This window comes from Nicotiana tomentosiformis, chromosome 1 (genome assembly GCF_000390325.3).
Source record: "Nicotiana tomentosiformis chromosome 1, ASM39032v3, whole genome shotgun sequence".
In the NCBI taxonomy this organism is placed as follows: domain Eukaryota; kingdom Viridiplantae; phylum Streptophyta; class Magnoliopsida; order Solanales; family Solanaceae; genus Nicotiana; species Nicotiana tomentosiformis.
Genome location: NC_090812.1, coordinates 60,333,163 through 60,477,341, shown reverse-complemented (window position 1 = coordinate 60,477,341; position 144,179 = coordinate 60,333,163). Strand labels below are relative to the sequence as shown.

General features: G+C 37.6%; 4 protein-coding genes and 1 long non-coding RNA gene across 8 annotated transcripts; 3 read left to right on the top strand and 2 right to left on the bottom strand.

Annotated features, from left to right (window-relative positions):
- The first annotated feature begins 27,161 nt into the window (after positions 1–27,161).
- On the top strand, positions 27,162–31,352 carry LOC104104215 (uncharacterized). The gene is made up of 5 exons (XM_018773446.2): positions 27,162–27,479; positions 28,629–28,735; positions 29,495–29,649; positions 30,284–30,356; positions 30,926–31,352. The coding sequence occupies exons 2-5, from the start codon at positions 28,687–28,689 to the stop codon at positions 31,180–31,182; spliced, it is 534 nt and encodes a 177-aa protein (XP_018628962.1). The 5' UTR covers positions 27,162–27,479; positions 28,629–28,686; the 3' UTR covers positions 31,183–31,352.
- A 25,036-nt stretch (positions 31,353–56,388) lies between these two features.
- LOC104104219 (uncharacterized) lies at positions 56,389–60,764 on the top strand. The gene is given in 7 exon segments (XM_033658189.2): positions 56,389–56,473; positions 56,520–56,752; positions 56,903–57,059; positions 58,506–58,672; positions 59,124–59,231; positions 59,326–59,445; positions 60,555–60,764. Coding segments are annotated over 7 exon segments (1,065 nt in total). The 3' UTR covers positions 60,750–60,764.
- A 37,762-nt stretch (positions 60,765–98,526) lies between these two features.
- Positions 98,527–114,807, top strand: LOC104104218 (uncharacterized). Its single transcript, XM_009612242.3, has 9 exons — positions 98,527–98,933; positions 105,166–105,250; positions 105,725–105,783; positions 106,195–106,321; positions 111,824–111,972; positions 112,415–112,522; positions 112,636–112,755; positions 113,998–114,171; positions 114,451–114,807. Exons 2-9 carry the CDS (start codon positions 105,169–105,171, stop codon positions 114,550–114,552), a joined length of 921 nt encoding a protein of 306 aa, XP_009610537.1. The 5' UTR covers positions 98,527–98,933; positions 105,166–105,168; the 3' UTR covers positions 114,553–114,807.
- LOC138897906 (uncharacterized) lies at positions 114,691–115,101 on the bottom strand. The gene is made up of 2 exons (XR_011410742.1): positions 114,979–115,101; positions 114,691–114,898 (listed from the first exon to the last, which is right to left on the bottom strand). It is a non-coding gene; the product is annotated as an uncharacterized lncRNA (long non-coding RNA).
- Positions 115,102–115,153: 52 nt separating this feature from the next.
- On the bottom strand, positions 115,154–116,909 carry LOC104104217 (fatty acid amide hydrolase-like). 4 transcript variants are annotated; one of them, XR_004509071.2, is made up of 5 exons: positions 116,566–116,757; positions 116,391–116,488; positions 116,252–116,312; positions 115,570–115,637; positions 115,154–115,350 (listed from the first exon to the last, which is right to left on the bottom strand). XR_004509071.2 is itself a non-coding variant. In XM_070183921.1 (5 exons), exons 2-4 carry the CDS (start codon positions 116,642–116,644, stop codon positions 116,265–116,267), a joined length of 225 nt encoding a protein of 74 aa, XP_070040022.1. In that variant the 5' UTR covers positions 116,645–116,665; positions 116,772–116,909; the 3' UTR covers positions 115,472–115,522; positions 116,252–116,264. The 4 variants fall into 4 exon arrangements, 3 of the variants coding, with proteins under 3 accessions (XP_033514078.1, XP_070040022.1, XP_070040017.1); XM_070183921.1 differs by lacking the exons at positions 115,154–115,350; positions 115,570–115,637 and adding exons at positions 115,472–115,522; positions 116,772–116,909 and having other exon boundaries at positions 116,566–116,665; XM_033658187.2 differs by having other exon boundaries at positions 115,154–115,637; positions 116,566–116,756.
- Positions 116,910–144,179: the final 27,270 nt, after the last annotated feature.

The window sequence follows — 144,179 nt, the reverse complement described above, 5'->3', positions numbered from 1 at the left end:
GTACTCGAAAGACTCATTCCCTCTGCCAAACATCGATCAAATGATCGATGCAATGACCGGGCACGAGTTAATGAGTTTCCTTGATACTTATTCTGGGTACAACCAAATTAAATGAACCCATAGGATTAGAAAAAGAATTCGTTCATAACGAATTTCGGCACATATTGCTATATTGTGATGCCCTTCAGGTTGAAGAACGTCGGAGCCACTTATCAGCGGCTCGTAAACAAAATGTTTGAGCAAGAAATAGGGAAAACTATGGAAGTTTATATATATGATATGCTCGTTAAGTATTTGAATGCAGGTAATCAACTTAAGGATCTGCAAGAGACTTTTGACATCCTAAGGAAGCATAACATGAAGATTAACCCCGAGAAATGCGCGTTCGGGGTCAGCTCGGGCAAGTTCCTAGGATTTCTGGTATCACAAAGGGGGATCGAGGTAAACCCCGATAAGATCAAGGCCATCGAAGACATTCCGGACTAGCTGTCAAGCGTGAAAGAAGTCCAAAGGCTCACGGGGAGATTGGCAGCTTTAAGCAGGTTCATTTCCCGATCGTCAGAGAAATGTCACCATTTCTTCGCACTGCTCGAAAAGAAAAATAACTTCGAATGGACTCTGGAGTGTCATCAGGCTTTGAGAGATTTGAAAAGATACTTGTCATGCCCTCCGTTACTTTCAAAACCAAAGGAAGATGAAACACTGTTGGTCTACCTCGCAGTCTCGAAAGTAGCAGTAAGTGTAGTTTTAGTCCGTGAGGAAGAAGGTACGCAATATCCCATTTATTATGTTAGTAAAATTTTAACGGGAGAATAAACTCGCTACCCGCATTTGGAGAAGCTGGCCTTAACTCTCGTAGTCGTCGCTCGGAAGTTGATGTCCTACTTCCAATGTCACACGATAGCTGTAGTGACTACATTTCCCCTGCGAAACATCTTTCACAAACCCGAACTCTAGGGTAGGTTGACCAAATGGCCATCGAAATGAGTGAGTTTGACATAGAATATAAACCAAAGACTGCAATTAAGTCACAAATCTTGGCTGACTTTATGGCCGATTTCAGTCCGGGATTATTGCCTCTAGAAACCAAAGAGGTAGTAATGATGTCGGAATCGACATCAGGAATTTGGACCTTATTTACGGATGGAGCCTCCAACGTAAAAGGGTCCGGGCTTGGAATAGTATTAACCACGCTTTCGGAAGAAACCATAAGGCAAGCCATCAGAATGGTTCCTTTAACTAATAATGAAACAGAGTATGAGGCTTTGATTGTAGGACTTGAACTGCCCCGGGGACTAGATTCTGAGGTCATAGAAATTAAATGCGACTCACAGCTGGTGGTAAATCAGGTCTACGGGATTTTTGAAACCAAAGAGGAGCGTATGCAACAATATGTGATAAAAGTTACAGGCTTTGCTAGCTCGATTTCGGGAGTGGTCGATTACTCATATCCCGAGGGAAGAAAATGCATAAGCAGAAGCACTAGCTAACCTCGGTTCATCAATGGAAATGAAGAGATTAGAGTCCAAGACGGTAGTACAACGGATGCACTCGGTCCTAGATGCAGATAGCTACTATGAGGTAAATACGACTAATTTGTTCTGGGATTGGAGGAACAAAATCATCGATTATCTCGAGAACGGGAAGCTACTCGATGACTCTAAGGTGTCACGGGATTTGCGCGCCAAAGCAGTGCGATATAGCTTCAAAGGAGGCCAACTGTATAGGAAATCTTTCCAAGGCCCACTGGCCCGATGCTTGGGGGCATCCGAAGCTAATTATGTTATGCGAGAAGTCCACGAAGGGTTATGCGAAAACCATTCAGGCGCAGATTCCTTAGTACTAAAACTGGTAAGCGCATGATATTATTGGCCCCGCATGGAACAAAGTGCCAAAGCCTTTGTACAAAAATGTGATAAGTGCCAACGCTACGCATTGCTAGTACATCAACCGAGAGAACCATTACATTTGGTTCTATCTCCGTGGCCATTCATGAAATGGGGGATAGACATCGTCGGATTGCTGTCGTCGGCTCCCGGTAAGGTAAGATTTCTTTTGATTTTGACTGACTATTTTTATAAGTGGGTGGAAGCAGGTCCTTATCAGAAGATCGGTGAACGGGATGTGGTGGATTTCTTGTGGGAAAATATAATTTGCAGGTTCGAAATACCCAAAGAGATAGCATACGATATTGGGCTGCAATTTATCGGCGTAAAATCACAGAGTTACTCGAAGATTTGAAAATAAAAAGGATCGCATCTACACCCTACCATCCGAGTGAAAATGGCCAGGCGGAGTCAACGAACAAAATAATTATACAAAACCTCAAGAAAAGGTTGGAAGCGACTAAAGGTAAATGGCCCGAGGAACTACCCGAAGTTTTATGGGCATACCGTACGATAGCCAAATCAAGCACAGGAGAAACTCCCCTTTTACTTGTGTACGGAGCAGAAGCCTTAATCCCGGTGGAAGTAGGGGAACCCACCTTGAGATATTTCCAAGCAAATAAAGAGTCAAATAACGAAGCAATGTTAGTCAACTTGGATTTACTCGTTGAGCGCAGGGACTTGGCGCATGTAAGAATGGCAGCCCAAAAGCAGAGAATGAAATGATATTATAATCGAAGATCCAACCTCCGTTATTTCAAAGTAGGAGATTTGGTCCTAAGGAAAGTAACTCAAAACACTCGGGAGCTCAACGCAGGAAAGCTAGTCCAACATGGGAAGGCCCCTACCGGGTTTCAGCTATCACCGGGAAAGGTTCGTATGAATTGGAGAATCAAGATGGAGAAAAGTTGCCCAACAACTGGAACGTGGTACATCTCAAAAGATATTATAGCTAATGAACATCACATGTACTGAAAGTATGTGCTGCACTCTTTTTCCATTCATTCAGATTTTGTCCCAATTGGGTTTTTCTAACAAGATTTTTAACAAGGAAGCAACAGAAAGCATACTACGAAGAAAGCTTCAACAACAACAATAAGACCTTTAATAACAAGGCATACAAGCAAAGAGTCACTCCGGGACTGTTAGATAATCGTTGGCTCTATAGCAAAATTCCCACCAGGAAGATAAGTTTGCTATCGAACAAAGGTTACCTGACCGTTCACAAGTGTAAACCACTAAAGGGTTGTTAGATAGTCCTTCGCTTGATAGCATAAATTCCTAAGGGGAAAAAAGTGTGTTACCGAGTTAAGGATTATCTAGCAATTCATTAGTGGGATCCTCGAAGGTATGAGACTTCCACTGTTCCAATTAGCATTCTTCACATTCGAACACTGGGGGGAATGATATGAGAATACGGCAACAATGACTACCATGTCGACCGGGAAACGAAAATCAAAAACATAGTTGTATCATCGGGACCAGGGACTGTGCGACCAGCCCCGTAGAAATAATTTGTACAAGTCAGCCACAAGTAATGGCAATTTCTTTTTTAGCATAACAAATACTTATGTACTTTTTGAAAATGGAAGGAATAAAGTGAAGTCCTTTTATTTATATCTTGTTTCTTGTCTGCACGATGAATTAACTTTGTCATCTCAAAGTTAAGCAAGTACTTCAAATGCTAGTGCCGTAATGAATAGGGGACGTCCTCTTCAAGAGCACCGTAAATATAAGAGGGCCCTCTCTTATAAAAACCCTCACATTAAAGGGTTGATTTCGGAAGAATTTATGCTCGGAATCAAAATGCTTTCGGGGAAAAATACACCCCGAAGCCTTGCACAAAAATACGCAAATAGCAAACTTGCGAAAATACTTACAAAAACCCTCACGTTAAAGGGATAATTTCAAACGAATCTGTGCCCGAAATGCAGATACTTTTAGGGGGAAATATACCCAAGGCCTTGCATAATCAGACGCAAACAGTAAAACTTGCGCAAAATACTTAAGCAAAAATGAATGCAAAGGTTAAAACTTGCATAAACATTCAAATGAAAGAACGCAAAAAGACTCATGCAAAAAAGATGTTTTATTTACAATAAACATGACAAAACTAGCACAAGTATAAAAGTTAGGAAAAGAAAGGAAAAGCTAAATTGTTGCCTCTCCGGAACCCAGAGGAAGAGAAGTGTTTGTGCCCCTGGGGGGAGTAGGTAGATCCGCCGATGGCTCAACATTTTGGCCTTCATCATTTGGGCCCTCAGCGTCATCATCTTCTGGTTCTTCTTCAGTTCCCGAGAACTCGGAACCGGAACCAGAAGAACCAGGAGCATCAGGCCCTGCCGAAAGATCACTTTTAGCAGCTAACTTAAGTTTACGGGCCTTAGCAATTTTGGCATCAAAGTCAATGATACCAGCTTTGGCCCCTTCCAAGGTTTTTCTCCTCATGTTGTACATAGAAAACTTTTCTCAACAACGAGGGAAGCCACTCGATGCTTAAGTTCTTCTTTGAGTTGGGTTACCTTGGCAGAAAGGTTTTCCCGGGTGGATCTAATGGACTTGAGGCTAACATCAAGATCACGGACAGTAGAGCTGAAAATTCTATTATGCTCAATGGTCCTCTTATGCTTCTCCTCCAACTGGGCATATTTCATCCCTGCAGCTGCAAGCTCTTCTGTCTTGGAATTCAAGGATGCCTCTAAGTTGGTCAATCTTTCAGCGGAGGCAGCCTCACGATCGGATGCAACAAGAACGACATTATGAACTTCGACCCATTTGGCCTTAACCTCTTCAAATTGAACCCTCAACAGGGCAATCTCTTGACTAAGGGTCTCCACTTCCTGCTCACTTTGCTGCAAACGAGTTTCCAACACAACAGCCTCAGCAGCTTTGGTTTCCAATTCCGAGAGGTGAATAACGACTTGATCCTGTTCAACCAAAAGTTGGCCCCGCTCGGAGGTAAGTTCCTCATTTTCTCAAATCAACCTCTGAAAGCCCTTGGAAGCAAGAAAGTTGGCCTACAAAGTAAGAGAGGCAAACTCCGGATATGTTTAGACAAAAATAGAAGAAATAACAAAGGAAGTAAAGAATGTACCATTGCGGCATTGTGCATGGAGTTGTTCAACAAGCACTCCCCTGAAAGAGCTTGTATCTTTTCTCAATCTTTCTCTGAAGCCAAAGGCATTAGGTAATTAGCAAGTTCCACCGGCAGGGATAGCAAGTTGCATCCGGTGGAGACCGAAAGAGTAACGTTCCTCCTCCTTTGTGAATCTTCAGAAGGGGCAATATAATTTTGCCCCAAATTCTCATGAACTGGGGACTGGGGAAGAGGAGCACCTTCTTCTTGGTTAGGTACGACCGATGGAGATGATGTAGTAGTTGAAGATGGAAAAGCTAGTAAAGAAGGAGATATAGCTAATGGCAGTGAAAAGGGAGAAGCAGTTACGGGGAACGCAGTGCTGGTTGTTGGTTGCTCATCAACCAAAAATGGCAGGGGCCCGGTACTCAACCTCATGATACCGGGCACAGAGACTGGAATCGGGCAAGGAGAGTTGGCATTTTCTATAATTTCAAACTCTCCCCAGAGCGCCGAGACATCGTCCTCGGTTGGTGTAACTAACTCAAAAGGTTGAGCATCCTATTGAGATGATAATGATCGTCGTCTTCTATGTAGATAAGATCCTTCATCACTAGTTTCTCCATCATCATAGATCATCACGGTGTCTATGACCGGCCCGGGAGGAGGTCTAGTCAACACAACTTTCGGAGATGACTCGGGGGCAACAGTCCTCACCCTCTTATTCTTTCCCCCGGACACGGAGAATGCCTTCTTTTTGGTTTCTTGTTCTACGGTCGGGGACTCCGTAATGAAACATTTGTACCCAAAGCAGGCTCGGAGATACCTGTTCGAGTAAGTGCCTCCTGAAGCAGCCTCACCGCATCAGCACGGTCAGCCAAAACATTCTCCTTGGGGATGATAACCGACCCGGCGTGTAGACCTGATTTCAGAAAAAATGTAGAAGGGATCAATCAATTTCTTCACGTAAAAAGTTGAAACAGGGTGAGTCTAAGTTACCATGATGTTTGGCCTTCCACCCATATTTGAGGGCCAGATCTTTCCACGTACGGGTTTCGGGCGTAGTGGAGTCCAAGATTTTTTGGACCCACCGGTCCAAGCCGTCAACCCTAGGTGGAACCCATCGAGTTACTGAAACAGGCAAAGAACGGAGGATCAATACGAGTATGAACAAATCTCCAATGAAAGGAATATTGGACAAGGAACTTACAAGTGCGGTTCTATGATCCCGGAAAGGATGAAGTCGTTGCCGGAATGATGTCATTGATGGAAATTGCAATGAACCGTTCCATCTACCCATGGCCATCATCCATGTTAGATAATAGAGCATGGTGGCCGCGTTTGATGAAATTTATCATTCCCCCGTGAAAGATTTTTGGGGAATAGAGATTCATCACATGAGCTAAAGATAGCTCCTCTCCCGTTTCTTGGCACAAGCGCCGAAGATAGGAAATTATCCTCCACATAGAAGGACTTACTTGTGCCAAACACACTTGGTAGGGAAGGCAGAACTCCGCAATAACGGAGTCAAGCTTTCCGCTCAAAAAGAACGCACCCAAAGTAAAGGGATACGTATAAAAATATGTAAAACCCTTCATGGGTAGGGTTACTCACTCTGTTAAATCAGGAGCAACAATGTCCAAATCAGGACAATGGCAATCTTCCTTCACAACAGAAATATTAGAATGACAGATGGAAGAAGGGTATCTGCTAACGGCCCACATATGGGGGTTAGACGAAGGAAATTTCTCTACGAAGTCTTTTATTGTGACAAAACTTCTAGGGATGATGGAATCCATTGTTGTAGGAACAGCGTCCTTGGCTTTGGTTTTGCTCTTTAAAGAGCTGGCGTTCTTTGAAGAAGAAGCCATTTGTATGAAAGAAAAGCTTTTCCATTTGAAGGGAGCTAAAGAGAGATTGATGGATAATAAGAAAGATTTTAGAAAGCTTGGAAAGTTACGGAATATGAATGAAGAAGAATGATATGTATAAGTAAAAGTTTAGGCGGCTAAATTCATGGCAATGATTACCTCGAGAATCGGCAAAAGCTATGCTAAATCGTGGGATGACACGTGTTCGGGGCATTAAATGCGGAGAGACGTGCGTCTAATCAACTGTCAGAAGCCTTTCAGAAGGAATTATAGTAATTCCCGCCAAAAGAGTATTTCTACCAACTTTTCGATGACACAAAGCTATGTAACCGGAAAGCAGGGAGACTATCTGTATAGGGTAAAATATGCTATGACAGGTGGCTGTTTAAAAGAATGATACATGGAACCGAAGGCAATTATCCCGTTTGGCACTGGAAGGAATGACACTCATAAAGAGGCAATAAGTACCCTCCGCCCGATGGCATTAATAAAAAATATTTCACAGCATTGAGTGCACTGCCTGTTACAAAGAATTTATCATTTATACTCACCGTTACACCTTCATCAATGGCCCTCATAATTGTCACACCCCGAAACCGGGGAGCACGACCGGCGCTCAACCGAGTGAACCCAGCCGAGCAAGCCTATTAGATTTTCTTCTACCTAAACTCATCCATGAATAAATAGGATACACATTTTCGTTAATTAGACACTAAGATGATCATGTCTGCAATACCAATTTCTTACCATTAGATTCATCATTTAATAAGTCTCCAAAACACACACACCCCTTCATGGTTCAAAGTGGAACAAGTGATTTAATCACAACACAACTTGTTTATCATTCCCAACACCCATATACAACCCACACTAAGTTTACAGAGCCTCAAAAAATACCAGAGAGTACAATAATAGTACTGGCAACAAGGCTCCGGCTATACCTAAAAATACGATAACACGTACGAAATAAAAGATGCACAACTCCGGAATGAGATGGGGCTCACCAAGTCAGTTGGGAAGAATGAGCACCGCTATCACGGATCAGTGTCTCCTGCTGTGAAACCACCTGCATCCATTGAAGATGCAGCGCCCCCGGTAAAAAGGACGTTAATACATATGGAATAGTACTAGTATGAATGACACAATACTCTCTTAATAGAATAATAATTAATACAAACAAGAATAATCATAATGTCAATGGAAGCCTTAAACAATATCACACCTCAAATTAGGATCAAGACAGTATTCAAATAAATTTTCACATTTTAAGTTGGGAGGTCTTTAGTACTAATTTGCCACCATTCACGATTTCAATATTCACAATACCAATATTCACATCATTAATACTACCGTACTTGTGGCACAGAATCCGATCACGACCCGATCGGCTAGGCCATCTCCTTAGAGACATCAACCACAATCATAATTTCCAGCACAATCATCACCATGTGTGCGGTATGGTATCCGATCACGCCCCGATCGGCTAGGCCGTCTCATATGAGACATCATCCCTTTATACCAATCATTTGGTTTGATACCTCTTTCACATCTTTTCATTTTATTGGCACTAGTGGCCACAATTATATAATTATTATTGGCACATCGGCCGTATTTAGTATTTCATGCTCACATTTTTTACTTTCAAACATCACCATCATCAACAACAACAAAGCATTACAATCAAAGTTTCTAGCACACATGTGAGAAATTAAGAGTCTTAAATACATAGAGACTTTACACAAAATTTGGCATAATAGCCTTCGTTTGAACTTTACTTGAAGTCGAAACATCTTAAATGCACAACCTATACTTTAAACACATTCTCAAATGATGACACAACACGATAGAAGCATTTGATATACATATTGAGCATATATCTTTCAACACAAACTTATTCGGAATAGCCAATTTTATAATGAACAACTCGGGACTTACATAAATTATACGAATATCGTGGGATTTAATTCTAAGAGAAAGGTTTAGCCAACATACCTCAATTGAGCTTCCTTACACTTTAAAATATTTCGAAAATCTTAGCAACTTAAATATATTTTGGAAATGTAATAAATTGAATCAAAATTAGGAGGATGATCATGGTTCTAGCTCATTTGAGCATTTTATAAAACACTAGGTGTGTATTAAAGTTCCAAGGTCCTTTTTATGGAGGATTCCATCATCCCACAACCCATTATTTACCATTCTTAGCTCAACAATCTTCTTACACCCTTTGATAACACTTGCATGCAAGATGAACAACTCCCATACCCAAGAATTATTTTACTAATTACCCATTTCTAGTTAACTTTTAAAATTGAGGGTTAGGGTATAGAATCTTACCTTTAGGATGAAGACCTTGTGGGTTTTTCTTGTTAATCTTTCAAGATTTGAGCAAGAATTGATGAATAAATTATCCTAGGGTTTCCTCTCTCTCTAAAACACTCCCACTTCTCTCTAAAATATCAGATTTTAGCTCAAAAATGGTCCATTGCGTCTATTTAACGAAGTAGGGTCGGGTTATAAAATCACAAAAATAAAACTCCGGAACAGGGTATGCGACCGCAGAATGGATATGCGGTCCGCATATCGGCCGCACAATTTGGTGCCCAAAATGGGAGAAAATTCTGCCTGGGTCTGTGGTCATTATGCGGGCTGCACACCTGTTCTGCGGTCGCATAGTCGACCGCAGAATGGCATCCAAACCTGCCCATTCCTACCTCACTTTGCGGCTATTATACGGCACGCAGAGTGATTCTGCGGTTGCATAATGAACCGCAGAAATACATTTCTCTGCCAAAATTTTTCCTTTACTCCTCAATGCATTGTTCAACCTAAAAAGTCCGAGCCGACAATACTCAAACATGTAAGCCTAGTCCGGTACCACGAAACCTTACTTTCCTTTGCAAAAAAAATATTACGAGGCCTTACAATAACTGATATTAAAGAAGGGCGCGATCCTAGGACCTTGTTCCCTAGACGTAGCTATAAATAGTGAGCTTTGTTATCATTGTAAGGGAGACGAATTTTGATACTATAATCTTTACTAAGCTCTATACAACTTTGTTTTCTTATTTTTTGTTCTTATTATTGTTGCGCTCGGAATCACTATTTCTGATATTTCATCTTCACATCAAGACTAAGTATTACATATTTCTTCAATCATTTCATTATTTAAGGATCGAATTAATTTATTTTTCTAGAAACCACGTATAAATTCAAATGTATCATTTTACGGGTAAATATTTATAACTTCGATTTTGATTAAACTACTTCAAATATGCTCTAAATAATCTCAAATTTGAAACAAAGCTTCCAAATACCATCACAAACTATCCCCAATCGCCAATTTAGTAACACCAAATCAAAAAGATTCAGAAATCAATGTTTGAATTAAAAATTTAATAATAAATTATCAACATTCAAACGATTTTAACAATATTGGATCATTAGCGTTCTACGTTCCACTACCAAACAAGGATATCAATCTTTAAATATTAAAAAGACAAAAATGGTTTTTGGGCCACTTAAACTTATACCCGTTTGTAATCCCGGTAGATAAACTTAATTAGAACTTTTCCATTTAAACACCCCAACTTAACTAAATGAATATACATAAACACCCACGACCATGAGTGTTGTTCAATCGCTACTGACATGGATAAAATTTGATATTTTCTATTTTCATGTCTTCCACATATATTTTCTTGACACTTGTAAATTATGGGTCTACTCCTTTTGCAAGATGGCTGGCCAAATAACCTTTTTTCACAAAAAATTTGTCTCTGTAATTCTCCATAATTTTCACAGGTAAGAGATGAGATTGAGGTAAAGAGGAAGAAAATGGCTAATATAGATCTTATTTACTTGTCCATCAACATTCTATTTTTCTCAGTAATTTTATTATCATCTCCACCTCCATCGGTGGTCCAACCATTGCAGTTATTTCTTCGCCTCCCATGGTGATTTTTCTATTATGGTGAAAGAATTATGTTTGATTTTGTTGGGTACTGCAGTGGTAAAAGGCACTTGTGGTGAAATGAAGATGATAAAAATGGTGGAACAATGGCAAAAAGTGAAATTGGGAAAGAAAGAAAAGAAAGGGGAAGGGAGGCCGTGGGTGGGAAGCGGGAGGGAGAAAGTGGGTTGGGTTTTCTTTTTTCTTTTCTTTTGATTTATGATTTATTTATTTTAGTATTTTTTAATTAAAAAATATTTCCACGCTCCTTTTCAGCGTGAGCATCTCGCACTATTGCCATGCCAGTTACCTTGTTGTCACATAAGCATGGTCAACGGTCAGAGGTGTGTATTTATATGTATTTTATAGAGTTGAAGTGTTTAAATAGAAAAGTTCTAAATTTATCTATCGGGTTGATAAACGGGTACAAGTTTAAGTGGCCCGGAGGCCATTTTGCCATTAAAAAATCATGGTGTTTAAGAAAAAAAATAGGGATATTTTGTTGATACCGTAAAAAAAAAAAACCGCCGAGACCCGTCCCATTTGGAGACATGCCGTGTAATTTTTTGGGTAGTGTGCGCTTGAGCTTAGCCTGGCCCAACAATAACTTTGGTTTGCAAATCTATAAGCACTCTTAGATTTAATTCTCGAGTACTATATTCACCGGAAGTAAATATTTTATTGCTAGTAAATCTGTTTCACGACCTAATTTGCTTTCGTTACCTTTTTTGCTCACAGGCAAATAAACTAATGGATGTTGTAGAATACTGATATTGCTAAAATTTAGCAAATAACTCAACCTAGCGGGAATCTTTCAAGCTTTTAATCAAATTACATCTATGATCTATCATATCTCTACATGAGATGTCTTGGTTCTGTGTATGTAGTATGAGAACAAGTGATGAAACATATTTTCATGTTACTGCTTATATTGGTTTCCTTTTTAGTGGGAAATGATTTTCAATAGCTATTATGTTACATGTTTATTTATCATAGAACAAAAGGTCTCTTGTAATGTTATTTTCGCGTATGTGATTATCTATATTTGTACATCCGAGCAGGAACAGTTGCCTATTTTGCTCTTTTTCTGTACAAGACATACATTAATTATAGAAACATTATTAGAGCCAAAAATAATAGAGCTCCCAGGTTTTTACTTACAGTAGTAACTAAAAAAAGTAAATTAATAGCAAAGTAGCAGAATCCTATATGACCAATAGCTAATCAGAGTATTGTTAGAAACCCAATGATCAAAATTCAAAACTCCAAAAAAATCTACCTGCACTAAAGAAAAAATTCATATGCTGTTGATGTGCATACCTCTGAGTTCTCTAACAAAATTCTAGAAAGCATTATAACATATTGAATTTATTTATGAACATTTTCATTATAAAGAGATGGTTTATTATCCTTAGTATAATAAAGAAACTCTAGTAAATAACAAATAGTACATGCCAAACAGTAGGAAGAAAATAAAGTTCTTGAGAAGTAGCAAGAACATATCATACCTAAAATATCTGTTACGCCTTTTACTCTCTCCATATTACATTCTTTGTCTCTCTTCTTATCTCATTAGGCTCAATCCCAAATATGCAAAACACTATTTTTCTGGTTTTCTGGAATTTATTCTTCTGTCCCTTTTTTTTTTGTACGTGTCCTGTTTGTAGTTTCTTCTTCGTATTGTGGCAGCTGTTTGCTTTGGCTCCTATTATAAATCCAGTTTCTATTGACTTTTTCCTTGTTCTGTTTTCCTCCTGTTTTCCTTGCCTTTACAATTACTTATCAAAATAGGTAACACCAAAAAGTTTCTTGCCACAAAGATAAAAGGTATAGTGAATCATTCTTTACAAACTCTAATGTTAAGTGTTGAGCAAGTTTTCCAAGTAAATTATAAATAAGCAAGTTTGATATTGGAATAAGCAAAGTACCAAAGGGCACTATGATTCGAATGCCTAGTAAAATTAGTTAATTTGTTAAAATGAAATTATTAGTTGTGAGCATGTCATTTATTTTATTAACAAAATTGTTTTTTATTTTCAAAAGCTAGTGTAATAAAAGTAGCAGTAATATTTGAACTTTAATCTTTAAAAATACCTTCCATTATAAGTTATTCCATCAGACAATCACGTGGCCACCAGAGAAGCAAATTGCAGAATGGTGTGTGAAATAAAACTGGGAGGGGCCCCACATATTAATAAAAGGTGGCCTCTTATTTTGTCCATTTTCCAAGATGTATGCCCACAAAGCTATCATATACAACAGTCTTAAAGCATAAAGATACTGGAATACCGAAAATAGCCTCCGTGATAAGCATGTGATGAGGACAGATACGGAATAAATAGAAGTGTTATGGTTTTTTGGTATATTCACTTAAACCGGAAGCTCCTCTCGGTTCCGGCTTATTAATAGTAGTAAAATCTTAGCACTTGACCAGTTTTGACAAACTTTATAGTGCTCCTTCCTCCTCCTACTGCTACTTCAAAAACGTTTTTTTTTTAAATTTAGTATTTATTTAAGATTAATGATAATGTTATCAAATGGGATAAGTTGTATTTCAATGATTTTGTGTGCGTTAAAATCGATAATAATGTACTATAAGTTTTTGGTTAAATTCCATTGCTATTTTTGGTGAAAAGATGTTCTCTATAAAAATACTTTTTTGATAACCAAACACCATAAACTGATTTCTCTATTAAAAAATTTAAAAAGTATCTTCCATGACAGGAGGAGTAAAAGAAAATATCCTCAGAGTGGCTATTTAACTAGCAGCATCGAAAATGCCGAACTCATTATTTCGTAATATAATAGAAACAATATATAGAAAGGGCATAAAACAAAGTCGCATGTGTTTTTTTTTTTTTTTCGAAAATGCATAAGTACCCTGACCTATAGCCGGATTTTCAACTACACACCTTATCTTTGTAGGAGTCCTATTACCCTCTTGAACTTTTTTCACGCGAAATAAATACCACCCTAAAGCTAGACAACCAAACTCTTGGCAAGTTGTGAACTACACACACTGCCACATGCATATTTACTACTTTTTTTTTTATTCTTTCTTCTTTTTCTTATCCTTTTTTCTTATTTTTTATTATTCTATTATTCTTCTCAATTTTTTTTTTGTTTTTTCATTCTCTTTTTTTTGGTCATCGGCGGCATAAAATGGTGGTCGTCGGAATTTCAAGGACTCCATTTTTTTCGGTGCGAAAAAATTTTTCGGCGACAGATTTTTATCCCGATCTGAGTGTGTTTTGCTCTCTCTCTCTCTCTCTCTCTCTCTCTCTCTCTCTCTCTCTCTCTCTCTCTCTCTCTCTCTCTCTCATATATATATATATATATATATATATATATATATATATATATATATATATATATATATATATATAGTCTTCTTGAAAGTGTAATTTGTGTGTAGGAGAAAGAGCAAAAGAAAGAAAAACGAATATAAGCTGAAAATGATGGTCGGAATTTCAAAGACTCCATTTTTTTCGGTGTAAATTTTTTTTCCGATGACAAATCAAAAAACAGTGAGCTCCTAGAAAATTTGCTGGCAATCAACAATCAACAACCAAATTCTTTTTCCTTATTCTCTTCAAAATTCTGCTTCAACAAATAAAACTTAAAGAATAAAATCTGAACTCAATCTCGCCGAAAAATATAGAGAATGCTGGAGTTATTTTCCGACCAAGTCTATAAGTAAAGAAACTAGAGGAAAGAAAAAGAAAAGAGAAAGAAAAACAAGAGAAAAGAAAAATAGGAAAATAGTATTTTATAAAAATGTTATAAAAATAAAATTTCAACTTTATTTGTCTTTCTTGCTCTCCCAAAGAGAGTGACATACACTCTCTTATGCCACATCAGCACTAAGGAGGTCCCCCAACAGTACATAACAGTTTTTTTATTATCTCTTTTTCTAGCCACGTATACTGCCTATACCCAATCCTCTTTTTCCTTGTATTCTCCCTTCTATCAAAACAATTTCCGTATCATTTTCTGTGCAAATTTTTATATTATTTATAGTTATAAATAATGTATTGTCAAGTCCCAGAATCAAAATTCATTTCTATGCTCCTTGAAAAGCTTTTCATAATGCCTTAGTTTGTTTTTTGAATTTAACCTTTTAATTTTTTTTACTATCCAAACTTATTTCTCACATAAAAAGGATCACCTTGTTAACTTGGAAATTTCAAAGTTATTATTCATTCCAATTTAAGGTCAATTTTGTTGGAGTAAAGAAAATAACAGTATACGAACCTAATACAGTGGAGATAATATAAAATACTTATTGTAGTAAAGAAAATTACTTTTTCTTAATAATAGATTACTATAAAAAAAAAATACAATATCATACAAACCTAATATTGTAGAAGTAATATAAGATATTCATTTCCAAAGAAGCAAATATTTTTTATTCAACAATTTGTAATAAAGTAAAATGAATTAGGCACACATATTGATATGAAGATTAAATTCTGAAATGAACAATAAGGAAGCAAAGTTCAACAGTATAAATACAAGTATTATCAGGCTACATAATTATACCTTACGCAATTTACTGTAATATTGTTGGAGGTAATAGCTATTTTACAGTGATATTAAAGATAGATTCTCTAATAAAGTAGAAGAAGATCATATACATTATGCTAATAGTATAAAAACGGAGCAAGTACTTACTGAATTTTTACAGAAGAATAAAATAGAAAAAGAAGGATTTAATTGGGATCCAGGGGGTAAAAAGATAAAACGACGAAGTACTGCTTAGGTGTCACGACCCCAAATTTTCTCCGTAGGATGTCGTGATGGCACCTATTCTATAAGACTAGGTAAGCTTATCAATGCGGAATAACAATAGAAATCTGAAATAAATAATCTTCAAATTCACATAATGTCAACTCCCAAAATCCGGTAGAAATAAGTCACAAGTTTCTAAGAATTTATTCTCAATATATCTATATATATAAGGGTCTAAGGAAAATAAGGAATAAACATAATAATGATAGAAGGGGACTCCGGAGTCTGTGCACGCTGACGGATATACCTCGAAATCTCCGTACACAGGTAACTCACTGATGTCTGGAGTGGTAAGATGTACCTGGATCTGCACAAAAAGATATGCAGAAGCGTAGTATGAGTACACCACAGCGGTACCCAGTAAGTGCCAAGCCTAACCTCGGTAGAGTAGTGACGAGATCAGGTCAGGCCCTACTGGAATAATAAAAGACAAGGTAAAATATTTAACAATATAATAAAAATGAAATGACAATAGAAATGAATCAAGTAAGTAGTATGTCACCAATTAACTACGCAAAATAATGACAAATAATACCTCGTGGAAACAAAACAGAATTTTTTTCAACTTTAAGAAAATCACAACAATAATCAAAGGCAACTGCGGCCATAAATCAATATCAACAAGGGCACTCCTGAGATACCACCTCGTAGTCCCAATTAATAAATAAATTTACAATATCTCATTTCCTTATATCACCGCAGGAGCCTTCACATTTAATTTTAAAGAAAAATATTTTTTCCGAAATAGCATCCCGCATTTTATCCACCCTTATCATACTGCATGACTTCTAGTAGTTTTCCTACTAGCCACGCGTATCAAGCCACCCTTATCTCACCGCATGCGTTTCAACACCCAGACCTTATACCACCGCATGCGTATCAATATCACAATATATCACAATTTGCACCTCAAGTGCTCAAATATTTCAGTTTGCCAAAATAAACAACATCAACAATACTTTCCACAACACGGAGCTCACGGCTCAATCACAATGAGTACAAACATCTCTCAAAATATTCGGGAATTAAATAACTCAGCAAAAATAAAATTTAAAATTTTTTAATATGTTGCCTCAGTTCCAAATTTAAAATATCAAATACTTCATATTAATAATATTTAAATTAAAAAAATTTCACCTTCAAATAATGCACAGAATAAAAGAAACCAAGTTTTAGCTAAACAGGTAAAAACAATTAGCAGGAGAAAGTCAAGCAAATTTAAAGTATATAAATTAGATCAATGATGGAGAATATAACAAGATTTAATAATTTAATTAATATGCAATAGTGATCTACACAATTTAAAAATATAATCTTTCACATTTAACCCGTGTACACACTCGTCACCTCGTATACATGACTTTCATCACATTACAATTATCACATCCATACCAATCCTAGGAAAAATTTCCTCCACACAAGGTTAGACAAGTCACTTACGTCGACTTGCTCCTATTTAATCAAGTAGTATGTCTTTTCCTCGATTTTTCGACTCCGATCGACTCGAATCTAGTCATAACAATTTGATAGAGTCAACAAAAATTATAGGAATCAATTTCATAAGAAAATACTATATTTTTCAATAAAAATCCGAAATTAACTCATAAATCGCCCGTGGGACCCACGTCTCGGAATCTGGAGAAACTCACAAAATCAGATAACTCATTTAATTACGAGTCCAACCATACCAGTTTCACTCAAATCCGACTCTGAATCGACACCGAAATCTCAAAAATTCATTTCTATGAGATTTCTAAAATTTTCCCAAATTTCTATCTCAATACACTAATTAAATGGTGAAAACAATAATATATTCGTTTATATTGACCAAATCCAAGTTAGAATCACTTACCCAAATATTTTTTTCTTGAAAATCTATCAAAAATCGCCTCTCTTCAAGCTCCGATTCATCAAAAATGACAAATGGGACGAAGTCTCCCGTTTTATAATTTTGTCCAGGCAGCCCTCGGTCCTGCCTCGATCATGGGCCTCGATCATGGCCCTCGATTCTAGACTTTGATCATGGTCCTCAATCCTGAGCCTTCGATCATGGCCCTCGATGCTGAGCCTCGATCATGGCCCTCGATGCTGAGCCTCGATCATGGCCCTCGATCCTGAGCCTTAGATCATGGCCGTTGATCCTGAGCCTTCGATCCTGGCCCTCGATTCTGAGCCTCGACCCTGGCTTCGATCCTAGCCATCGACCCTGGCCCTCAACCTTGGGCTTCGATCCTGGGCTCGATTTTCGGGCTTCGATCCATGGCTCGATTTCTGGGCTTCGATTTATGCATTTCCAGCATAAGAAAATTGCAGCAGCTTTTGCAGCAGCTGTTTAAGTCCAACTTTTGATCCGTTAACTATCCGAAACTCATTCGAGGCCCTCGGGACCTCAACAAAATACACCAACAAGTCCTAAAACATCATAAGAACTTATTTAAAACCTCAAATCACATCAAACAACGCTAAAAATTGCAATTCACACCCCAATTCAAGCTTAATGAAACTTAAGAATTTCCAACTTCTACATTCGATGCTGAAACCTATCAAATCAAGTCTGGTTGGCCTCAAATTTTGCACACAAGTCTTAAATGACATGACGGAACTATAAAAATTTTCAGAACTGGATTCTGATCCCGATATCAAAAAGTCAACTCCCCGATCAAACTTCCAAACTTAAATTTCTTATTTTAGCCATTTCAAGCCTAATTTAACTACGGACTTCCAAAAAAAATTTTGAATACACTCCTAAGCCTAAAATCACCATATAGAGCTGTTGGAATCATCAAAAGTTTATTCCGGGGTCGTTTGCACATAAGTCGGCATCCGGTTACTATTTGAACTTAAGCTTTAAAACTTGAAACTAAGTGTTTCAATTCATTCCTAAATCTCACCGGACCTAAACCAATTACTCTGGAAAGTCATATATCAGTTATAAAGTACAGAATGAGCAGTAAATAGGGGAATAGGACTACAACTTTTAAAATGACTGGCCGGGTCGTTACATCCTCCCCTTCTCAAAATAATCGTTCGTCCTCGAACGAGCATAGAGACATACCTGAAGTGGTGAAAAGATAAGGATAACGGCTGCGCATATCCTGCTCGGTCTCCCAAGTCGCCTCCTCGACCGGATGACCCCTCCACTGAACCTTCACGGAAGCAATGTTCTTTGACCTCAGCTTTCGAACCTGCCTGTCTAAAATAGCCACTGGTTCCTCAACATAAGATAGATCCTTGTCTAACTGAATTGAACTGAAGTCTAACACATGAAACAGATCGCCGTGATACTTCCGGAGCATAGAAATATGGAATACCGGATGAACTGCAGAGAGACTAGGTGGTAGTGCAAGTATGTAAGCCACCTCTCCAACTCTCCCAAAAATCTCAAAAGGCCCAATATACCTAGGGCTCAACTTTCCCTTCTTCCCAAACCTCATCACACCCTTCATAGGCAAAACCTGGAGCAAGACCCACTCACCAACCATGAATGCAATATCATGAACCTTTCGATCCGCATAACTCTTCTGTCTAGATTGGGTTGTACGAAGTCGATCCTGAATAAATTTAATCTTTTCCAAGGCATCCTAAACCAAGTCTGTACCCAATAGTCTAGCTTCACCCGGTTCGAACCAACCCACTAGAGACCGGCACCGCCTACCATATAAGGCCTCATACGGAGCCATCTGAATGCTTGACTGGTAACTGTTGTTGTAAGCAAACTCCGCAAGTGGTAAGAACTGATCCCAAGAACCCCCAAAATCTATCACACACGCATGAATCATATACTCCAATATCTGAATAGTGCGTTCGGATCGCCCGTCTGTCTGAGGGTGAAATGTTGTACTCAACTCCATATGAGTACCCAACTCTCGCTATACAACCCTCCAAAACCATGAGGTAAACTATGTACCCCGGTCAGAGATGATAGATACCGGTACGCCATGAAGTCTGACAATCTCGCGAATATAGACTTGAGCCAACTGCTTGGAAGAATAAGTAGTAACCACAGGAATGAAATGAGCTGACTTGGTCAATCTATCCATAATCACCTAAACTGCATCAAACTTCCTCTGAGTCTGTGGGAGTCCAACAACGAAGTCCACAGTGATCTGCTCCCATTTTCATTTCTAAAATCTCCAACTTCTGAAGCAATCCACCCGGTCGTTGATGCTCATATTTTACCTGCTGATAATTGAGACACCGAGCTGCATCCTTCACTATGTCTTTCTTTATCCGCCTCCATCAATAGTGTTGTCTCAGGTCCTGATACATCTTTGTAGCACCTGGATGAATAGAGTAACGCGAACTGTGAGCCTCTTGGAGAATCAACTCACGCAAACCATCTACATTAGGCACACATAGCCTGCCCTACATCCGTAATGCACCATCATCTCCAATAGTGACTTCCTTGGCATCACCGTGCTGAACTGTGTCCTTAAGGACAAGCAGAAGGGGGTCATCATATTGACGCTCTCTGATGCGATCATAAAGAGAAGACTGAGAAATCACACAAGACAAAACTCGGCTCGGCTCGGAAATATCCAACCTCACAAACTGGTTGGCCAAGACCTGAACATCCAAGGCTAAAGGCCTCTCTGCTACCGGTAAATATGCTAAGCTGCCCAAACTCTCCGCCTTACGACTCAAGGCATCGGCCACTATATTGGCCTTCCCGGGATGATAGAGAATAGTGATATCATAATCCTTAAGTAACTCCAACCATCTCCGCTGCTGCAAATTAAGATCCTTCTATTTAAACATATGTTGTAGACTCCGGTGATCGGTGTTCTACTAACTCAAGGTCATGGACCGGATAATTCTTCTCATGTACCTTTAACTATCTGGACGCGTAGGCAATCACCCTACCGTCTTGCATTAACACTGCGCTGAGACCAATACACGACGCATCATAATACACAGTATAAGACCCTGAACCTGTAGGTAATACCAACATTGGGGTTGTAGTCAAAGCCGTCTTGAGCTTTTGGAAGCTCTCCTCACATTCCTCAGTCCACCTGAACGAAGCACCCTTCTGGGTCAATTTGGTCATAGGTGCAGCAATAGAAGAGAAACCCTCTACAAATCGGTGATAATACCCCGCCAAGCCAAGAAAACTCCGAATCTCCTTAGCTGAGGACGGTCTGGATCAACTCTGTACTGCCTCAATCTTCTTTGGATCTACCTTGATCCCCTCTTACGAAACTATATGACCCAAAAATTCCACAGAATTAAGCCAGAATTCACACTTTGAAAATTTTGCATATAACTTCTTTTCTCTCAAAGTCTGAAGCACAGTTCTCAAGTGTTGCTCATGATCCTCCTGACTCCAGGAATACACCAGAATATCGTCAATAAATACAATGACGAATGAGTCAAAATAGGGCTGAAATGCACTGTTCATTAAGTGCATAAATACTGCTGGGGCGTTGGTTAGCCCAAATGACATTACAAGGAACTCATAATGACCATACTGAGTCCTAAAAGTAGTCTTCGGAATATCTGATTCCCGAATCTTCAACTGATGATAGCCTGAATGTAAGTCAATCTTAGAGAACACTCTGGCACCCTGAAGTTGATCAAATAGGTCATCAATACATGGCAATGGATACATGTTCTTCACTGTAACCTTGTTTAGCTGGTGGTAATCAATACACATCCGCATAGAATCATCCTTCTTCTTCACAAATAAGATAGGAGCACCCCAAGGTGATACACTAGGCCGAATGAAGCCCTTATCAAGCAACTACTGTAACCGTTCTTTTAATTCTTTCAACTCTGCTGGGGCAATACGATATGGTGGAATAGAAATGGGCTGAGTGCCCGGTAACAAATCAATGCCAAAGTCAATATCCCTATCGGGTGGCATACCCGGAAGATCCGCTGGAAATACATCAGGAAAATCCCTTACTACAGGAACTGACTCCATGGTAGGAGTATCAATACTAACATCTCTCACATAGGCCAGATACGCATCGCACCCCTTCTCAACCATTCGTTGAGCTTTAAGAAATGAAACAACCCTGCTAGGAACATGATCCGAGGTACCTCTCCACTCTAGCCGCGGTAGACCTGGCATAGCCAACGTCACCGTCTTGGCGTAATAATCAAGAATAGCGTGATAGGGCGACAACCAGTCCATGCCCAAAATAATATCGAAATCCACCATACTGAGCAATAATAAATCAGCTATGGTCTCAAAACCACTGATAACAATTAAACACGACTGATACACGCGGTCCACAATAATAGATTCACCCACGGGTGTAGATACATAAATAAAAGAACTCAAGGAATCACGGGATACGCCCAAATAAGGGGAAAAAATAAGATGACACATAAGAATAAGTGGAGCCTTGATCAAATAAGACTGATGCATCTCTATGACAGACCGGAATAATACCTGTGATAACATAATCGGATGCAACGGCCTCTGTCCTAGTAGGAAGGGCATAATATCTAGCATGGCCTCCCCCTCTAGGGCGACCTCTACCTGTCTGACCTCCACCTCTAGCTGGATGTGCAGGTGGAGTGACAACTGGTGCAGTAATCATGGCCTGAGAAGCCTGAGGGCCTTATGGAATAGGTGGGTCCTGAGAAATCTGTGGAGGTTCACCCCTCCTAAGTCTGGGGAAATCTCTCATGATATGACGAGTGTCACCACACTCAAAATAAGCCCTCAGAGGACGTGGTTGTTGGGACTGGCTCGGGCCTGATCGACTAGACTACCTGCTGAAGGCACCCCGTACAGGAGGTACAGAAGACACTGGCGGTGCATAATATGGAACCTGAGGTCTGGGAGAAGCCGGAATACCACTGGAAGCTGGAAGTGCTGAATGAATAGGACGGCTCACATAACCTCTACCATGGTGGGCTGCAGCTGGGGCACGAGAATTATTATATGTGCCAGAATCTCGGGGTCTCTTAGCTTCCCTCTCTTCCCTCTCCCGGATCCGCATACCTTCCAATCTCCTAACAATTGACACCACCTGTTGGTATGTGATGTCCATCTCTAGCTCTCGGGTCATACTGAATCTGATACTAGGTTGGAGACCCTCAATAAATCTGCGAACCCGCTCTTGAACAGTAGCAACTAAGGCTGGTGCATGCCTAGCAAAATCACTGAATCAGACCGCATATTCCGACACGGTCAAACTCTGCACGCCATGCATCTCTAAGACTCTGAGGAACATACTCCTTTAAGAACATATCTGAAAATTGAGTCCAAGTAAGTGAAGCTGCCTCAGCCGGACTATCCAACTCATATGTCTGCTACCACCGGTAGGCTTCTCCTCTAAGCTAAAACGTCGTGAAAGAAACACCACTGGAATCTACAATACCCATAGTACAGAGGATACGGTGACATTCCTCCAGAAAACCCTCATCATCTTTTGAAGCTAAACCGCTGAAAGTGGGAGGGTGGTACTTCTTGTACCTCTCGAGCCTGAGTTGCTCCCCCTCTAAAACTGTTGTCCTAACCTCAAGCCGAATTGGGACAACTGGCTGCACTGGTATAACCTCTGGGGCATGGTCAACTTGGGTCCGTGGCTCTAGGGTACGGGCAGCGGGAGTCTGTGCTCCTCCCCCGGCTTGAGATGTGGCAGGAGCAAGTGAAATCAACCCTGCCTGAGCTAGAGTGCCAAACATGCTCAAAAACTGGGCAAGGGTCTCCTGAAGTGCAGGAGTAGTAACAGGCATCTCAGGTGCCTATTTTCCAACTGGAGCTACTGGTGGCTCTGCTGCAGCAGCTCGAGCAGGTGCTTTGGTCGCACCACATGGCCTTCCTCGACCTCTGCCCCGACCCCGGCCTCTTGCGGCTCCAACAGGGGGCACAGGTGTCTGCTCATCGGATCCAGTTGTGCGTGTCCTCACCATCTGTGAGAGAATATAAAGACAATGGTTTAGAACTTTGAAGTCAACAGTGCGCACGGTAAGGAATCAAAGAAGCGAATATTTTCCTAACAATTCCATAGCCTCCCGAAGATAAGTACAGACGTCTCCGTACCGATCCATAGGACTCTACTAAACCTGTTTGTGACTCATAACACCTAGAGCTCTGATACCAACTTGTCACGACCCCAAATTCCCTCTGTAGGATATCGTGATAGCACCTAGTCTCTAAGACTAGGTAAGCCTATCAATGCGGAATAACAATAGAAATTTGAAATAAATAATCTTCAAATTCACATAATTTCAACTCTCAAAACCCGGTGAAAATAAGTCACAAGCTTCTAAGAATTTATCTTCAATGTATCTATATATATCAGGGTCTAAGAAAAATAAGGAAGCAACATAATAATGATAGAAGGGGACTCCGGAGTCTGCGGACGCTGGCAGATATACCTCGAAGTCTCCGTATACAGGTAACTCATTGATGTCTGGACTGGTAGGATGTACCTGGATCTGCACAAAAAGATGTGCAGAAGTGTAGTATGAGTACACCACAACGGTACCCAGTAAGTGCCAAGCCTAACTTCGGTAGAGTAGTGACGAGGTCAGGTCAGGCTCTACTGGAATAATAAAAGACAAGGTGAAATGTTTAACAATATACTAAAAATGAAATAACAATGGAAATGAATCAAGTAAGTAGTATGTTACCAATTAACTATGCAAAATAATGGCAAATAATACCTCGTGAAAACAAAACAGAATTCTTTTCAACTTTAAGAAAATCACAATAATAATCAAAGGCAACTGCGGCCAAAAATTAATATCAACAAGGGCACTCCCGAAGTACCGCCTCGTAGTCCCAAATAATAAATAAATTTACAATATCTCATTTTCTTATATCACCACCGGAGCCTTCATATTTAATTTTAAAGAAAAATATTTTTCTCGAAATAGCATCCCGCATTTTATCCACCCTTATCACACCGCATGACTTCTAGTAGTTTCCCTACTAGCCACGTGTATCAAGTCATCCTTATCTCACCGCATGCGTTTCAACACCCAGACATTATACCACCGCATGCGTATCAATATCAAAATATATCACAATTTGCACCTCAAGTGCCCAAATATTTTAATTTGCCAAAATAAACAATATCAACATACTTTCTACAACAGGGAGCTCACGACTCAATCACAATGAGTACAAAAATCTCACAAAATATTCTGGAATTAAATAATTCAGCAAAAATAATATTTAAAAAATTTTAATACGTTGCCTCAGTTCCAAATTTAAAATATCAAATACTTCATATTAATAATATTTAAATTAAAGAAATTCCACCTTCAAATAATGCACTGAATAAAAGAAATTAAGTTTCAGCTAAACATGTAAAAACAATTAGCAGGAGAAAGTCAAGCAAATTTAAAGTATATAAATCAGATCAATGATGGAGAATATAACAAGATTTAATAATTTAATTAATATGCAACATTGATCTACACAATTTAAAAATATAATCTTTCACATTTAACCCGTGTACACACTCATCACCTCATATACACGACTTTCATCACATTACAATTATCACATCAATACCAATCCTAGGAAAAATTTCCCCCACACAAGGTTATACAAGTCACTTACCTCGACTTGCTCCAATTTAATCAAGTAGTATGCCTTTTTCTCGATTTTCTGACTCCGGTCGGCTCGAATCTAGTCGTAATAATTTGATACAGTCAACAAAAATTATAGGAATTAATTTCATAAGAAAATACTATATTTTTCAATAAAAATTCGAAATTAACTCATAAATCGCCTGTGGGGCCCACGTCTCGGAATCCGGCGAAACTCACAAAATCAGATAACCCATTTAATTACGAGTTCAACCATACCAGTTTTACTCAAATCCGACTCCGAATCGACACCGAAATTTTAAAAATTCGTTTCTATGAGATTTCTAAAAATTTTCTAAATTTCTATCTCAATACACTAATTAATGGTGAAAACAATGATATATTCGTGTATATTGACCAAATCCGAGTTAGAATCACTTACCCAAATATTTTTCCTTAAAAATATATCAAAAATCGCCTCTCCTCAAGCTACGATTCGTCAAAAATGGCAAATGGGACGAAGTCTCCCGTTTTATAATTTTGTCCAGGCAGCCCTCGGTCCTGCCTCGATCCTGGACCTCGATCATGGCCCTCGATTCTGGACTTCGATCATGGTCCTCGATCCTGAGCCTTCGATCATGGCCCTCGATCCTGAACCTCAATCATGGCCCTCGATCATGGCCCTCGATCTTGAGCGTTCGATCATGGCCCTCGATCCTGGCCCTCGACCCTGGGCTCGATTTCTGGGCTTCGATCCTGGGCTCGATTTTCGGGCTTCGATCCTTGGCTCGATTTCTGCATTTCCTTCAGAAAAAAATTGCAGCAGCTTTTGCAGCGGCTGCTTAAGTCCAACTTTTGATCCGTTAACCATCCGAAACTCACCCGAGGCCCTCGGGACCTCAACCAAATATACCAACAAGTCCTAAAACATCGTAAAAACTTATTTGAAGCCTCAAATCACATCAAACAACGCTAAAAATCGCAATTCACACCCCAATTCAAGCTTAATGAAACTTAAGAATTTTCAACTTCTACATTCGATGCCGAAACCTATCAAATCAAGTTCGATTGACCTCAAATTTTGCACACAAGTCATAAATGATATAACAGAGCTATAAAAAATTTTAGAACTGGATTCCGATCCCGATATCAAAAAGTCAATTCCCCGGTCAAACTTCCAAACTTAAATTTCCTATTTTAGCCATTTCAAGCCTAATTTAACTACGGACTTTCAAAAATAATTCTGAACACACTCCTAAGTCCAAAATCACCATACGTAGCTATTGGAATCATCATAATTTTATTCCGGGGTCGTTTGCACATAAGTCGGCATCCGGTCACTATTTGAACTTAAGCTTTAAAACTTGGAACTAAATGTTCCAATTCATTCCAAAACCTCACCGGACCTAAACCAATTACTCCGGCAAGTCATATATCAGTTATAAAGTACAGAATGAGCAGTAAATAGGGAAATGAGGCTACAACTTTTAAAACGACTGGTTGGGTCGTTACATCAGGTAACTATCTATAATTATAGGAATAGAATTGAATTATGATATTAATGAAAGGGAATTATTACCATACTGAAAATATAAAATAAAAAGTAGATATTTTGATCATTATACCATGCCATTGTCGATCTTATAAAGACAACGAGAATAATATAGTTATAGCTTAATATAGGTTTTAGTCACATTTTATTATACATCCTTTTTCCCTTGAAAAAAGTGTCTAACACAAGTTAGTTTATGTATAATCTTGTAGGGTTTGAATTTAATTTTTTTGTAAGCATTCAATAATATTCGATTAAGGTTTAAAAAAAGTATTTGAAATTGAAATTGAAAAAAAGATTGCGCATTATATTTCGACATGAACTTGACTTCAATACTGAAAATTTGTGACTGAAAATCATATTTATTTCATAATAAAATTATTAATTAATTGGAATTGTTTAAATTTTTCATTTGAGATTGGGCTCGTGCAGAGCACGGGCTATCGCTCACTAATTCTAATCACAGGAGCTAGCAATCCATATGCTCATATTGGTGTTGCTGTGATCGAAGAAGCAGTACTTTCCATCATACCAAACACACCACAAAATTTCATCCCAAAGATTTTATCTCCAATGACCTAATAAGTAGGGCCACATAATTTGCATCTCAACAACGAAATAAATAGTTTATAATAAGTGTTCCTACTAACGGGATTAGAAGTAATAGCAAGCTCACCTTTTAAGTTATAAGTTCATGATTTCTAGGTTTAGTGATTCTGCCATCATAAATTCCTTATATATATAATTTATTTATTTATTTATTTATTATCATTCTCTTCTAATTTTTATTTCACATGGGATTCTAATCGAGCCGCTTCAGAAACTTGGCAACCGCTGTTCTCTGTGTCAGAAGGTGAGCACCGAATTAACTATAAAAAAACGTCAGAGTTAAGCACCCTAAACAAAGCTTCAATTAACTGTAAATTTTTTATCAAAATAAATAGTATCGTATATGTATTTAAGAAAAGCAATTTGGAAATATCTTAGCCGATTGCCCTGTCTTGTTTCTGGATTAGTTAAGGTATTAGAAAATAGAGTCTGATCCATTATGATCCTCGTCAAGGAATACTTGGGTGGTGTATATTTGGATATGGAACAGAATACATGTGACACCTGATCTAAGAGTCAAGCTGATATTGGACATTGACATCCTTTCGTTGGTAATCCTGTTTTGCCTACTAGAGGCAAGAAAGGTTATTTGATTTGCAGGAATAAGCGATTTGGTTCATGCTATCGTTGTACTTGTGCAAAGACGTGAGAATGTGGTTTCAAGATAGCGGAATGATAGATGAAGAAGTGCTACCTGGGGAGTTATGTGATATAAGGACGCCCACCAAAGTGAAAGACAAGTTCTATAGAACAGTTATGAGGCCGATATTGTTATATGGTAGTGAATGTTAGGTCGCTTAAGTTCAATATATCCAAAAGATGAGTGTTGCGGAGATGTGAATGCTAATAAGATTTTAAAATGTCATTCGCCAAAAGGTGCAAGTAGCGGGCACTGAGGATAAAATAAGAGAAGGTTGTTTGAGATGGATTGGTCATATCCTGAGTTGACCTCCAAATGTACCGGTTCGTAGGTGTGAAATTATGGTAAGTTAAGGTGTTAAAAGGGGACGAGGTAGACCTAAAATCACATGGAAAGAAGTTGTGTCGAAAGACCTATAATTTCTTGTAATCAATGCAGACTTAGCTAAAGATAAGGCACAACGGAGGAAAAAGATTGATATAGGCGGGAATAGGTTTTACCCTTGTTAGTACCTTGTTTTTGGTCCTCTTGCTTTTCTATAATGATTATTCTACTAGTTTATATATATTAAACTTGTTTTTCACTCATTATTCTATATGTTGTGATGATGACATGAGTTGAGCTTAAATGGCGAAACATGATTAATAGATTCATATAGCCTCTCCCAACTTATTCGCGATTGATGTGTAGTTGTTGACTTCTTGTTATTGTTGTTGATTGCATACTCAATCTACTCTTCCTTTTGTATTTCAGGATTCTAGTAGGAGTTCAATTTCAGGGAGACTCAGAATTTTTTCAAAGAGATGTTGTTATGTTGTTAACTGCCAGTACCACTATGAGTGCACCTACTTTGCCAATAGGTATGTTTGTGTATATTCCTTGACTGATTCCTTTTAACAAGTACCTCTGCATGTATTTAAAGGAATGCCAGGTTACTATCTTTTTCATGTAATTAGGAGCACACAATGAAAACTTTCATATCCTTTGATCATGTCAAACATTAATATATTACTCCGTATACATCAACTTCTCTTGTTGTTATCTCACTGAGGAGCCTTTGCTGCATTAGATGTAAGAATATCTGAATAGCCATTGCTACAAGTGCTTTAGGAATTATATCAGAACGTAACATGAAGTAATGATCTTTTTGTAATATTGCAGTTGCTGTTCTGCATATAATTTTTGACTGTTTTAGCACTCTCTTTTTCTCTCCATGAAAACATAAATTTGCACTCACCAACATGTTGAAATACTTTTTCTTACTGCAAATCAGTAAAAGTGTGTATGATATATCATCTTAGCTTTCTTGAATTTGGTGTTGTTCAACTCCTTTGAAGTCTAAGATGCATCCTTTGCCCTAACTCAAAAGCTTTTGTCTTTGAGTTTACTTGTCAAAAGAAACACTTAAAAAATAAAAAATCTCGTCTTTGATTTTCTGGTTGACTTGATGTGATGCTGTTAGTTTCTGAATCGAACATTTATGTTTAAGGTTTGTCAAAGATGTCATCAAAAGATTTGATACTTTAAAATTCATCGTTGGCAAAACCATTTGAAGATTTGCTGCTCATCCTGCAGCTTGTGCTATCTATGTTATTAATCGTTGGATGTTGTTGTCACAGTGAGAGCAGACGCTGAATGCCTGAAGCAATTCAAGCCAATAGTATCTTTTGGCCTCCAGCCGCTTGGCATGCAGTCTCAATTTATTAACTATGGAAGACACTTGATATGTCCTGTTCAAGGAAAGCGCGCTTCAATAATATGTGTTGCTGCTCTGGTAACATTTCTGTGGGTACTACTGTTTGTTTGTGTAACTGCTAGCATTGCCATGTTTAGCTAATTACATGCCCCTAATGATTCTAGTTGGTCAGTCGTACTTGTCATGTCCTATATATATTAATTTTGTGCGACTTTTGCTGTGAGAAGCTTCAGAGCTTCAGAATGATAGTACAAGTCGCTGCTCATGGCATAAGTTATCACATTGGACTATGTCTCCTTCAGCATGCCAAGCAGGATTCTGCAGTCAGCATATTGGGAACGACTGCACTCGCTAAAACAAGTACCCTAAAGGCCTAAACTCAAGCTGATTAGCCTCTCTATTTGCCACTCGTTGTTTATAGATATGAATTGGTAAAATGTGGAAATATATCCTTGTTTGTTACTTGAAAGTGGTAGTGTAATGCATTTCTAGTTACAGACAATTCGAAATATGATCTACCAAACTTTTAATCTAAAAAACAACAATGGGAATTAGGACCTCATCATTTATCTATATTGATGTTCTTGATGCTGGTGCTGCGATTACTACTGCTTGCATTTAGTGTTTGGTTTTCCATTTCCCGCATCATTCTAGTAACATTTATTGCCACTAGTATTCCCTGTTCAACCTTTCAATTCTGCATTTAATGCAGAGTGCCAGATGTGCAACTAAAGGCCAGATGCAGACTCTTACAAAGGAAAATTCAACCATTACAGTTGCACCAGGTAATTTTTTTAATGTTCTTTGCGAAACCTGCCTACATACTAACCTCCCCAGATCTGTTCTTTATGGAAATCTGGTGGAACAAAATGAATGGAAATAATACAATCCATATTTTACATGTTAGCTGTTTTCACTGTTATGCTTATGGTTAGTGGTGACCGCATCCCGCCCAGAGGCAGACCCATGTGTATGGATGAGGGGTCACCGGACCCCGTAAACTTCGGCCAAAATCCTATATATATATATATATATATATATATATATATATATATATTTTACCTTGAAAATGGTTAATTTAAAGCAGAATACTAAAAGCATTTATGGGGCACTGATTGAGCAGAATAATGTGCCCCATCGCGTAAAAATTCTGGATCCGCCTCTGATCCCGCCGTGTTGATTTAGAAAGCAGTGTTATTAAAAGTCATTCTTTTGTTGCTTAAAGCTATGCACAATGCCGGTCTGCACATTTTTCAGCAATTTTATCCACCAAAAAATGAGCAGCCATTCTTATATTGTATAAAGATCCTGTGCAAAGTATCATTTGATGCTGATATGTCTGGGCTGAATGCAGGGAAAGAGAAATCTTCTGATCTAGACGATGGTGGGGCTGGGTTTCCCCCTCGTGATGGTGATGGCGGCGTGTGGTGGAGTGGGGGTGAGGATGAGGGTTGGGGTGGTGGTGGGGGTGGAGGCCATTGGGCAGGTGGGGGTGGTGGAGGCCATTGGGCATTCTTCTTTTTTGTTTTTCTTGTCATCCTAGGCTTCTTGAAGGATAAGGAGGAAGAAGGACCCTACCGGGATCAAAGAAGAAGAAAACCAGCATATTGATAATAGAAATCGAAATAATATTGGAAATCGGAGATTTGCAACAAATGTTCTTTTAGTAAATCTATTTTGCCCCTAGATTAGACCTTTATCACTTAATATTTGCCCTTATGTTTCTGTAAATCAAAGCTATTTTGGTGCTCTTTTTGGAAAATGAATGTGGTTCCCTGTAACATGATGTGTTGTACTTTTCACAAGTTCCCTTTCCCTCTGTTGTATCTCTTTAACTGCTCTAATTATCTTTTGCTTTTTCGTAATTTGGACCAAATAATCATATAAAATACGGAGAATATTTGGTCCAAATTACAGAAAGGTTGTTCGTACTAAATACATGAAGCAGAGGCATATATCACCAAAATCCACTAGATATAATTATTGAAAAGCAACCACATTTCTATATCTAGGAGTATTATGTTTCAGCTCTTATTCGATTCATTCTCCGAGTAAGTTCATTTGTGATGAAATCTTTTCTTACCCTGAGGTTAGGCATAAGCTTATTCCTGTCAGTTCCCTCGCTCTCTTTCAATTCTGTCTTGAAAAACATTATGTTAGAAAATAATAAACAAAACGGCATTGAGGCGTGAAAATCTATTGTCCTTAAAGAGTTATCGCAAGTACACTAATTTGGGAAAATACAAAACGATACACTAATTTGGGGAAATACAAAACGATACGCTAATTTGGAAAAATACAAAATGATTCTCTAAAGAATATACTAATTTGGGGAAATACAAAATGATCTCTTCAGAATACAACAAAGTCTTTTAGAATTTTACTTCGTTGGGAATTCTTGTGTATTTATAGGCAACCAAACTCTTTTAGAAAAGATGTCTTGTTTCAAGAAAGATCTGTACAGACTTTGATTATTATATAATAATATATAAATATATAGTTACTTAATTGCACACACTTAAAAGTATGTGTCCTAAATCAAAGACATGATTTACTAAAGCAAATTGTGTAGAATTATGGCCACAAAGGCTATCTAAAGCAAATTAGCTGCTACTAAACCAAGAATGGTATACTGAAATTTCAAAGGCTAAAAGGAGATCAAGCTAGCAATAAGAAATGGAATCAGAAAAAGGTAGAAACCCGACATGCTATAGGAGAGAAAGTAGTTAATGATGTGCCTTTCAAGAGGATGTAGAAGTGGCACAGCAGAAAGTGTCTGACTGAGAAGTTATGTTCTTGTGGTAGTGATAGTTAAATTTTGTCCACACTGAACAACAGAAAAACCTAGCAAAGCTATTTGTTTAATAAATTGATCTTGGAATACAGAGGCCACATATAAAAGGATGCTCTAAGTTTACCTATTTCCCGACGAAAAAAGAACGAAGAACCCAAAAAAAACTCTTTTTAATAGTCAATCAAAACCTTGTATCTTTTTCTGATTTGTAAAAACATATCTTCACATCTTCAGTTTTTTCGGACAAACATTATCTGGTCTGGTTAATGTGAATAAAGAGAAGAATAAAATTTGCACTTACACGGCCGGTTTCAACATAATTAGTGATTAATTTGCTGAGGGAAATCAAAATCAGCACTATTCCTTCCTAGAATCCCATATTCAACGATTTCCTAGCTCAATATCTTATATATATGATAGACCTACTTTAATCTTATTAGGTTGAAATGCTTAGAAAGTTGTTTGCATATCATCAACATGCAGGTTCTTTCATTCCAAATCCTTTTCTGAGATTTACTCTCAGTGGACTTCCTAACAGGAAAAAGATGAATGTCACTTACAGGGACAGAAATTGCTGTTATAGCAAATTGCATTAAGCTTGCTGAAAAGAATAGCAAAGGAGTAAGTATTAAGTAGTCTAAAATAAAGTTACATCATCAGGAAGTGCTCATCGTAGCAAAAAGAAATGTAGTAGTATTGAGAATATTGTGTGAGATAGAACGCTTCAAGACTTTCAATATCGAAGTACATACCTGTCTTCAATGCCTGCAGAAATCAAATTTGCCCAAATTGACCCGCCCAACTTTGACTCAACCAAATTTTGGAGGGGTTATGACCAGGGCGGCTCAATGATATTTGTGGCTTAAAGTCAAACTTCAATAAGGGGCCTAAGATTTTTGTTGTAGAAGAAAACTCATAATTTTATTTGAAATTTATTTTTCTAGTTTTTTGAGATGCGAAATTATTAATAATTTGTTTATAATCGATTTCTTCTAATAATTCTTTTTTAATTGATAATATAGCTAATCCATTTAATCTATCTTGAGACATTGTTGATCTTAAGTAAGATTTTATTAATTTTAATTTTGAAAAACTTCTTTCCGCTGATGCAACTGTTACAGGAATTGTCAACATTATTCTATACGCAATATAAGCATTTGGAAAAGAATCAAACTTTTTTATATGATTAAGTATATCGATTAGAATATCATCTTCTACATGTATTATTTCTCTTAAAACTTTTAATTCAGAAAATAAGTCTAAACCATCAATATTAGAGTGACTATTATGTTTCAAAGAACATTCAAGGTTAAGACAATTTTTCTTTAAGTTCTCATCATCTAGAGATCTCAACTTTTTTCCACTAAATAGGAAACCAAAAATATTTTCATACGCTTCAAATTATTCAAATCTATTTTGAAGTGAAAAAATAGCTTGATCTACTATGTATAAGAAGTAATCAACTCTAAAAGATTGTTCAAGAGATTTTGTAATTTCATTATCAACATTCTCATCAAATTGTTTATTTCTATATATTACATGTTTATTACGAAATTCAAGTTCTATATTCAACTCATATGCAATTTGCTTAGCAGTAATCATGGCAGCTGCAAATTCTTCTTCTCTATGTTTTTTTGAAAAAAGAAATCAAACCCCTAAGTTGATCTATCGACTCAGTTTACTTATAGCACAAGCTATATCTGGTCGTCTACAATTCATGATATACATTAAGCATCCCAACACACGAGCATAATCCAATTGTGATATACTTTGGCCTTTATTCTTTGTTAATGCAAGATTCACGTCAATTGGAGTCTTTGCAATTTTAAAGCCCAAGTGCTTGAATTTTTCAAGTACTGTCTTAATATAATGAGATTGTGACAATGCCAGACCTTGAGGAATCTTATGGATCTTAATTCCCAGAATTAAATCAGCAACTCCCAAGTCTTTCATATCAAACTTGCTATTGAGCATACGCTTAGTAGGATTTATGTTGGCAATGTCATTACTCATTATCAGCATATCATCCACATATAGGCAAACAATGACTATGTGATTTGGAACATGTTTGCAAGCTGGTAGTTAGGTCTCTCTTAGGAAGACAATGAATATATTTTAGACAGAACATCAATATGCATATCTTTTGATTATAAATATTTGCTAATTGAATTAACTGCAAATAGTATATCATACCAAATAGTCATACTCAGTAAAAACTCAAAATTTTCAAGCTCATAAGTTGCTAAACAACTAGCTTCGCTTTTAGTTTTTTGATCCTCAATAACTTCTACTAATTTTAATAAAGCATTTCTTATTTGTAGAGTTTGAAATCGTATTGCTTTAATACTGGCAATTATTTCAATTAGACTAAAAAAATATTCTGTTACTTTCTTGATAGATCTTTTCATTTTTTTCCTTAAATGCCAAATTATTTTTTCCAAGAGTTTTTATCACAACAATAATTCTTGATAATACATTTTTCCAGTGCTCTCTATCTCTATTGATTTGTTCTTGAACATCTTTATCAATTGTTTTACTTTTGTACAATCTCATTTCTAAATCAATCCATGCACCCATGTTAATAATATACTCTTTTGATGTTTCATGAGCTTTGAGGTTAGCACTTATATTTCTCCAATCATTACTACCGTCACTAGCTAATTTACTGCTACAAAAGCTAAAAGTCATATTAAACAACTTACAACAAAAACAAAATATCTTATCCAAATTTTTAGAGTAAACTAACCATCTTCTTTCATGTCTTTCTCAATTAGCCAATTTTTGAATATAATTTATGGTAGAAAAATATCTAAAGAATTTATCCTTTGGAAAATCTATGTTAGTAATTATAATTGGCCCATTTTTTACTAATAGATCTCTCAACTTTGTATCTATACTAGTCCATTGACTAGGATCATATATGTTCCTAGAAGTATAATTATCCAACTTATTTAGAACTTCTTGTTTTTCTTGAGGATATATGTTAGATTTCTTACCAACTTCTCCTCCTTTCTCTTCTTCTTGAATTTTATTATTGTCTATCTCAATTATATTAGTGATTTGTTCATCTATCATAAAATTTTTCATATTTTCTGATTTAGAATTTTTACTATTCGCTACAAATTTATCAAGTGCTCCTTTTTGGGATTGTATTCGAGCTTCAATCCTTTTCCTTTTTTGACGTTTTGAACATCCGGATTCATATTTTCTAGTTGACATATTAAAACTCTAATAAATAACTAAAAAGACAATATATACTTACAAAGAAAATATATCCAAAAAAATTAAAAAGTAGATGCAAATAATAAAATATAAAACAATCAAACCTGATTCAACAAATAGATAATTCGATAAGCTTTTGCTACTTCAAAATTCTTGATGTAACGCTAAAATACTTGAGAACAAATAGAATAAATAGTACTTGTGTTCTGCTCTTTTATTTTGTGATAGTGACTCAATGAGATTGGAATGTAGAGAAGGCCAAAGGAACAATAGAAGAGTAAAAGTTAATAGACTTTTGCAGAGAAAGATAAAAAGAGATAAAGAATGTGGGCCCATTTATAATAATGATGGTACATAAATGAGGCAAGATTGTGGAATGTTCACACGTAAATAAGGCATGGATCCCAAAAATGTATTCTTTTTTTCAATTGTTCTCCAACGCCCCTTTCCTTGAAACTTACATTTTTTTCTTTCTTTTCAAATACTTAATATTGTTTAAAAAAAATGGACAAATACATTAATTGTTAGAAAATTTTGGGGCCCCTACAAATAAGGGGCCCTAAGCAACGACTTTACTTGCTTGGCCATTAGGCCGGCCCTGGTTATGACCCACTCGTTTATTAGTTCAACCCGTTTTTATCTGCCCAAATATAGCCCAACCCGCCTATTTGACACCCTAGATATAATCCGTAGAAACATCCAGGCTTGAAAAATTCTTTTTTCAGCTAAACCACAAAATTGATATTTGTGTCCCCAAACTTTGCCAGTTACCTCTACTGTAGTACATCAACAGCAGGGACGTAGAGGAGATAAAGGGATGTCAGGTAAGTCAGGAACTATTAATAACAGAGTAATAAAATGATATTAACCTACCTACAACTTGCAAATTTGTCTCTCCAATTTCAAGAGCACTTTATGGAATTTCTGGAGCTGTCATTCTGGAAGAATAAAAATAGAAGTTATGAAATCAAGTGTTTTAGTCCAGAAACAAAAAAACATAATGACAATTTACGCACAGTATAATTCCATCTACTTCAATTGAAAAATTAAATAGATGTAATTTACTGGGGACTAAATTCAAAAATATTTTGTTCTATGATAGAAAAGCCTCAGAGTGTGTCATTCCATATGAACATATACATATCGATTTGATGTGGAAACTCCACGGGTGAGAATAGTCAATGGAAATCCTTTGTAGATCATAACACCAGACAATGTTATTCTGATCATCAATCTAAATAAATGGTACAAGCTCGTGACTCCTCTCAAAAGGCTAAAATATGGGGAACAAATATAATGACACGAGTATCCTAATCTCTAGTACTCTTATTGGATCATTCATTAACAACAACAACATCTCAGTGTACACTTATTGGATCATTCATTGATTAGACATTTTCTACTTGAACTGAAAAGAAATATATAACTCCTATTTTGCACCAATCATCTATATTTTTTGTCTGTCATTGAGTACAATTTTATGTCAATAGCAAGAAAAATCTCTTTTTTTATGACATGACAACTATTTCTGAAACCAACTTCATGAAACTTCTATCGACTAGAAGATCGAGGAAAACAGTTGCCAAAATTTCATGTAACTCAAATGGAGGTTTTGTCTTTTAGTTCAACCTTCTAAATCATTGATACCAAACACAAGTTTTACTCTAAGGAGAGCTCTGATACCATGTGAGTTATGTGAGATTGGGAGAATATATAAGTACTATGTCTTACACTTAGAAGCTTTTACATACACTTTATAAATTACGAATTGTTATTTCCATATGGAGCATTATTAATTTATTGTAAGTGTTTACATCTACTTACACATATGATAAATCTAACAGAGATCAACCAATAACTCGCACAGTACTTGCAATTGATTGTAGTTACTTATGCTACAATTTTACTTAACAGGATACGAAAGAAGTGTATTTATAGATATAAGGGCCCATAAAGTACAAAAACTTACTTTACCCAGTGGTAGGTGTTACAATGACATCTACTTTCTTAAAAATCTCCATGTGATAGTACATTATCCTTCGCCTACAATAAGAGACACAAGAAAGTTAAAATAAAATATTGCAAACACAAAATTCGAAAATAAAATATTGAATTTTTACCATTAAAAATAGAATATAATTGGATAAAATAGTAATTACTGAATATTTGAAATATTTTATTTTCGAATAAAATATTTCAAACATAAAAATTCAAAAATAAAATATTAACTTTTTACCATTAAAAATAGAATATAATTGAATAAAATAGTAATTACTAAATATTTGAAATTTGGTATGAGCTAGCATTAAAATTTCGAATCAACAAGAAAATAAAGTATTTTTTTATATGAGAACAAATAATTTAGAATTAACTAATTAACAAAATAATCCAATTCATCTTCTACAATTTATCATACAAGTAAAATTATTGTTTTAAATTAACATAATAGGGTACGCAAATTGTGCTCTTAAGAAGAGAATCGACTGTAAAAGAAATCAAACAATAAGAGGAATATCATTTTTAATATAATTTTAAGAGTCAAATTGATAAATTGCTATTCATTTAACTGAATTGACATTCTTCACTTAGCAAACATTTTACTTTGGCTTTTATTTTATAACTCAAATATGGAGTATAATTTTTTTATATAATATTTATAGAATTTTTAAAAAGCTTATATTCATTGAGTTGGGTACACGCGCTACGCGCATAACCTAAAACTGGTTTACTATAATCAAGTAATAAATAAAGGAAAGAATATTTATCGACCATAGTTAAATAATAAAAACATACATAAAAGACTCACATTATGTGATTAATTAACAGAAAATGAAAGTAGCAGAAATGAGGATGTTGAGATAGATGTGCGGGCACACAAGAATGGATAAGATTAGGAATGATGATATTCGGGAGAAGGTGGGTGTGGCTCCCATTGATGACAAGATGCAGGAAGCGAGACTCGGATGGTGCGGGCATGTACAGAGGAGAAGCCCAAATACACCGGTGAGAAGGTGTGAGTGGCTGGCTTTGGAAGGCACGAGAAGAGGTAGGGGGAGGCCTAACAAGTATTGGGGAGAGGTGATCAGGCAGGACATGGCGCGACTTCAAATTTTCGAGGATATGGCCCTTGATAGGAAGTTGTGGAGGTCGAGTATTAGGGTTGTAGGGTAGGGTCGTAACTATGTGAGGCTAGTCTCATAGAATTTTTGTCTTAGTCTGCTAGTGGTTAATGTTGTGTTCTCACTACTCTTTCGTTTTATAGTGCCGGGTCTATTTACTGGTTATTGCTATTGTTTTAATTTATTTTCTGGCTTTTATGATGTTGTTATTATTCCTTTGACATTTTATAACGTGTCTCAACTCTAGAGCGTGAGATAGGTATAAGGATTTTGACATTTTCATTAATTGCCTAGTGGTCTGTCACTTCTGTTAGAAATTTTATTATTCATTGTTGTATATGCTGACCGTTAAGGCGTTAATAGTTTAAACCTGCTTGCCGGATGCTTTATTTGGAAATGTTGGCTGTGTTTGAATGCATAGAACATGATATAACAGCAACTACTGCTACTACTATTCTCAATTACAAGCATGGAACGGTTGGATTGGAAAGCAAAAATGTATTCTTTCTTTTTGATAAGTAAATGAATTGTATTACAATAGGGGAAAACCATGTACAGAATAGGTAAAATGAAACCTATCTAAAGTAAATTTGTTTTCACAAAAGCGGTCCAATCATCCATTCATGTTTGGTATTGTGAGTTCAACATTACCATACAAAAAGTTAAACAAATCAGCTTCATTTGCAGAAGGATCTTTCCTTCCATTCGAAAGTTTTTCAGTTCCGTTCCCTCAATATGGTCAACATAACTCCCTGGGGAGTCCCTTTCCATGTTGTTCCCCTTCTCTGCTTCCGACACCCAAGCAATGTCTTAAAAAGAACTTGGAATTCCCAGCGGACACTGAAAAGATTTAGAAGTTCCATAACATTGTCACAAACTACGCAATGAATGAGAAAATGGTCATTTCCGCCACTACCTCTCTGCACATAAAGCACTACAACATGATTCTCTTTCTTTATTTCTTTAAGTTCACAGCTGTTAAATTGTCACTCGTGTTAGACCACACACTTGTCTCTCACTGGTTGTGTAAGGGTTTATAATGTCGTGGACAACTCAATACATTGCCTCACAGTTTTGGGGTTGGATATTCAGATTCTTTGACATGATATTAGATTCAAATTTTAGTAAGCTCATTTTGTCAACCCTTCTCTATACTATTCTATCGACTGTGGCTGGATATGGGCTTCTCTCTATCTTTCTCTTTCTCAATTCAGCCCATTAAGCCCTAACTTTACTCCATGCTCCTCTTTTAACCTGTTGAACCTACTCACTCTCTTTGCTCTAAGCTACTCTTCAGCCTGATAAACTTACCGTCTCTTCCTCAGGTTCGGCCTACTCGTCAATTGCTCCCTCTTTACCTTAGGTCCATCCTTTCATCTTCTTAAAAAAGGGGGAAAACAGGTCTTCAAAAATCCACTCGTAAACCCTAGAGCAAGGTTACATATGCGGGAGGATGTTATGTTAGAGCATACACTTGGCCCTCAATATTGGTTGTTTAAGGGTTAATCTTGAGACACTCTATCCATTGAATTAAGATTTGGGGTTCAATACTCATATTCTTCCACAACTCCAAACAACTATCAATACAAAAAGTTAAATTTTTTGTGGCCCTAGTACATTAGAAACTCTATGCCTCCCATCCTTAACAAACCAGAAAGAAAAAATAATAGAGAAGTTGTAACGACCCGGCCGGTCGTTTCGAGAGTTGTAGCCCCGTTTTCTCATTTACTGCTCCATTTATACTTTATAGCTGTTATATGACTTATCGGGTTAGTTGGTTCGGGTCCGGAGTGAATTCAGTGTAAAATGAGACAGTTAGTCTCTTAAATGGAAAGTTTAAGTTGGAAAAGTCGACAGTATATTGATCTATGCGTAAACGACCCCGGATTCGAATTCCGATGATTCCAACTGCTCCGTATGATGATTTTAGACTTAGTAGCGTATCCGAAAACTTATTTGGAGGTACGAAGTGGGATTAGGCTTGAAATGGCGAAAGTCGAATTTTTGGGAAGTTTGACCGGGGGTTTGACTTTTTGATATCGAGGCTGGATTTCAATTCTAGAAGTTGCAGTAGTTTCGTGGGATCAATTATAACTTGTGTGCAAAATTTGAGGTCAATCGGACGTGATTTGATAGGTTTCGGTGTCGTTTGTAGAATTTGGAAATTTTGAAGTTTCTTAGGCTTGAATCCGTGCATAATTCGTATTTTCGATGTTGTTGGAGGCGATTTGAAGATTCGATTAAGTTCGTATGATGTTATAAGACTTGTTAGTATGTTTGGTTGATATTTCGGGGGGCCTCGGGTTGATTTCGGGTGGTTAACGGACTTGGAATGTGATTTGAGAAGTTCCTGAAGTCTAAGAGCTGCTGGTGTGACCACACCTGCAGAGATAGGACCGCAGATGCGATGCTGCAGGTGCGGCAGGTTAAGCGCAGGTGCGTAAAGGATGGAGACCAGCAGGGGTCGCAGGTGCGATGGTTTCTCCGCACCTGCAATATCGCAGACGCGGACCATGGGTCGCAAGAGCGGAGGCAGTTGGGGTTAGTCATTTTCGCAAGTGCGCCCAGATTTTTCGTACCAGCGGGCACGCATGTGCGAGCCCAGGCTCCGCAGTTGCGGAAGTGCCTGGGTAGAACCTATATCAGCGGGGTCCGAGATATTTGGCTTCATTTCATCATTTTGAGTTCGGATGTTAGAGCTTTTGAGAGGGCTTTTCAAGTGGAATTCTTGAGGTAAGTTCCTTGTCTTCATTTTTCTTAAATAATTATGTTTCCTCACTGATTTTTCACCTAGATGGTGTGTTTTTGAGGTGTAAATTGGGGATTTGAGGCTAGGGATTTGGAGAGTTGGTTTTGAGGATTTGAATGACCAATTGGTGTCGGATTTTGATGAATTTGATATGGTTGGGCTCGTGAGAGAATGAGCTTTAGGATTTTGTGACTTTTTCGAATTTCGAGACGTGGGCCCGGGGGCGGGTTTGGGCCGATTTCGGATTTTGGCTATAATTTCATATTTTTCTTGTGGAATTAATTCTTTTAGCCTATATTGATTGTATTGAACTGCTTGTGGCTAGATTCGGGACGTTTAGAGATGGATTTGAGAGGCAAGGGCATTTTGGAGTAGAATTTAGCCCGGATTGAGGTAAGTAACACTTTCAAACTTGGTTTGAGGGTTCGAAACCCTGAATTATATGTTATGTGATTGGTATTAAGGTGACGCACATGCCAAGTGACAGGCGTGCACCATGAGAATTGTGATCTGGTTGACTCCATGTCACCGTATAGTGGTTTTATCTTATTGATATCTGTATTTTCATCATGTGATAAAGTAATTGAATTGTCACTCATGCTAGATATCATGTCTAGGCTTTATGTCGGTACTGTTGGGACCCATAGTGGTCGTTTCTTGTTGTTGTCTTACTGATTTCAATCATATTTCATACTCAGTCATATTCATTCATTTCATATCTCATCGCAGTCTCTGTTGTTATTTATTGATGCATCATATTATTATTTTCGGGCTAGTATCATGACATTGTGAGTCCGTGAGAGAGAGACTGGAGAGATTGATGACTGAGTGATGCCGAGTGCCTGATTATGAGTGACATTTATGGGATCGGGCTGCACGCCGCAGTGGTTATACTGATATTTGATAGCGCTTGGGCTGAAAGAGTCCCTTCGGAGTCTGCACACACACCCAGTGATCACGGTTGATAATATATGGAGATGGATCTTCTCCACAGGGCTGGATTGACCTTCATCGGTACTGGGTGATTTATAGTGAGTGATATATATGTTCTGGGATGGATCTTCCTTGGGCCGTATGGGCCATATACAGTACCGAGTTGTGGAGTATTTGAGAGTGTGAACCTTCAGATGGATCTTCTCCACAGGGATGGATTGGCCTTCCTCGATACTAGGTGACTTATAGTCAGTGATGTATATGTTCCAGGATAGATCTTCCCTGGGTCGTATAGGCCATATACAGTACCGAGTGGTTGAGTATTTGAGAGTGTGAGCACATGAGGCTGACAACATGGTGTATCATATACAGCATGTGCATTGACATGTAGAGATAGTAGATCCATATTCTTTACACTGTTCGGATCTGTTGGACCTTGCTGTTTTGAGTTACCCATTTAATTTGAAAGTATGCCTACGTTTCTACACTATTATTTTCTGTATTGAAATGTGTCGGTTGAGTTCGTCACTACTTTCAGCCCACAGTTTGGGTTTGTTACTTACTGGGTAAGTTGTACTCACGCTACACCCTGCACCTCGTGTGTAGATCCAGGTGCTTCTGGTTACGGCAGTTGCTGATTGAGGAGATAGGATCTCGGAGACTATCGAGGTAGTTGCATGGCATTCGTAGGCCTTGACTCACCTTCATTATCTTTATTTGTACTTCTGTTTTTACTCTTTAGACATTGTAGTAGACTGTATCCTGACATAGATGCTCATGTACTCAGTGACACCCCAGTTTTGGGATAGATTGTATTGTGTTGCGGGTTTATTTCGGTTTTAAAAAGGTTTTTCTTAAATATTAAATTGCTTGTGCCTATATTTTAAAGCTTTTACTGTGTTGAGATAGTTGAGTAGCGGCTTGCCTAGTTTCACGATAGGCGCCATCACGACGGTTGATTTTTGGGTCGTGACAAGTTGGTATCAGAGCCTATGTTACATAGGTCTCATGAGTCATGAGCAGGTTTAGTAGAGTCTTGCGGATCGGTACGGAGACGTCTGTACTTAACTTCGAGAGGCTGCCGAATCCTTAGGAAAAATTTCACTTTCTTGTACTTTGTCATGCGAATTTGTTGATTCAGGAAACTGAATTTTTGTTATTTTATTCTCTCACAGATGGTGAGGGCACGTACTACTGGGCAGGATGGACAACCACCAGTACCACTAGCTAGGGCTGTGAGAGGCCGAGGTCGCGGTAGTGGCAGCGGTAGGGGCAGAGGTACAGCTAGGGCAGTACCTGCAGACCTACCAGTTGCTCCGGCTCAGGCACCAGCTGTGCCTATTGTGATTCCAGGCCTTCAGGAGACTTTGGCCCAGATATTGACAGCTTGCACTGGCCTTGCTCAGCTGGTTTCGACTCAGGCCGTACCTTCCACTTCTCAGGCCGGGGGAGGTACTCATACCCCTGTTGCCCGTACTCCTGATCAGGTGGTGCAGGGACTTCAGATACCGGGGGCATTACCAGCCCAACCGGCTGCAGTTTCTCAGAGCTCGGTAGTCCCTGTTATGCTAGACGATGAGTAAAGAAGGCTTGAGAGACTTGGGAGGCTTTGACCTCCATCATTTAGTGGTGATTTGTCAGAGAATGCTCAAGGTTTTCTGGATAGGTGTGAGCGAATTCTTCGGACAACGGGTATTCTGGAGACCAGTGGGGTCTCGTTCACTACTTTTCAGTTTTCTGGGGCTACCTTCAGATGGTTGGAGGCTTATGAGAGACGCAGGTCGGTCGGTGCAGCACCACTTACATGGCCGGAGTTCTCCGTTCTCTTCTTAGAGAAGTTCATGCCGCAGTCTCGCAGAGAGGAGCTGCGTAGGCAGTTTGAGCAGCTTCGTCAGGATGGCATGACTGTGATGCAGTATGAGATGAGGTTTTCTGAGTTGGCCCGTCACACAGTTTGGCTAGTTCCCACTGATAGGGAGAGGATTCGGAGGTTAGTCGATGGCCTCACATATCAGTTACTGTTGCTTATGACTAGGGATAGGGTATCTGGTGCTACTTTTGATGAGGTTGTCGATATTTCTCGGTAGATAGAGATGGTCCACAGTCAGGAGCGGGGTGAGAGGGAGGCCAAGAGGCCTCGTGGATCAGGTGATTTCAGCGGTGTTCCTTCAGGGGGTCAGTTTTACCGCGGTAGAGGTTGACCTTGCAGGCACGCTCAGACGGGTCGTCCAGTTCACTATGGTGCATCATCCAACCATGGTTCATATAGTTATCATCATGGACAGTCATCTCTCAGTGCCCTACCAGCTCAGAGTTCATCCCATGCACCTTCAGTTCAGGGCTCATCGGCACCGGGTTCATCTAGCGGGTATTCTGGTGCTCGAGGTTCTCTCCAGTCCCTACCGCCATTCGCAGGGAGGGGTTGTTTAGAGTGTGGATATATGGGTCACATCAAGAGGTATTGTCCCCGCCTTACGGGAGGTCCAGCTCGGTAGAGGGGTCATCCTACGACTTCAGCTCCCGTTATTTCACCACTCACTCAGCTAACTCGGGGTGGAGCTCAGTCAGTTAGGGGTCACCCTAGAGGGGGAGGCTGATCAGGCGGCGGTCAGGCTCAATTCTATGTTATTCCTGCCAGACCAGATGTTGTTGCTTCAGAGGCAGTGATCACATGTATTGTCTCAGTTTGCCACAGAGAGGCCTTTATAGTGTTTGACCCAGGTTCCACTTATTCATATGTATCATTGTACTTCTCTCATCATTTGGATATGCCCCGTGAGTCCTTAGTTTCATATGTTCATGTCTCTACACTGGTGGGCAATACTATTATTGTGGACCGTGTATATCGGTCGTGTATAGTGACCATTGGGAGTCTGGATACTAGAGTTGATCTCTTATTGTTTAGCATGGTTGATTTTGACATGATCTTGGGTATGGATTGGTTATCTCCATGTCATATTATTCTAGATTGTCATGCTAAGACTATGACGTTGGCGATACCAGGGTTGCCGAGGATTGAGTGGAGAGGTTCTCCAGACTATGTTCCCAGTAGAGTGATTTCATATTTGAAGGCCCATAGGATGGTTGGGAAGGGTTTTTTTTTATCTTATTTGGCCTTTGTGAGGGATTCTAGTATTGATGCTCCTACTATTGATTCGGTTCAGGTAGTGCGGGAATTTTCGGATGTGTTTCCTATAGACTTATCGGGCATGCCACCCGACAAGGATATTGACTTCGGTATTGACTTGGTGCCGGGCACTCAGCCCATTTCTATTCCACCATATCGCATGGCACTAGCTGAGTTGAAGGAATTGAAGGAGAATCTTCAGGAACTCCTTGATAAGGGGTTTATTAGGCCTAGTGTGTCACCTTGGGGTGCGTCGGTGTTGTTTGTGAAGAAGAAGGACGGTACCATGAGAATGTGCATTGATTATAGGTAGTTGAACAAAGTTACAATCAAGAATAAGTATCCTTTTTCGCATATTGATGATCTGTTTGACCAGCTTCAGGGAGCGAGAGAGTTCTCCAAGATTGATTTGAGGTCTGGATATCACCATTTGAAGATTCGGGACTCAGATATTCTAAAGACAGCATTCAAGACCCGTTATGATCATTATGAGTTTCTTGTGATGTCTTTTGGGCTGACCAATGCCCTAGTAGCGTTCATGTATCTGATGAACAGTGTGTTTCAGCCTTATCTCGACTTGTTTGTTATTGTATTCATTGATGATATCCTGGTGTACTCTCGTAGCCAAGAAGAGCATGCCCAGTATCTGCGGATTGTGTTGCAACGGCTAAGGGAGGAGAAGCATTATGCCAAGTTCTCTAAGTGTGAATTTTGGCTCAGTTCAGTCGCATTCTTGGGACACATGGTGTCCAGTGAGGGTATTCGGTTGGATCCGAAGAAGATAGAGGCGGTTCAGAGTTGGCCCAAACCGCCCTCAGCTACGGAAATTCAGAGCTTTCTCGGCTTGGCCGGTTATTATCGTCGCTTTGTGGAGGGTTTCTTGCTATTGCATCGCCCTTGACCAAACTGACCCAAAAGGGTGCTCCTTTCAGGTGGTCGGATCAGTGTGAGGAGAGCTTTCAGAAGCTCAAGACTGCCTTGACCACAGCTCTAGTTCTAGTTTTACCGTCACCTTCAGGCTCTTATACAGTGTATTGTGATGTTTCTCGGATCGGCATTGGGTGTGTGCTGATGTAGGAGGGTAGAGTAATTGCTTATGCTTCGCGCCAGTTGAATCCTCATGAGAAAAACTACCATGTTCATGATTTGGAGTTGGCTGCCATTGTTCATGCGTTGAAGATTTGGAGGCACTATCTCTATGGTGTGTCTTGTGAGATATTTACTGATCATCATAGCCTCCACAAAAGGATCTAAATTTGAGACGGCGGAGATGGTTGGAGCTTCTAAAAGACTATGATATCACCATTTTGTATCATCCAGGGAAGGCTAATGCGATGGCTGGTGCCTTGAGTAGAAAATCGGTAAGTATGGGTAGTCTTGCATTCATTCCCGATGGGGAGAGACCTCTTGCAGTTGATGTTTAGGCTTTGTCCAACCAGTTCATAAGATTGGATATTTCGGAGCCCGGCCGTTCTAGCTAGTGTGGTTTCTCGGTCTTCCTTATATGATCACATCAGAGAGTGCCAGTATGATGATCCCAATTTGCTTGTCCTTAAGGATACGATTCAGCACGGTGATGCCAGAGATGTGACTATTGGAGATGAAGAAGTATTAAGGATGCAGGGTCGGATTTGTGTGCCCAATGTGGATGGGCTACGTGAGTTGATTCTTGAGGAGGCCCACAGTTCGAAAATATTACATTCATTCGGATGCCGCGAAGATGTATCAGGACTTGAGGCAGCACTATTGGTGGAAGAGAATTAAGAAGGATGTAGTAGGGTTTGTAGCTCGGTGCCTTAACTGTCAGCAGGTGAAGTATGAGCATCAGAGACTGGGTGAATTGCTTCAGAGGTTAGAGATTCCAGAGTGGAAATAGGAGCAGATCACCATGGATTTTGTAGTTGGACTCCCACGGACTTCGAGGAAGTTCGATGTTATTTGTGTGATTGTGGATCGGCTGACCAAGTCTGCGCACTTCATTCTAGTTGGTACTACCTATTCTTTGGAGCGGTTGGCTGAGATTTACATCCGAGAGATTGTTCGCTTTCACTATGTACCAGTTTTCATCATTTCAGATAGAGGCACGCAGTTTACATCACAGTTTTGGAGAGCCGTACAACGAGAGTTGGGCACCCAGGTTGAGTTGAGCACAACATTTCACCCTCAGACGGACGGACAGTCCGAGCATACTATTCAGATATTGGAGGACATGCTACGCGCTTGTGTCATTGATTTTGGGGGTTCTTGAGATCAGTTTTTGCCACTCGCGAAGTTTGCTTACAACAACAGTTATCAGTCGAGCATCCAGATGGACCCGTATGAGGCTTTGTATGGGAGGCGGTCTAGATCTCCGGTGGGTTAGTTTGAACCCGGTAAGGCTAGACTTTTGGGTACAGACTTGGTTCAGGATGCATTGGACAAGGTTAAATTGATTCAAGAGCAGCTTCGCACAGTGCAGTCCAGATAGAAGAGTTATGCCAAAAGGAAAGTTAGTGATGTGTCTTACATGATTGGGGAGAAGGTTCTGCTAAAGGTTTCACCCATGAAGGGTGTTATGAGGTTCGGGAAGAAGGGCAAGTTGAGCCCTCGGTTCATTGGGCATTTTGAGGTACTTCAGAGGATTGGGGAAGTGGCTTACAAGCTTGCCTTGCCACCAAACCTGTCGAGTGTGCATCCAGTATTTCATGTTTCTATGCTCCGCAAGTATATCGGAGATCCGTCTTATGTTTTGGATTTCAATACGGTTCAGTTGGATGGTGATTTGACTTATAATGTGGAGCCGATGGCCATTTTGGATCGGCAGATTTGAAAGTTGAGGTCAAAGGATATAGCTTCAGTGAAGGTGTAGTGGAGAGGTCAGCCCGTGGAGGAGACTACTTGGGAGACCGAGCGGGAGATATGGAGCAGTTATATACGCCTATTTGAGATTCCAGTTATGTTTCTAGACCCGTTCGAGGACGAACGTTTGTTTAAGAGGGGGAGGATGTAACGACCTGGTTGGTAGTTTCGAGAGTTGTAGCCCCGTTCCCCTATTTACTACTCCATTTATGCTTTATAGGTGTTATATGACTTATCGGGTTAGTTGGTTCCGGTCCGGAGTGAATTCGGTGTGAAATGAGACACTTAGTCTCTTAAATAGAAAGTTTAAGTTGAAAAAGTCGAGTGGATGTTAATCTATGTGTAAACGACCCCAGATTCGAATTTTGATGGATCCAGTAGCTCCGTATGGTGATTTTAGACTTAGGAGTATGTCCGAAAAATTATTTGGAGGTCCGTAGTGGGATTAGGCTTGAAATGGCGAAAGTCGAACTTTTGAAAAGTTTGATCGGGGGTTGAATTTTTTATATCGAGATCGGATTCCGATTTCGGAAGTTGCAATAGGTTTGTGGGGTCATTTATGACTTGTGTGCAAAATTTGAGGTCAATCGGACGTGATTTGATAGGTTTCGGTGTCGTTTGTAGAATTTGGAAATTTTTTGCAGTTTTTTAGGCTTGAATTTGTGCGTAATTCATGTTTTCGATGTTGTTGGAGGTGATTTGAATATTCGATTAAGTTAGTATGATGTTATAAGACTTGTTGGTATGTTTGGTTGAGGTTCCGGGGGGCCTCGGGTTGATTTCGGGTGGTTAACAGACTTGGAATGTGATTTGAGAAGTTGCTGAAGTCTGAGAGCTGCTGGTGTGATCGCATCTGTGGAGATACGACTGCAGATGCGATGCTGCAGGTGCGGCAGGTTGAGCGCAAGTGCGGAAAAGGTGGAGACCAGCAGGGGTCACAGATGCGATGGTTTCCCCGCACCTGCAATAGTGCAGATATAGACCATGGGTCGCAGGAGCGGAGGCAGCCGGGGTTAGTCATTTTTGCATGTGCGCCCAGATTTTTTGCATCAACAGGCACGCAGGTGTGAGCCCAGGCTCCGCAGGTGCAGAAGTGCCTGGGCAGAACCTAAATCAGCGGGGTTAGAGATTTTTGGCTTCAATTCATCATTTTGAGCTCGGATTTTAGTGATTTTGAGAGGGCTTTTCAAGTGGAATTCTTGAGGTAAGCTCCTTGTCTTCATATTTGTTCAATAATTATGTTTTCCCACTGATTTCCCACCTAGATGGTGTATTTTTTAGGTGTAAATTGGGGGTTTGAGGCTATGGATTTGGAAGGTTGGTTTTGAGGATTTGAATGACCAATTGGTGTCGGATTTTGATGAATTTGATATGGTTAGGCTCGTGAGAGAATGAGCTTTAGGATTTTGTGACTTTTTTCGAATTTCGAGACGTGGGCCCGGGGGCGGGTTTGGGCCGATTTTGGATTTTGGCTATAATTTCGTATTTTTCTTGTGGAATTAATTCCTTTAGTCTATATTGATTGTATTAAACTGCTTGTGGCTAGATTCGGGATGTTTGGAGATAGATTTGAGAGGCAAGGGCATTTTGGAGTAGAATTTATCCCGGATTGAGGTAAGTAACACTTTCAAACTTGGTTTGAGGGTTCGAAACCCTGAATTATATGTTATGTGATTGGTATTGAGGTGACGCACATGCCAAGTGACAGGCGTGCACCATAGAATTGTGATCTGGTTGACTCCATGTCACCGTATAGTGGTTTTATCTTGTTGATATCTGTATTTTCATCATGTGATAAAGTAATTGAATTGTCACTCATGCTAGATATCATGTCTAGGCTTTATGTCGGTACTGTTGGGACCCATAGTGGTCGTTTCTTGTTGTTGTCTTACTGATTTCAATCATATTTCATACTCAGTCATATTCATTCATTTCATATCTCATCGCAGTCTCTGTTGTTATTTATTGATGCATCATATTATTATTTTCGGGCTAGTATCATGACATTGTGAGTCCGTGAGAGAGAGACTGAAGAGATTGATGACTGAGTGATGCCGAGTGCCTGATTATGAGTGACATTTATGGGATCGGGCTGCACGCCGCAGTGGTTATACTGATATTTGATAGCGCTTGGGCTGAAAGAGTCCCTTCGGAGTCTGCACACACACCCAGTGATCACGGTTGATAATATATGGAGATGGATCTTCTCCACAGGGCTGGATTGACCTTCATCGGTACTGGGTGATTTATAGTGAGTGATATATATGTTCTGGGATGGATCTTCCTTGGGCCGTATGGGCCATATACAGTACCGAGTGGTGGAGTATTTGAGAGTGTGAACCTTCAGATGGATCTTCTCCACAGGGATGGATTGGCCTTCCTCGATACTAGGTGACTTATAGTCAGTGATGTATATGTTCCAGGATAGATCTTCCCTGGGTCGTATAGGCCATATACAGTACCGAGTGGTTGAGTATTTGAGAGTGTGAGCACATGAGGCTGACAACATGGTGTATCACATACAGCATGTGCATTGACATGTAGAGATAGTAGATCCATATTCTTTACACTGTTCGGATCTGTTGGACCTTGCTGTTTTGAGTTACCCATTTAATTTGAAAGTATGCCTACGTTTCTACACTATTATTTTCTGTATTGAAATGTGTCGGTTGAGTTCGTCACTACTTTCAGCCCACAGTTTGGGTTGGTTACTTACTGGGTAAGTTGTACTCACGCTACACCTTGCACCTCGTGTGTAGATCCAGGTGCTTCTGGTTACGGCGGTTGCTGATTGAGGAGATAGGATCTCGGAGACTATCGAGGTAGTTGCATGGCATTCGTAGACCTTGACTCACCTTCATTATCTTTATTTGTACTTCTGTTTTTACTCTTTAGACATTGTAGTAGACTGTATCCTGATATAGATGCTCATATACTCGGTGACACCCCGGTTTTGGGATAGATTGTATTGTGTTGCGGATTTATTTCGGTTTTAAAAAGGGTTTTCTTAAATATTAAATTGCTTGTGCCTATATTTTAAAGCTTTTACTGTGTTGAGATAGTTGAGTAGCGGCTTCCTTAGTTCCACAATAGGCGCCTTCACGACGGTTAGTTTTTGGGTCGTGACAGAAGCTTTCTCCCAACTATGGCATTCACCTCCGACAGTTTAATCCCTCCTTCGTAATAATTAAGGAGTATAGTTAGTCAAGGATTCTTTCAGCTCCTCCATCTCCCATACTGGTTATAAATGCAATATTTATGGAGTAATGTAGAGTTACATGCTCCTAAGCCTCCATCTCGTGATATTGTACAATTTTCTAAACTTTATATCTTGTCCCCCCTTGCTCACTATTAGTAATGTCCCCAACCTTTTCACCCTGGCATTGGAATATGAAAAGGCTGTTGAAATTTTATGAACAACAGATACTCACCATACCACCAGTCTCCCTGGAAACTAACTCGGGTCCTTGCCCCTACTTTTAAGCTGAACATTATGTGGAACTCTTTCTAGCCTTTCATGTTATCTCTCCATAGGGCAGTTCTATACGAGTTTATCAATTGAACGTCTTTTGGAATTTCTCAATTTTACCACGTCCTTCATGTTGGAGAAATTTTCACGTGACCATCTCATGGTTTTGGAAAAGATTTTATTTGTATTTTAAGTTGTAGTTTTAAGTTTATCTACAACTGTATATTTTGAATACCATCAGACAAACACTTCATCCCGTACCTTTTCATTCATTGACCCAACAAACGCTTGCTGAATACCCTCTTGTCTCTCACCCCCTCCCCCTAGTTTTACTGGTAAATGGTCTTGAGTACCTATAGTATACTTTTTATTTCTCCTCTTTCCACAAAAGACCTAATCCTATTTTAAAAGGTATTCCTCAAATGTAGTAAAAAGTAAACTCCATTTCAACAAAAGCAACCTCAAATTAATAAAACTATTTCTATACTACTAAACACACAAAAATAAATTCTTGGAGAACTGCAAGAATTCTGAAATTATCAAAAAAATGCCTGCAAATATGAAATTCTTAAAGAAGGCTATAAAATGTGGGTATTGAAAACTAAAATTAAAACTTATAAAAGATATAAAGGCTTAAATTGGTGACAAAACATAAAAATAAACTATCATAAAAAATCACACAATATTTAAACTTGATTTTCTGCGACACTATATTATGGTCTACATCTGGAACATAATATGTTGGCAAGCTTGAGAGCGTGCTACTAATAAATGCCAATCTTCTCCGCTTATTGAGAAAACTTTTCTACCAACATTCTAGGTTCTTCTCAAATCTCTGAAGTACTGGCTTCTAAACTCTAAGTATGGGAAGCAAAAACTTATTTTATCTAGTTACTTGGTCTATGTGCTTTGAGAGCTTTAGGATAGAATAATAATATCTATTCCTTTGTATATTCTGCTCACTAGGATAAAAATGCTCCACCTAATCTAAAGGAGTGGCAAGCGTCTAACGGTATGGTAATAACATTATATTTGATCAATCATCTTGTAATTGTAAATAGTGTTTAATTTAGTAACTATTCTATTTCGACCATTTTGTGTAGGACCTACCAGTATTATTTTCGTGAGCCCCCTTAGTTTATAAAGAATAGCATAAAGTATAACGTTATTGGATACCACATTTGACAGAACAAGTATCTTTGGCTTCAATCGTGTTTATATTTTTTGAGAAGTTGCAACTTTCCTCATTAGCCTTCTAGAGAATGAGTGTTGTGAATTTTTAAGTATTTGACACTAATACAACGCTGCTACACCACAATCCCAAGCATGTTGGGGGTCAGCTAATGGCAGAAAAATTATAAAATATTATTTAGTGGAATTATAGTTCCTCATATTCCCATGCTTAGAAGCTGAAGGAATTTAATGAAAACAAAGTTAGCTATCAGGCTTCATGGAACTATTTTTTGTCGATCGCCACATTGTTGGTTTACGTAAAGTATGTTATTTTATTCCCCTTTAGATTTAGAAGTAACGAAGAAGTTGGTAGATAGTTATATGTATATATATAATTAGTCCTAGTCCCATATGTAATAAGAGTAGGTTATGTATTGTGTATACTTATAAATAGGGCTCGTTGTAACATAGTGATGTACTTTCAAGGTTTTGCACCTCTCAAGCACAAAGAAGATAGAAAAACAAAAGCACACCGCTAAAAATTTTCACAAAACTAGCAAAAGTGTTCTTCAAACTCACGTTAGAAGACTATAAGATGGAAAAAAAAAAAACTCACTCACAAGCTCCTCAATCCTACAGGATTGCAAGAAGCGTTGAATAAGCAAAGAAGAGGAAACAAAAGAATAAATCACATTTTTGAAGCTAATGCTCAAAGAAACTAATCACTCATCTTTATTTTCAGCATATTGAGACCTTTAAATAGGCCTTAGAATGAGTAACATTGATTAGGTTAAGAAAAACTAATCCTAGCTAAACTAGAATAAGAATAGAGTTAAGAAAAGCCTATTCTAACTAAAATAGGAAAATGAATTCTAGTAGGAATGAAATACCAACTAACAATCCTAGTGTGACTAGAACTACAAATATAATCCTACTAAAAGAGAGAATAAGAAATCCTAATCTTTATGGAAAAGAAATCCTAATCTTAAATGAATTCTTGGACTTCTTGAATTTCTTGGATTCTAGGCCTTCTTGATCTTGCATCACACATTGAAGAATATCAATAATATATTTTTCTCCCATGTTTTCTCATTTGATATCAAAGTAACCGTGAGAAATTATCGTTGTGCATCAATTACAGCGACTCCGGAAAGAGAAATCAGTCAATCGGAAGCCCCTTTTCTCACAAATAGAGGTATGTCCGCAAGAAAAATATTATCCAATGCAAAAATCAATACCACCACGAAGTAGACCAGCCTCCGGCAACTAACCCTTAAAAACCTCTCAGGCAGAAAATCACCCATGCGCCCTCACGTGCCACCAGAAGAATTTTTCCGGCGAAGTTCTGACGTCCACGCGCCGGTGTGTGAGGCTATTTTCGGCTAGATTTTGGCAAAGCCTCTTTTGGATAGTGTATTGCCCCTGAAATTTCGGGCCTACCTATATAAGTATCATCAAATTCTAACAACTTTAATTTTTTTCCGGCTTGAACAATGTTTTTCCTGTTGTGACTTGTGAACAGTGTTTTCCCAGATACTTCTTCATTTTTCACTATTTCAAGTGAAGAACTTGGTTTTCAGAGGCCGTCTTTCCCTTTCCAACTCCATCTAACTAAGAAAAAAAAAAGGAGAGTATCCATCTTAACTTGTTCTACTTTAGCATTCTAAGGTTAACCATACAAGTTTTAGTCATTGAAAAATTGGTTGTAGCGAAATGGGATGCAATACTATGAATAGTTGGATGATTTCTCTACTAGATTATATTGGGTTCCTTCAGTACAAAGTATGCAAACAGACATCTTTAGAGATAGCTTCCGATGTTCAAACAGGTAATAGTGTGACTTGTATCTCCCAATTTTCATCCTCCGATTCTTGGGTAATTGATTCAAGTGTATCTGATCACATTTCTGGTAACAAATCTCTTTTCACTACTATTTCATATTCTCAATCTTTTCCAACAATCACAATGGCCAACATGTCTCAAACCATGGCAACTGGAATAAGTCAAGCAAGTCCACTTCCTTCTTTACCTTTGAATTCAGTTCTTTATGTTTCTGGTAGTCCTTTTAATCTCATAGCCGCTAGTCGCTTAGCCAAATCACTTGAATATTCTGTTTTATTTCTTGATGACCTTATTTTTATATAGGAACGTAACATGAGGTGTATCATTGGTACCGGACGTGAATCAAATAGACTTTATTACCTTATCCTTGTTAAATCACATGAACCCACATCAACAACTTGTTCTATTACTGATTCACTAGATTTATTAAATAAACGGTTGGGACATCCCAGTTTATCAAAACTTCATAAAATAGTACCTGGTTTGTCTTACTTGTCTACTCTAGAGTGTGTGTTGTGTTAGCTCGGTAAGCATGCTCGCTCCCATTTCCCTCGGCATCTTGATAATCGAGCAGAGTCACCTTTTATTTTAGTCCATTCAGATATTTGGGGTCCTAGTTGGGTCAGTAGTTCTACCTTGGGATTCCGCTACTTTGTTAGTTTCATTGATGATTATTCTAGGTGCACTTGGATATTCTTGATGAAAAATCGCCTGAGTTGTTTTCTAGTTTTCAGACCTTCCACACTGAAATTCAAAAGTAATTTGGGATTTCTATTTGCACATTTCGTAGTGATAATACCCCAGAATATTTGTCTTCTCCATTTCAGCAGTTTATGAACTCTCATGGGATCATTCATCAAACATCTTGTCCATATACATCCCAGCAAAATGGGGTAGCGGAAAGGAAGAATAGGCATCTCATTGAGACTGCTCGTACCCTACTTATACAATCTCATGTTCCGTTGTATTTTTGGGGGATGCAGTTCTTACATCTTATTATCTTATTAATAGTCTGTCATCTTCAGCTATCCAAAATCAAGTTCCATTCTCTATGTTGTTTCCTCACTCACCTTTGTTCTCTCTTCCAACTCGTATATTTGGGAGCACATGTTTTGTTCATAATCTTACTCTAAAAAAAGATAAGTTAGCTCTCCGTGCTCTTGAGTGTGTATTTCTAGATTACCCGAGAATGCAAAAGGGATATCGATGCTACTCACCTGACCTCCAGCGGTGCCTTATATCTGTTGATGTTACTTTCGTTGAAACTCAACCATACTTCACAGGCCTAGGTGGTCACTTAGACATTTCTAAGGTGCTACCAGTTCTATCTTTTGGAGATTCATTCACTATTTCCCCTTCACCTTCCTCCACGGCTCCATCACCTACAACCTCAACTCTAGCTCTAGACCCACCACCTGTAGCTCCTCCTACATTCTCAACCATAGAACTCTTACCCATACCAACCGTTAAGGAATCTAGTGTTACTTCTCCTAGATCCCCAGCCACAGGAACACCACTCTTAACTTATCATCGTCGTTCGCGCCCAGTATCATGCCAGTTGATTTACGTCTTGCATTTGACCCTGCTCCTACTGAGGACTTGTCTCCTCCTAGTCAGCTGATTACACTTCGGAAAGGTATACAGACCACACTTAATCCTAATCCCCATTATATCGGTTTAAGTTATCATTGTCTGTCATCATCCCTATTATGCTTTTGTATCTTCTTTGTCATCTGTTTCCATCCCTAAGTCTAATGGCAAAACACTGTCTTATCCAAGATGGCAACATGTTATGGTTGACGAGATGTCTGCTTTACATACGAGTGGTACTTGGGAGCTTGTTCCTCCTCATTCAGGTAAATCTACTATTGGTTGTCGTTGGGTGTATGTAGTCAAAGTTGGTCCACATGGCCAGGTTGATAGACTTATGGACCGTCTTGTTTCCAAATGATATACTTAGATATTTGGGCTCGATTACAGTGATACTTTCTCTCTCATGGCTAAAATAGCATCAGTCTACCTTTTCCTATCCATGGTTGTTGTTAACCATATGCCTCTCTATTAGTTGGACATTAAGAATGTTTTTCCTCACGGTGACCTTGAGGATGAAGTTTATATGGATCAACCACCTGGTTTTGTTTCTCAGGGAGAGTCTAGTGGCCTTGTATGTGGCTTGCGCCGGTTACTTTATGGTCTAAAGCAGTCTCCTCGAGCCTGGTTTGGTAAGTTCAAGTGTTCAACACATTTATCCAAGAGTTTGGCATGACTCGTAGTGAAGCTGATCACTTTGTATTTTATTGGCATTCTGCTTCAGATCTATGTATTTATCTAGTCGTTTATGTTGACGATAATATTATTATAGGCAATGATTAGGATGGTATTATTAAGTTGAAGAAACATCTCTTTCAGCACTTTCAGACTAAGGATCTAGGCAGGTTAAAGTATTTTGTGGGTATTGAAGTTGCTCAGTCTAGCTCAAGTATTTTGATCCCACAACAGAAGTATGCCTTAGGCATTCTTGAGGAGACATGAATGACATGTTGTAGACCTGTTGACACTCCGATGGATTCGAATTCTAAACTTCTGCCAGGACAGGAGGAGTCGTTAAGCGATCCCGCAAGATATAGGCGATTGATTAGTAAATTAAATTACCTCACAGTGACTAGACCTGACCTTTCCTTTCATGTGAGTGTTATGAGTCAATTTATGGATTCTCCATGTGATAGTCATTAGGATGTAGTTGTCCGTATTTTTTGGTATAAAAAATCAACTCTAGGCAAAGAATTATTATTTGGGGATCGAGGCCATGAGCAGATCGTTGGATACTCAGATGTTGATTGAGCAGGATCACCTTTTGATAGACGTTCTACGTCTGGATATTGTGTCTTAGTAGGAGGTAATTTGGTGTCTTTGAAGAGCAAGAAACAGAATGTGGTTGCTCGGTCTAGTGCAAAGCAGAATATCGAGCAATGACTATGGCAACATATGAGCTAATTTGGATCAAACAGTTGCTCAAGGAGTTAAAATTTGGTGAGATTAGCTAGATGAAACTTGTGTGTAATAATCAAGCTGCTATTCATATTGCATAAAATGCAGTGTTCCGTGAGAGAACTTAACACATTGAGATTGACAAAGTGTCAGAGAAAAGATACTCTCGGGAGATATTGCTACAAAGTTTGTGAAGTCGAATGATCAACTTGCAGACATTTATACCGAGTCCCTCACCGGCTCTCGTATTAGTTACATATGTAACAAGCTCGGTACATATGATTTATATACACCAGTTTGAGGGGGGGTATTAGATATTTATGTGAATATATATAACTAGTCGTAGTCCCGTATGTAATAGGAATATGTTATGTATTGTGTATACTTATAAATAAGGCTCGTTGTAACATCGTTAAGAATATCAATTATATATTTTTCTTCCGTGCTTTCTCACAGAAGTAATAGTTGAAATTGTTTGTTGCTTGCATTACATTTCGCCTACTATGTGGGAACACTTTCTAGGCTCATATGTTGCCCTTTGTAAGGATGATCGCCACATCTTGATTGTACAAAATGGAGTTGGTATTATGTCTGTCTTTTTATAATATACTTATAATATACTGAAAACTTACTCTCAGCGGATGAATCTATATCATCTGACTTTGTGTTACTATCTTTTTGATTACTGTATGTGGTAGGGCTCCATCAGGACCTGGTCATTCGAGTAACGAACTTTCTTAATGAAGACAAAGGTTTTATGTGTTTGGCTGGGGATGTTTTTGATGTGCCAATTAGGAAAGATATTATTCATCATGTTGTGAGATGGCAGCTAGCAAAACGACAGCAGGTATGTGCACAATTTTTTTGAATCGCAAATTTTGAATTATAGACAGCATAGATATTTGCAAGCTACTCCTTTTTTACTTTGTTTCCAATACTTAAGAGCATTTATCATTTTTCATTTTTCATCTTTTATGTCAATTGCTTCTGTGGGAAACAAATAGATTTTTTGGAAGAGGGGGTAGGGGGGAAGAGAATCAGGATGAACATTTTGAGGCATATAAAAACCACAGAAAATCATATGCCTTTGAAAAAATTGTCTTGCTAAAGAAAAATGTTGAAGACGAAAAGTGATCTGCTGTAGATCATTTAAATCATCAGGGCCTTCTATTCTCCTACCTGCTTTCTATCTTTATGCTTGTTCCCCTGATTCTACAAGCTTTGCAAATTATAGTTACTTGCCAAGGCAGTAGAGGATTCAAATAGTGTTGTAGACCTTCTCTTGGTGAATGTTGCAGGGAACCCATTCAACTAAAACTATTAGTGAAGTTAGTGGGACTGGTAGAAAATCGTGAAGGTAGAAGGGCACAGGACGAGCGAGGCACGGAACACTGCGTGGTGCTCAGGTAACATTATCTTGCCTTTTTTCTTGTTCAGATTTTCTTGAATTCATAACAATTTACAATGACTTGATATAATGGGTTTTCATGATCAATGCAGTTTCTAGGTGGTGCAACTATGCACGGTCCAAAGCCACGAAGTCATGCAATCCAACTGAATAAGAAGGTTCGGCGCCTAGGATTGAAGATTGCACTATCAGCTCGTGCAGCTGAAGGGAAGGCAAGCCACATCCCCTTCCACGCACACATTATTTTTTGTTTGGGAACTTTTCCTCAAAAGAACCTTGGAACGAAAAGAAAGCACAATAAAATAGAAACTCAAAGAGTAAATGATGAGTCGTTGAGATGTTTTGTCAATTTTGAAACCAAACAGCAATGTGAGATCAACTTAACAGAAAAATTAATAAATAAAAAAAGGCCAAAATTTGCTGTCTCATTTCCTTCCTCTCTCTTGGAACTTTTTTCATTTTGGTTATTCTAGAATATGTTTAATAGAAATAAATGTTTACTTGGATTTAATCTGTTAGTAATATTTACCAAAATGAAAGCCACAAAATAATTTTTAGAAGTGAAAGCAACCCAATAGTTATCAAGGCTTCATTGATATTTTCTTAAATACAATTGTTTTCCAAATCTAGAAATACATATTTTTCTGGAAATCAAACTCAAAGTCAAATCTGAATTTACATCTTTAGAAATCAAACCCATTATCTTTTCTACCAAAACCAGATCTATTGCTTTTCAGTCAAATGCCACCTTACTTTGGATGTAGATTGCAAGTCTTGGTTATCATTTCCTGTGATCATATTGGGCACTGAGACGAATACTTCCTTCTTTTGTGTGGCATACTGTGTGCTCTTCATATTAGAAAGTATTTAGATATGCAAAAGAATTTCGATTTCAACCACATTTCTTTCTTTTTTTTGTTGTTGGAGTTCAATGATTTCAATTTATGGTTCTTTTTTTTTATGTTGGAGGACGTACTATGTTTGTTCCTTAGAGCAAGTTCTAGCAGGATTTGGGAAATTTGTTTTCCCAGAGGCGACTGCTTTAGTTTATAGTTTCAGATTTTAAAGCTCCCTATTTTTGGAACAATGAACAATAATTTCATGTGAGCTCTTCACGAGTTGAGGAAGAGTTGGTCAGTTTTAATCAATCTTGATCAGCCTCCATATTTAACTAGTTTTGGTTTGTTCTAGCGGGGCATATATTATGGTTATTTGTGTTGTGTAATGTGTAACTCCTGCTTTCATTCACAAAAAATGATTTAAGCTTTTCTTCTTTTGCATTACTTCATTGATTTAGTTGTGTCAATTGCACTGCATGCAGCTTATGGTTTTTGAGGATTTAGAGATTTCTTCGCACAAAACAAAAAACATAGTGAACTATTTCAACCAATTGGAGAATACCAAGAAGCTTCTGCTGGTGGATGGTGGCCCAATCAGTGAAAAGCTAAAGCTGGCTACTCAAAATTTACATTATGTCAACGTGTTGCCTTCAATTGTAAGTTTCCAATTATATTAGGCATCATCAGTGTGCATATAAGCTTGTGTTTCCACAATGACCTTTGGGCTTGCATTTCAATTGCCTAAGGAGCAGATAGTGTGCCCAAACCATTGTAATTTTCATTAGTGATCCCTTTATTCATTCTTTCTCTTATCATTGGTGATAAATTGTCATTGATTCTTATGTAGACTTAGGTGTATTTTACATGTCCAAACTAGATAGGATGAATATTATTAGTTCTTTTAGTCTTTGTTGTTTAACCAAAAATATATCTTTCGATCAAAATCTAAGTTTAGAAGAAAACGGGTTTCTGATAACCAAGTTTTGCTTCACTTTCTCAATGATATCAAAGGAAAATAACAAGAACAACTAAGGAAAAAATTGATTTCCAAGTCAAGGTAGAGAATTTCGAGAAAGCAGAAAAGTAAAGTATATATTTCAATATTGAATCACATGTCCTTACAAATAGAATTATATGCCTTTATATAGAAATAAACAATAGTAACGGTTTTTTCCCATAATTTGGGCTAATTATAGGCATTAATGATATTGATTGTCCATTATTTTGGATTCTCATAACCAATGCATTTATTGCTATAAATGCCTTATATCTGTCACGATTCCCCTTCCGTATTTCTTTCCGGTCCATGTATATTTTTTTCTTTCTACTATTTATTCATTCTCTGCCAGCCGTTAGGCCCGGTGCCGTCTCGTAGGTATTTCTCCCTGTGCCTTCTTTTTTCCTATCAAATAAGATTGCCATGTGTTGCTATATTATTGTTCCACGCGTTATGCCATGTCAGCGGTCTAATATTCCTCGTGTAGTTCTTTTTCACAACCAATACAGATAGTCCCCCCCCCCCCACTTTCTTGAATATTCTCTACTAAAAATATTCGAGGAAGTGGAAAGTTTTTTTGGCGGAAATTCTCTGCCGCCATTTTTTCGAATATAATCATACCCTTTTTCTGAACCGATGTGACGTTTATCACTTTCATTTAATGATCATGCCACGTGGTCAACTGGTCCTTCAGTTCTTCAACGTCTTTTAGGGTTTTCCTGCAACCGCATCAGTCACAAAGTGACGGTTTTATTATGACGCTTCATAATGACCTCAATAATCGTGTCTTCTTATGAATACTTCACCCCCTTTTTCTGATTTTCTAAAACCTTTCCTTCTTCGTCTTCTTGTCTTACTTTTTTCTGCATCTTTTCCTTGTGTTTCTTTGATTAATCATGTCTTCCCCTGATCCTCGCAAAGTTATCATTGTTGATGAGTTTGCTTCTTCTAATGTACCTATTAGAAGTAGAAGAGGTGGTAGATTACGTAGCCTCGGTTCTATTTCTAACCGTGGTTCCCCTTCTCAAAGTAGTGCTGCCAATACATCTTCTTCCACACCTAGAGCTTCTGTAACCCCAAGATCTTCTTCTAAAGATAAAGATACAACTGAGGCTCTACGTGAACCCACTGTTGATGAAATTGTTCCTCAAGAACTATCCTTTGTGACTGATAGTGAATCCATGAAAAGTCAAGTTTCCTCCATGGTTGCTTCCCTTGATCGTGTTGATCGTTACCCAACTTTGATTACTGTTGGTCTTCTCGCTCTAGTTCGAAGAGAATGTAATTGGAAACCTGATTTCCCAATTTTAGTTCCCGGCACCAACCAAAGAATAACTTCATACCAAACTGGCTATTCCTTCGTTTATACATATCCTTTTACCCTAGGCTTTAAACCTCCTATTGACCCGGTAATCATTGAGTTCTGTCGTGACTTCAATGTGTGTTTAGGACAAATTGATCCCATTATTTGGGGAGCTGTTGCATGCCTCCGTTATTTGTCAAACTTGGCTTCTATGCCCTTTACCTTTCGTCATCTACTCCATCTTTACTCCCCTAAACTATTTCGTGAAGGAGTTTTTTCCCTTATGGCCAAAAGCAAGAGAGTATTAGTTAGCCCTGAGGATAATAGAGATCGAAGCTGGTATGCTCGCTTCGTTGTTGCTCCCACTAGTGCTTTGGTGGGTGAAGAAAACATGTCTTTTCTAGAAAAGTAGAATTTTGCACGTAAGTATTTGCATCTTACCTTTTTCCTTTCTCAAAAATGATTCTCAGGTATTTTCATCCCTACTTTTTCAGCAATTATGGAAGTTTTTGAGGAAATCCCCAACTTCCGTACTTGGGTAGGAAAGTTGTTATCTGTTGCCCCTATGGAGAGAAGATCTTGGAAGTATCTCTCTCAGAGATTTGGGTGGAAAGTTAAAACATACGATACTCTTTCCCGCTTAGTCTTCTTCTTTTTCCCTTTTGCTAACTTAAGAGTTTTTCACCGTGACTCTTTTCTTTTGTTAGGATTTCCCATTCGTGGTGTTAGTCCCGCTTTTGTTTCATCGGCAAGACTTATGGTGAGTCTTGCTCAAGAAAGGATTCTGAGCTCTTATTTAAAGAGAAAAGTAGACGGAGCTCGTAGCTCTGAAGGTGAAGAGGAACAAGAAGAGGGTTCCTTAGTGCACAGGCCTCGGGTTAGGAGGCGCATTATTTTAGATGATGAAGTCACCTCTCTTCCAAGTTCAGTTCCTTTGAATGAGCCCGAAATTGCTACTTTAGTGAGTTCTGATGAAGAGATGGATGCTCTCCCTCGTGACTCCACTGATCAGCTATTTTCCCGTAGTTTTGATAGTGAAGATTTTGGTCCCGTTTCTGAAGAATTATCCCCTGCTTCTCTTCCAGCGTCAGTCCCCATTCGTTCTCAATCTATTGTTCTTGTTGTTGCTGCTACTGCTCCTCCCGTGGTTGCTTTCACTTCCTCAACTGTCCCTGTTGCTACTACTTCTCATGTTGAAGTTGGTACTTCTGGTAGTAATAAGGTGATGAAAAAGGTTACCATAGAAGTCCCTGAAGGTGGTAATATGTTGAAAAAATCTGGTCAAGCCGACGTATGGTTGAAACCTCTACTTGGCCCAGTTCGGTAGTCAAAGTTGGAAAGCCACAGTTCCTTGACATGGATGAATGACATTGTTCATTCATCTTTGAAAGTTCAAGTCTTAACTTTTTCCCTTTCTTTCCCTCGTGGTTATTTACTTTTGTTTGACAAACACTTCTTTCTTTTCTTTTGTAGATCAACTTGATAAGCACGAAGCTTATGAAGAGAATTGTTCATACTGAGCAACTAGTCAATGATTATCGTATTGAAGCGGATAACTGGAAGGAACAATACGAGGGTCTTCAATTAGAGAAAGAAGTTTTAACTTAATAGAAGTGTGCTTTGGAACAACAAGCAAGGATGATGATTGCGGAATTGGCAGTTGAAAAAGCTTCTTCAAGTCAAGTTAGCAAAGACAAAGACATCCTCGAGTCTTCATTTGCAGAGAAACTTTCTAAAGCTACCGAGGAGATAAGGAGTTTGAAAGAACTCCTTAATCAGAAGGAGACTTATGCCAGGGAGCTAGTTTAAACACTCACTCAGGTTCAAGAGGACCTCCATGCCTCCTCTGATAAGATCCAGTTCTTGGAGAGTTCCTTCGCCCCTTTGAAGGCTTCTTATGATGCTTCTTTGATTGAGAAAGAAGAGTTGAAGGCTGAAATTGACCAGTGGGAGAAAGATTACGAAGCCCTTGAAGATAAACCGACACTTGATGTAAGTTGGGCTTTTTTGAATACTCGCCTCGAGACTTTGATGGAGGTTAGCCAGGAAGGCTTTGACTTGAATGCTGAGATCACCAAGGCTAAGGAAATAATTGAAAAAACTCAGCAAAGTCAGAGCTTTTCCTTACCTGAGGTCGGCGTTCCCGAAGGTGATGAGCTTACTCCCGGTAAAGTTGGTGTTCAAGCTTCTTCTACTCAAGTTGAATCTTCTCCTGTTGTTGATGATGCCATATTGGATTCTGCATTTCCCGCTGCTCATAATGCCACATTGGATTCTGCCCCTTAGTGTTCTTTCAGAACTTAGTTTGTTTTTGAACTTTTGATGGGAATTTGTTTTTTACTTTTTTGGAATGGATGGTTAGTTTTTATCCCTGGTTCGTTTTGGAGTTTGTTGGTTAAACAAACATTTTGGTTTTAACTAAGTATATACTTAGCTTTAGCCAAGTTTAATATATGATCTTTCGTTTAATTTAAGTTTTTGTTTAAACTTTTTGACTTGCATTTAAAAATGCTTTAATATTTCGTGATTTTGGCATAGATACGAATTATATAAAGGGGGCCATTTTATAATCGACACTAATGAAGAAGACGTCTCAACTTCATATTGGTGTAAGTATATGAGAGAAGTAGGAAAATACATATTTTGAAGAAATTTCATAAATAATTTGAGGAAGTTTCATGTTTTGAACTTTCAAATTACATAACACTTTACAAGTATTCAATTAACTTTTTTGTGCGACATCTACAACTTTTTCATAGTTGTTTTTCTTATAACAGATTTCAAAAAATTCTAGGGTATATCTTGCAACCCATGACTAATCATTTCCCTTGACCTAAGTACTCGCAGGATCTTATAATTTGTGCCCGCGAGTTTACACTTTATCAAAGCTTGTTACAAAGGTTTTTGAATCAGGCTTTTTTTTTTGCTCTTGATTGGCTCTTGACTTTAAATTTTTGGGTTGATCGAGGCTTGAATTCTGACTTTTAGTCTTCTTTGACTTTCAGTCTTCTTTGCCTTCATATCTATAGTCCCCCAAGTGTTAGAGTTTTGAAGTATGAAATGTCGAGCACTTGATTATTCCTTCCATTTGATCCATTTCCTGAAAAGGAAAATACATACGGGACTCGGAGGTATATTTTTAGATGATGGCTGCTTAACCCTTTTTATTTCCATCAGAAAGGTTGTAACCCAGACTGGGAATAATTTTGTATCTCGCGTGTCTTTTAGGTCTAATATCATCATTTGGTGTGGGCTAGCTTTGTACCTATCATTTAAAATGGTTAGTATAATTAAAAGAAAAACTAAACCATACGCGAATGATACCTGACCTGCGGATCTTCCTTTGCTTAGAAGTAATACTTCTTTAAATGAACAACATTCCAATTTGATGGGAGTACTTTGCCTTCCATTGTTTCTAACTCTTACGCACCTTTTCCAGCAATGCCTCGAATCCTGTAGGGTCCTTCCCAATTTGGACTCAACTTTCCTGCATTGGCCGCTTTTGTCGATTGAAAAACCTTTTTGAGGACGAAGTCCCCAATCTTGAAGTATCTAAGATGAGCTTTCCAATTGTAGTATCGTCCAATAATTTATTTTTGCGCTGCCATCTTTATTAGAGTCGTTTCTCTCATTTCTTCAAGAAAATCTAGATTTATTCACGTCTCTTCCTCATTTGATTCTTCAATTGCTTGGGTATATCTTGTACTTGGTTCACCTATTTTAATTGGAATTAAAGTTTCAGCACCATACACAAGTGAGAATGGAGTCTCCCCCGTACCTGTTTTTTATGTCGTTCGATAAGCCCATAAGACTCCTAGTAACACTTCTGGCCACTTACCTTTTGACTCCTCTAATCTTTTCTTCAAGTAGCAATCTGCAATCTGTTGTTTTATGGCCGTGGTCATTATGAAACTCGCACCAGAAATCTGGATTTCTTCTGCTAGGGTTCGATCTCATTTCTTTTGGCCACCGTATCTTATCTCCCATATTTCTTAAAACAGCTACCAATTCAGAAGTGCTAACATTGAAACTGTAATCACCAATCTTTACCTTTGTATTAACATTGTTGTCCCGAGCATCTCGCTCTTTCCCGAACTTGGATGATGAACCCGCATCTCTGTCTCTTGATCTAGAACCATCCCTAGGATTTTCTTGTTTTGAGCTTGAATCCCGTCCTGCTGGTCCCATGTAAGGTTCATACATGTTCTTACCGGACCTTTTTTCGATTTCTGGTCGCCTCGGACTTGTTCTTTTATCACCCCTTGACCGAGTGATAGTGTCTTCTTATATTCGCAGCTTCGTACTGTACCTGTTGTACATATCATTCCAAGTTGTAGCAGGGAATTCTCGTAAGCTTTCCTTAAGTCTCCTCGTGGCTTTCGGGCTTTTTTCATTTAAGTTGCTCGCAAACGCCATGGTCGTCCAATTGTCAGGTATGCTTGGTAACATCATTCTTTCACGTTGAAATCTATCCACAAATTTCCTGAGTAGCTCCGTATCTCCTTGTTTTATTTTAAAGATCTCTTTCATTCTCTTCTCAACTTTTTGAGCTCCCGAATTTGCTTTTATAAATGAATCTGCAAGCTCAGCAAAAGAATCAATAGAATTTTCTGGTAAAAAAGAATATCATGTTAGTGCTCCTTTCGTAAGTATTTCACCAAATCTTTTTACCAGCATTGACTTAATTTCTTGCTTGGTTAAATTATTGCCTTTCATGCCAGTTGTAAACACAGCTACATGATCCCGTGGGTCGGTCATTCCATCATACTTTGGAATATCGGGCATTTTAAACTTCTTCGGTATCGGCAAGGGAGTTGCACTTGGCTTCCAGGGTTGTTTTGAATATTTGTCAATATCCACTCCTTTAATCACGGGTGGCACACCAGGTATTTGTTCAATGCGATCGTTCTACTCCTTGAGCTGCTTCTGCAAAGTTAGTACTAAACTTTGTAAATCAGAATTATTTGGTGTACCTGACCTTCCATCGCGAGATTCACAGGGAGTTCCTCCGATTCCCGAATTAGCAAGTCCCGAACGTGTGTTTTCTATAGTTGCAGTGTTGTTTAGAAGTAGAGTTGGTGGAGCAGTTGGCAATCCACTGACAAAAGCTTGAAGAGCATTGTTGACCTGTTCCGCAATTAGTTGTTTTAATGCGTCCTCGGCAGTTTGCTGGTCCCCTTGTTGATCATTCGCGTGCGATGTTGATCTTTGAGGTGTCCCCTCCCGGGACTGTCGATGTGAATTTTGAGGTGAAGGGATTGGAGTTCCTCCCTCATGTTCGATTTGTTGGTTCAGTTGGTTGTAGTCGTTGGCAGTTGACATGATTGATTGACAGAAAAGTGAATTTGGAAAGTGAATACCGGAACCAATTTGTTTAACCAAAAATATATCTTTCAATCAAAATCTAAGTTTAGAAGAAAACGGGTTTCTGATAACCAACTTTTGCTTCACTTTCTCAATGATATCAAAGGAAAATAACAAGAACAAATAAGGAAATAATTGATTGCCAAGTCAAGGTAGAGAATTTCGAGCAAGCAAAAAAGTAAAGTATATATTTCAATATTGCATCAGATGTCCTTACAAATAGAATTATATGCCCTTATATCGGAATACACAATAGTAACGGTTTTTTCCCATAATTTGGGCTAATTATGGGCATTAATGATATTGATTGCCCATTATTTTGGATTCTCATAACCGATGCATTTATTGATATAAATGCCTTACATCTGTCACAATTCCCTTTCCTTATTTCTTTCCGGTCCATGTATCTTTCCTTCTTTCTACTATTTATTCATTCTCTGCCAGCCGTTAGGCCCGGTGTCGTCTCGTGGGTATTTCTCCTCGTGCCTTCTCTTTTCCTATCAAATAAGATTGCCATGTGTCGCTATATTATTATTCCACGCGTTATACCATGTCAGCGGCCTAATATTCCTCGTGTAGTTCTTTTTCACCACCAATACATTTGCCTTTGTACCATAAAAGGAAAAATGCAATTAGAAATCGACTTTAGCTCCATCCAAGTACGTAGACCACGAAATTACACAAACTTGTCAGAAATAGTCTTTAATCAACTTAATTAACCAGAAATATGGATAATTATTGTGGTACCTAAACAAGGTCGGGGAATTGTATGGAGGGTTATAAATGAGGGGCCATTTCAAATCGTTAGACGTCGTTTCAATCAAGGACCCATCTTTTAAGCAAAAATCACAAACTTGTGCCTCCCTGACCTAGGAAAGTCACTACAACGCCAACCTTTTTCTGTGTAAAAGGGTGGCAACACTGCAAATGTCTTCTCTTCAATAAAGTCTTTCAAACCCCACGTCAAAATCTATCTTTCTCAAAATAAAAGTAGACAATAATCTTTTCTGCCTTTCCATACGCATGATTCTGTTTTTTCTTCCTGGCCTAACAAGAAAGTGAAAGGCTTGAGAAACAAATTATAGCTCTTGTGCACTCGATACTAAGAGGCGGATCTGAAATTTTTATAATATGGGTTCACCACTAAAGAAAGGAGAAAAAAAGTATTTAGTGGGATTTGATCACTACTCCTCTAGGTAAATAACACGACATTCAATCAAGTGTATCATTTAGTCTCTTTGGAGCGAGTATATAATATTAGATAAATTCTAAAAAATATGTACATAAAATACCTAGTTTGACAGAAAGACCATAGATTCATGTGCCACATATATTTGCTTATAAGTCCGCCCCTGGGTATATACATTTAACATATTCATACATTTTGCAAGAAGGGGGATAAAATATTGAAACTTTAAACTCTTCTCATTCTTGCTAATAGGTGGTCAAACAGACACAATTTAATATGATATCGGAATGGTTTATAGATCCAAGTCTAGTGTCACTCATAAACAATAAATATTTTCACTTACATTACCTAAAAATGAGTCCGTACATAACAGGATGTATATAAACATAAGAAGGGTTTAGGGACTATAAGGTAAAAGTATCTAGGTCTCGACTGATTTCAACTAGACAACTGAAAAATTCAATGATAATGTATACTATTATGTAATACTATGACTTACTGTGGAATCGTCTTCTTCTTTGTTAATTACTCAATGGTTGTGCAAGTGGATCCCATATGATATGCTTGTAATTTGTGACCTAAATCAACGACCAATCCTCTTATATTCTATTATTAAAAAAGAAGAAGCAATTAACAAGAACAAAATGCAAAAACGATGAGAAGAAAAAAAGAACAATAATTGGCCCACAAAGTAGTAAAAAGTCATTTCTAAGGTCATCTCTAACCCTTATCTTCATTTTCTCTTCTAGAATGCATTAAACTCCAAAATGCAATAAAGTTATTCTAACCATTACTCCATTTTTTACTCCAAAAAAGAATATTTCATTTTATATTCTTCTCTCTCTTCAATATTATATTATTATCTTTATTTAAATTTTATTTTCTTATTTCTATTAAAGAAAATCTATCTTTTTTTCTTTTTTACATATTCATCACATATAATTTAATATAAAATTATTTTATACCATAGATTTTTAAATAATATAATTTGTAAGCAAATATTATAGGTTATATATATTAAAGGATAATTCAAATAAAATTGAAATCATTGAGATACAAGATAATTCAATACATATTAAATTATGTATTTTAATTTAGTGTATTTTGAATTTTCATGTATTTCTAATTTTAATGTATTTTCATTTAATGTATTTTCAATTTTTACTTTTCAATTTTAGCAACATCTAATATTTTATATTCGCACCTTTCAATTTTAGCAACATCTAATATTTTATATTTGCACCATTCATTTTTTGAGATGATTATATATCTTTTGTATAATTATAACTTATAATAAAATTAACTTACAATTTTACATAAAAATAATAAATGCGCAAAAATTAATTTATCAAAATTATACGCCAAAGATAAGATATAAAATTAATATTATAAAGATATTACATAACCATAATTAAGTATATATAAAGAGATAAATTAAAAGAGTTAAGTAATAAAAATAATAATAAAATAATCATGAATAGTAATGGATGAGATGAATAGTGTCACCCCATATTTGGATTATTACTCATCCCCCACTTTGGAGTCAAAAATGGGGAAGCATTGGAGCTCCATTGTGGCAAAAATTGCCCCCGTTATGGAAAAATGGGGAGGGTCGGAGATCCTCTAAAGGCTCAAACACCAATTAAAAGACTGTTGTGCTAAATCTGGAGCATGGCTTTGTCCATTTCAAGGAGGCTTTTGCGTTCTGTTGCTTCTCTTGGTCGCTTGGGTTCTCCACTTTCTGATTCTAATGGTATTTCTTCACAAACCCTTTTGGGGTTTTATCAAGATTTTATTGAAAAATCAAATATTTATTGTAAAATCTAGCTTTAGGTGGATTTAATGGGTGCACAGCAATACACACGCAGACACATTTCACCTACTATATTTTTGTTTACAATGGGTGCATGATTAATATAAAGATTGTATCCTTTTTTTTTGCAATTATAAGTATGTATATTTAGTGCAGAGGGCAGTCGTGTGTCTATATCTGTTGTCTTAATGTTGGATCTGCCTATGTTTTTTTTAACAGCGGTTGTGCCAGATATTCTAGTATCGGGATTCAAAAAATTCAAACTTTGTGACCTAAAATAACTTTTGAATTACCTTTGCCACTATAAGAGGATTCAAAAGTTAATACACACACACAAAAAAAATTATCCCTCTCTGTGCAGTACGATTTTCACTATGCTAAAAATCCTAAGATGCATATTATGTCTCCTTTAATAATTTTGTGAAGTATGGAAGGGCATATTCTTGGTGTTGATGTGGCTTGTGTGGAATCTTCTGTCTTCAGAAAGGTAAATACTTGTCATTATGAGTTCTTTTTTCCCTTGTTGCGCACTTATTTCAAAAGAGATATTGTTATTGATATTCTTTAGAATAGCCTCTTTGTATGTTTACTAACCGATGTTGTATGAGGTTCTCTTAGATTAGAGGTGATACTTAATCTTACTGGGCTTGGAAAAATATGAGTAAAGATGAACCAAATACCAAAAACCTCGTAGTGTCAATGAGAGTCCTGTTTAGTATATATGACCTTACTTGAACAGGATCTGTTCTATAGGCTCGTACCACGATATCCATGAATTATAAGGAGACATGAATCCAAGTCTGGGTTGATGAAGTATGTCTATAACTTATCAAAAAAAGGAGTCCTGTTTAGTATGTATTGTAAAGTTGTTTCTAATTTCTCAATGCAGGACGAATCATTCTTCCTCTCTTGTCGAAGATATTCAACTTCCATCCTGACCCCTGATTCCAGTGACGGTTCATTTCCTTCATATCTATTAACTAAGAAATGTGTCTCAACTCCATAACATTGTCACAAACTACGCAATGAATGAGAAAATGGTCATTGCAGCCACTACCTCTCTTCACATAAAGCACTTCCACATGATTCTCTTTCTTTCTTTAAGTTCACGGCTATTAAATTGTCACTCATGTTAGAGCACACACTTGTCTCTCACTAGTTGTGTAAGGGTTTATAATATCGTGGACAAGTCAACCCATTGCCTCACAGTTTTGGGATTGGATATGCAGATTCTTTGACATGGTATTAGATTCAAATTTTAGTAAGCTAATTTTCTCAACCTTTCTCTATACTATTCTATTGACTGTGGCTGGCTTTGGGCTTCTCTCTACCTCTCTTTCTCAATTCAGCCTATTAAGCCCTAACTTTGATCCAAGCTCATCTTTTAACCTATTGAACCTACTCACTCTCTTTGCTCTAAGCCTACTCTTCAGCCTGATGAACTTACCGTCTCTTCCTCAGGTTAGGCCTACTCGTCAGATGCTCCCTCTCTACTTTAGGTCCATCCTTCCGTCTTCTTTAAAAATGGGGAAAACAAGTCTTCAAATATCCACTTGTAAACCCTAGAGCTAGGTTACATATGCGGGAGGATGTTATGTTAGAGCATACACTTGGCCCTCAATATTAGTTGTTTAAGGGTTAATATTGAGCCAGTCTATTCATTGAATTAAGTTTTGGGGTTTGATGCTCATATTCTTCCACAACTCCAAACAACTATCAACATGAAAAGTTAAACAACTATAATATGGAGTATAGAAGAGTCAAGGATTCTTTCATCTCCTCTATCTCCCATACTGGTCATAAATGCAATATTTATGGAGTAATGTAGAGATACATGCTCCTAAGCCTCCATCTACTGATCTACCAGCTCATGGTTTTGAATAAGATTTTATTTGTTTTTTAAGTTGTAGTTTTAAGTTTATCTACAACTTTATATTTTGAATACCCTCAGTCAAACACTTCATCCCGTACCTCTTCATCCATTGACCCAACAAACGCTTGCTGAATACCCTCTTGTCTCTCACCCTCTCCCCCTAGTCTTACTGGTGAATGGTCTTGAGTATCCATGTTATACTTTTTAATTCTCCTCTTTCCACAAAAGACCTAATCCTATTCTAAAAAGTATTCCCCAAATTTAGTAAAAAGTAAAGTCCATTTCAACAAAAGCAACCTCAAATTAATAAAACTCTTTCTATACTACTAAACAAACAAAATTTGTTTCTTGCAGAACTGCAAGAATTCTGAAATTATCAGAAAAATGCTTGCAAATATGAAATTCTTAAAGAAGGCTGTAAAATGTAGGTATTGGAAACTAAAATTAACACTTATAAAAGATATAAAGGCTTAAATTGGTGACAAAACATAAAAATAAACTTGCATAAAAAATCACACAATTTTTAAACTTAATTTTTCGCGACACTATATTATGGTCTACATCTGAAACATAATATGTTGGCAAGCTTGAGAGCGTGCTACTAATCAATGCCAATTTGCTCCGCTTATTGAGAAGACTTTTCTACCAACATTCTAGCTTATTCTCAAACCTCTGAAGTACTGGCTTCTAAACTCCAAGTATGGGAAGCAAAAACTTGTTTTATCTAGTTACTTGGTCTATGTGCTTTGAGAGCTTTAGGATAGGATAATAATATCTATCCATTTGTATATTCTTCTCACTGTGATAAAAATGCTCCACCTAATCTAAAGGAGTGGCAAGCGTCTAACGGCATGGTAATAGCATTATATTTGATCAATCATCTTGTAATTGTAAATAGTGTTTAATTTAGTAGCCATATTGAGTGAATAATCCTATTCCAACTATTTTGTGTAGGACCTACTAGTATTATTTTCGTGAGCCCCCTTAGTTTATAAAGAATAGCACAAAGTAGAATGTTATTGGATACCACATTTGGCAGAACAGGTATCTTTGGCTTCAGTCGTGTTTATGTTTTTGGGGAAGTTCCAGCTCTCCTCATTAGCTTTCTAGAGAATGAGTGTTGTGTATTTTTAAGTATTTGGCACTAATACAACGTTGCTACACCACAATCCCAAGCATGTTGGGGCCAGCTATTTGGTAAAACAAATTATAAAATATTATTTAGTGGAATTATAGTTCCTCATATTCCCATGCTTAGAAGCTGAAAGAATTTAATGAAAACAATTCATGGAACTGTTTTTTCGTTGATCGCCACATTGTTGGTGTAAAGTGTGTTATATTATTCCCCTTTAGATTTAGAAGTAATGAAGAAGTTGTTAGATAATTATGTAAATATATATAATTAGTCCTAGTCCCATATGTAATAAGAGTAGATTATGTATTGTGTATACTTATAAATAGGGCTCGTTGTTACATAGTGATTGTGATGACCCAAAAGGTCATCTTTAAATTAAATAATTAATTCTGTGTTCTAAGACCTCAAAAAGTACTATTTATCATTCTTCGACTTACGTGCACAGTCCGTATAACTTTTCGAAAAGTTTTTATGTGAAAAATAGATTAAAATGTGAAATAGAGCTTTAAACTCAATTAAGTTAACTTTGGTCAATATTTTTAGCAAATGGCCCAGATCAGTATTTTGATAGTTGCGGTAGGTTGGTATCGTGATTTGGGGCTTGGGCGTATGCCCGAAATTTGATTTGGAGGTCCTTAGCTCAAATTATGACCATTTAGCGAAAACTAGTAATTTAAAGGCTAAAGATTTCCAAAAGTTTGACCACGGATTTGACTTTTTGATATCGGGGACAGAATTCGATTCCGAAAATTTAAATAGATCTGTTATGTCATTTATGACTTGTGTGCCAAATTTAAAGTCATTCCGGGTTCATTTAACGTGTTTCGGCACAAGTTTTGTAAATTGAAAAGTTTGAAACTCAAAAGTTCGAATCGAAATATGAATTATAATTTTGATGTTATTTGATGTGATTTGAGGCCCCAAGTAAGTCCGTGTTATGTTACGGGACTGGTCGGTATAACTGGACGATGTCCCGAGGGGTTCGGGTGAGTTTCGGACGAGTTTCAGACCATTTTTGTAAAAATTACAGGTCTGGTTCTTGTGTGTCGCACCTGCACAATTTTGGCCGCAAGTGCGAGATCGCTTCTGTGGCTGAGAGATCGCAAAATGCGCAGGTCTCGCTTCTGCGGCTTCTTTCACGCTTATGCGCAATCACATCTGCGACGTGAAGGTCCGCAGATGCGGTCCTCTGCTGGGCAGCCTTGCTCCGCAAATGCAAGACCGCAGATGCGAAAATCCCTGGGCAGTGTATAAATCGAAGAGTCCGAGATCTTTTCCATTTTTAGATATTTCAAGCACGAAATTAGGCGATTTCAAAGGAATTTTTCACGATTTCGACTTGGGTAAGTATTCTATATCTGAAAGTGATTATATTTCATAAATTTATGTCAATATTCATCATTTATTTCGGATTAGATAGAAGAAATTGGAACTTTTGTAAAACTTTCCAAAAATAAAAAATTAAGATTTAAAGGTCTATTTGACATCGAAAATTGGTAAATTTTGTATGGTTGGACTCGTCTCGGAACGGGTGTTCAGATTTCGTAAGTTTTTCTGAGATGTGAGAGGTGGGCCCCACTGAAGATTTTTGAGATGAATTTCGGATTTTAATCCGAAAAATTAGCAAATTCATATGAAACTAATTCCTACGATTTGTATTGAATATATTGAATTATTTATGACTAGATTTGAGGATTTCAGACACGAATTCGCGAGGCAAAGGTTTATTGAATTCTTGAATTTGGTTGTAAAGCGAGGTAAGTGTCGTGGTTAACCTTGACTTGAGGGAGTAGGACTTAATTGTCTATTTGCTACATGATTTAATGTGCGGGTATAACGTATATGTGAAGTGACGAGTACTTATGCCTTGTGGTTGAGTCAAAGCATGCGGGTGAAATTTGTTTATTGTGAATAATTATCTATTTAATTAAGATATTCCTGCTTAAGTTTATTATTGATTATTTGATCATTATTCGTGAAATTATTATTCATTTAATTATTGTTGAATATTTTGGAAGGTGAAGTCGGTATTTTGGTATTGAATTGATTTATAAATGTATATCCCCGCATTTAAATACTCTTCCAAATTTATATTATTATTTTCATGATAAGAAAGAGTGTAAAAGCACGAAGGGGTGATGCCGTGCCATTTTAATTATTCATAATATCATTGTCATGGTAAGGAAGAGTGTAAAAGCACGAAGGGTGTTGCCGTGTCATTTTCAGAGAGTGTAAAAGCACGAAGGGTGATGCCGTGCCAAATGAGAGTAAAAGCACGAAGGGTGGTGCCGTGCCATTTTCATATTATCATTTGCTCATTTTATTGTTGATAAATCAATTGGCTGCTAAGTGATACTTCTCTTGCTGAAATTATTATATCATTCCCTTTCGCATGTTTCCTCCCAATTTATAAATTGTTATTTATTGTATAATTGTTACTTTGTATTTGTATATACTTGTACAGATTGTTTATGTACGTGTCTTGTCATAGACTTGTCACTACTTCGTAGAGGTTAGGCTCAGCATTTACTAGTACATGGGGTCGGTTGTACTGATACTATACTTTGCACTTCTTATGTAGATTTTGGAGTTGGTCCCAGTAGCATACCATAGACGTGCTCGGATTCAGCTACTCAGAAGAGACTTGAGATATAATTGCACAGCGTTCGCAGTTCTGAAGTCACCTTCTATTTTATCTCAGCTGTGTATTATCTTTCAAATAGCTTGAATTTTATTCAGACCTTTATTTGTATTATTCTAGTAGCTTGTGCACTTGTGACACCATATTCGGGGATGTATTTAGATAGTTTGCTATTTATGGTCTTTCGCAATTTATTTCAGTAATTGATTTCTATTTAATTAAATTTGCTTTAAAATAGTTAAGATTATTTTAACGTTGGCTTACCTACCAAGTGAAATGTTAGGCGCCATCATGATCCTGAAGGTGGGAAATTTCGGGTCGTGACAGTTGGTATCAGATCTCTAGGTTACATAGGTCTCACGAGTCACGAGCAAGCTTAGTAGTGCCTGAAGGATCGGTACGGAGATGTCTGTACTTATCTCTCAGAGGCTATGAAATTTAGGAATAATATTATTTTTTTCTTATTATGTCGTGCGATTTTATTCTATCATCGATGATTGAACCATTCTATTCTTATTCTCTCGCAGATGGTGAGAACACGTAATACATCTACCGATGGACAGGGACCAGAACCCCCAGTGGTAACTATGACCAGGGGTAGAGGTCGAGGTCGAGGTCGAGGTTGTGCTAGAGGCCGAGGCAGAGGCAGAGGTAGAGCTCAGTCTAGAGCCCTAGCAATAACACATGTTGTAGAACCTCAGGTGGATCTTCAGGATGAGGTTCCCGTTCAGACTGTACCGGTTGGATCAGTTCAGGTCCCGGAAGAATTTATAGCTACTCCACTGCTTCAGGACGCTCTAGTCCGTTTGGTGAGTCTTATGGAGGGCGTGACCCAGAATGGTACATTTCCAGTGGCACCAGCCATCTCACAGGCTGGGGGAGGAGCACAGACTCCCACTACCCCCACTCCGGAGCAGATGGCTCCATAGTATCAGGCTCCAACAGCCCCACTAGTTGGGGTAGTTCAGCCAGTTGTTGCGGCACAGGCCGGTGATAGGCTCACCATGTCTTCTGAGGCCTTATTGAGACTGGATAAGTTTACTAAGCTCTTTCCAATTCACTTCAGTGGTACACCTTCTGAGGACCCATATGATTATCTTGACCGATGCCATGAGGTACTGCGGAACATGGGTATAGTTGAGACCAATGGGGTCGATTTTGTTGTATTTCAGATGACGGGTTCCGCCAAGAGGTGGTGGAGAGATTTTATGTTGACCAGACCAGCTGGGTCACCTCCACTGACTTGGGAGCAGTTCTCACGGCTATTTCTAGAGAAGTTCCTCTCTATCACATTGAGAGAGGATTTCCATAGGCAGTTTGAGCGTCTCCAGCAGGGCAGTATGACTGTTACTTAGTATGAGACCCGTTTTGTGGATCTAGCCTGTCATGCTACCCTTTTACTTCCTACTGAGGGAGAGAGTGTGAGGAGGCTTATTGAGGGACTTACTCACCGTATCAGGTTTCATATGGCCAAGGAGACCGGAAGTGCGATTTCCTTTCAGGCGACTACTAATGTTGCTAGGAGGATCGAGATGGTTCTTGCACAGGAAAGAGGGCAAGAGTCTGATAAGAGGCCTCGTCAGTTCGGTGGGTTCAATGGTGCCTCGTCTGGAGGCAGGGGTAATTTTGGTAGGGGTCATCCTCCCAGGCTGTTTCACTCAGTGCTCCAGACATTCTACAGTGCATCACCAGCTCCTATCAGTACACCTCCGATCTAGAGTTTTCGGTATGGTTACTCAGGTCGACAGGGACAATTTCAGGGTCAACAGTCACAGCAGTCGAGGTCCTGTTATACTTGTGGTGATCCGAGGCACATTGCTAGATTATGCCCCAGATCTCAGGGCAGCATATAGCAGCAGAGTTCTCGTGCTATGATTCCAGCACCGGTTGCTTCACCGCTTGCTCAGCCAGCTAGAGATAGGGGTCAGGCAGCTAGAGGTGGAGGTTAGACCGTTAGAGGTGGAGGTTAGGCCGTTAGAGGTGGAGGTCAGCCAGTTAGAGGCCGTCCCAGGGACGCAATTCAGAGTGGTGGGGCCCAGTCCCGATTTTATGCTCTTCCAGCTAGGCCTGAGGCCAAGTCATCTGATGTTGTGATTACAGGTATTGTTCCAGTGTGCCATAGAGATGCTTCAGTTCTATTTGATCCAGGATCTACTTATTCCTATGTGTCTTCTTATTTTGCTTCATATCTGGTGATTCCTCGTGATTCTCTGAGTGCTCATGTGTGTGTGTCCACTCCGGTGGGAGATTCTATCATGGTATATCATGTCTATCATTCGTGTGTGGTTACTATTAGGAGTCTTGAGACTAGTGTGGATCTTTTACTCATTGATATGGTAGATTTTGATGTCATCTTGGGTATGGATTGACTGTTACCTTATCGTGCTATATTAGATTATCATGCCAAGACGGTGACCCTAGCCATGCCGGGGTTACCTCGATTAGAGTGGAAAGGAACTCTTGGTCATTCTACCAACAGGGTTATTTCATATATGAAGGCTCGGCGTATGGTCGAGAAGGGGTGTCTAGATTATTTGGCTTATATTCACGATCCCAACGTAGAAGTTCTTTCTATGGATTTAGTTCCAGTTGTCCGTGAATTTTCAGATGTATTTCCTGCAGATCTGCCGGGAATGCCACCCAATAGAGATATTGACTTCTGTATTGATTTAGCTCCGGGCACTCATCCCATTTCTATCCCACCATACTGTATGGCCCCGCCGGAGTTGAAAGAATTGAAGGAACAGTTACAAGACTTGCTTGATCAGGGATTCATTAGACCCAGTGTCTCGCCCTGGGGTGCACCAGTACTATTTGCAAAGAATAAAGATGGATCTATGCGGATGTGTATAGATTATCAGCAGTTGAACAAGGCCACGATCAAAAACAAATATTCGTTGCCAAGAATTGATGACTTATTTGATCAGCTTCAAGGTGCCAAGGTATTTCCGAAGATCGATTTGAGGTCTAGTTATCATCAATTGAAGATTAGGGTATCTGATGTCCCTAAGACAACTTTTCGAACTCGGTATGGGCATTATGAATTCCTAGTGATGTCATTTGGGTTGAGAAATGCCCCAGCAGCATTTATGGATTTGATGAATCGGGTGTTCAAGCCCTATTTGGATTCTTTTGTGGTTGTATTCATTGATGATATCTTGATTTAATCCAGCGGTCGAGAGGACCATGAGCAGCATCTTCGGAGTGTGCTTCAGACTTTGAAGAATAATCAGTTATATGCCAAATTTTCAAAATGTGAATTTTGGTTAGACTAAGTTGCCCTTTGGGGGCATGTTGTATCGGCAGAAGGCATAAAAGTGGATCCTAAGAAGATTGAGGTTGTTCAGAATTGGCCTAGACCTACTTCAGTTACAGAGAGACGGAGTTTCCTAGGTTTGGCAGGTTATTATCATCGGTTCGTAGAGGGGTTTGCATCTATAGCAAGCCCATTGACCAGACTGACCCATAAAAGTGTTCCATTCGGATGGTCAAACGAGTGTGAGTTGAGCTTTCAGAAGCTCAAGACTGCTTTGACTACGGTGTCAATGTTGGTATTACCCACAGGTACAGGGTCTTATACTGTGTATTGTGATGTATCTCGCGTTGGTCTTGGTGCAGTATTGATGCAAGATGGCAGGGTGATTGCATATGCGTCACGGCAATTGAAAGTTCATGAGAAGAATTATCCTGTTCATGGCTTAGAATTGGCAGTCATGTCCACGCTTTGAAGATTTGGAGACATTACCTTTACGGTGTCTCGTGTAAGGTATTTACTGATCATCGTAGCCTGCAGTATCTGTTCAGGCAAAAAGATCTCAATTTGAGGCAGAGAAGATGGTTGGAGTTGTTGAAAGATTATGATATCGCTATTTTGTATCACCCCGGAAAGACCAATGTGGTGGTTGATGCTTTGAGTAGAAAGGTTGTGAGTATGGGCAATCTTGCGTATATTCCGGTTGGTGAGAGACCGTTAGCTGCAGATGTTCAGACTTTGTCTAATCAGTTCGTGAGGTTAGATGTTTCAGAACCCAGTCGGATTCTAGCTTGAACAGTTGCTCGGTCCTTTTTATATGAGCGCATCAGAGAGCAGCAGTATGATTATCCTCATTTGCTTGTCCTTAAGGACATGGTACGGCACGGTGATGCCAAACAGGTTGTAGTGGGGAAAGATGGAGTTCTACGGATGCAGGGTCGTATTTGTGTGCCTAATGTGGATGGGCTTCATGAATTAATTCTAGAAGAGGCCCGAAGTTCCAGGTATTCTATTCATCCAGGTGCCGCCAAAATGTATCAAGATTTGCAGCAACATTATTGGTGGAGGAGAATGAAGAAAGATATAGCTGCATTTGTAGCTCGGTGTCTGAATTGTCAGCAAGTTAAGTACGAGCATCGGAGACCTGGTGGTTTGCTTCAGAAGTTAGAAATTCCTACTATGGATTTTGTTGTTGGGATTCCACAGACTCAGAGAAAATTTGACGCGGTTTGGGTCATTGTGGATAGGTTGACCAAGTCATCACATTTCATTCAAGTGGCAGTAACCTATTCTTCGGAGCGGTTAGCTAAAATTTACATTTGTGAGATTGTCCTCATTCACGGTGTGCCCGTGTCTATCATTTCTGATCAAGGTAAGCAGTTCACTTCGTATTTCTAGAGGGTTGTACAGCGTGAGTTAGGCACACGAGTTGAGTTGAGTACATCATTTCATCCACAGATAGATAGACAGCCAGAACGCATTATTCAGATAATGGAAAATATGCTTCGTGCTTGTGTTATAGACTTTGGAGGATTTTAGGACCAATTCTTACCACTTGCAGAGTTTGCCTATAATAATAGCTACCAGTCGAGCATTCAGATGACTCCATATGAGGCATTATATGGAAGACGGTGTCGTTCGCCAGTTGCTGGTTTGAACCGGGAGAGGCTTGGTTGTTGGGTACCGATTTGGTACAGGATGCCTTGGATAAGGTCAAAATTATTCAGGATCGACTTCGCAGAGCTCAGTCTAGGAAAAAGATTTATACCGACCGTAAAGTTCGTGACATTGCATTCTTGGTTAGAGAGAGAGTATTGCTCTGGGTTTCACCTATGAAAGGTGTAATGAGATTCGAAAAGAAGGGCAAATTGAGCCCTAGGTATATTGGACCTTTTGAAATTCATGAAAGGGTGGGTGAATTAGCCTACAGACTTGCACTACCACCTAGTTTATCAGCAGTTCATCCGGTGTTCCATATGTCTATGCTCCGAAAATATCATGGCGATCCGTCCCATGTATTAGATTTTAGCTCAGTCCAATTGGACAGAGATTTGACTTATGAAAATGAGCTGGTAGCTATTCTAGCCCGGCAGGTCCGACAGTTGAGGTCTAAGAGTTACCCTTCAGTTCGGGTGCAATGGAGAGGTCAATCAATTGAGAAGACTACTTGGGAGTCCGATTCGGACATGCAATTAAATATCCACACCTTTTCACCAACTCATGTACTTTTCTAATTTTGTTCGAGGACGAACGTTTGTTTTAGAGGTGGAGAATGTGATGACCCAAAAGGTCATCATCTTAAAATAATTAATTCTGTATTCTAAGACCTCAAAATGCACTATTTATCATTCCTCGACTTGCATGCGTAGTCCGTATAATTTTTCAGAAAGTTTTTATGTGAAAAATGGATTAAAATGTGAAATAGAGCTTTAAACTCAATTAAGTTGACTTTGGTCAACATTTTTAGCAAATGGCCCAGATCAATGTTTGATAGTTCCTGTAGGTCTGTATCGTGATTTGGGACTTGGACGTATGCCTGGAATTTGATTTGGAGGTCCCTGGCTCAAGTTATGACCATTTAACAGGAACTAGTAATTTAAAGGCTAAAGATTTCCAAAAGTTTGACCACATATTTGACTTTTTGATATCGGGGTCAGACTCCTATTCTGAAAATTTGAATAGCTCTGTTATGTTATTTATGACTTGTGTGTCAAATTTGAAGTCATTCCGGGTTCGTTTAACATGTTTCAGCACAAGTTTTGTAAATTGAAAAGTTTGAAACTCAAAAGTTTGAATCGAGGTGTGAATTGTAGTTTCAATGTTATTTGATGTGATTTGAGACCCTGAGTAAATCCGTGTTATGTTATGGGACTGGTCGGTATAACTGGACGAGGTCCCGAGAGGCTCGGGTGAGTTTTAGACGAGTTTCAGACCATTTTTATAAAAATTGCAGGTCTGGTTCTGGTGTGTCACACATGCGCAATTTTGGCCGCAGGTGCGAGGTCGCTTCTCTGGCTGAGAGACCGCAAATGCGGAGGTTTCGTTTCTGCGGCTTCCTTCGCGTTTCTGCGGCTTCCTTCGCTCTTCTGCGCAGTCACATCTGCGACGTGAAGGTCCACAGATGCGGTCCTCTACTGGGCAGCCTTGCTCCGCAAATGCGAGCTTTGTCTCGCAAATGCGAGGCCGCATGTGCGAAAATATGGTCCGCATATGCGAAAATCACTGGGCAGTGTATAAATCGAAGAGTCCGAGATTTTTCCCATTTTTAGACATTTCAAGCACGAAATTAGGCGATTTCAAAGGGGTTTTGCACGATTTCGACTTGGGTAAATATTCTATATCTGAAAGTGATTATATTTCATAAATTCATGTCAATATTCATCATTTATTTCGGATTTAGATAGAAGAAATTGGAACTTTTGTAAAACTTTCCAAAAATGAAAAATTAAGATTTGAATGTCCATTTGACATCGGAAATTGGTAATTTTTATATGGTTGGACTCATCTCGGAACGGTTGTTCGAATTTCGTATTTTTTTCTGAGATGTGAGACGTGGTCCCCACTGATAATTTTTTAGATAAATTTTAGATTTTAATCCGAAAAATTAGTAAATTTATATGGAATTAATTCCTACGATTTGTATTGAATATATTGAATTGTTTATGACTATATTTGAGGATTTCATACACGAATTCGTGAGGCAAAGGTTTATTGGATTCTTGAATTTGGTTGCAAAGCGAGGTAAGTGTCATGGTTAACCTTGACTTGAGGGAGTAGGACTTAATTGTCTATTTGCTACATGATTTAATGTGCGGGTACAACGTACATGTGAAGTGACGAGTACTTATGCCTCGTGCTTGAGTCAAAGCATGCGGGTGAAATTTTTTTATTGTGAATAATTATCTATTTAATTAAGATATTCCTGCATAAGTTTATTATTGATTATTTGATCATTATTCGTGAAATTATTATTCATTTAATTATCGTTGAATATTTTGAAAGGTGAAGTCGGTATTTTGGTATTGAATTGATTAATAAATATATATCCCCGCATTTAAATACTCTTCCAAATTTATATTATTATTTTCATGGTAAGGAAGAGTGTAAAGTACGAAGGGTGATGCCGTGCCATTTTAATTATTCATAATATCATTGTTAGGGTAAGGAAGAGTGTAAAAGCACGAAGGGTGTTGTCGTGCCATTTGTGAGTGTAAAAGCACGAAGGGTGATACCGTGTCATTTTCAGAGAGTGTAAAAGCACGAAGGATGATGTCGTGCCAAATGAGAGTAAAAGCACGAAAGATGGTGTCGTGCCATTTTCATATTATCATTTGCTCATTTTATTGTTGATAAATCAATTGGCTGCTAAGTGATACTTCTCCTGCTGAATTTATTATATCATTCCCCCTCGCATGTTCCCTCCCAATTTATAAATTATTATTTATTGTATTATTGTTACTTTGTATTTGTATATACTTATACAGGTTGTTTGCGTACGTGTCTTGTCATAGCCTCGTCACTACTTCGTCGAGGTTAGGCTCGGCACTTACCAGTACATGTGGTCAGTTGTACTGATACTATACTCTGCACTTCTTGTGCAGATTTTGGAGTTGGTCCCAGTAGCATACCATAGACGTGCTCGGATTCAGCTACTCAGAAGAGACTTGAGGTATAACTGCACAGCGTTCGCCGCTCAGAAGTCCCCTTCTATTTTATCTCAGCTATGTATTATCTTTCAAACAACTTGGATTTTATTCAGACATTTATTTGTATTATTCTAGTAGCTCGTGCACTTGTGACACCATATTCGGGGATGTATTTAGATAATTCGGTATTTATGGTCTTCCGCACTTTATTTCAGTAATTGATTTCTATTTAATTAAATTTGCTTTAAAATAGTTAAGATTATTTTAACGTTGGCTTGCCTACCAAGTGAAATGTTAGGCGTCATCATGATCCTGAAGGTGGGAAATTTTGGATCGTGACACTGATGTACTTTCAAGGTTTTGCACCTCTCAAGCACAAAGAAGAGAGAAAAATAAAAGCACACAGCTAATTAAGTTTTTCACAAAACTAGCGAAAGCGTTCTTCAAACTCACGTTAGAAGACTATAAGATAAAAAAAAAAAAAAAAAACCTCACTCACAAGCTCCTCAATCCTACAGAATTGCAGGAAGCGTTGAATAAGCAAAGAAGAGGAAACAAAAGAGCCAATCACGTTTTTGAAACTAATGCTCAAAGAAACTAATCACTCATCTTTATTTTCAGCATATTGAGTCCTTTAAATAGGCTTTACAACGAGTAACATTGATGAGGTTAAGGAAAACTAATCCTAATTAAACTAGAATAAGAATATAGTTAAGAAAAGCCTATTATAACTAAAATAGAAAAATAAATTCTAGTAGGAATGAAATACCAACTAACAATCTTAGTTTGACTAGAACTACAAATAAAATCCTACTAAAATAGAGAATAAAAAATCCTGATCTTTATGGAAAAGAAATCCTAATCTTAAATGAATTCCTCGACTTCTTGAATTTCTTGGATTCTAGGCCATCTTGATCTTGCATCACTACTAGAAATTCGGCAAAAACCGACCAAGGTCGACCGACCAACTATGGTCGGTCAAAAAATCGACCAAAGTTGGTTGGTTTTTCAAAATATTTTTTTTTAATTTTTTTTTTTACGAAACCGACCAACTTTGGTCGATTTTCTTTGGCGCAAAAATGCGGGAAACTATTTTTGAGTCCCGCGAAATTTATGTTTCAAGAAACCGACCAACTTTGGTCGGTTTTTCAATTAAAATAAATAAAAATTAATATTAAAAAAACCGACCAAAATTGGTCTGGTTAATTCGGCGGGTCATTTAAAAAAACCGACCAACTTTGGTCGGTAATTTTACTTTTTAATAAAACCGACCAACTTTGGTCGGTTATTTTCGTGCGAAAATACAATTAAAAAGTATAAATCAAATAAAAGACAGTCTTAAAACAAAATGTACCAATGATCTAGTGGTAGAATAGTGTCCTGCCACAGTACAGACCCCGGTTCGATTCCCAGCTGAAGGGAAGGCAAGAAGCATTGAATAAGCAAAGAAAAGGAAACAAAAGAGTCAATCACGTTTTTGAAGCTAATGCTCAAAGAAACTAGTCACTCATCTTTATTTTCAGCATATTGAGCCCTTTAAATAGGCCTTACAATGAGTAACATTGATGAGGTTAAGGAAAACTAATCATAATTAAACTAGAATAAGAATAGAGTTAAGAAAAACCTATTCTAACTAAAATAGGAAAATGAATTCTAGTTGGAATGAAATACCAACTAAAGTTTGACTAGAACTACAAATAAAATCCTACTAAAAGAGAGAATAAGAAATCCTAATCTTGAATTCTAGGCCTTCTTTATCTTGCATCACATAGTGAAATATCAATAATATATTTTTTTCCCATGCTTTCTCACATGGTATCAAAGCAACCGTGAAAAATTTATCCCTGTGCATCAATTCCAGCAACTCCAGAAAGAGATATTAGTCAATCGGAAGCCCTTTTCCCGACAAAAAGAGGTTTGTCCGCAAGAAGAATATTATCCATCAGTGTTGTGCAAAAACCAACACCATCACGAAGTATATTAGCCTCCGGTTGAATTTTTCCGGCGAAGTTCCGACGTCCACGCGCCGGTGTGAGTCTATTTCTGGACAGATTTTGGCAAAGCCTCTTTTGGTCAGTGTGTTGCCTCTGCAATTCCGGGCCTACCTATATAAGTATCATCAAATTCTAACAACATTAATTTTTTTCCGGCTTGAACAATGCTTTTCCTGATTTGAACAGTGTTTTCCCAGGTACTTCTTCATTTTTCACTATTTCAAGTGAAGAACTTGGTTTCCAGAGGCCGTCTTTCCCTGTCCAACTCCATCTAACTAAGAAAAAAAAGTAGAGTATCCGTCTTAACTTGTTCTACTTTGGCATTCTAAGGTTAACCATAAAAGTTTTAGTTATTGAGAAATTGGTTGTAGCGAAATGGGATGCAATACTATGAATAGTTGGATGATTTCTAGATTATATTGAGTTCCTTCAATACAAAGCATGCAAACAGACATCTTCAGAGATAGCTCCCGGTGTTCAAACATGTAATAGTATGACTTGTGCCTCCCAATCTTCATCCTCCGATTCTTGGGTCATTGATTCAGGTGCATCTGATCACATTTATGGTAACTAATCTCTTTTTACTACTATTTCATATTCTCAATCTTTTCCAACAGTCACAATGGCTAACATGTCTCAAACCATGGCAACTAGAATAGGTCAAGCAAGTCCACTTCCTTCTTTACCTTTGAATTCAGTTCTTTATGTTCCCGGTAGTCCTTTTAATCTCATAGCCTTGTATGTGGCTTGCGCCGGTTACTTTATGGTCTAAAACAGTCTCCTCGAACCTGGTTTGGTAAGTTCAAGTGTTCAACACAGTTATCCAAGAGTTTGGCATGACTCGTAGTGAAGCTGATCACTCTATATTTTATTGGCATTCTGCTTCAAATCTCTGTATTTATCTAGTCGTTTATGTTGACGATAATATTATTATATGCAATAACCCGATGGTATTATTAAGTTGAAGCTCTCTTCCAACACTTTCAGACTAAGAGTCTGTGCAAGTTAAAGTATTTTGTGGGTATTGAAGTCGCTCAGTCTAGCTCAGGTATTTTGATCTCACAACGGAAGTATGCCTTAGGCATTCTGCAAGGACATGGGGATCCGTTCAGTGATCCCGCAAGATATAGGCGGTTGGTTAGTAAATTAAATTACCTCACAGTGACTAGACCTGGCATTTCCTTTCCTGTGAGTGTTGTGAGTCAATTTATGAATTCTCCATGTGATAGTCATTAGGATGTAGTTGTCTGCATTTTTCGGTATAAAAAATCAGCTCTAGGCAAAGAATTATTGTTTGAGGATGAGGCCATGAGCAAATCGTTGGATACTCAGATGCTGATTGAGCAAGATCACCTTCTGATAGACGCTCTACGTCTGGATATTGTATCTTAGTTGGAGGTAATTTGGTGTCTTTGAAGAGCAAGAAACAGAATATGGTTGCTCGGTCTAGTGTGGAAGCAGAATATCGAGCAATGACTATTGCAGCATGTGAGCTAATTTAGATCAAAGAGTTGCTCAAGGGGTTAAAATTTGGTGAGATTAGCCAGATGAAACTTGTGTGATAATCAAGCTGCTATTCATATTGCATAAAATGCAGTGTTCCATGAGAGAACTTAATACGTTGAGATTGACAAAGTGTCAGAGAAAAGGTACTCTCGAGAGATATTGCTACAAAGTTTGTGAAGTCAAATGATCAACTTGCAGACATTTTTACCGAGTCCCTCACTAGTTCTCGTATTAGTTACATATGTACCAAGCTTGGGGGGGATTATGTATATAATTAGTCCTAGTCCCGTATGTAATAGGAATATGTTATGTATTAGTCCTAGTCCCGTATGTAATAGGAATATATTATGTATTGTGTATACTTATAAATAAGGCTCGTTGTAACATAGTTAAGAATATCAATAATATATTTTTCTTTCGTGCTTTCTCACAGTAGTAATAGTTGAAACTGTTTGTTGCTTGCTTTACATTTCGCCTACGATGTGGGAACACTTTCTAGACTCATATGTTGCCCTTTATAAGGATGATCGCCACATCTTGATTGTACAAAATGGAGTTGGTATTATGTCTGTCTCCTTATAATATACTGAAAACGTACTCTCAGCGGATGAATCTGTATCATCTGACTTTTTGTTACTATCTTTTTGATTACTGTATGTGGTAGGGCTCCATCAGGACCTGGTCATTCCAGTAATGAACTTTCTTAATGAAGACAAAGGTTTTATGTGTTTGGCTGGGGATGTTTTTGATGTCCCAATTAGGAAAGATATTATTCATCGTGTTGTGAGATGGCAGCTAGCAAAACGACAGCAGGTATGTGCACGAATTTTTTGAATCCCAAATTTTGAATTATAGAGAGCATAGATATTGGCAAGCTACTCCTTTTTTACTCTGTTTCCCATGCTTAAGAGCATTTATCATTTTTCATCTTTTATGTCAATTGCTTCTGTGGGAAACAAATAGATTTTTTGGAGGGGGGTATGGGGGAAGAGAATCAGGATAAACATTTTGAGGCATATGAAAATCACAGAAACTCATATGCCCTTGAAAAAATTGCCTTGCTAAAGAAAAATGTTGCAGACGAAAAGTGATCTACTGTGGATCATTTAAATCATCAGGGCCTCCTATTCTCCTACCTGCTTTCTATCTTTATGCTTGTTCCCCTGATTCTACAAGCTTTGCAAATTATAGTTACTTGCCAAGGCAGTAGAGGATTCAAATAGTGTTGTAGACCTTCTCTTGGTGAATGCTGCAGGGAACCCATTCAACTAAAACTATTAGTGAAGTTAGTGGGATTGGTAGAAAAACGTGGAGGCAGAAGGGCACAGGACGAGCGAGGCATGGAATGTTGTGCAAGCCGAATATATAGAGAGTGATTAAATTACAACTACTATATCTAAAGGTAGCTACTAAATAGTAAATGCGACAATAATAAAATGAACACCAGAAATTAACGAGGTTCGCCAAATTTGATTTTTGCCTAGTCCTCGGACACAATCAACTCAAATTTATTTCACTCCAAAAATACAAAGTGAAATACTACAAGAGAGAAAGAAGATTCAAATGCCTTAGGAGATAAGAAGGCAAGTGAGAGATATTTTCAAATCAACAAAATTATTGCTATTTATAGAAGGGAAATGACCTTAATAATGTCATGCATGACATCATATTAAGTGTGAACATACAATGTAAATGTATGAAAAATACATCTACCAATTTCTTCCTAAAAAGAAGCTTGAAATGTTCACACTAGTTCACATTAATCTTGTCAAATTCAACAAATCTCCACCTTGGCAAGATTCCACTTTTTCAATTTTCTCTTACTGATAAATTTTGATTGTGTCTTCAACTTTAATCTTCAAAGTTAAACAATGTTAATCAAGTTCAAACAATGTTGAAACTTGATCGCAGTCACTACTTTTGTTAGCATATCGGCAGGGTTGTTTGTGGTCCAAATTTTCTGTACCATGACTCCACCTTCTTCTATAATATCTCGTACAAAGTGATATCGAACATCAATGTACTTCGTTCTTGCATGATAAACTTGGTTCTTTGCTAATTGGATAGCACTTTTTCTATCACAAAATAGTATGATGCTTTCTTGACCAATACCAAGATCTCTAAGTAACTCTTGAAGCCAAATTGCCTCCTTTACAGCCTCCATAATTGCCATGTACTCTACCTCAGTGGTAGGCAAAGCAACTGTTGACTGCAAAGTAGACTTCCAACTAACTGGTGCATTTGCAAAAGTGAAAACATAATCAGTAGTTGATATACGCTTGTCCAAATCAACCGCATAATCCGAGTCACAATATCCAACAAGATACTGACTATCTTCCTGCTAAAAAATCAATCCAATATCTACAGTATTACAAATATAACGTAGAATCCATTTCACAGCTTGCCAATGCTCCTTTCCTGGATCGTGCATATACCTGCTTACAACTCGATATCATGTGAAATATCAGGTCTTGTGCAAACCATTGCATACATAAAGTTACCAACGGCATTCGCATATGGTACTCTTGACATATACTCTCGTTCAGCTTCATTCTTCGACAACATAAAAGCACTAAGCTTAAAGTGAGGAGCAAGAGGAGTATTAACCGACTTCGTGTTCTCATTCATGCCAAATCTATCTATTACTCTCTTCAAGTATTCTTTCTGAGATAGATAGAGTTTTTTTGAATGTCTATCTCTTTTTATCTCCATGCCATGAATTTTCTTCGCCTCACCTAAATCCTTCGTCTCAAACTCCTTTCTTAGTTGAATCTTCAACTTTTCAATTTTTCTCTTGACTTTTGGAAGCTATCAACATATCATCAACGTATAGGAGAAGATATATGAAGGATCCATCTTCAAGCTTGCGCAAATACACACAATGATCATATTTGCTTCTTCTGTACTTCTGCCGCAACATAAACTTGTCAAATCATTTGTACCATTGTTTAGAAGATTGTTTCAATCCGTATAATAATTTTTCAAGTTTGCACACCATATTTTCCTTTTCAGCAACTTTGAATCTTTCTGGCCGAGTCATATAGATTTTCTCTTCCAAGTCTCCATGTAAAAATGCAGTTTTTACATCTAACTGAACTAGTTCCAAATTCAACTGTGCTACCAAAGCCAACAAAACTCTAATGAAGGAGTGTTTCATGACTGGAGAAAATACCTCATTGTAATCAATTCCCTCCTTTTGAGCATACCCTTTGGCCACCAATCTTGCTTTGTAGCAAACATCTTCTTGGTTAGGAAATCTTTCTTTCTTTACAAATACCCATTTGTATCCAATTGCTTTCTTGCCCTTCGGGAGATTGACCAATTTTCATGTGCGATTCTGATGAAGGGACTGCATTTCTTCATTCATGGCAATCCTTCACTTATCTTCTTCTGAACTTTGGACTGCGTATTTATAAGTGGTAGGAATACCATCAGCTACAATTGAGGCTGCACAAGCTACCGTCTCTATGAGACGAACAAGTTTCTTTATTGTTCTTTTTAGCTTGGTGGTTGCTATTGATTCAAGTTGTTGTTGGGGTTCCTGAGTTGGAATCTCCTCTTCCACTGACGACCAATCCTCTTATATTCTATTATTTAAAAAAAGAAGCAATTGACAAGAACAAAATTCAAAAACTATGAGAAGAAAAAAGAACAATAATTGTCCTACAGAGTAGTAAAAAGCCATTTCTAAAGGCTCAAACAGCAATTAAAAGGCTGTTGGACCATTTAACACCTGCATGCCACTTTATTTTGACACCATCACTCTTTTTATACCATTCTCACATACAATTTATTTCTTGCCTTTTCTAATTAACTTTAAGTAGTGAATGTAAGATTTTGTATAAGCAATGTCATGTCAGTCTACTATTACGATTTAACTTACATATAAGTTTGGGTCTGCAGATGTGCTAAGTTTGGGTCTTCTAATTGTCCCAAATTGCTGTTTACATAGTATTTTTTAAGTGGTATATGTAGACAATAAATTTGTTGTCGAGAAAATAATCGAGACCGAAAAATATTGCAATAATCGTAGTATTTGATTTCAAATATTTGAGTGTTACAATATCTATTGTTCCTTTAATTCTACTTTTCCAATATAAATTCAAGGGTCTTTGAGCTTGATCTTGAACCTATATTTGTTGCCATGGACAATGGTCTTGTATTCAACTAGCACGAACTTTGATTTGAACTCGTACTCCTTGAATCTTGATATGTTCTTCGTTTTTGAGCTTGAGCTTGATTTGTACTTCGTTCTTGAGCTTGAACTTGTTTTGTTCTTCGTTCTTGAGCTTGAACTTGATTTCTTGAACTTGAACTTAATTGCTTGAAGCTTGAAACTTGCAGAGAAATTTGCGGTGTTTGATCCACGAGCTCTCTCTTGCTTCTTGTTATAACTTATGGTGTATTTTCTGAGTTATGAAGACCCCTATTTATAGTTGTGGAAGAAAAGAGTTATGATGAGAACAAACTCCTCCCGACCAATCAGATTGAAGCGTGACAAGGCCGCATTTGATTGGCCAGAACATGTCACTTGCACACGTGGCGCAGTTTCATTAGCCATTTAATTTGACTTGGCATGCCTTGTCATTTTAATACATGACATGATCCTATTAGCTCTTCCGTTTGACTTGGCGTGCCATATCATTTCACGCGTGACACCAAACTGGGCCTCTAGGAAGATGATATATTGGGTCTGATGAAGTGGGCTCATTATTTACAGCTCAATTAAATTGGCTAGCCCAATTATATTGGACTTATATAATTAATCTAATTATATTAGCCCAAAATATTTATTTGGACTAATATATTAAAATATAGTCCATGCTATTTTATGAATTTTGTTCTGATAAAATTTATATGTCTACAAATGGCCCCTACTTCAAGGTTTGTCGTAATGTGGCTTACCGAGACTTGAAGACAAGACTTATATAACATACTTTTTCCCGAGCAGAGTTAACGTTTTTCATCCAAGCAAGGACCTTTTGTTGGACGAGTTTAACCTGGGATATGGTGTTTTATACTCCAAAAAAAAAATGGTCTTCAATTCAAAGCGCGGCAATTGGCAGTAAGCCAGCTTAATTTGAAATTTTGTTGGAATTTTCTATTGACACAAAGTTGGCATCCACTTTGGGCCATATTTGAAAATTTCATATATATATATCTCCTATTGACATGTAGTAATAGGATAAAATATTCCACTTTAAATTCTCATCAGTGTAAGTGCCCCATCATCAGTAGGATTGCTTGCCAAATCCAAATTAAGGCCGATGTCATGCGTTTTGGGACTTTGACACCGGCAATTCTTTTCGTTTTCTTGCTTTATTCTAATAGCATACTCCTCTTCAAATGTAAACTCTATCTTGATGACAATTCTTCTCCTATTGAAAGACAAATTCCTTATTGCGCAACTCCTATAAAAGGACAGATACCTCATGCTATATATTCATATTTCATAGTTCATAGAAGGAAGACAATGAAAATAAATCTCAGTTGAAGGCTTCTATTTGTCATATTACAAATGGGATTTTGGAATTTAGCTTCACAGATGCGTAGACAACTGAGGTTCTTACAGTGTATAAGACAATTTTCTCATCAACTTTTGATGATTAGCAGCATTACAACGTAAAAGCAGTAACTCACGGAAGCATGCGATCAACATTCAACCTTGGGTCGAGGGTAGAAAATTAAATCAGTAGCACTTTTACGAGCTTTTGCCACAAAGAACTGAAAGACACCAAGCTTGACAGATTTTCTTTTCGGCAAATCAACATTTATTTAAATTGTCCGTTTTTTTTAGAGCTAACAATTTTAACTTGTTTCTACATGTGCTTTGCATTGCTTCTTTATTCAGAATTAATCCATATTGAACGACTCCATCCACCAGCACGAGAAGCCAAATTTGCAAACTTTGAGCAATGGAGATCGCTGTTCAAGACCAAAATTTTGCCGCTTCGTGCTCTGGGCACCGATACCTGCCATGCTGAACTAGACTGTTGTGCTGCTTCCGATGTTTTTTTATGTCAAACTGAAGCGTCATGCTGCTGAATCGTCGTGCTATTGACATCGTATCCGCCGAAACTTCGTGTTGTTGGCATCGAGAATTTCCAAAATATATTTCTTTTGCAGGCTTTTGCGAGAGTACCAACGGTCTTTGATATCCCTAAGGAAACGAGATGCCTATATGATTTGCAGCGAAACACTTGTCTCTTTGTTGCGGCCTGGCGAGAGATACACATAAAGTGTCTTTTCAACCTCGGCGACTAAATCCCTACTCTTGGAGGCTCAGAGAGACCATATTTCATCATTAGCGAGCACAACATATACCACATCGCATCGTTGCAGGCTGGCCAGGAAGACAACTGGAATAAAATTCAACCACGACAAGTCGGAATGAACTCTCGAAGGCGATGCACAAGTCTGTCATTTAGACTTCACAGCACTGCATGTTGTCATTGAAAAGTACATATCTCAAATTATGAACGTCCAAATCGTGAGCCATCTGTGACCTCGGAAAGAATGGTTTGAAACCTGCAACACCTGAAAATATTGTGGTAGAACTCCTTTTAGATTGGCCGCAACATTATTTTGAAGTCGCTCCTAATGTCTTCCTTAATGCGTTTCAGCTTTGTGCACTCTTGCTGAGAAATTCATATCTCGAGTTTCGGGTGTCGGAATTGCGATCCATCTATACTGTTGGAAAGAAACTCCGCAACACACAATATATATAAATACCATGGCAAAAATCCTTTCAGAACGTCCACCTCAATATTTTAAAGTTGCTACAAACATCTGCCGCACTTGATTTCCAGATTTGCGCACTCTAGATACAGAAAATCATATGTTAGGCTAGGAACATCGAAATTATGAACCGTTTAATTTATTGAAAACTAAACTTCAAAATCTAGAACATACCCGAAATTATTGATCAAACAACTTCAGAATCGTCTTAGATAATATTTTGAAATCAACTTATATTGCACCACGCTGTCAATTCCGGATTTGCGCAGTCTCACCAAAATAATCATATCTTGGGGTAGAAACATCAAAATTATGAACCGTTTGATTTTTCGAAAACTAAACTTCAAAATATAAACCATATACAAAATTAAAAATTTAATACATTAAGGATAGTTTCCAATAATATTTCAAAGTCAACGTACAATTATGACACGCTGGCGATTTCAGATTTGCGCGACTTCACCAAAAATTTTGTATCTTGATATGGAAACCTCGAGATCGGAAGACGTTTTAATTGCCATCAATCGAAATTCAAGAGCTTCATTCTCACAAATATCTTGGGTTCAAGTCTTACTAAATTTGAAATGTTGTGCCAAACAATCTTTCTTCTTATACTTGTGTTCCCTTTTGACGCCTCTCTTCTCTTTTCTTTTTTTCTAGGGCAGAGGGCGGATTTGGAGACCAAAAAAACTTGAAGGTTTGGCGAACCTGAAGACATAGAGAATCCCTGGGCTTCAATAAAAATACTTGGCATCTTTCTAAAATCGTCCCATTGAAGATACTAATTTACCATGAAGGGTTGCCCCCTTTAAATCAAATGAGATCCAAAGTTCAATAGGAGGAGGACGTTTCAGCTTGATTTTACATTCCTTCATACTTTACTCGGACAACAGTTGGGGCAATATGTATCTTTTGAACTTATGCGACTGAACTTAGAATGAAACTCTAAGTTGCCTACGTGCCTCGGAGAAGAGGATCAAGTCATAACGTAGTTCAGAATTTGTGTATTTTTTTTTACTTTTTTAATATCCTAACTTTTTTCTAGGCTGCCTCTTTGGAGGTCTTCGACCTAACGGACTTTTGTTTTTGGGCCATACACAGTTTATACTCTTGCTGGCCATGAGTAACATGCAGTTTATGCTCTTGCGTTAAGTAACTTGCAGTTTAAGCTCATATTTTAGGGAGCTTTGCGACTTGAAGATTTTGCTCAAATGTGAAGAGATTCATGACATGCAGTTTAGGCTCGTACGTCGAGAAGCGTTGCAGCTTGAAGATTTAACTTACAGTTTGAAGTTCCGCTCGAATTTCAAGAGCTTTATTACTTAATGATTTAGCTCACAGCTGAAGAGCTTTGCAGCTTGAACAGTTTGCTCGAATTTGAAGAGCTTTACAACTTGAAAACTTTGCTCAAATTTTAAAAGCCTTATGTCTTAAAGTTTGACTCTAATTTGAAAAGTTTTGCATCTTGAAGTCTTTGCTCGATTTTGAAGAGCTTTCGACTTGAGTCTTTGCTCGAATTTGAAGAGATTTACAACTTGAAGACTTTGCTCGAATTTTAAGAGCTTTACGTCTTCAAGTTTGGCTCTAATTTGAAAAGCTTTGTGACTTGAAGTCTTTGCTCGACTTTGAAGAGCTTTCGACTTGAGTCTTTGCTCGAATTTGAAGTGCTTTGTAACTTGAAGACTTTGCTTGAATTTGAAGAGCTTTACGTCGTAAAGATTTAGTTCAAAATTGGGGAGCTTCATGACATATAATACACACTCATGTGCCAAGAAGTATTACAACTTGCAGTTTAGGCTCGTGCGTTGAGGATCATTATAACTTGCAGTTTAGGCTCGTGCATTAAGGAGTGTTGCAATATACATGGACTCTTCAGCTTCATATTCGGATGAATACTTGCCCCCATTCTCAGCATCCTCTACTTCTATTTCATCATGAGGCTCAAAGCCAGGAAACCTTTGATCTCCACTTGCAGCCATTCTCAATTCCATATCATGTGCACGTGTTGCTAATTCTTCAGATGTGTTGGGCTTTATGCCTTGTAAGATATAACGAAGACTCCAATGCATGCCTTGAATGCATATTTCGATGCTAGAAGTCTCGCTAAGGTGCTAGAAGTCTCGCTAAGGTGATCTTTGTAGTTGAGGCTTAAGCTCCTCCAGCGGTTGATGAAGTCAATAACTGGCTCATCCTTTCCTTGGTGAGTGTTTGTAAGTTCGATCATGCTTATGATGTGTCATTTGCTATAGAAACGATTGAGAAACTCTTTCTCCAACTGCTACCAACTATCAATATAACCAGGTTCAAGATATGTATACTAATCGAATGCATTACCTTTGAGAGAACGAACAAACTATTTGACAATATGATCACCATAAGTCCCAGCATTATTGTATGTCTCAGCGAAATGCGCCACATGTCGCTTTGGATTTCCTTTTCCATCAAATTTTTGAAGCTTAAGAGATTGATATCGAGTAGTCATCTTCAAGTTATCAATCTGTTGTGTGCATGACTTTGCATATGTGAGGGAAGATTTAATTGAAGGATCAATGTTATCTTCAATTGTCTCCATGATGAAGTCTTTCAATTGATCAACATGAATTAGACCTTCTGAAGAAACTTGGATCTCTTTGACCACGATTGTTTGCCTTGCACCGGATTCCTTCCCTTCTTTATCTCCAGAAAGCTCCATAGGTGCTTGAATTGATTTTGCTTATGCTAAGTTCTCGATCTCACTTGCTAACTTTTCGAGGCGAGTATCTTGATCCTACATATACTTGGTCAACTTCTCAAAGTGTTTTGGTCAAATTTGCAAGTTGTTCTTCCATGGTCGAAAATGGTGTTGTATGTCACTGCTTTTAGAAGGGTGTCTCTACGCATTGAACAATTAAATACTAAGATCAAAAGAGTTGAAGCAGTTTAGTCTTTGAAATTTTATCTATACAGTTATTCTAATACCTATGGTTAATTTCACCGAAGGTCATTCAATTAATTTTCTATTTTACAAAAGTCACGTATCTACTTTGTATCATTTAAAGATCACTTAACTTTACCTTTATAACATGAAAGTATTTTTAGTTCAAAACCTATAAAATATCCTACAAAAAACTAACATGACATTAAATTGAATTAAAAAATCTAGTAATAATGCCACGTAAGCTTAAATGGGCCCAATTTGCACCCATTTCCACCTCAACCCGATTTGATCCATAATCCAAATTAGCTTGTTCTTTTTGTATGCTAGTGATACATTTATATATTATGTGGGGTAAATATAGTAGTATTTTAGCTTCACGAGAAATTATAAAATGATCTAAAGATGCAAAAATCGGTTTTGTGCTAGTTCTGTACTCTGTTCATATTCTTTATGAAATCTTGGGAGTGTGAGTACGCAACTTTTTTCCAAAGTATAAATCACTCCTAAAAGACTCAAAAAATAGATTTTTTCAATTATTTTAATTTTTGTAAAAATTCTAAAGATTTCTCCTTTTTTGTTTGCATTTTTAGATTAATTGCATTATTGTGGGGGGGGGGGGGAGGGGCATTTTATATCATAAATAAACTACCAAAAATACTTTTGATTTCATTCATTGCATTCTAATTACATTTTGGGATTTAATTACATTGTTAAATGCATTATTTAAATATTTAAAAATCACAAAAAAATACATTCTTAGGCTAGTTAATTAATTTGATCATTAGTAAATCAGTAGGTAAAATATATAAATAGTTTAGCCGTACAAATTGGATTTAATTAAAATTTGAGTCTAAAGTGGCTAATTGTGCAAATGTCTAATAAAGAAGGAAAAGAAGGAGAAGGGCTGCTAAGCTAAAAGTCAGACTGGGCCATTGTTTTAAGCCCAATCTTTGTCACATTCCGCCCCAACCCAATCCCCGGTCCAGGAATTTGCCTACAAGTTAGTCCAAACGACGTGTTTGGTATAAAAACTACGTCGTCTCTTCTTCATCTCTAACAAAAGCGACCCCTTTCCCCTTCTGGTCAGAGAACAGACCCCCTCCCTAAAATAAAAAAAAAAACCGTAGCCGCACCAATGGAAAATGCTCCCACATCTGCACACATTCATCTCTCTCACTCGTACACATTCCTCCCTTTCACACACGCCTAAGTCTCTAGTAACAGCTGGAAATTACAGTATTCGGATCTGAAATTCAAGGTTACAAAGCTGGTTTCAATCTCAATTCATTTTTTTTTCATTTTTTGGGGGATTTCAGAGTTTAATGGAGCTGTAGAGCTTGTTTCGAGTCTGGAGGTTGATTTGATTTAAACTCAAATCACTGTTTGATTCTATTGTATGTTGCTAAATACGTGGGCTGCTTGTTTGGCTGAGCTCCAGCTTTCATCATTCAGCCTCTCTTTGGTTTTTCCAAGCTAATTATTGCACAGTCAGGTATCCACTAAACTTGTACTTTCGAATTTGTTCTTATAATGAAATCGCAGATGCATTCGTTAGCTTGTTAGTTTCCTGATTTGTCTTTTGTTTGTCTTGTGATTACTCTGTTCTGATAAGATGACTTAATCGTTAATTAGTTAAAGCTTCGCTGTCTAATGAACATAAGTTTATTTATTCAAGTTGTATGAATCTGTGATCCAAAGTAATCGTGATTAATCTCCCCTGAAATCACTTTCATGCTTCTGTGACCTGCTGATTCGTTTGGTAATTAAATCTGGAATTATTTGATGACGAATTCACATGAAGATGTGTAGAGAAACAGCCAAGTCTAGGGGGATAGTTGTAAAGTTGGAAGAAGGATTGATTGTTTGCAAGACATGTGCTGCTAAGCTAATGTGGTTAATAACTTTGCTATCCCCAAAAGAGTTTGTTGTTAATCATTTACTTAGCGTGATGATTTCATGTTTGTAGTCAAAATTTTGTTAGTCACGAACTAGTATCGACGGTGATTACATAATCGTGTTCATCTGTGAATAGGCATCATAATAAACTTTACGGGAACATTCTAAGTTGTTAGGTGTTGTTTCTCATTTATTTTGGACCTGGTAACTAGTTAGGTAACGCCCACGCGAGGTTGAATTAAATAAAATTTGGGCATGTTATTATGATAGCCCAACACGTTCTTGATAATACATGTCATTTTATTAGTCTAGTGGGTAACTTTTTGTTGACAATGTCAAAAGGATGAAACTTTAAGGTATAACTAGTGATTTGATAACAATGGTCAAAGTCACTCCTTTTCCATAAATAAGATAAAGTTCCATAATTCTAGATTTGTTACAATTACTCTCAAACTTAGTAAAATAAATATTTTAACATTTGTAGTTTGCTTTAGGCGCGATTAATAAATCATCGTGACTATGGGTACGGTTCCGTGGCATAGTCATGATACATAAATCCCAATTCGAGTGCGTGTTTTACGCGACTTGATCACAATTTCAAATAATAATAATAATAATAATAATAAACATGTTGTAAATCGCGGGTGTGTTTCACGTGGCGCAGTTTGCAATGTGTACCAAAATAGTAAGTGTACGACATCGTAACTTGTTCAAAGTAATTCCATAAATACTAAAAAGTGCTTAAATGTTTAATTAAAAGCGGTAGAAGATAAAATGCACAATAGGTTTTAAACATGTAATAATTTAGATAATTAAGCTAGGTATTAATTGTTAAGCGACCGTGCTAAAACCACGGAACTCGTGAGTGCCTCACACCTTCTCCCAGGTTAACAGAATTCCTTACCTGGTCTTTTGTATTCACGTACCATAAATCTAGTCAATTTTCCTCGATTTGAGATTTTAAAATGAACCGGTGACTTGGGACACCATAATAATTATCCCAAGTGGCGACTCTAAATTAAATAAATAATCCCATTTCGAATAATATAACTTTAATTGGAAAAACTCCATATCCCGCGGGAGGTGTGACAGGGAGCTTGGTGGCATTAAGATTATTATATAGAAAACAAAGGAAGATTTTTTTAAGCATAAAATAATTGTTCAAGTCTGCTCCTTCTGATTGCGATAATATTAATAAACCATTTGGATTATGGGTCAACACGGGTTGAGGTGGAAATGAGTCCAAGTTGGTTATAATTTTTTAATGTTAGCTTTTTTTTATGTTACCATTATCAAAAAAAAATGTTAGCTTTTTCTTAGGATGTTTTATAGATTTTTAACCATAATGACTTTTAAGTTGCAAAGGTAAAGTTACGTGGCTTTTAAGTGATAAAAAATAGAGTTGTAGTTGGATGACAGAGTTTCAGCTAAACCAAAGACCTTTCATTTTCTAATCTTTTAATTTTCCAAAATCAAGAGGGCCACAACACAAAAAACAATTGTTTAAAATATGTGCACTAAACAAATCCCATTATATTTAAAAAGGTAGAAAATCTTGATAAATGCTGAACGAAATCTTCAAGTTGTGTGCCCATTCGAACGTCTTATATTTAAGTAGATACGCATCATCAAACACAAGCTTCCAAAATACGATAACTACGTTTACCAAATATGGATGGTGTGCATAAAATTTAATTGTGACTTGACCCCTCACTTCTCTATTAAGCCAAAAGAGCCGCAAGTGATTTTCATCTTTTCTGGATATTCCAAGGAAAACGTTATCACCCCATTGCCTACCAAAAATAATATGAAAATGGTCAAAGTTATAGTATAGAAGAAATGTATATTTTTGTAACATGAAATATAAGAGCCTAATGCATGCTATTGGTTAGTATATTTCTACTATTTCATCATGGGACCGAATAATTTTTGGCATATGCTTCATTGCTTTGGACATATCATTCCATTGCTAAATAATACTTAAGTGTTATTTTAATTAGTAAATTGCACTTAACTCTGTTGCTCTTTGGAGTGGAAAACTAATTATAATTATACTCCTCCATCTTCTCAGTAAAATATAGACTACTTTTCTTATACTTTCATCCTTTCTATTTTACCTGACACTTTCTTTTAGTTTGTCCCAAAAAAGTAAGTGTCACTTTATGCATTTGGATTCATTCTCATTTTACCTTTATTCACATGATTTATTGGGATCCTCTTAATATGAAAGTTCACCATTTTATTTGTGGATAAAGAAATATGAAAAAACACATGTAGAATTCTCACTAGTTGTTTCTCATTTAATTGTTGGTAGTAGGACAATTTTGGTAGTTTGTGTATGAAAAGTTTTTATTTATTTCTTAAACTTCATGTCTAGTCAAACACTGAACATAAAATGTGACAAATGGAATAATTTGGGTTATTTTGAAAATTCTAAGACATCAGAATTAAATTCACGTCAACCATTTTAAGATGTACTATTCTTATTTTTGGTTCTCATGACTTTCAAAGAAATTTATATAATTAGACTAGTAAATACGCATATATTGACATTCATATAACAACAATAAAATCTTTTACAATTTACTGACTAGAAATTGAAGTTGAAAGAAATTTGAGGAGAAAAAGAGTTATAGCACTAGAATTCAAATGAAAATTAATGAGTAAAAAAAGGTTTACGAAAATTATAGTGACGCTGGCATTATCTTCATTTCTTTCGCTACAACATTATGCATATATAGCTATAAAATATATTGTAGCTAAATATAAAAACTTTCATAGCTAAATACTGTAACCACAATTTTCCCCCCGTAGCATTCGTAGCAAGAAGTGGCGTAACTAAAAGTTAGCTACAAACTTTACATGATCCATGACATAGGATTAATACTTATTGCTATGAAAATTTTCTGAGTTCTACCTGTGATAATAATACATTCTTTCCACGAAAAAGATGATTATAGCAATAATTTTATTCTTTTGCCACGACAAATAAAATTTATAGCTATCTTTATTTTGTAGCTACAAAGTGTTGTATTTTAGCATAAGATTTAATTTGTTTGCCACGTAAATTTGAATTTTGTGGCTATTTCTATAGCTTAGTTTCGTAGCAATAGTACTTTGTATTCAGCTACGGATAAAAAATTTAGTGCAATGAATTAAAGTATTTGCCACAAATATTTTCTTATTATAGCTAAAAATCCAATATTTTCTTATTGTAGCTAAAAATCCATACTTTTAGCCATGAAATATATCTTACTATAGCAAAATATTTTCTTTATTTGCTACGAAAAGTAAAAATATGTAGCCATGTTCGTGATACGTGGCAATTATGGATATACATGTTTAGCTACAAATTCAAAAATACATAGCTAAAATTTCATACTTTTTTGCCATAAAGCATAAAATTGTTGCAAAAGATTTTCTTCATTTGCTATAAAAATAAAAATGTATAGCCATATTCATATTATGTGGCAATTGTATATATGTTTTGCTACGATTAAAAATTTTCTTAGCTACTAATTGAAAATTTTTCCTCGAATACTGTTAGCCACAATAATTCATATAATGTAGGCAAGAATCTATTTTTGGCATGAAATGTACCTTCAATTATAATTATTTAATAAATGCAATATTAAAAAAACTTAATAAATGTTCAACAATATCATTCAAAATAGTGGAATATTATTTTATTCAAATAACAATAAGCTTTTACAAGAGAATTAATAATTATTTGTGTCCCCGACCGTCAATCTTGATGCTTCCATCATGCACTACTCCACAAGCTGCAATAACAATTAAAAAATATATAAGAAAATAGTACATCAAAGTGTTTTTGTTGAAAAAAATAAACTTTACTTGTTAATAATAATAAAGTTTTGTAAGGAAAATATAAAAAGATATTAGTAAGCAGTATAATAAGTTACTTACGATTTGATTTGCATCATTTGGCTGTCTACTTTGAGTTGCAAGAATTATTTGGAATTTTTTTCCATCGTTTTTCCATCTCCGCTAGCTTATTATCAGTTTTTTTCTTAATTTCTTCAACTTCCCTTTTTAACTTCTTCCACACGCCCATTTGCTTCTTTTTCTGGTCAATTCGACTTGCTTTACAAGTTGTATCTTTGTCGGTCTACCCATTGATATTCTTTCCGGAGACATATACTCGAAGATACCCATTTTTTCTGCCCCAAGTACTTTTTTAAAGATATCATCATCAACAACAATAACCCAGTGAGTTCCCACAAGTGGGATCTGGGGGTAGAGTGTACGCAGACCTTACCCCTCCCCCGGAGGGTAGAGAGGTTGTTTCCGAAAGACCTTGGCTCAAGAAAACAAAGAGAGACAAGAGAGAGACAAAATGTTAGTACCATTAACAGAACTATATGAGCAATAACAACGACATAAGAACCACAAAATAGATGAGAAATAACAACAAAAATAAGTGAATAAAGCCCGATACTTAAAAAAACGAAAGAATAATGTGGATACAACAATAATCGGTAGCAGCCTAGGACCCAACCTTATCAGACCAGCCTCCCCTACGGATGAACCTTATCAGCTACCTCCTATTCTAATACCCTAATGCTTGACCTCCACACCTTCATATCAAGGGCCATGTCCTCGGAAATCTGAAGCCACGCCATGTCCTGCCTGATCACTTCTCCCAAATACTTCTTAGGTCGCCCTCTCCCTCTTCTTGAACCCGCCAAGGCCAACCGCTCACACCTGACCGGGGCATCTGGGCTTCTCCTTCGCACGTGCCCGAACCATCTAAGCCTCGCTTCCCGCATCTTGTCATCCATAGGGGCCACACCCACCTTTTCCCGAATATCTTCATTCCTAATCTTATCCATCCTGGCGTGCCCGCACATCCATCTCAACATCCTCATCTCAACGCCGGTGGTTCGGGCATTTGTACACGGAAGAAGCCCAAATACACCGGTGAGGAGGTGTGAGCGGCTGGCTTTGGAAGGCACGAGAAGAGGCCGGGGGCGCCCTAACAAGTATTGGGGAGAGGTGATCAGGCAGGACATGACGACACTTCAAATTTCCGAAGATATGACCCTTGATAGGAAGCTGTGGAGGTCGAGTATTAGGGTTTTAGGGTAGGGTCGTAACTATGTGAGGCTAGTCTGATAGTATTTTTGTCTTAGACTGCTAGTGGTTAATGTTGTGTTCTCACTCTTTTGTTTTATAGTGCCGCGTCTATTTGCTGGTTATTGTTTTCATTTATTTTCTGATTTTTATGATACTGTTATTATTCCTTTGGTTTCTGTGGATGGTACTGATATATTATCTCTTTTCGTCTTCTTGAACCGAGAGTCTTTCGGAAACAACCTCTCTACCCTCTCGGGGTAGGGGTAAGGTCTGCATACACACTACCCTTTTCAGACCCCACTAGTGGAATTTTATTGGGTTGTAGTTATATGTGATTAATTAGTTTAATGTAAACAATGCTGAGTAATCATTTCATTTTTGACTTGCTGACCTAGTTGCTATAGTTAGAAAAATACACTAAAAACTTTTTCGGGGAAGAAAATAGAAGAGGTTAACAAACAAAATATACAACTTTAGCAACCAAATATATATTTTATTTCCACAAAAAAGTTTCAAAATAGGATTAGTTGGGGTTTAGCCGCACCGGGAGCTGCCTTTTGTGAGTTTGCAAATTGTAGTTCATTTCACTGTATGCCTCCTTTTTCTCATATCGATTTTTCCTTTGTAACTCTAAGCTCAATCACTCCATTTACTCTTTTCTCTATCTGCTGAAGTTTAAATATTCGCTGATTAATGTGTAATTAATTCGTTTTGCTTTGTGCTAAATCTAGAGCATGGCTTTGTCCATTTCAAGGAGGCTTTTGCGTTCTCTAAATTCACTTGGTCGCTTGGGTTCTCCACTTTCTGCTTCTGATGGTATTCCTTTTTCACTTCTTCACAAATCCTCTTGTGTTTTTTCAAGATTCTATTGAAAAATCAAATCTTTATTGTAAAATCTAGCTTTAGGTGGATCCAAGATTTAATGGATGCAGAGTAATACACACTCACACACACGCAGACACACTTCACCCACTATATTTTTGTTTACAATGGGCACATGATTAATATAACGATTGTATCTTTTTTATTTTTTTGCAGTTATAAGTATGTATATTTAGTGCAGAGGGCAGTGGTGTGCCTATATCTGCTGTCTTAATGTTGGATCTGTCTGTGTCTTTTTTAGCAGCGGCTGTGCCAAAAATTTTTGAATTACCTTTGCCACTACAAGAGGATTCAAAAGTTAATACACACACAAAAATTGTTTTTATCCCTATTTGTGCAGTACGATTTGCACTATGCTAAAAATCCTAAGATGCATATTATGTTTCCTTTAATAATTTTGTGAAGCAGGGAAGGGTCATATTCTTGGTGTTGATGTGGCTTGTGTGGAATCTTCTGTCTTCAGAAAGGTAAATACTTGTCATTATGAGTTCTTTTTTTCCCTTGTTGCGTACTTATTTCAAAAGAGATGTTATTGATATTCTTTAGAATAGCCTCTTTGTAAGTTTACTGACCGATGTTGTATGAGGTTCTCTTAGCTTAGAGGTGATACTTAATCTTACTGGGCTTGGAAAAATATGAGTTCGATATGAGTAAAGATGAACCAAATACTGAAAACCTCGTAGTATCAATGAGAGTCCTGTTTAGTATATACGACCTTACTTGAACATAATCTGTTCTATAGGCTCGTACCACGATATCCTTGAGTTATAAGGAGACAGGAATCCAAGTCTGGGTTGATGAAGTATGTAAATAGCTTATCAAAAAAGGGAGCCCTGTTTAGTATGTATTGTAAACCTGTTTCTAATTTCTCGATGCAGGACGAATCATTCTTCCTCTCTTGTCGAAGATATTCAACTTCCATCATGACCCCTGATTCCAGTGACGGTTCATTTCCTTCATATCTATTAACTAAGAAATGTGTCTCAACTCCAGAGCGTGAGATAGGTATGGATTTTGACATTTTCATTAATTGCCTAGTGGTCTGTCACTTATGCTAGAAATTTTATTATCCATTGTTGTATATGCTGACCATTAAGGTGTTAATAGTTTAAACCTGCTTGCCGAATGCTTTATTTGGAAATGTTGGCTGTGTTTGAATGCATAGAACTTGATATAACAACAACTACTGCTACTATTGTATATTACAAGCATGGAACATGGTTGGATTGGAAAGCAAAAATGTATTCTTTCTTTTTGATAAGTAAATGAATTGTATTACAATAGGGGAAAACCATGTGCGGAATAGGTAAAATGAAACCTATCTAAAGTAAATTTGTTTTCACAAAAGCGGTCCAATCATCCATTCATGTTTGGTATTGTGAGTTCAACATTAGCATACAAAAAGTTAAACAAATCAGCTTCATTTGCAGAAGGATCTTTCCTTCCATTCGAAAGTTAAGTTTTTCAGTTCTGTTCCCTCCATATGGTCAACATAACTCCCTGGGGAGTCCCTTTCCATGCTGTTCCCCTTCTCTTCTTCCGACACCCAAGCAATGTCTTAAACAAAACTTGGAATTCCCAGTGGACACTGAAAAGATTTAGCAGCAAGTTCCATAACATTGTCACAAACTACGCAATGAATGTGAAAATGGTCATTTCCGCCACTACCTCTCTGCACATAAAGCACAGCCACATGATTCTTTTTCTTTCTTTAAGTTCACAACTGTTAAATTGTCACTCCTGTTAGAGCACACACTTGTCTCTCACTGGTTGTGTAAGGGTTTATAATGTCGTGGACAACTCAACCCATTGCCTCACGATTTTGGGGTTGGATATTCAGATTCTTTGACATGGTATTAGATTCAAATTTTAGTAAGCTCATTTTCTCAACCTTTCTCTATACTATTCTATCGACTGTGGCTTGCTATGGGCTTCTCTCTCTCTTTCAATTCAGCCCATTAAACCCTAACTTTGCTCCAAGCTCATCTTTTAACCTGTTGAACCTACTCACTCTCTTTGCCCAACATAACATCCTCAGGTTTGGCCTATTCGTCAGCTGCTCCCTCTCTACCTTAGGTCCATCCTTCCGTCTTCTTAAAAAAGGGGGAAAACAAGTCTTCAAAAATCCACTTGTAAACCCTAGAGCAAGGTTACATATGCGGGAGGATGTTGTGTTAAAGCATACACTTGGCCATCAATATTGGTTGTTTAAGGGTTAATCTTGAGCCACTCTATCAATTGAATTAAGGTTTGGGGTTCGATGCTCATATTCTTCCACAACTCCAAACAACTCTTATCAACACGAAAAGTTAAATCTTCTTGTGGCCCTAGTACATGTAGAAACTCTGTGCTTTCTATCCTTAACAAACTAGAAAGAAAAATTAATAGAGAAGCTTTCTCCCATCTATGGCGTCCACCTCCAGCAGTCCAATCCCTCCTTTGCAATAATTAAGGAGTATAGAACTGCAAGAATTCTGAAATTATCAAAAAAATGCCTGCAAATATGAAATTCTTAAAGAAGGATGTAAAATGTGGATATTGGAAACTAAAATTAACACTTATAAAAGATATAAATGCTTAAATTGGTGACAAAACATAAAAATAAAACTAACATAAAAAATCACACAATCTTTAAACTTGATTTTCTGCGACACTATATTATGGTCTACATCTGGAACATAATATGTTGGCAAGCTTGAGAGCGTGCTACTAATAAATGCCAATCTGCTCCGCTTATTGAGAAAACTTTTCTACCAACATTCTAGCTTCTTCTCAATTCTCTGAAGTACTGGCTTCTAAACTCCAAGTATGGGAAGCAAAAACTTGTTTTATCTAGTTACTTGGTCTATGTGCTTTGAGAGCTTTAGGATAGGATAATAATATCTATTCCTTTGTATATTCTGCTCACTGGGAAAAAAAATGCTCCACCTAATCTAAAGGAGTGGCAAGCGTCTAACGGCATGGTAATAGCATTATATTTGATCAATCATCTTGTAATTATAAATAGTGTTTAATTTAGTAGCCATATTGAGTGAATAATCCTATTCCAACCATTTTGTGTAGGACCTACTAGTATTATTTTCGTGAGCCCCCTTAGTTTATAAAGAATAGCACAAAGTAGAATGTTATTGGATACCACATTTGGCAGAACATGTATCTTTGGCTTCAATCATGTTTATGTTTTTGGGGAAGTTCCAGCTTTCCTTATTAGCTTTCTAGAGAATGAGTGTTATGTATTTTTAAGTATTTGGCACTAATACAACGCTGCTACACCACAATCCCAAGCATGTTGGGGTCAGCTATTTGGCAGAACAAATTATAAAATATTGTTTAGTGGAATTATAGTTCCTCATATTCCCATGCTTAGAAGCTGAAGGAATTTAATGAAAACAAAGTTAGCTATCATGCTTGTTTTTTCGTTGATCGCCACTTTGCTGGTGTAAAGTATGCTATATTATTCCCCTTTAGATTTAGAAGTAACGAAGAAGTTGTTAGATAGTTATGTGAATATATAAAATTAGTCCTAGTCCCATATGTAATAAGAGTAGGTTATGTATTGTGTATACTTATATATAATTAGTCCTAGTCCTAGTCTCAAGCACAAAGAAGAGAGAAAAACAAAAGCACACCGCTAAAGTTTTTCACAAAACTAGCGAAAGCGTTCTTCAAATTCACGTTAGAAGACTATAAGATGGAAAAAAACCTCACTCACAAGCTCCTCAATCCTACAGGATTGCAAGAAGCGTTGAATAAGCAAAGAAAAGGAAACAAAAGAGTCAATTACGTTTTTGAAGCTAATGCTCAAAGAAACTAATCACTCATCTTTATTTTCAGCATATTGAGCCCTTTAAATAGGCCTTACAATGAGTAACATTGATGAGGTTAAGGAAAACTAATCATAATTAAACTAGAATAAGAATAGAGTTAAGAAAAACCTATTCTAACTAAAATAGGAAAATGAATTCTAGTTGGAATGAAATACCAACTAAAGTTCGACTAGAACTACAAATAAAATCCTACTAAAAGAGAGAATAAGAAATCCTAATCTTGAATTCTAGGCCTTCTTTATCTTGCATCACATAGTGAAGAATATCAATAATATATTTTTTTTCCATGCTTTCTCACATGGTATCAAAGCAACCGTGAGAAATTTATCCCTGTGCATCAATTCCAGCAACTCCAGAAATAGATATTAGTCAATCGGAAGCCCTTTTTCCGACAAAAAGAGGTTTGTCCGCAAGAAGAATATTATCCATCAGTGTTGTGCAAAAAACCAACACCACCACGAAGTATATTAGCCTCCGGTTGAATTTTTCCGGCGAAGTTCCGACGTCCACGCACCGGTGTGAGTCTATTTCTGGACAGATTTTGGCAAAGCCTCTTTTGGTCAGTGTGTTGCCTCTGCAATTCCGGGCCTACCTATATAAGTATCATCAAATTCTAACAACATTAATTTTTTTCCGGCTTGAACAATGCTTTTCCTGTTTTGAACAGTGTTTTCCCAGGTACTTCTTCATTTTTCACTATTTCAAGTGAAGAACTTGATTTCCAGAGGCCGTCTTTCCCTTTCCAACTCCATCTAACTAAGAAAAAAAAGGAGAGTATCCGTCTTAACTTGTTCTACTTTGGCATTCTAAGGTTAACCATACGAGTTTTAGTTATTGAGAAATTGGTTGTAGCGAAATGGGATGCAATACTATGAATAGTTGGATGATTTCTAGATTATATTGAGTTCCTTCAGTACAAAGCATGCAAACAGACATCTTCAGATATAGCTCCCGATGTTCAAACATGTAATAGTGTGACTTGTGCCTCCCAATCTTCATCCTCCGATTCTTGGGTCATTGATTCAGGTGCATCTGATCACATTTATGGTAACTAATCTCTGTTCACTACTATTTCATATTCTCAATCTTTTCCAACAGTCACAATGGCCAACATGTCTCAAACCATGGCAACTGGAATAGGTCAAGCAAGTCCACTTCCTTCTTTACCTTTGAATTCAGTTCTTTATGTTCCCGGTAATCCTTTTAATCTCATAGCCTTGTATGTGGCTTGCGCCGGTTACTTTATGGTCTAAAGCAGTCTCCTCGAACCTGGTTTGGTAAGTTCAAGTGTTCAACATAGTTATCCAAGAGTTTGGCATGACTCGTAGTGAAGCTGATCACTCTGTATTTTATTGGCATTCTGCTTCAAATCTCTGTATTTATCTAGTCGTTTATGTTGACGATAATATTATTATATGCAATGACCCGATGGTATTATTAAGTTGAAGCTCTCTTCCCGCACTTTCAGACTAAGAGTCTGTGCAAGTTAAAGTATTTTGTGGGGTATTGAAGTCGCTCAGTCTAGCTCAGGTCTTTTGATCTCACAACGGAAGTATGCCTTAGGCATTCTGCCAGGACATGGGGATCCGTTCAGTGATTCCGCAAGATATAGGCGGCTGGTTAGTAAATTAAATTACCTCACAGTGACTAGACCTGACATTTCCTTTCCTGTGAGTGTTGTGAGTCAATTTATGAATTCTCCATGTGATAGTCATTGGGATGTAGTTGTCCGCATTTTTCGGTATAAAAAATCAGCTTTAGGCAAAGAATTATTGTTTGAGGATGAGGCCATGAGCAAATCGTTGGATACTCAGATGCTGATTGAGCAAGATCACCTTCTGATAGACGTTCTACGTCTGGATATTGTGTCTTAGTTGGAGGTAATTTGGTGTCTTTGAAGAGCAAGAAACAGAATATGGTTGCTCGGTCTAGTGTGGAAGCAGAATATCGAGCAATGACTATTGCAACATGTGAGCTAATTTAGATCAAACAGTTGCTCAAGGGGTTAAAATTTGGTGAGATTAGCCAGATGAAACTTGTGTGATAATCAAGCTGCTATTCATATTGCATAAAATGCAGTGTTCCATGAGAGAACTTAATACGTTGAGATTGACAAAGTGTCAGAGAAAAGGTACTCTCGGGAGATATTGCTACAAAGTTTGTGAAGTCGAATGATCAACTTGCAGACATTTTTACCGAGTCCCTCACTAGTTCTCGTATTAGTTACATATGTACCAAGCTTGGTACATATGATTTATATGCACCAGCTTGAGGGGGATTATGTATATAATTAGTCCTAGTCCCGTATGTAATAGGAATATGTTATGTATTAGTCCTAGTCCCGTATGTAATAGGAATATATTATATATTGTGTATACTTATAAATAAGGCTCGTTGTAACATAGTTAAGAATATCAATAATATATTTTTCTTTCGTGCTTTCTCACAGTAGTAATAGTTGAAACTGTTTGTTGCTTGCTTTACATTTCGCCTACTATGTGGGAACACTTTCTAGACTCATATGTTGCCCTTTGTAAGGATGATCGCCACATCTTGATTGTACAAAATGGAGTTGGTATTATGTCTGTCTCCTTATAATATACTGAAAACGTACTCTCAGCGGATGAATCTGTATCATCTGACTTTTTGTTACTATCTTTTTTATTACTGTATGTGGTAGGGCTCCATCAGGACCTGGTCATTCCAGTAATGAACTTTCTTAATGAAGACAAAGGTTTTATGTGTTTGGCTGGGGATGTTTTTGATGTCCCAATTAGGAAAGATATTATTCATCGTGTTGTGAGATGGCAGCTAGCAAAACGACAGCAGGTATGTGCACGAATTTTTTGAATCCCAAATTTTGAATTATAGAGAGCATAGATATTGGCAAGCTACTCCTTTTTTACTCTGTTTCCCATGCTTAAGAGCATTTATCATTTTTCATCTTTTATGTCAATTGCTTCTGTGGGAAACAAATAGATTTTTTGGAGGGGGGTATGGGGGAAGAGAATCAGGATAAACATTTTGAGGCATATGAAAATCACAGAAACTCATATGCCCTTGAAAAAATTGCCTTGCTAAAGAAAAATGTTGCAGACGAAAAGTGATCTACTGTGGATCATTTAAATCATCAGGGCCTCCTATTCTCCTACCTGCTTTCTATCTTTATGCTTGTTCCCCTGATTCTACAAGCTTTGCAAATTATAGTTACTTGCCAAGGCAGTAGAGGATTCAAATAGTGTTGTAGACCTTCTCTTGGTGAATGCTGCAGGGAACCCATTCAACTAAAACTATTAGTGAAGTTAGTGGGACTGGTAGAAAACCGTGGAGGCAGAAGGGCACAGGACGAGCGAGGCACGGAACACTGCGTGGTGCTCAGGTAACATTATCTTGCCTTTTTTCTTGTTCAGATTTTCTTGAATTCTTAACAATTTACGATGACTTGATATATCGCTTCAGAAAAATTATAATGGGTTTTCGTGATCAATGCAGTTTCGAGGTGGTGCAACTATGCACGGTCCAAAGCCACGAAGTCACGCAATCCAACTGAATAAGAAGGTCCGGCGCCTAGGATTGAAGATTGCACTATCAGCTCGTGCAGCTGAAGGGAAGGCAAGCCACATCCCCTTCCACGCACACATTATTTTTTGTTTGGGAACTTCTAAAAGAAAGCAAAATAAAATAGAAACTCAAAGAGTAAATGAGGAGTCGTTGAGATGTTGTCATTTTTGAAACCAAACAGCAACGTGAGATCAAAACTTGCTGTCTCATTTCCTTCCTCTCTCTTGGAACTTTTTCCTTTTGGTTATTCTAGAATATACAACAACAACAACAACAACAACCCAGTATAATCCCACTAGTGGGGTCTGGGGAGGGTAGTGTGTACGCAGACCTTACCCCTACCATGATGTAGAGAGGCTGTTTCCAATAGACCCTCGGCATCCTTGCCTCCAAGAACTCCCCACCTTGCTCTTGGGGTGACTCGAACTCACAACCTCTTGGTTGGAAGTGGAGGTTGCCTAGAATATGTTTAATAGAAATAAATGTTTACTTGGATTTAATCTGTTAGTAATATTTACCAAAATTAAAGCAACAAAATAATTTTGAGAAGTGAAAGCAACCCGATAGTTAGCAAGGCTTCATTGATATTTCTTAGATAAAATTGTTTTCCAAATCTATTCATATTTTTCTGGAAATCAAACTCAAAAGTCAAATCCGAATTTACATCTTTGGAAATCAAACCCATTATCTTTTCTACCAAATCCAGATCTATTGCTTTCCAGTCAAATGCCACCTTACTTTGGATGTAGATTGCAAGTCTTGGTTATCATTTCCTGTGATCATATTGGGCAATGAGACGAATACTTGCTTCTTTTGTGTGGCATACTTTGTGCTCTTCATATTAGAAAGTATTTAGATATGCAAAAGAATTTCGATTTCAACCACATTTCTTTCTTTTTTTTGTTGTTGGAGTTCAATGATTTCAATTTATGATTCTTTTTTTATGTTGGAGGACGTACTATGTTTGTTCCTTAGAGCAAGTTCTAGCAGGATTTGGGAGATTTGTTTTCCCAGAGACGACTGCTTTAGTTTATAGTTTCAGATTTTAAAGCTCCCTATTTTTGGAACAATGAACAATAATTTCATGTGAGCTCTTCAAGAGTTGGTCAGTTTTAATCAATCTTGATCAGCCTCCATATTTAACTAGTTTTGGTTTGTTCTAGCGGGGCATATATTATGGTTATTTGTGTTGTGTAATGTGTAACTCCTGCTTTCATTCACAAAATATGATTTAAGCTTTTCTTCTTTTGCATTACTTCATTGATTTAGTTGTGTCAATTGCACTGCATGCAGCTTATGGTTTTTGAGGATTTAGAGATTTCTTCGCACAAAACAAAAAACATAGTGAACTATTTCAACCAATTGGAGAATACCAAGAAGCTTCTGCTGGTGGATGGTGGCCCAATCAGTGAAAAGCTAAAGTTGGCTACTCAAAATTTACATTATGTCAACGTGTTGCCTTCAATTGTAAGTTTCCAATTATATTAGGCATCATCAGTGTGCATATAAGCTTGTGTTTCCACAATGAACTTTGGGCTTGCACTGATGCGATTTTGTTAAAATGACTTTTATAACTTTCTTGATATTGTTATGCATAATTTGCTTTTGCCACAATCCTCAATTATGTAGCTTTTTGTGCCCGCAGTACGGTCGGTTAAAATAGGGAAAGCTACACAAATTATTCGAGTTCATCACTTTAGATGACTGCAAAAAAGCTAATCCTTCATCTTCGTTTTTCCTTGGCAGGGTCTAAATGTGTACAGTATTTTGCTACATGACACGTTAGTCATGTCCCGTGATGCAGTGAATAGGATAGTTGAGAGGATGCATACTCCAATCAATCGCTAAGGGAGCATCTGAGGTTGAAAGGGAATGATCTTTGTTAGTTTTTGTCGCAGAAGACAAAGCATAGAAAATATATGTTCTGCTGTTTTTCTAGTCAATTTAAAAAATTGTAGGTTTAGTTGAATTTCTTATCCTCCACTATTTTCCTTGAAAGTAAAATGCACATATGCATTCCATGCAAGTAATAGAGGTGCTACTTGAGATTTTGTTACATGGCATAAATCCTGATTTAGGATAATAATACACTCCCTTCTAATACACTTCTTGGTAACTCATGACATAGAATGCTATCTCCAACGCCACTGCATCTGCCTTTACCTGGCGAACCTCATAAACCATGTAGAACCACCTGCTCTTTTTTACAGGGAAATATTTTCAGCTAAAAATGGCCGAGATATTCGCAGAGGAAATGGGAAGTTAAACACATACCCTTTGAAGGATGAGAATAGCAATCAATGTCATCCTTGACTGCAATTAAAATCCCATCCAAGATCGACAACGGTATTCCTCCATGATCACATCGGAATAAAACAAAAACAGATGAAAAGAAAAACACTTGAGAGTAATGAGATCTACAGACTTGGCACAGCAATTCAAGATATGCTTTATTTGCAGGAAATTAATATAAATTTTCATATTTTATTTGATGGCATGTGCGTAGATTCTCAGAACAGCCAATTTATGCGCATCAAGAAATTAATAACAAACTGAGTGGAAGCTGCAGCTTGCCTTGTCACCTCCACCTCCTGAGGGCTGCTTATCATTAAGTATCTCTATTGCTGAGATAAAGTGCTCTGCAACCTTTAGCACAATAGAGCTTTTTATTATTCTTGAAGATGACCAAAATAGGAACAATCAATGGAAAGTCACGAATTCTCCTGAACCAGAATTCCAACTGCTACATCATTGATCATAATGTGAAAGACATTTCAACCCGTTTTTTCTTCTAAGCAAACAACACCAGGCTCTGGATCTAAACTCATATATATACTAAATAAGTCAGTAACATTAGAAAAGCACCTTAATAATTCCTGAATTCCAACTTCAACAAAATCATGGAATGCCCACAGTGTTATGCTTCTTTCCAGCTACATGTCAGAAAATCAGCTGAGCATTAGTTTATCAGCAATAATGTCATGCTCAAGGAGTGAAATCTAACTGGTAAAAAGCTTAGCCTCAGATATATAGGATAACTATTAGCTCATGAACTTTTGCTGGCAAGAAATTTATACGATTCACCAACTAATAGAAACAAAGAAGAGAGATAACAAGCAGCACAAAAAGATAGTTAAGCAGTGCCATCTCAATGAAATGACATATTTAAGGGAAAAGGTATCTTCCTACTCCAAGAGAAAACATTGATGTATATTAAACATACAACATACAACATACAACAAGAATTAAGTGTCAATCGCAAGCAAGTTGAGATCAGCTATATAAATCTTCCGTGTCCATGTCACTCCATTTTGAGCCCGTCTCAGTCTAATATTATTAGAAAGCACTAGCACTGGAAGTTATCTCCATTTTCTACCAATATATAAATCTCTAACAAGACCCGAAGCAAATGTACTAGCATGAGTAAAACTTAATCCTAACTAATTGATATTACCTATATAGATGTTTTTAGTCCATTGTGCCCTAGAACTAAAACATACAATATGAATAAACTAATTGAGAGATAAGCAAGAGCTTAATACTGAACCTTGAAGAGGGAACTAGGGAATGAACATGGGCACCTCCGGGATCACGGTTTTCTTGAGAATCTGACAATCAAAAACATCAATTTTAATATCTAAATCTCCCTTTCATACATAGAATCACAAGTGTGCATACAAACAAACCTCAGTCATTCCATTCTTCTGCTTCAGGTGACTGGTAATTAAGGGTGCCTCCATTACTTTAACAAACAACTTGAACCAAAAACCAGTCAAATGTGGAGCTGCAAAATGACACTTTGATCATAACCAAGAAACTCTATTTAAGGGACGAAAATGAAGAAAAAGATGAAAAGCAAACCTTCAAATTTTTCCGGCACATATTTCACTACGGTGAGGTCTACTTCATTAACCGGCACCATTACTTGCTTTTTCCCCATTTATCTGTCGAATTGTTTGAACTGAACAAAAACATAAGAAATTATCAAAAGAATAAAATTGATTGACACTTGGTATTTTTAGGATTGTATACTTCACTTATAGATAGATAAATCATCTTACACTTACTTCACAGGAAGTCACAAACAACGACTTTTTCTGCCTAAGACCAATAGCAATGAAAACCATTGGAAAGTCCACAATGATTTCCTAATTTTTCATCCTGACAGCGACAGTTACCTGTTGACTTTAAATGTTACAGACTAATCTAAGAATTCTCATGGGATTCTATTTTCGTACTTTGTCTTAGTAGGAACTTAGAAATGGTCTCAACAACCAACTACTTTCAATTCCAGCAAATTACAAATAACGATATTGAAAATGGATGCTCTTGACTTTTTCGACTCTTGCTTGTCCGGTAAATACTTAGGGCTCGTTTGGTACGAGTAATAAAGAATAATTAATCTCGGGATTAAATTTAAGAAGAATTTATTCTATGTTTGGTTGGGAGAAAATTACAGTATAATTAATCTTGGGATTATGTCTTCCGGAATTGTAGTATTTTTTAATCTCCATAGAAAGGTGGAATAACTAATCCGAATTAACTAATCTCGGGATAATTAATCTTGGGATAACTTCTTTCCAACGAAACCGCCATTAAGGTCAAAAGTATCCTATTTTGACAGTTAAAATTAAAGTTATGCTCATGAATCAATAGGGGTCAAAAATTCAATAATAGCACCAGAAGTGTCCTATTTGTGCAAATCTCCCTTTCAATTTAGTTCATTTGGAACAATAATCTCACACATTGTTGCGTTTTGGGCTCCTTGGACGTATCTGGATTTTTGTGTGATGTTGGGCCGGGATCCTTCACCCTTAGGTCAGAGTCATAAGCAAGCCCATTACTCTAGAACTAATCCCAAATTCCCAATTTAGAAATGTTCTTTCTGCTAGGGGTGCAATATTTCCAGAAGTAGGTCAATTCTAAATGTTTACATATGTATCATTTTCCTAAGTTTAGGTCACATCTCCGGTTGTTATGTATCCCCCCCCCCCAAAAAAAAAAGGCGAAATACATAGTTTACCCATCCACCTTGCACTCAAATCCCTATTACACACTTGTTGACCATGGGCTTAACGTTACACACCAAACCTTTCAAAAGTGTGTCAATGACACACTACTTTTGACCAGCCTTTCGGACACGTGAAACACGAAGAGTGCGGCACATGAAAAGTTAATTTCTGCCTCACCTGACAAATTACAACGGCTAATTATTGGAATGGGGCCTATTTTCTTAACCCTAACGCCCACTTCTTCTTCTTCTCCTTATATTTAAATCTATTTGGCAACTATTTTCAGAAAAATCCAATCCCTATCTTCACCTTCCACATCTAATATTTTCAAGCTCGTTATATTTATTAAATTAAAGTGCAATTCATAAGGTAAAATAACTATTCTTCTGTCAATTCTCGTATTGGGGTTCATATTGAATGGAGAATTAGGGTCCATTTTGTCGATGTGGAGATGCAGCTGATCTAGTAATTTTATGGAGCACAGACAACCCTGGTCGTCGATTCTACGGCTACAAAAATTACGAGGTAAGCTTAGATTATTATAATCGTAAGCTTAGATTGTTATAATCGTTATTTCAAGATTTTATAAGCTTCATTTTAATTGGTTTTTGAATTTGGAGAAAGATAAGAAAACTGGGTGTAAGTATTTCGCATGGTTTGATCGCCCGACTCATGAACACTTGAAGCCAGTGATTTTGGGTCTGCTTAAGAAGAAGAAGCAGGTATCCAGAAAACAAAGGAATTGGAGGAGACCTTTTTTTTCTTCTTCTGATTTTAGGATTAATCATCCTTAAGGCCATTGTATTTGGTAGTTCCGAGCACTGCTATATAGTGTAATGATATTCCCCGGTATTGGATGTTCATGTATTCGGCTGATTGAAGTTGTTGTTGTCTAAGAGGGTTATTCCCTATTTTATTAGAGATTTATTCAAGCCTTGTGTTATGTTCTTATTTAGCTCATTGAAGTTATTGGTCTTCTCTTGTGTTATGTTCCTATTTAGCTCATTGAAGTTGTTGGTCTTCTCTTGTGTTATGTTCCTATTTAGCTTTGGTAACCAAACATGGGTAATGCAGTTTTTGTATAACCAAAGTATACCAGTATAAAAAGAAAACCTAAATATACTTCATTCCACAGAACATACCACTTTACAAAATATAGCACCTGGTTGTCCATAGCAACACTTTACAAAATATTGCACTTGGTTGTCCATAGCAACAATTTACAAAATATAATACTTTGTTGTCCATAACAACACTTAACAAAACATAAAGCTTAAACTATAACCAAAGTCTTCATTTCTTTTTCTGCTTCTTCGTTGGTTGAGATGATGAACTAGCTTGACTAAGATTATGTTGTGATGTTGTAGCTCTTTGAAGTTGTCTTGTGCTTATGGCTTTTTTGTCCATCCACCTCAAGCCGGGACTTCTTGGTTGGTAAGCACATTCCTCCCATGAAGCTGTAGACCTCTTAGTCTTAGTTCCGGTGCTAATGACCCTTGAATTTTGTCCTCCACTCTGCCAAAGTACAGTATATTTAGTTACAACACATTCAATAAAAGGAAGATACATTACTTATAGCTTTAGTTTGTTCACTTATAGTAAAATAAGTGAACCCATTGCTTGCTTGAAACAACCTAATTCCACTCCGTCTACCTCTTCCAACCCCTCTACCTCTTGCAGAAACTCCTCTACCTCTTGCTGATTGTGAACTAGATGTTGTAGTAGTACTAGTTCCGCCTCCACTTCCTCTTCCTCTACCCCTTCCAACAGCAGATGAAGGTGTACTAGTTGGTATAGCATTTCCAATAGCAATTTTTTTACTGGGGCATCCCCTTTTTATTGTGACCACACACACCACAGAGGGAACAAGTCATTTCCATACCTCTCCTTGAAAGCTTCCCAGATTTTGGATGTTCAATTTCTTCTTTTTTCCTTTTTTTTGTCTGCCAGGTATCTTTCTAATAGGGGAGGTTCAATAGGGGATGTCCTGAAGATGGTCGTTGTATCTTACACGGCACAGGCTGGATAAATGTTGAATAAACCTTCAAGTAAGTGAACTTACGATACCAATGTGCAATGTGGTAAATAGGTTCCATGTCCTTGAAATGCATGCTAGCAATTGCATGACAACAAGGGATACCTTTTAACTGCCAAGCTTTGAAACTACATGTCATATTCACTAAGGATACCACATACTTGTACTTAGGATCTTCAATCTCATAGCATGTTTCACCATTCCATCTTGGAGTACACTTCATAAACTTTGCTAAATTATTCTGGTAAACCTTCATTGCAATTGAGGAGATATCACATATCCATGTCTCACAGAACTCCCTCATCTTACATATTCTAATCATCAGCTTAATTCTAATTTCCAATAACATCGTGATAATTGTCTTGTGTCTCTCAGCCAGAATCCAGGAATTGAAAGTCTCATACATATTGTTGTCAATAATATCACATTTTCTATCACAATTGAAATAAGCTCTGCACCAGGTTTCTTTTCTGTAGTGGAGTAAGCTCTCACATATGACATCCCCAAGCTTGTCTAGCATATCAAGTTGGTCATTCAATCACCTTGGTCTTCTGCTTTCACCACACATGTACTCCCAGTATTGGTCTGCAAAATCATATCTCTATAGTCATAGAGACTTTTGAACTCTTGATGCACATCATCAATGATTTCTTTCAGTATCTTAGCTCTAGCCCTATGGGCAGTTTATCTCCCTACATAGAGGTCCAGTTCTTGCTTTATCAATTTTCTCAACTCCCAAACTTTCATATATGGTTGTTATATAATTCTGCTCGTATCTTTTTGCAAGATATCTTGAATTACACAATTTGTTCTTGTTGGTTATATAACACTTGTGCACTGGATTATATTTTTTCACCTTAAAATTATTGGATCTGTCGTCTTTACTAGCTCTAGAAGCCATCCACATTTAGGTACCATGCATTTTACCCTCACCTTATATAGCTCATTTATGTACTTCTCAATCTGCACCCTTTTTTGAATTGCGTATTTGGTAACTGCTTCCCTAAACCCATCAACATTTTCTAATATCAATAATAACTCCCAAGTAATTTTCTTGGCAGTAGGATCAAAGATCAATCTCTTCTTTTTCTTTTTTTCCCTCCATTTTCCTATTATGTTCTTCACCATCTTCACCTTACATATGTGAAGCAAAGCTTTCAACATCTGAAGAACCAAAGTATGGCTCATCAGTCCCAATTAGACCTTCATACCTATTTTGCTTACTACCTATACGCATCTCATCAAACCCAATGTCTACACCTACTTTATCTATGTTTATATCACCCCTCCCTTTAGGCATTTCACTTCTTTTTCTCCTGCTTCTCTTCACCTACTCTCTACTTTCACCAAACTCCTCATGGATATCAGATTGGAGGTCATTGTCATCAGGAATATTCAAGTCAACTTCATCAGAACTATCAGAAGTTCAGTCTATGTCTACTTCTCCTTCATTCCCAGCAGCATCAGAAGCAGCAACATCAGAAGCATTTCCATCAGAAGCTGCAGAACTGTCTGAAGTTCAGTGTATGTCATCAGAATCTTCATCATCTACCTTTTCAACCTCTTTAGGCCTTTTTTCAGAAGCCTTACTACTACTCACATCTTCCTCTTTTTCAATAGGGTCATGTACTGATAAAGGTGCAGCATGAGTCACATATATTTTTAGTGTATCCCCATCCTCTAACTGATTGCAAAATATCTAAAATGTCCTTATCAGTCAATACATTTACTAGTTTGTCAATCCTATCCATCGGGCATATATACAGCTCAACCACGTTAGTTAGTCTCATCTCCTTAGTGTAATCCATAAGCTCAAAAGAACAAAATCCTATCTACATCCACGTCTAAAGTCAAGGATTGACTGCTCCCTCCCCCCCCCCCCATATCTACTAAAAGGACTAATAATTAACTCACCCCCATGATACCACTGTAAAGTAATAATTTTAAAGGACATCATCCCTAATACAAGCAGACAACAAGTTTCAATTTCACATGCAAACAAAGAATAAAGAAATCAAAACGGACAATAAAGAAAGATTTAACGCAATAAAGAAAGAAAAAGACGACACAAGCTCAAAAACACCAGGTTTCAGTAGACAATGATAAGAGATTCTCCATAAAGATGTCTTAAAGCCTTAAAAATACTCTTGACGAAATACCTAAATAAACCCTAACTATTTCGACCCACACATCTAAATCAAAATGATTGAACAACATAAAATGAGAATATTAACCTGAAAATGACGTAAATAATAGCAACAACAAGTAGATGTGTTCTCGTTGGAGTCGCCTTCAAAGGTTAGGACTGAAGAACATTTTGGTGAAAATAGAAATATGTTTGTTAATCTGGTCGAGGGGTGGTTTTTAATCTACCGGGTCGGGTTGTCCATTTTTAATTAAAGAATCATTTGTTTTTAATTTAAATAAGCGCGTGTATACACAACATTGAGTATTAACTAGGCTGGTCAAAAGTAGTGTGTCATTGACACACTTTTGAAATATTTGGTGTGTAATATTAAACCCGTGTGTAACAGAGATTTAGGTGCAAGGTGGATGGGTAAACTATGTATTTTGCCCAAAAAAATAATGAAGTTCAAACACTAAGTACCAAGAGAGACATGGGAAAGAAATTAGAATAAAAGACTGTGAATGAATAAAAAGTAGTCGCTTTGACCCCCAAAAAAGTTCCAGGACTGTCACAAAGAGCAACAGAAAAACTCTATGAATTAATGTTGAAAACTAATTACTATAATTTAAATTGTGACATCTTATCCGTTAAACTGTTTAATCGAAAACATCGATGAGCCTAATAATATGTACTTTTGGCCAAGTAATCTAGCTTTATCCTTGGTTGTATGTAAAAGGGCATGTTGCATGCTATATGCAGCAAATAAAAAAGTTTGAGTTATATGTAGGCAAAATACATAAGTTACCCCCTAAACTTTGGATCAAATTCCATTACACACTTTTTGCGGACGAAAATTATCTTACACACTTAACCTTTTTAGAGTGTGCCTAAGACATACAACTTTTGAACAGGTAAATTACAGGCAAAAGGAGCGCGTGAAGAGGTAAAAAATGAGCATCTGAAATTTTATATGAACATGTAGATTTGAGAAAATTGATCCAAAGGTCTAAATAATTTTTTTCTTTTTATCCTTTTTTCTTTTACCATTACACACAGAATGCAAAAAGAAAAGAAAAAATCGTTAATGCAGGATGCTAAAACCTTTGTCCCCAGCCTCCCTTCTCATTGGTCTTGTTCCCACGATAAACCTCATCCAAGCACTCCAGTAGATCCAAGTAGGAATAAAAAAAAAATAATCTTTAGATTTAATATCTCCACCTGTATTTTTCTCCAAAGCCATGGACCTATCAGTGAAACCCTCATTTTTTTCGTCTTTTGTCAGTCGGAGATGGAGTTTTGCTTGAAACTCCGGCCGGTGAAATAGTTTAAATTCTACTTCAAGTTGAAAAAGAAAGAAATTAATACGGTTGGGTGCTTCATTTATATGAATATGGCAGTGACACAAGAAGAGAGTTGATGAATTTTTTTTTGTGGATTCTATCTTCCATGGCTGCTAGATTTTAGAGGAATGATCATTGCACATTTCTACTATAACTTAATTGGTACAAAATCAATAATCCATTTCAGATATCAATCAAAATAAAATGAAAGAAATTCTTGGTTTTTTCTTAAAGAATGGGAGAAATAAGGTGTTTTATGATGGAATTTTTCGGTTAATCGGAGAGGAAAGTGGTAGACATGGGAGGGGACAGTGGGGCGTGGGAAAGATAAGAGATGGGTGGGGAGGGGGAGGATTTATTTTCTGATTTCTTTTCGATTGGGATGCAAATTATGTATTTTCTTTTTTTCCCCTTGAGTTATGACACGTGTCACGATTTAATTAGGGCGTGTGATGCAATCTGAGAGAAAAAGTGGTCAAACATAAAAGTGGTGTGTCTTAGGCACACTTTGAAAATGTTGAGTGTGTAAGATGATTTTCGTCCGTAAAAAGTATATAATAGGGATTTGGTCCATAGTTTAAGGGATAACTTATGTATTTTGCCTTATATGTATTATCAGATTAAATATTTTTTACACATCACGTTATATAAATCTCTTATTTTTAATATTTAAGGAAACTTACATGCATATAAATATTCTTTAGATGATTTGATAGTGTAAAAATACTTTATGCAGACAATATATATATATATACAACGTAAACTGTAAATTAAGAAGAGAAGGCAATAAATAAGGATGAGAGAAGATTAGGGATGGTATACGCGGCAGTGCGGGTTAAAGGCAATGCGAGACGGTGCGAGTTTAAGAATATGCGGTGGGGGCAGGGCGGGGCGGGTTTAAGCCATTCTATTAAAAACTGACGCGGGACGGGGTGCGGGTTTAGACAGGTTTTTTTTATTATTATCATTTTTTTTATCATACTTTCTTTTAAGTCATATCAACCGTTTAACTATATTTTGTATCTTTGGTTTATGCAGGGAAATTCTTATTATGCCATTTTAACCTTCTTCATATTTACTGTAAAATAGATTAACACCAATTGGAGAACTAGTTGACGAAAACATTGAAAAAGTTCTTCAATAAAATTAAAGATCAGTTCTCAATTCAATTTATTTGAAGCATTTAGCAGATATACCACATATATACATCAATATATTTATTTTTGCACCATATTTAGTAGACAAATTAATAGGAAATACAAGTTTGATTTTCTTCTTTTCTTAGAAATTTTCTGTACCTAGTTATGGCTGTCGACTTTTTCCTTGCAAATTTCACCTTTTTAGTAACTATCTTGAATATCATAAAGAAAAAATATAAGCTAATCCAAACAGAAGAAATGAATTTATCAAAGAACAACCCACACAACAAATGAAACGGCCAGTCAATAAAAATAGAAATAAAATCAAATAAATATTTATTATTGCATTAGAAACTTTGTACATAGAAAACAAATGAATTGAACTTCAAACAAATAATTTTATAAATTTTTACAATTTAATATCATATATTTGAAAGAAAATAATAAAACAATAGTTAAGCGGTGTAAGGAGGTGCGTGGTTTATGCGGTGCAAGGCAGTGCAAGTTAAAAACAGTAAATTATGTTATGCGGAACAAGACAAGACGGAACGGATTGAAGCCTTCGCGAGTTTAAGCGTGTTTGCCCCATAATCTCATTGCACCGTATCGTTTGCCATCCTCAGAGAAGATGAAGGTGAGAGTAAGAGTGAGGGTGATGATGATGAAAGAAGAGACGTGCGTTGACGAGGGGAAGCATGTTCTGTCTGGAAATTGATATTATCGTCGAGAATGGTTTACGATATAATCAACTTGGCCGCTATTTAATGATTGTTCCCTTTTCCCTATTCACGTCCACACGCCGGCATGTACTTTTGATACTTTGCTTGCATTTCCTCTTTCTTTCTTACCTTTTTCCCATTTGATCAGTTGGCAGCAACGAAAAACCCGGAACCAAAAGTGTGTTCTTCTAAACTCAAACGATAAAAATGGTTGAAAAAAAATTGACTATTAATTTATATATAGTACGATTATACACCACGCTATATTTAAACTTTTTTGCTCTACCAATAATTCAGCTGCACTTTACTGACCCACCAATAATTCATATGGGTATAGCACATGCAGTATACTTGCAACATATATAGCGCCTATTATGCATGCGCTATACATGAAATAATTGTACCCCCGGACTGCTTTTTTTCTTATTTAAGGAGTTTCAGAACTTGGTAAAATTCATTCAGGATCCTTCAGATCTATATATATTCAGGAGATAGTTTGGTTATACGGTGTGCCAATTTTTATCATATCAGATAGAGGCCCTCAATTTACTTCACATTTCTGGAGAGCAGTAAAGAGTGAGTTGGGGACCCGGGTAGAGCTTAGCACAGATTTTTATCCGCAGACCGACGGGCAGTCAGAGCGGACAATTCAGATTTTGGAGGATATGCTCAGGGCATGTGTGATTGACTTTGGAGGCCAGTGGGATCGTTTCTTGCCTTTGGCCGAGTTTGCTTATAATAACAGTTACCAATCCAGTATCGAGATGGCTCCATTTGAGGCTTTATATGGTCGGCGATGTCGTTCGCCCATTGGATGGTTTGAGCCCGGTGAGGCTAAATTATATGGTACTGATTTGGTGAAAGATGCCTTAGAAAAGGTAAAGTTGATTCAGGAGAGACTTCGTACAACACAATCCAGACAGAAGAGTTACGCAGATCAGAAAGCGCGTGATTTATCATTTATGATGGGTGAAAAAGTTCTCTTGAAGGTTTCACCGATGAAGGGAATCATGAGATTCGGGAAGAAGGGCAAGTTGAGCCCAAGGTTTATAGGCTCATTTGAGGTGTTGAGACAAGTTGGGGAGGTTGTTTATGAGCTTGCATTGCCACCCAGTCTATCAGGAGTTCATCCGGTTTTTCATGTATCTATGCTACGGAAGTATCATGCCGACCTATCACATGTGTTAGACTTTAGCACAGTTCAACTAGATAATAGCTTGGGTTATGACGAAGAGCCAGTTGCCATTGTTAATAAATAGGTTCGCCAGTTGAGGTCCAAGAATATTTCTACAGTAAAAGTCCAGTGGAGGGGCCAACCAGTCGAGGAAGCGACTTGGGAGGCCGAGAAAAATATGCGGAGCAGATATCCACACTTATTCAGCACTTCAAGTATAATTCTAAACTCGTTCGAGGACGAACGTTTGTTTAAGAGGTGGAGAATGTAATGACCCAACAGGTTATTTTGACTTTTAGAACCCCGTTCCCTAAAATAAAACTTTTCATATGTGCTTTTAATGATTTATAACTTGTGGGGATGGTTGGTTCGGGATTTGAAAGTGTTTGGGTTGAAATCGGAATACTTGGTTCCTTAAGATGGCTTTAAAAGGCCAAGTTTGACTTCGGTCAACATTTTGAGAAAATGACCCCGGAATAGAATTTTGACTATTCCAATAGCTCCGTATGGTAATTTTGGACTTAAACGCGTGTTCGGAATATTTTTTGGAAGTCCGTAGTTAAATTGCTAAAATAGGAATTTAAGTTTGGAAGTTTGACCGCAGAGTTGACTTTTTGATACCGCAGTCGGAATCCAGTTCTAAAAATTTTCATAGCTCCATTATGTCATTTATGACTTGTGTGCAAAATTTGAGGTCAATCGGACTTGATTTGGTAGGTTTCGACATCGAATGTAGAAGTTGGAAATTCTAAGTTTCATTAAACTTGAATTGGAGCATGATTCGTGATTTTAGCGTCGTTTTATGTGATTTGAGATTTCAAATAAGTTCGTATGATGTTTTAGGACTTGTTGGTATATTTGGTTGAGGTCCCGAGGGCCTCGGGTGAGTTTCGGATGGTTAACGGATCAAAAATTGGACTTAAAAAGCTGCTGTAATTGTTTCTTCTACTGGATATTCTGGGCTGTGATCGAGCCCAAAATCGAGCCTAGATGTCGAGCCCAGATATCGAGCCCAGGGTCGACGGCCTGAGTCGAAGCCAGGGATGAGGCTCAGTATCGAAGCCACGATCGAAGGTCCAGCTCGAGGGCCATGATCGATGGCAAGGCTCGAAGGCCAGGATCGAGACCCAAGATCGAGGGTCACAATCGAAGGCACATGCTCGATGCCATGACCAAGGTCCAGGCTCGAGCCTGTGATCGAAGCCACGATCGAGGCCTAGGCTCGAGGGCCATGATCGAAGCCACGATCGAGGCCCAGTTCCGAAGGCTGCGTGGGCAGATTTATAAAAGAGGGCATTCGCTATTTTCAACAAATTGGAGCTTGAGCAGAGATGATTTTGGATAGATTTTCAAGGAAAGACATTGGGATAAGTGATTCTAACTCGGATTTGGTTTACATACACAAATATATCATTATTTTCACCATTTAATTAGTGTTTTGAGATTGAAATTTGGGAAATTTTTGAAATCTCATAGAAACAAATTTTTGAAGTTTCGGTATCGATTCAGAGTCGGATTTGAGTGAAACGGGTATGGTTGGACTCGTAATTGAATGGGTTGTCGGATTTCATAACTTTTGCCGGATTCCGAGACGTGGGCTCCACCGACGAATTTTTAATTAATTTCGGAATTTTTATTGAAAATGTAGTATTTTCTTATAGAATTGATTCCTATAAATTTTAATGATTGTATCGAATTATTTTGGTTAGATTCGAGCAAGACAAAGTTGGATAATCGAGGAAAGGGTCTACTAGTAGATTAAATTAGAGCAAGACGAGGTAAGTCTCTTGTCTAATCTTGTGAGGGAGAAATTACCCCATAGGTAATTAAAGTAATAATTGTTGCTAATTGTGGGGGCTACGTACGCATGAGGTGACGAGAGTTCGTGCGTAGCTACTATTAATGCTAAAGTCCGTTTAGTTTAGGACTCAAAGCATGAATTACTTGTGTAAATTGTATTCTTTGTTTAATTAATATTATTTGATATATATATATATATATTATAAATTATTAGATAAAAATATTAAAGGATGAAAATCTCATATGTTTGATTTTCTGTTTAAATTAATTAATTTTTAAAAGAAATTGTTCATCCTCTCGAATTGATCTTATAATAAATATACTCTCTTTCCAGAGGTACATAAGAAAATGTCCTCCTTTCTTGTGGAGCGGGCCGAACGCTTCGGCAGGATAGATGTATTTATGGATCGTGTCGCACGTCCCTCGACAGTGTACACGACACTCTGGATCGGGCTGTGCGACCTCGGCAGAAATCGTGCTTAATAATAATAATAATTACACGATACTTGGACAGTTTATTGCAGCTTGTAAAGTTATTTGATAAATTAAAAATTTGGTGAAATTGAATTGCAGCTTGTAAAGTTATTTGATAAATTGAAAAAATTATTGAAATTGAAGGATTTAATTAATAGATTGGAAATTGTTGCGTTTGAAGGATTTTTATTATTTTTGCTAATTGAATAAAATTATTGTTAACTCTGTGAATCATGCTGATTTGAATAATTATAATTTATTTTATTTATTATTGTTGACCCTTAGTGAGTGTCAAAGTCGGTCATCTCGTTTCTACCACTTCGAGATTAGGCTTGATACTTACTGGGTACATGTTGTTTACGTACTCATGCTACACTTGCTGCACTTTTTATGCAGGATCTGAGACAGATACTAGTGGAAGACCTATCATCGCACATCCTCGTTATCCAGGGGCGTAGTGGTGAGCTGCCTTTCTGAGCTGTCCTGCAGCTACCGGTGCCTCTTCTTGTATTTTTAATTCTGTCTATTTTTATTTCAGACAGTATTTGGAATTTTGTATAATCTACTAGATGCTCATACACTTGTGACACCAGGTCTTGGCACACACACTGGTAGAATTTGGGATCCTATAATTTTCTTTGATTTAAATTTATCGGTATCTTTTTATTTTCTTTAATATTGCTAATAAAATAATAAAATTACTTGGAATATTATTCCGAAAATAATCGATATATGTTTAATTTATTAGTTGGCTTGCCTAGCTGTAGTGTTGGGCGCCATCACGACCTTTAGGTGAAATTGGGTCGTGACAACATGGTATCAGAGCACTAGGTTCACGTAGGTCTCACAAGTTATGAGCAGACCTAATAGAGTCTTGCGGATCGGTACAGAGACGTCTGTACTTATCTTCGAGAAGCTATGGGGTGTTCGGAAACTACCTTTCTTCATATTCCATCGTGTAATTAATATAGTACTAAATATTCTTCTCTTATTCTCTCACAGATGGTGAGAACGCGCTCTAATGAGGTTCCGGACCAAGGAAGAGCTACTCCCCCAGTTGCTAGAGGCCGAGGCAGAGGCCGAGGGAGGGCTCCAGCCCGTGGTAGAGGGCGAGGACGTCCCAGGACTGTTCCAGTTATGCCACCAGTGGGTCTAGCAGAGAATCCCATTATTGAGGAACAGGGTGAGGTGCCTGTGGCAAAGCCAGCTCCTGTGGATTTCACATCTGCACCGGGATTTCAGGATGTCATGAGTCATATACTGCGGTTCATGGACAATATGACTCGGGCCGGTTTATTTCCGGCAGACCCAGCCACATCTCAGGTGGGCGGGGGAGCACAGACCCCTACCGCACAGGCTCATGGATAGGCAGCTGCTGTATATCAGACCCAGGGTGCACTACCCGTGGGTGGAGCCCAGCCAGTGGCAGCAGCTACACCTGAGCCCAGTCCAGCTGCAGCTGCTGATCTGCAGAAACTATTGAACAGATGGACTAGGCTACATTCTCCTGTCTTTGGGGGTGAGCGACATGAGGATCCCCAGGATTTCATTGGTCGGTGCAAGGATAGACTGTACAACATGAGGATATTGGAGTCTCATAGGGTAGACTTTGCTACTTTTTAGCTAGAGGGCAGAGCCCATAGATGGTGGCAGTCTTATGTTCTTGGCAGACCAGCAGACTCTCCTCCCATGACTTGGGACAGGTTCACCCGTATTTTCCTGAACAAGTATATTCCACCCTCTCAGAGGGAAGAGTTGCGGTTTCAGTTTGAGCAGCTCCAGTAGAGTCAGATATCAGTGACCGATTATAAGGAGAGGTTCTTTGAGTTATCTTTCCATGAACTTATGCTACTCCCTACTGAGGCGGAGAGAGTGCAGAGGTTTGTTGCGGGGTTACATACTGGCATTCATGCCACTATGGCTCGAGAGGTTGAGATGGGTACTTCTTATTAGCTAGTCGTGGAGATAGCCCGCAGGATTGAGGGTGTACGTCAGCGGAGCCGAGAGCAGGTTATGAGAGATAAGCGGTTTAGGTATTTTGGAGAGTTCAGAGGTGCTCCGTCTGGAGGGAGAGGTTAGTTCGTGAGAGGGCAGTCCAGCAGGCCCGCATATTCAGCACCACCACCTCTTTGAGGTGCTCCAATGAAACCCTATCTCAGTGTTATACCAGAGAGTTCTTATCACCCACCAGCTATTCAAGGTTCTTCTAGTGGGTATTCAGGTCACCAGGGCCAGACTTCTAGTCAGTAACTTATCGCATCGAAAAGTTGTTACGAGTGCTGGGATCCCAGTCACATACGGAGATTCTACCCTAGACTGCGGGGTAGACCAGTGCAGCATGGTCAGCAGCCTATGATTACCGCACCAGTTGCTCCACCAATAGTCCGACCACCAAGAGGTGGATGACAGGTTGGTAGGGGCCGTCCTAGAGGTGGAGGTCAGCCAGGCGGAGGCCAGCCAGTAGGCACTCTAGCTCGGTTCTATGCTTTTCCGGCCAGACCAGATGCAGAGGCCTCAGATGCCGTGATTACATGTATTATTTCTATTTGCGGCAAAGACGCCTCAGTATTATTTGATCCAGGATCTACGTATTCATATGTGTCATCTCTATTTGCTCATTTCCTAGGTGTTTCTCGTGAGTCCTTGAGTACTCATGTTTATGTGTCCACTCTTGTGGGCGATTCTGTTTTTGTGAACCGGATCTACCGGTCCTGTATTATTACATTTTGTGGTTATGAAACTAGAGCAGATCTCCCATTTCTTGAGATGACTGATTTTGAAATTATTCTGGGCATGGACTGGTTATCTCCATATCATGCTATTCTAGATTGTCATGTCAAGACTGTTACCTTGGCTATTCCAACATTGCCTAGGCTGGAGTGGAAGGGTTCGCCTGTTAGTTCATTTAATCGAGTTATTTCTTTTATAAAAGCTCAACACATAGTTGAGAAGGGTTGTTTGTCTTATCTAGCTTATGTTCGGGATACTACTACAGAGACTCCGGCTATTGATTCAGTGCCTGTAGTTCGGGAGTTCTCCGATGTATTTCCTTCAGATCTTCCAGGTATTCCACCTGATCGTGATATTGATTTCTGTATTGACTTAGCTCCAGATACCCAGCCTATATCTATCCCACCGTATCGCATGGCTCCGAAAGAATTGAAAGAATTGAAAGAACAACTTGATGAGTTACTAGCCAAAGGGTGCGTCAGACCGAGTGTATCGCCTTGGGGTGCACCAGTATTATTTGTGAAGAAGAAGGATGGAACAATACAGATGTGTATTGATTATCGTCAACTGAACAAAGTAACTATTAAGAACAAGTACGTGTTACCGCGTATGGATGATCTATTTGACCAGTTGCAGGGTGCTAGTGTGTTCTCTAAGATTGACTTGAGGTCGGGGTACCATCAGTTGAAGATTCGGGATTCGGATGTTCCAAAGACTTCTTTTCGGACTAGATATGGTCGTTATGAGTTTCTGGTAATGTCCTTCGATATAACTAATGCCCCGGCAGCATTTATGGATCTGATGAATAGGGTATTTAGGCCATATATTGATTCGTTTGTCATTGTATTTATTGATGACATTTTGATCTACTCATGCAGTAAGGAGGAGCATGAGCAGCATATGAGAGTAGTGCTTCAGACATTACGGGAACAAAAGCTATATGCTAAGTTCTCTAAATGTGAGTTTTGGCTAGAGTCTATAGCATTTTTGGGGCATATTGTATCGGGTGATGGTATTAAGGTTGATCCCAAAAAGATTGAGGCGGTTCAGAATTGGCATCGTCCCACTTCGACGACTGAGATCAGGAGTTTTCTAGGTTTAGCAGGTTATTATCGTCGGTTCGTGGAAGGTTTTTCATCTATTGCAGCACCTTTGACCAAATTAACCCAGAAGGGTGCTCCGTTCCGATGGTCCAACGATTGTGAAGTGAGCTTACAGAAGCTCAAGAGAGCATCGACTACAGCACCAGTGTTAGTGTTGCCTTCCAGTTTGGGAATGTATACAGTGTATTACGACGTTTCATGCGTTGGCTTGGGTTGTGTATTGATGCAGGAAGGGCGAGTTGTTGCATATGCTTCACGTCAGCTGAAGCCCCACGAGAAGAATTATCCGATACATGATTTGGAATTAGCTGCGATTGTTCATACTCTTAAGATTTGGAGGCATTACCTTTATGGGGTGTCTTGTGAAGTTTACACTGATCATCGCAGTTTGTAGCATTTGTTCAAGCAGAGGGACCTAAATTTGAGGCAGCGCAGATGGCTGGAATTACTGAAAGATTATGATATTACTATCCTATATCATCTGGGTAAAGCAAATGTGGTTGCAGACGCCTTGAGTAGAAAGGCGGAGAGTATGGATAGTTTGGCTTTCATTACAACAGAGGAGAGGCCATTAGCTTTGGATATTCAATCCTTGGCTAACCGACTTGTGAGATTGGACATTTCAGAGACCATCCGAGTTCTTGCATGTGTTGTAGCTCAGTCTTTACTATTTGAGCAGATCAAGGGTTGCCAGTATGATGATCCACACTTAATGGTTCTTCGAGAAACGGTACTACGGGGTGGTGCCAAGGAAGTTACTATTAGAGCGGATGGTGTTCTGCGACTCCAGGATTATCTATGTGTTCCTAATGTGGATGGACTAAGGAAAAAGATCCTAGAGGAAGCACACAGTTCTCGGTATTCTATTCATCCAGGTGCTACGAAGATATATCGTGACCTGAGGCAGCATTTTTGGTGGCGACGAATGAAAAAGGACATAGTTGAGTATGTAGCTAGGTGTCTAAATTGCCAGCAAGTTAAATATGAGCACCAGAGGCCAGGTGGCCTACTTCAGCAGATGATTATACCATAGTGGAAATGGGAACGCATCACTATGGACTTTGTAGTTGGGTTGCCGCGGACCTTGCGGAAGTTTGATGCAGTTTGGGTCATCGTCGACAGGTTGACCAAGTCGACACACTTCATTCCGGTTGTGACTACGTATACTTTAGAGAGGTTGGCCCAGATATATATTCAGGAGATAGTTCGGTTGCACGGTGTGCCAATTTCTATCATATCAGATAGAGGCCCTCAATTTACTTCACATTTCTGGAGAGCAGTACAGAGTGAGTTGGGGACCCGAGTAGAGCTCAGCATAACTTTTCATCCGCAGACCGACGGGCAGTCAGAGCGGACAATTCAGATTTTGGAGGATATGCTCAGGGCATGTGTGATTGACTTTGGAGGTCAGTGGGATTGTTTTTTGCCTTTTGCCGAGTTTGCTTATAATAACAGTTACCAATCCAGCATCAAGATGGCTCCATTTGAGGCTTTATATGGTCGGCGATGCCGTTCGCTCGTTGGATGGTTTGAGCCCGGTGAGGCAAAATTATATGGTACTAATTTGGTGAAAGATGCCTTGAAAAAGGTAAAGTTGATTTAGGAGCGACTTCGTACAACACAATCCAGACAGAAGAGTTACGCAGATCAGAAAGCACGTGATTTATCATTTATGATGGGTGAAAAAGTTCTCTTGAAGGTTTCACCGATGAAGGGAATCATGAGATTCGGGAAGAAGGGCAAGTTGAGCCCAAGGTTTATAGGCCCATTTGAGGTGTTGAGACGAGTTGGGGAGGTTGCTTATGAGCTTGCATTGCCATCCAGTCTATCAGGAGTTCATCCGGTTTTCCATGTATCTATGCTACGGAAGTATCATGCCGACCTATCACATGTGTTAGACTTTAGCACAGTTCAACTAGATAATAGCTTGGGTTATGACGAGGAGCCAGTTGCCATTGTTAATAAATAGGTTCGCCGGTTGAGGTCCAAGAATATTTCTGCAGTAAAAGTCCAGTGGAGGGGCCAACCAGTTGAGGAAGCGACTTGGGAGGCCGAGGAAAATATGCAGAGCAGATATCCACGCTTATTCAGCACTTTAGGTATAATTCTAAACTCGTTCGAAGACGAACGTTTGTTTAAGAGGTGGAGAATGTAATGACCCAACAGGTCATTTTGACTTTTAGAACCCCGTTCCATAAAATAAAACTCCCAGTATGTGCTTTTTATGATTTATTAGTTTCAGAGATTGTTGGTTCGGAATTTGGAAGTGTTTGGGTTGAAATCGGAACACTTGGTTCCTTAAGATGACTTTAAAAGGCTAAGTTTGACTTCGATCAACATTTTGAGAAAATGACCCCGTAATAGAATTTTGATGATTCAAATAGCTCTGTATGGTGATTTTGGATATAGGAGCGTGTTCGGAATATTTTTTGGAAGTCCGTAGTTAAATTAGGCTTGAAATGGCTAAAATAGGAATTTAAGTTTGGAAGTTTGACCGGGGAGTTGACTTTTTGATACCGCAGTTGGAATCCAGTTTTGAAAATTTTCATAGCTCCGTTATTTCATTTATGACTTGTGTGCAAAATTTGAGGTCAATCGGACTTGATTTGGTAGGTTTCGACATCGAATGTAGAAGTTGAAAATTATAAGTTTCATTAAGCTTGAATTGGAGTATGATTCGTGATTTTAGCTTCGTTTTATGTGATTTGAGATTTTAAATAAGTTTGTATGATGTTTTAGGACTTGTTGGTATATTTGGTTGAGGTCCAGAGAGCCTCGGGTGAGTTTCGGATGGTTAACAGATAAAAAATTAAACTTAAAAAGCTGCTGTAATTTTTTCTTCTGCTGGATATTCTGGGCTGTGATCGAGCCCAAAATCGAGCCCAGATATCGAGCCCAGGGTCGACGACCTGAGTCGAAGCCAGGGACGAGGCTCAATATCGAAGCCACGATCGAAGGTCCTGCTCGAGGGCCATGATCGAAGGCAAGGCTCGAGGGCCAGGATCGAGACCCAAGATCGAGGGTCACAATCGAAGGCACATGCTCGATGCCATGATCGAGGCCATGACCAAGGTCCAGGCTCGAGCCTATGATCGAAGCCACGATCGAGGCCTAGGCTCGAGGGCCATGATCGAAGTCACAATCGAGGCCCAGTTTCGAAGGCTGCCTGGGCAGATTTATAAAATAGGGCATTCGCCATTTTTAACAAATTGGAGCTTGAGCAGAGGCGATTTTGGATAGATTTTCAAGGAAAGACATTGGGATAAGTGATTCTAACTCGGATTTGGTCTATATACACAAATATATCATTGTTTTCACCATTTAATTAGTGTATTGAGATTGAAATTTGGGAAATTTTTGAAATCTCATAGAAACAAAATTTTTGAAGTTTCGGTATCGATTCGGAGTCGGATTTGAGTGAAACGGGTATGGTTGGACTCGTAATTAAATGGATTGTCGGATTTCATAACTTTTGCCTTCCGAGATGTGGGCCCCACAGACGAATTTTTAATTAATTTCGGGATTTTTATTGAAAATATAGTATTTTCTTAAAGAATTGATTCCTATAAATTTTAATGATCGTATCGAATTATTTTGGCTAGATTCGAGCCAGACAAAGTTGGATAATCGAGGAAAGGGTCTACTAGTGGATTAAATTGGAGCAAGACGAGGTAAGTCTCTTGTCTAATCTTGTGAGAAAAAAATTACCCCATAGGTAATTAAAGTAATAATTGTTGCTAATTGTGGGGGCTACGTACGCACGAGGTGACGAGAGTCCATGCGTAGCTACTATTAATGCTAAAGTCCATTTAGTTTAGGACTCAAAGCATGAATTACTTGTGTAAATTGTATTCTTTTTTTAATTGAATTACTTGTGTAAATTGTATTCTTTGTTTAATTAATATTATTTGATATATATATATATATATTATAAATTATTAGATAAAAATATTAAAGGATGAAAATCTCATATGTTTGATTTTCTGTTTAAATTAATTAATTTTTAAGAGAAATTATTTATCCTCTCGAATTGATCTTATAATAAATATACTCTCTTTCCGGAGGTACATAAGAAAATGTCCTCCTTTCTTGTGGCGCAGGCCGAACGCCTCGGCAGGATAGATGCGTCTGTGGATCGTGTCGCACATCCCTCGATAGTGTACACGACACTCTGGATCGGGCCGTACGACCTCGGCAGAAATCGTACTTAATAATAATAATAATTACACGATACTTGGACAGTTTATTGCAGCTTGTAAAGCTATTTGATAAATTGAAAATTTGTTGAAATTGAATTGCAACTTGTAAAGCTATTTGATAAATTGGAAATTTTATTAAAATTGAAGGATTTAATTAATAGATTGGAAATTGTTACATTTGAAGGATTTTTATTATTTCTGCTAATTGAATAAAATTATTGTTAACTCTGTGAATCATGCTGATCTGAATAGTTATAATTTATTTCATTTATTATTGTTGACCCTTAGTGAGTGTCAAAGTCGGCCATCTCGTCTCTACCATTTCGAGATTAGGCTTGATACTTACTGGGTACATGTTATTTACGTACTCATGCTACACTTGCTGTACTTTTTGTGCAGGATCTGAGACAGATACTAGTGGAGGACCAATCATCGCACATCCTCATTATCCAGGGGCGTAGTGGTAAGCTGCCTTTCTGAGCCGTCCTGCAGCTACCAGTGCCTCTTCTTGTAATTTTAATTCTGTCTATTTTCATTTCAGACAGTATTTGGAATTTTGTATAATCTACTAGATGCTCATACACTTGTGACACCAGGTCTTGGCACACACACTGGTAGAATTTGGGGTCTTATTATTTATTTTTGGATTTAAATATATCGGTATCTATTTATTTTATTTAATATTGCTAATAAAATAATAAATTCTTGGAATATTATTTTGAAAATAATCGATATATGTTTTATTTATTAGTTGGCTTGCCTAGCTGTAGTGTTGGGCGCCATCACGACCTTTAGGTAAAATTGGGTAGTGACAATTATTTGTCATTGATGGTTTCAAGGTTGTAGATGGATGCTGCGTGCGAGAAAGTTGAAAATAAATATGTAAATTGTGGAAAAATACATTGGCACCCACAATTAAGAAATGGACACATTTAGTGGGAAACATTTTAACAAACATTTTAACTTGAATGTTGACTTAATTTCTCTTGTCTTGATTCCACACATGGAAGCGTCGATAAGGTACAAGATCAAAGAACGTATAACATCTGTCCACCAAGTATATGGATATATCATTACCAAAAAAAAGACATTTCTCGGGTGTAAACGTGCGTTTGAAATTGTTTATGATAACAGGGATAAGTCCTTTGCCGCTCTACCCAGGTACATGGCTGCATTGCAACACTTTAACCTCGGGACTGCTATTGAATGGAAGCTTGAGCGGAGTCCGGAAATACCAGAATACATATTCAGATATGTGTTATGGGCATTTAAACCAACCATTGATGGTTTTGTGCATTGTCGGCCGGTAATATCCATAGACGACATTCATGTCTATGGAAAGTATGATATTAATTTGTTGATCACCGTTGCAGTAGATGCTGATAGAAGTATATTTCCCATAGCAGTTGCTATTTGTGCCAATGAAAGCCAAGAGACATGGACATTATTTTTGAACCACTTGAAGGAGCACGTTGTCAAACGTCGTTCAGGTATTTGTCTAATATTTGATCGGCATGGCGTAATTTAAAGTTCTGTACAAAATTTGCGTGCATGGCAGAAACCGTATGCCTACCACCGTTACTGTGTTATGCACTTGAAGGCCAACTTCCAGAGGGCTTATCCGAACACGGACTTACATAATTTAATGTGGATGGCTGTAACACATCACCAATGTGAGCACCTAATTTTTGACTATATTTGAATTTTTATCACCTTCTACTATGTAAATATTTTTAGAAATTTAATATATATTATTCAGGTTTGTTACACTTATATATATATATATATATATATATATATATATATAGGGTAAAAAATAATAAAAATTTAAAAGGTCAATTATTACTATTAGTATTATTTTTATTTTATCTTTATTTTTAAATTAAATGAATTAAAAAACCGAAAATAAAAAAAAATTAATTGTTTTTTAAAATAAATTTCGGATGGGAATTAAAAAATAGGAAAAGTAGAAATATAAATAAAAAAGTAAAAGTAAAAGTAGGTGGAAATTGTTTAATAAAAAAAGTAAAAGAAAGTGGAAAATTTAAAAAAATAAAAGTAAAAGAATGTGGAAATTTAAAAAATAAAAAGTAAAAGAAAGTTGGAATTAAAAAATAAAAGTAAGGGTAGCTGAATTTTTTTTAAAAAAAAGTAAAATAAAGTGAAAATTTAAAAAAAAAAGTAAAATAAGTGGGAAATAAAAAAAGAAAAGTATAAAAGTGGGAATTTAAATATAATAAAAGTAAAAAAAGTAAGAAATTAAAAATAAAAGTAAAGGAAAGTGGGAAATTAATTTTTATTTTTAAAAAAAAGAGAAGTGGGAATTCTTTTTAATTAAAAATAAAATAAAATAAAAAATAAAATCTGAAAATTTTTTGAATTTTTTTCTATAAATAGAAGAGAAATGTGAGAAAAAAAGGGGGGAGAAGGAGAAAAATAAAGGGAGGAGGGAATTGAGAGAAATTTATTTTTCTTCTTCTAGGATAAGGGAATTTCTACTCTGTCATTCTTTCTTCGGCTTTCTTTCGAAAAATCCAGCAATTCATCACCTAAACTCTAGCCCCGAACCAACTGGAAACCAAGCTAAAAAGCACCACAAAAATGAGCCAAAAACCCAGCGAAACAGTCCCCTTTTGTATAGAAAACAACAGCTCCAAAGTTGAATCGTCGAGTTCGAGCTCCATTTGTCGATTTTGGTCGAGGCTCCATTTACATCCTTGTCCATTGTCCGAGCTTCAAAACAGTCTTGTAAAGGTCCATTTCTCTCATCATTGTTTTATTAAGATATTATGCTTGAATATATAATTTGATCTTATTTAGATTCATGAAGATTGAAATATTTTTTTCTGTATTAATTGTTAGGTCTCATTAGCTTTGTTAAATTTTGCTACTTTCTTGATGATTAACATGAAGATTGATAAAAAAATATGATTTTTGGGCACGTAGTGAATGTTTGAACTTTGGGGATAAAATCTATGTCTGTTAGTTGAAATTAGAAAATGAGGTTTGGACTTAAAAAAAATAATGATTGGGCCTGGTGGTTGGGCTTTGCTTAATGAAATATATACTACTGCAATTGACTAATTGATAGGGTAGTAGCTTGATGAACTAGTAACTGGACATACTCATTAATTGGCTTTAAAGGACCAATTGTACTACGATCTAATTTAATTTATCTGGTCCAAAATAGTTTTTGTCAGGCCCAATTTAGTAAGAGCAAAAGCTGACCAATTTTCCACAATTGATTTCTATAGCTCTTGACCTTACACAGATCTCAAACCCGTAAGGAAAAACAAATCATGAACACGTGCTAGTTGCTTTAGGCGCGATTAATAAATCATCGTGACTATGGGTATGGTTCCCGTGGCATGGTCACGATACGTAAACCACAACTCAAGTGCGCGTTTCACGCGACTTGACTTCAATTTCGAATAATAATAAAAATAAACATGTTGTAAATCGCGGGTACATTTTACGTGATGTGATTCGCAATATGTACAAAAATAAATGAGTTTGCGACATCGCGACTTGTTCAAATAAGTTCCATAAATAAGTAAAAGCGGTTAAAAGGAATAAAAATGCACATATAGGTTTAAAACATGTATTAAATCAGATAACTGGGCCAATTATTAATAGTTGAGCAACCGTACTAAAACCACGGAACTCGTGAGTGCCTCACACCTTCTCTCGGGTTAACAGAATTCTTTACCCGGTCTTCTGTGTTCGCATACCATAAATAAGAGTCAAATTTCCTCGATTTGGGATTCTAAAATAAATCGGTGACTTGGGACACCATAAATTATTCCAATTGGCGACTCTGAATAAATAAATAATCCCATTTCGAATAATGTCACTTAAAATGGAAAAACTCCCTATCCCCTTGGGAAAAAGGAGGTGTGACAGCTCTGGCGATTCTGCTGGGGAAACGAACCCAGAACTTCTGGTTCAGGGTTCAGAATTCGAGCTTAGATGACTTTTGTACTAGGTTTTTGTTTATTATCTATTTTTTTTATGTGTTTGAGCCTAATGTGCTAATTGCTACTCTTTACCGCTTTGATATTGCCGTGAACTGTATATAAACTGTTACGAAAACCCTTATTCTCTCTGAGTCTTCTAAATCATCTGGGAAGCGTGCGCTTCGCGTGACTTCTTTTCTGTTAGAGTCATACCCTAATTTTAGAACGAGGATCAGACAAGTTGCAAAGCTGGTAAAGCTTCTGTATTCTCGGTACGCTGCCCCACTTCGGCTCGAGTTGTCCGCTCGGGTAAGCCAGGTCTAGAACAATACACCTATGATTTAAACTTAGAATGACATAACCTCATGCCGGATCCCTAGTAGGTACGTTTGTTTGCATCACGTGCATTTGACTTTGGGGACTCAACACACGGGTTGTGTCCGTCTAGGATAGACGTACCCAATATAAAAGACCATCCTGATGCATTTTTACGTGCTACTTGTGCATATGTTTGTTTCGGCTTGCATGTTGACCGGTTTCTAGAATAGGGAAAGAAAATAAAAAAAAAAAAAAACAAGAGTGAAATGTAGGTATTTGAAAATTTCTGAAACTCTGCCGAATTATTTTTTAAAAAAAGAAAGAAAATAAGCCAATATTTACAAAAGTCATGTTTTCTTGCTGTGTCAAAATTTTACCAAACTACGTGGGTCTGATTCTCACCGGATGTGAGTTACGTAGGCAAACCTCATCAGTTCCGGCCCCAACTTTCAAAAATTCAAAACTATTTTCCTTTAATTCCTTCTTTAAAAGTTTTTCTTTGACACATAAAATCCAAATTTTTTCCTTCTTTTATAGAAGTTTTTCTTTTGGGAATTGAAAAAAAAAAGTCAAAATCCAAAAATATTTTCTTTAATTCATTCTTTAGAAGTTTTTACTTAGAAAATCCCAAATAAAAAAAAATTTAAAACAAAAAATACAACAAATTATTTCTTTATAGAAGTCTTTCATTTGCAAAAAAAACAAATCAAATCAAAATCCAAAAATATTTTCTACCTTTTGTTTAGAAGTCTTTCTCCCAAAAATTCTTTTTTTAAAAAAACTATCCAAAAAAATATTTTCTTTATTTTCAAAAAATTCTCTCTCAAAAAAAAACAAAGAAATCGAAATCAAAAAATATTTTCTTTCTTCTTTATAAGTCTTTCAAAAATAAAAAATAAAAAATAAAAGGTCTAAAAAAAAAAGAGTTAGTTTATTTACTTTATTCCTAACTTCCCGAACTACGCAAGATCTGATTTATGAGGCGTCATGATACGTAGGCAATCCCCATCGAATTTGATCATTGACATCAAATAAAGTGAGTGAAAAAAAAAGAAAAAGAAAAGAGTGACAAAAAAAAAATGCAAGAGTGAAAAATCCAAAAAGAGAACTCTGTGTCCAGAAAACCGCATAATATTTTTGTGAATATGCTGTCAAATGGCGCGAGCAAGCCGCCAGGGTAAAGCCTCCAATGGACGAAGCAGAAATGATTGCAGTCTTTCTATAGGCCCAAGAGGCAGATTACTTCTAGAACATGATGTCCGCTATGGGTAAGTCGTTCGCTGAGGCTATCAAAATTGGGAAAATGGTTGAAAACGGTTTAAAAACTGGTCGAATCTTGAGTCATGCTGCTTTTAAGGCCACATCACAAGCTGCTCAGAATGGTTCGGAGGGTTTGATGACCAGAAATAAGAGAGAAGAGGGAGCCATGATGGATTCGAGCTCGAGGGGGAGAGAGAGAGGAAAAAAAGAGGAGAGAATTGAGAAAAATTTATTTTCTTCTTTTAGGATAAGGGAATTTCTACTTGTGTTATTCTTTTTTCGTCTTTCTTTCGAAAAAACCAGCAGTTTCACCACCCAAAAACAACCTTTAAAACTCCATAGAAAAGCCCTTTTAATACCATAAACTACCATCCAAACCCAGTCGAAACAGTGAGGTTTTTAGTTGAGGTCATTGGCGAGTTTCGATGCTCCGTTTAAGGTCTTGCGTGCGGTCTGAATGAGTTTAAGATTCAAAGTTGTAAAACCGTAAAGTTTCAGATTCAACTTTTGAGGTCCACTTCTTATCTTGTTTTGATTAATGATATGAGTTGCTTCTTTTTCTTTTGATGTTCATTTATATCTTGAATGAATGAAATTATTCTCTGTTAAACATGTCAATTTTTGAGCTTCCTCTTTGTATATTTATTTTAGTTCATTAGCATGTTCTCTTAAAAAAAGGGTTCATCCATGAATGGTTTAATGAAATTTGCTAATTGATAAGTGAGTTGTGATTGTTTATAAAAAAATAAATAATTTCTTATTGAAATGGAAGCTCAAGCAATGTTATGTCTCTATTTGGTTATTTACTCATTCATGTGTTAATAAATGAGCTTTAGTAGTTCCATCTTTGTTTTAAATTAAGCTGTCAATTGTCCAAAGTATATAGTTAAGTTGTTAAACAAGTTTAACTAGAATTATGTCACTGGTGAAGATCCAATGTTTGGGCCTAGACACATGGGTTGTTGAAGGAAGTGGAGTTGTGAGGTTACTATAAGCTAATAAAGAAAGTTATTTTATTTTTGGGCCAAAACTTGAAATCTGCTAGGCCCATTAATCTCATACAATGGTCCCCTTTTGTAGTTCTTGAATAATTAATTTAATCTATTTCATGCTTTTCTACAATGACATACTCTTATGGCTTTACAAATCTCAAAGTAGTTTAAGACAAATAATTCATAAACTTCGTAGCTTGCTTTAGGCGCGATTAATAAATTATCGTGGCCATGGGTACGGTTCCCGTGGCATGGTCACGATACGTAAATCCCAATTCGAGTACGCATTTCACGCGACTTGACCATAATGTCAAATAATAATAATAAACATGTTATAAATTGCGGGTGAGTTTCACGTGGCGCTGTTTGCAATGTGTACCAAATGACAAGTGTACGACATCGTAACTTGTTCAAGAAATAACTCTATAAATACTAAAAATCGATTTAAATAAATAATTAAAAGCGGTCAAAGGTAAAATGCACAATAGGTTTAAAATATGTAATAAATCAGATAATTAAAAAGTAAAAAAAAATTAAAAAAATCAGATAATTAGGCCAAGTATTAATTGTTAAGAGACCGTGCTAAAACCACGGAACTCAGGAGTGCCTCACACCTTCTCCCGGGTTAACAAAATTTCTTACCAGATCTTTTGTGTTCGCGGACCATAAATAGAGTCAATTTCCTTGATTTGAGATTTTAAAATAAATCGGTGACTTGGGACACCATAAATTATTCCAAGTGGCGACTCTGAATAAATAAATAATCCCATTTCGAATAATGTCACTTAAATTGGAAAAACTCCATATCCCCTATCCCCTCAAAAAAAAGGAGGTATGATAGACTCCCTAGTTGCTTTTCCAACATAGGGTCTCCACTCCCTAGTTGATTATTTTAGACATAGGGTCTCCACTCCCTAGTTGATTTTCCAACATAGGGTCTCAACTCCCTAGTTGATGTTTTAGACATAGGGTCTCCACTCCCTAGTCGCTTTTCCAACATAGGCTCTTCACTCCCTAGTTGATATTTTTAGACATAGGGTCTCCACTCCCTAGTCTGATTTTCCAACATAGGGTTTCCACTCCCTAGTTGATGATT

Bases quoted from the DNA above. Each gene is read 5' to 3' on its own strand.
- LOC104104217 (XM_070183921.1), bottom strand. From the start codon at position 116,644: ATGGGGAAAAAGCAAGTAATGGTGCCGGTTAATGAAGTAGACCTCACC. The intron at 116,489-116,565 runs GTTTGCTTTTCA...GTCATTTTGCAG, and splicing joins TGTGCCGGAAAAATTTGAAG to CTCCACATTTGACTGGTTTT. The intron at 116,313-116,390 runs GTTTGTTTGTAT...TTTGATTGTCAG, and splicing joins AGAAGAATGGAATGACTGAG to ATTCTCAAGAAAACCGTGAT.
- LOC104104218 (XM_009612242.3), top strand. From the start codon at position 105,169: ATGGCTTTGTCCATTTCAAGGAGGCTTTTGCGTTCTCTAAATTCACTT. The intron at 112,523-112,635 runs GTAACATTATCT...TGATCAATGCAG, and splicing joins GAACACTGCGTGGTGCTCAG to TTTCGAGGTGGTGCAACTAT. The intron at 114,172-114,450 runs GTAAGTTTCCAA...TTTCCTTGGCAG, and splicing joins TCAACGTGTTGCCTTCAATT to GGTCTAAATGTGTACAGTAT.
- LOC104104215 (XM_018773446.2), top strand. From the start codon at position 28,687: ATGTTGTTAACTGCCAGTACCACTATGAGTGCACCTACTTTGCCAATA. The intron at 29,650-30,283 runs GTAACATTTCTG...CATTTAATGCAG, and splicing joins TAATATGTGTTGCTGCTCTG to AGTGCCAGATGTGCAACTAA. The intron at 30,357-30,925 runs GTAATTTTTTTA...GGCTGAATGCAG, and splicing joins AACCATTACAGTTGCACCAG to GGAAAGAGAAATCTTCTGAT.